Source organism: Bombus bifarius, unplaced genomic scaffold (genome assembly GCF_011952205.1).
Source record: "Bombus bifarius isolate JDL3187 unplaced genomic scaffold, Bbif_JDL3187 scf7180000010271, whole genome shotgun sequence".
Lineage (NCBI taxonomy): Eukaryota > Metazoa > Arthropoda > Insecta > Hymenoptera > Apidae > Bombus > Bombus bifarius.
The window spans coordinates 4,131,370-4,262,624 of NW_022885586.1; the positions used below are offsets into that span (position 1 = coordinate 4,131,370).

The 131,255-nt window shown below is 37.0% G+C and overlaps 5 protein-coding genes across 10 annotated transcripts; 1 reads left to right on the forward strand and 4 right to left on the reverse strand.

The window, feature by feature from the left end:
• Window positions 1-853: 853 nt before the first annotated feature.
• On the reverse strand, window positions 854-2,982 carry LOC117216397 (lysozyme). The gene has a single exon (XM_033463079.1). It carries the CDS (start codon window positions 2,515-2,517, stop codon window positions 2,050-2,052), a length of 468 nt encoding a protein of 155 aa, XP_033318970.1. The 5' UTR covers window positions 2,518-2,982; the 3' UTR covers window positions 854-2,049.
• A 590-nt stretch (window positions 2,983-3,572) lies between these two features.
• On the reverse strand, window positions 3,573-14,586 carry LOC117216393 (chondroitin sulfate synthase 1). 2 transcript variants are annotated; one of them, XM_033463073.1, is made up of 7 exons: window positions 14,251-14,586; window positions 10,974-11,068; window positions 9,571-10,561; window positions 7,307-7,447; window positions 7,051-7,231; window positions 5,641-5,997; window positions 3,573-5,524 (listed from the first exon to the last, which is right to left on the reverse strand). In XM_033463073.1, exons 3-7 carry the CDS (start codon window positions 10,387-10,389, stop codon window positions 4,563-4,565), a joined length of 2,460 nt encoding a protein of 819 aa, XP_033318964.1. In that variant the 5' UTR covers window positions 10,390-10,561; window positions 10,974-11,068; window positions 14,251-14,586; the 3' UTR covers window positions 3,573-4,562. The 2 variants fall into 2 exon arrangements, with proteins under 2 accessions (XP_033318964.1, XP_033318965.1); XM_033463074.1 differs by lacking the exon at window positions 14,251-14,586 and adding an exon at window positions 13,641-14,024.
• A 2,987-nt stretch (window positions 14,587-17,573) lies between these two features.
• Window positions 17,574-47,667, forward strand: LOC117216492 (heterogeneous nuclear ribonucleoprotein 27C-like). Of its 4 annotated transcripts, none has more exons than XM_033463206.1 (8): window positions 17,574-17,751; window positions 18,819-19,026; window positions 19,136-19,322; window positions 21,171-21,253; window positions 21,755-22,148; window positions 23,511-23,711; window positions 25,609-25,764; window positions 45,279-45,946. In XM_033463206.1, the coding sequence occupies exons 1-8, from the start codon at window positions 17,714-17,716 to the stop codon at window positions 45,419-45,421; spliced, it is 1,410 nt and encodes a 469-aa protein (XP_033319097.1). In that variant the 5' UTR covers window positions 17,574-17,713; the 3' UTR covers window positions 45,422-45,946. The 4 variants fall into 4 exon arrangements, with proteins under 4 accessions (XP_033319097.1, XP_033319098.1, XP_033319099.1 ...); XM_033463207.1 differs by lacking the exon at window positions 45,279-45,946 and adding an exon at window positions 43,355-44,617; XM_033463208.1 differs by lacking the exon at window positions 45,279-45,946 and adding an exon at window positions 26,322-27,086.
• A 1,091-nt stretch (window positions 47,668-48,758) lies between these two features.
• On the reverse strand, window positions 48,759-68,538 carry LOC117216384 (ankyrin repeat and death domain-containing protein 1A-like). 2 transcript variants are annotated; one of them, XM_033463062.1, is made up of 14 exons: window positions 68,369-68,538; window positions 57,932-58,092; window positions 57,076-57,179; window positions 56,135-56,233; window positions 55,756-55,854; window positions 55,108-55,314; window positions 53,711-53,908; window positions 53,544-53,642; window positions 53,382-53,480; window positions 53,205-53,303; window positions 50,921-51,016; window positions 50,013-50,247; window positions 49,647-49,775; window positions 48,759-49,566 (listed from the first exon to the last, which is right to left on the reverse strand). In XM_033463062.1, exons 2-14 carry the CDS (start codon window positions 58,023-58,025, stop codon window positions 49,481-49,483), a joined length of 1,644 nt encoding a protein of 547 aa, XP_033318953.1. In that variant the 5' UTR covers window positions 58,026-58,092; window positions 68,369-68,538; the 3' UTR covers window positions 48,759-49,480. The 2 variants fall into 2 exon arrangements, with proteins under 2 accessions (XP_033318953.1, XP_033318951.1); XM_033463060.1 differs by having other exon boundaries at window positions 49,647-49,787.
• Window positions 68,539-71,781: 3,243 nt separating this feature from the next.
• On the reverse strand, window positions 71,782-101,352 carry LOC117216482 (neuroendocrine convertase 1-like). Its single transcript, XM_033463192.1, has 15 exons — window positions 101,210-101,352; window positions 100,957-101,122; window positions 84,755-84,859; window positions 84,295-84,528; window positions 83,942-84,088; window positions 83,236-83,302; window positions 82,337-82,608; window positions 81,490-81,702; window positions 80,718-80,818; window positions 79,681-79,746; window positions 76,837-76,989; window positions 74,902-75,071; window positions 72,389-72,522; window positions 72,089-72,220; window positions 71,782-71,977 (listed from the first exon to the last, which is right to left on the reverse strand). Exons 1-15 carry the CDS (start codon window positions 101,215-101,217, stop codon window positions 71,882-71,884), a joined length of 2,064 nt encoding a protein of 687 aa, XP_033319083.1. The 5' UTR covers window positions 101,218-101,352; the 3' UTR covers window positions 71,782-71,881.
• Between the last annotated feature and the right edge of the window lie 29,903 nt (window positions 101,353-131,255).

The window sequence follows — 131,255 nt, forward strand, 5'->3', positions numbered from 1 at the left end:
GGAGCCATATTAAATCAATTGTCTATTCTGAAAAAATCGCAAATTGCGAGCAATTGAAAGAAAAGATTATTGTAACCTTTCATACTTTAAAACAATCAAATATGTTAGAAAGTGTTCATAGAAATTTAATTAGAAGAGCAGAAGTATGTGTTCGGCAGAATGGGCATCATTTTCAGCAATTTTTGTAATAATGAACTTTATGATTACTTCATATTATTTCATTATGTATTCCTAATTTTCCGTTTCTGTTACGAGACAACGATCTACAGTGAGATCCGTTATAACGAGACGCGATAAAGTGCACGCGTACCGAGCGAAAATTCAAAGTCGATTTTCTCGAAAACAAAGCCTCAAACGAAAAATTTTTATTCTATATTTTTGACTTCTTTTTTCGCGTAGAATCAGCCTCTTTCCGCTTGTATCACCAATTACCAACCACCCTGTATACATACGAAAATAACGTAATTAATTTATACATACGAATCGAACGTTTAATATCCTTTTCGTTAAATAAATTAACCTTCTGCATGTCTCTATTTCATTAAATTAAATCTGACGTTTGGTGAGCATTGTCTGTCTGTTTTGTGATCACCACGATATTTCTATTAGGACAGAACAGCGACTCTTAAGTTGTATTCACTTAGCAGTACTTGTTCGAATCCACTTAATACAATGTTTACTAAATGTTTGATAAATTCCAAGCAACAATAATTATTCTTCCTCCTGAGGCGACTAAACGCGTCACAACATTCGCAGAATTAACGAATCGTTTTCCTGTAATTAGAAAATTATCCAAACAATTAAGCATTGATAGATGCTTAATCTACTCCATAACAGAGACGCACAAAACAAATTTAATTTACGATTATAGACACGTATATTTCTTCATCCACCATAAATTCACAGATACACATATCAAAGCAGATACATAGATGTATAATTTCTTCGCTGTTATCAGTGAAATGTGCACTATATTGATAACCGCTTAGAAGTATCCAGGCATTTGATTTGATTGAAAAATCTCGAACAAATCGAACTTAAACGATTCTAATATTTATAACCACCATATCTATCTTGAACCGATTAAATTGATTTTCGAAAGATAGTATAATAAAATTTACATCGTGGTTGTCAAACCTTATAGAATTATTTTATTGTTTCTTAAACTCATCTTCGGATGATAATCTCCACTTGCTTCCTTAATCTTGAAATTATAAAACAGATTAAGAGGAGTGTTCTAAATCGATAGACAAAGTCCTTGCCCCTCCTGCATAATCGAACTATTATATTAAGTTTACAAGTCACAAGTGACAATACAATATTACCAAACATCCGCTTTTGATAACAACGAGTTTAATGATAAGCTGAATGATATCTTGCCCGACAGTTTTATAGATTATAGGTCGTTCGATTCTTCTTTCTGATGAAAAATTAGAAAATCCTTAAGAAAAGTCTACGGCATACAACTTGTGATTTGTCAATTTGCAAAATGCTATTCGTTGATAAATTATTGTGCAGGAGAGCCCTGAAGCTAACATACCTACCGTTACTTAAAAGGCAAATTTATGTAGCAGTATATATTCCAACAATAAGTAGTAAAATATATTATTGTTGTTTCTCAATAGGCAATTCAAATTTATAGCTTGGCGATGCCATAAAAATGTAGCGAGCAATGTTCCTAAATTCCAGTTCATCGTTAATTTATACATTTTGCCAAAAATCTAGAGTAACATATCGTTATTCTAAATCAATCAAACTGTCCACATACTTATAAGCACCAATATACGTCGCACTAGAGTGACCTGTGATCCCATTCACAAATCACGACTTGCAGTTATTATAAAACTTCATCGTTCTATATGGTATACACAATCGGTCGCGATGAATGGTGGTGCTGATAGTAACAACAGCCTTACGTCAGACAGACTATACATGATATATGTTTATAGCAACCAACACCTAATAGTTCATGAACCCCAGTGACGCGATACTATGACAATCGTTTTATCACAGTACATACTGATTCAAAAAAAAAAAAAAAGTATTCAATCATACTGTCACGCGTCGTCGTCGTCGACGTCGTTTGCAGTTTCCAATATTAGGCAGAGGTTTGTTCTTGCATTTCTTCATCCAGCCATCCCACGCCTTGAATCCTTCCATACTTTGAATCTTTTTGGCGCACTCGATGTCATCTGTGATATCGTCATTGGCGAAATCCTCGCAACGTTTGTTACAAATGCCTCCGCTGTGTCCTCTGGAACACCATTTGGCGCTATTTATCTGAAAGATTCCATAACTGTAGCTGGAGGCAGTCTTCGGACCAGTGATCAATTGTGTGTTCAATCCACTTTCGCTCTCCATCAAGCAGACCCAATTGCTGATTAAGCTTCTTTGGACTTTAGCTCGTTGAAGCTCCTGCACGGCTTCACACTGTGTCAAAATCCTTCCTTCCACCTGGCTGTCTATCAGAACAGCCAGAAGGGACAGGATCAAGCAGAGCTTCGTCTTTCGCTTCATTTGTCTGACGATTGTTATCGATCAGATCGAAGGGTGAACCGATAGCCAGTAGACTGTTCGATGTAACACTACTTCGACGAGAATTCACGCTTAAATATCAGACCACTTGTTTCACCGCTTGTGCCGCGCTGCGACGAATGATATGAGACGACCCTGAGCTTGAGCGATAAATTGTAATTTCCTAAGCCCCGCGCGGCCGGAAAGAATGTCTGGCGACCGGTGTCTTTGTTCTTCTTTCTACGATTCTACTTTGGCGTCACTCGTCGTAGACAGGTTGTTTCGTTAATCTTACGATTGATTCGATGTTCTTTTCCGTACACGTTTCTTTCATTTTATTTTATTTCTTAATGATAATCGTATCTCCCTTTTTAATTGATTTATATCGTACGAAGTTCTTAATTGATATTACGCAGAATTGATAAGAATATGTACACGCTTTGCCAACAAATAAACAACTTTAAGATCGCAATGTTGTGTGTGGTATTCTTTAAATACTTTATTACTTGCAGCTGTTTATGTGGATGTTCATGCAAATATGTGTTTCTACGAACGCGATTAAATAGATGGATTCTTCACACATATATAATTTTATTTGATATTAGAAATATTATGAACTATTAATATAATGAACTCCTCTCATTAAATATCCTCTATTTTGATATTTCGCATACTGCTTAAATATTTGTAGAATTCAACTGCATATACGTACGTACATCTTTTAGGGATTTGAAGTGAATCTATTGGAAGGATTGCTGAGGAACTACCTAAAATGGGTGTATAGTTAGAATGATCAGAAACGGGAGATGTTGAGGAAAGATTCACGGGATATCGGTTAATTGGAAGGTTTCGTTCTTTAAAGGGACCTTGAGTGAAGCCTTATAAGCTGTAGACACTTTCTAATGGAGAAAAATATAGATAATATCGGAAACGATTGCCTCGATGGATGTAAATATAAAATCGAATTGACAGGAGAAAAAAAATCTAGTACCTTCAAGATGTAATTGAAGAGCGATAGGAAATTTTTTTATCGAGGTACAACGATTAACGCAACACGATTATTTAATAGATAAATTTTATTTGCAATCCGATGAAGCAAGTCCAGTATCTTAACCACTTGCATAAATGATTATGCAAGTTGCAAAACTTGTATTGCTAGACATTCTTTTATAGCCGATCGTGATTAAGGTAAAAATAAAATAAAATAGGCAGTATTTAAATTGTTCACGAATAAAAATCTATACAGAAGGCACAATAATATCACATGTACTTACAACATTCGTTCAAGGGTAATGTTACGCTGTATTCTTAAAGAGTATTGGCATCTTAAATCGTCTTAAGTTACTTATTCACAAAATTATTTCTGTTTATACGAAACTAGCGGAGATTTCTATAATAGATTCTTCATTCTTTTTATATCATAAAAGAAACAAATTTGTTATAATACGATGTGGTATTAATTTACTCTTATGGTCGAAATGAATAGTATTCGGTACGCGTTACACACTAATAGCAACCGAAAGCGATATATCACGTTCGTAACGCAAACAACATGGAAATTTGTATTAATTAATAGCTAATATGCAAAATATGTATTAATATCGATTATCGTAAAGTTTTGCTCTTTGATATTTCTTAATACTCTGCATATCAATGGCGATTTCTATATGTAACGTATACGAAAATATGATAATCAACCTACACATACGAATAGAACATTTAATACCTTTTCATTACATAAATATTTTCATTAAATTATTTTCATTAAATTAAATTTGAAGTTTAGAATCTGTTTTATCGATGCAGCGAGCAAGTCACAGTTGCAAACGTGACCATTATGGTAGTCCAATTAGGACAAAGACTTTGGTGAATTCGCGAACAATTATTAATTATCATTCGGTGCGAACTTCGATGTAAGATTCGTTGTCACACCCCGTATTTACAAAATGTCCTATCTACGAAACATTCTGGCACCATTATGGTTGCAAACATAATTTCTACCTTAACAACCGAGATACAGTAGATATCTTCAGCCTTTAGAAAGTCGTTCAACCCGCTGCACGCGTCAAGTTCTCTCTTCTGGCTTTGGCAAATTGCAGTATCTCCGGATTTTCGTAGATCATTTTAGCCAGAGTCTCTATCCCAGCGATTGTGTCAGTCTTGGTTCCCATGCACATGGACCACTGTGTCTCTGAAAGATCCTTGCTGCACTCAACGTCATGATAAATGTGAATCAAATCCTTGTCAGCCGCCCTAAATATCTTAATATTGGATTTCACCACTTTCTCGTAGAAATCCACGTCCTCTTTGCCCCATCCTTGGATAGACAAATTGAAACCACCCACGCTTTTGTAATCCTGTTTGTACAAGGAGACGATACCGAATCCAAACTGCCTCCAATATCCCGATATTTCGTTTATGGCGAACGTATCTTGTTTTCTGTTACCTTTGTAAACGACCTTTGGATCATACTGACTGAACACCACCGGGAAATATATTTGTCTACCTAGAAGGCTGTTTGCGCGAATTCTGTAGAGAGCCGACTCGGTAAATACGATATCGACGTCAACGAAGAACATCAAATCGTCGTCCTTCAATCTTGACACACCGAAATTCAGAGCTTTGGCTCGAGAAAATGTACCAGAGACAGGAATTATATCGATGCTGATGCTACGATACTTGTATTTTAATTGTTCTATCAAGTCTATCGTTCGATTGAACGAATCTTCTGTTTCGCGACGATACAGAATAACTAAAAGTGCCGTTTTTTCTCCGCTCGTCAAACAGACCTCTTCGTAGTTTTGTAGGAACCTTCGGAAAACCTCGTACCTTCCGGATAAAGGTAGGATGAAGTGAATAATCTTGCTCTTGACTGGATCCTCTTCCTCGAAGTTGAAATTCAGGTTTAGAAATCCACCGCGGAATATGTTTTGCAGAGATTTCTCGTTTTGCTGACTTCTTCGCGTCTCGTCGACTTCCTCACCGTTCACGGTCTCTCGTATTTCTAGGCCTGTGAGCAAAAAACCAACGCATCTTTCGAATCGCCGTTTCCTATTCGTCTCGCATTTTACTACGTCGCTATTTACGAAACGGTGGAAAATCTGTCAAATGAGATATGAAGGATACCTGTGAAGTGTTGGTGAAGGTACACGTGCCTCCTAACGGGCAACGTAACCTTTCTGCCTCTGTACTTTCGGTACACCAAAAGAAGATCCAATATAGTGTCAGCGCCGTAAGAATCCACTCGCCTGTATCCGTATAGAGTTGACCTTTCCTCGACGACTCGGCCACGCTGCCGTGAACAGGCATTTATAGAGGCCATTACTTCCCTCGTGATGTCCTCCAGACCTTCCTTTATGTCACTGTGAATTCTTCTCCTGGGATTGGAATCGCCTAAACTGTACTCGGATCTTGACAAAAAATCCCAAGGAATTACTTCGTCGCTACTTGTCGGTTTAAACGAACGAAGTCCTGCTGGAACACCTGGTTAAAACAGAAAAAAGAGGATTTTTATTAACACATTCTTATCTTGTGAGAAATTTACACCTCCGCTTGAAAATTCGAGTACATTATATTTCCTTGAAAACTAGGAAATGTTACGTATTTATTAAGAGATTACTTAGCTTGATATTTTATATAACAACGAAAGTACGAAGTATTAACATATTTTTAATTTTATTATAAAATTGATGCGACTTAAGGTCTGTAATTTACATTAAATACTTAAATTTTATTAATGACAAAAGATATCCATGGACTTTATATGAACAGATACAACATGTTACTACTATCCCTCTCGTTTGAACAACACTGTATTATAAAATTTTGTTAATCAATTAAACGATAAATGTATTTGTTTTCAGTGAAACTGCTCCCAATTTTAATGCATTAAGATCGAAAGAATCTTACTTACAAGAAGATCGAAAGAAATGTATTTTATTTTTATTATCAACATCGTCGATAGCTGACAGGAAATTATTTTTTCACACAGCCCGAAGAATATTTGGTCATGAAAGACTTACATAGATGCATAGAACTGATTCGTACAAGATACGATAATTATGTATACGATGGAAAAGTATGACTCTCTGGTTCCATTAGCGTATTGAAAATTTTATTAGCATGATACGAACGCGGATGTAAAGCGGGAGCAGTTGGTGAGTGCTTGCTCGCGTATTAGACGTGAATACGTCTGTAAGTGCAGAAAATGGAAATGAATAGAATCGTTGAAAATGATCGAAGTGCTGATCGTTTCGTCTGATGGGCTCAAACGAATCGTGTCGTAGCTCGTTTCTGCAACGCCACGTCTGTCCGACGATCAATTCGCACGGGCTAATCGGCCTAAATGGTTCTATTAATAACGCACATCCAGGGAAACGCGATTGTTCTTCAAATGAACGATTCGAAACCCGTAAAATATTTCCGAGCACGGAAACCTTCTTGCGACATCGAATTTATCTTAACGACGTCGCTTAACCGCCCACGTTCCTCGTGGAAATTTTACGACCTCGGAATTCCTGGGAAATATTCATTTACCTAATATTTCTGTGTCATCGGGATATTCTTTCGAGTAGCGATTAACTGGAAATAGTGGAACACCATCGGCTATTTCGAAATTCTTGAGATTTTCCACGCTAATTCCTAACTGTTTCGCCATCGTGTAAATATCCCTGTGAAGATTGAGTCTCTCCTGTTGCAAATCTTGAATCTGTAGCCCCTAAAACGGAAATAGAGAAGGTTTTGCAACTTGCAGAGGAAACTAGCAAGTAATATTACGCCAGTCGATACCAACCCTCATGTAATTGTGCAACCTGTACATGTGAGGTGGACTTTTAACAGGATGCAAAGTAATAGCACGGTGAACTTCTTTTTTCTTCAAGTTTCCGGTGAACGCCTGTGCTCCACTACTGTTGTGATATAGAATGGACTGCATCTGTAACAACGAAAGCATCGAGTATCGTTAGCTGCAATTGCCATTAAAGGGACAGAAATAAATGACAACCGTCGTCGTTTGTTTTGTTACATAGTCTATAATTTAGTATCGCGATAATTATTTTTATATTGCAAACGATATTTCAAAATTGAAATTACTATCTCTTTGATCATTTTTCTGTCGATGAAATTTATTGATTTTTAGACAATAAAGATTTGGAGATTCCTTGGTAAATATTATTGAGACGAATTTTTATAATTCGAAGTAAAAGCAGGCTTGACGTATACAATTTTTATTGATTTAATGTCTGATGATAAATATTATCAGCAACATGAAACTGCATCTTACCGAGACTGCAGAGCAAGTGTTAATCAAGCTGCGAGACTGGGTGTGGTGGTGTCTTATTACAGGGTATTATTCTAGTATTACATCGCTCAAGTTAACTCGTCCATGTTCTAGTATTGTCTGTTTTCAGTGTTCCTTTGAGTAATTTGCAAATTATGTTATTGAAAATATGAATTTGCTAATCATCTTAGGATGTTTCGAAGAAGAAATGAAATTTGAGCTTCATCTGCAAATACATTTCATATGGACCAATCTGGTGATTGAAATGTCGAAAAAGATGTCATTTGTTATCTTATTACTTGATATTTAAATCGTAGTGCTGTTATTGCAAGCTTAATACGTGGAGCAATCAATCGATTGACAGGGGAAACGCGTGAAAACGTTAAAACAAACACTTCGTACTTATTGCATGTAGTATGAATAGCTATTAAGTGTTTCGACCTTACGACGAACGTCAAGACGGGAACATACAGTAGGTTAGCAGGCTACGATTTGTTCGAATCTAACGACTAACATCCTCATCTCTGTATTTTGCGTCCCGAATGAGTTATTCCATTATTTCAATCCACGTCTCCCCATAAGTCAATATTTCCAGGCATTTACATTTTCCAAGAAGAGAATGTTGGATTTAGGAGTTAAATGTGTTCCCCGATAAAAATGTCTAACATGTATATTTCTTTTTTCTTTTCTTTTTTTACCTATTCAAATTTTGTATTTAAACAAGAAGAGACAAAGAAGGGAAAATAAAGAAGGATCTATCTTTTCTCTTCTTTCTTTCATATTGGAAGTTCCTCGATCTAGCGTGACCGCTTTTCCTAACACGATATAAAACGGTAGAAAAAGAATTATTTTATCGAACCATGATTCTGTCGATGTGGTCGTCAGCAGATGCAGCGTGACATAATAATTCGCATTGCAACATCGTGCAACCATGAACGTAACCGTGCAGTTCGATTAAATTATTGCAAGGAGTGCGATAAGAGATTCAAGCGCTGCGTGCTGCAAATTGTTACTTAAGCACCTCGACCTAATGTTGAGTGTCAAGATGGAGGAGAATGACTCGATCTGGCCACTGGGTTACCAGGGTACTATTCGCTTGTACTTAACGACTAACATCCTCATCTGTACATTGTACCTTCCGAGTTAACTCAATGATAGCGTACCCTGTATATGATGCAGATGCGTAGCTTATGTATTTAAACCGATAATACGTATCGTGTGGGCCCTGTTTAGACCGTGCGAAAATTCTATTACATCCTACTAAACAACAGTTATTAAACTGCTTCTAGAAATAATCAATTATCAACGACAGAGGACATGAATTTTTTCAAGGGTTTCAAAGAAATTGAGAATTCTTGGGGAAATGACCGTTACCTCAAGCAAGATTCCATTAACGTCCAGCCTATTATCAAGGTATATCTAAGTACGTATTACGTTCTGTGGGATAGCACGTTGTTTTAATGAACCGTGAGCCTGTGTCGATCAACAAATTACACGTGATACGTACGTCCCCAGTAACTATGTTGTATCAGGAGAGAGTAGTAAACTGAACGACCGAAAATAGATTTAATAGTTATATGACCGACGATGAGATTCATAAAGTGGTCGAACGAAGCGGAGGAACATTGCATAGAAGGAGTGAACTACGAAAATAAACTTTACGACAATCATTTTGCGCGGAACTTACGCGACAATTAAGCGATAGAAGGAAAAAGAAAAAGAAAGAACGCCAACAACTTGTCGCGAGCGAGCAAAAGTTTGGAAAGAAAGAAAATTACCTCGTAACTCCAGGTACAAGGTATACCGGCGTACTTCTGCACGCACCTTCCCAATTCGACGTCTTCATGCGTAGTGTACAAATGTCTCAGACAATACTTGATGTGCGGCACGATCCTCCTTAAGGTCTCCCTGGACAAAATAACACCTGGCCCACCCATACAAAAGTTCTCGTCGTACTCCAACGATAGCAGACCGAATTCCTCGGAGTTGCCTCTGCCTGCTTGGCCAATGTACATGGCCCTCTTGGAGTTGACGGATCGTAGCAATTTCTCCAGACGATCCGTTCTCACGTAGACGTCGTCGTCAGCTCTGAGGAACCACTCGAAACGATCCCCATAATTGTTCCACATGTATTGTAGCATCATAAATGATTTCTTCTGCGGTGGATAAGTGTCGTCGACCCGTGGCAAAGGTACCAAAGGTAGGTCTGGACAATTACCTGGGACGACGGAGTTTTCGGACGAAAAGAAGACAATTTTGCCTGGAAGCTCTTTACCCCAAGTCTCGTAAACCGCTTTAGCTCTCGAGTCTAGATATTTGCCAGCAGTCATTACGCCCACGAAGACCAAGCTGGTCGACGAACTGTTTATCTGTTCATCGTCGTCCAATTTGGGAACGTTTCGTGCCGACGATCTGATCAACATTCGTGGTCCAGGCATCGAAGACGAGTAAACATTTAATCGCTGGTGATGGCTCGACGAGAGTATCTTGTAGCTTTGAATGAGAAAACCTAGGACAAGGCCCAGTATCAGGCCTAGAATGGCACTGGCCAATCCACGCCGTTTACGCATCACTGGGTGAAACGTCACCTCTTCCATTGATACTCTTCCGGGGTGCCTGGACCTCCGGCTAGGTTCATCGTCATCTTTCTAACCGTCGCGATCCTCTTCTTTAATGATTTCAATGTGCTAATTAGCGTAATTGCTGGGAATTCCTCGTACGATCCCATTGCTCCTCTTTCTCGACACTGAGCGCGAGTTCTGCTCAGACCTGTTGGACAACCGTTCATAATTCTTCTTTAGAATCTGATCCACGACGGTTTGGCATTTAAAATCCAGTGAACAAATATCGCTTTGTAATCGTCAGAAAAAACAGAAGTCGAAAGAGAAACGAAGACACCCCTTTGAATTGGCAATTCGGTTCGTTAAAAGGCATTCACTGGACTTTGGCTCACGTTTGTTTGCCATTTAAAGAACAAACTTTGCCTGTGTATTTTTCACCGCACCCGGCGAGACTACAAAAGCGTTCGTTGTTTAACTAGCCATTTATTTTTACGTTAACCTCGCGGCTGATGAGTCCACCGAAATCTATAATCTTTGTCAACGATATGGTATCTTTAAATATGACGTAATCAACTGGTCTCTCCGTTCACAGTTACCACAAGTAAACCACGACTACTTACGTTCAACATGTTCTACCACCTCGATTCCTTCCACTGCATTTCTCCGAATTCCATGGTGCAGCAGTTTTCAACGCGAATCGGTCGTTCATGTTAATCTGAAAGATACGCAAAACACTGTTGCTAGATACAGAGCAAACAATACGCGGATAAAATAAAGATTACTACGGTCAATATATTAATACGGCCAATCGAGGTCGCACACGTGCTAAATAATACTTGGACTGGAACCTTCGAATCGGCAATTAATGACTGATCTTCTTCCATCGCGGTTACTCTTTGACACATTAAATATTTCGTAATTGTCCGGTCGTAAATTCCGATAGATTGATACGATAATTCGTATTCATTCGTCGTTCGAACGCCTATGGTCTGAGACAATTTATAGTCGACGACGGCCGATCAAGATGTCCCTTGATAATATTCATTGTAATAAACTCGATCGTAACCTTTCGATAAAGATGATCAGACATCTGTTGTACTTGAAGATTATTTCTCGAATAGGGGTCAGGAGTTTAACGATTCCGTTTTCGTACAATTTCCTGCAACGTCGTAAGAACGGTGATAAGAAAATGAACAGACCTGGCACTGTGTGAGTCCGAACAGCCGCAGGATACAGAATATAATAGCGTCTAGAAATGAGAACCTGGCGCCGTTAGAAGAAATTGTCGATCAATTAACCCGCTAGTTCAGTCACTGTTTTAGCAAATATGGAAGAATTTCCTATATCGTCAAGTTAGTCTGTGACTCGAATTCTTCACATATATTTTTTAATTTCTTTAGAAGTACCGTTAAATATTTTTTCCGCGTGTTTCAAATTACATACGTGGAGATCGTAAGCATCCTACTTAAGCGTGTCGCGATGTTCATCTCAGTAATGGATAATGCGAGAAACGACCACGTTTGTTGAGTCGTCTCCTAAATGGTTAGTGGAGATTTATTCCCTAAATCGGCGTAGACAAAGAATCGTCCCTTGAGGAAACCGGTTCCAGGCACGATCCTGCATATCTGAATGCGGGCAGTCATTGAATTTCGATGCATGACGTCCTTTTGTTCGCGCGGAGCTAACGAGAAAAAACGTATGTAGTACATTGCCGATTCGAAACTTGATTATTTGGGTCAAGATATATTTTAATTATACATTTGCGAATAAATTAATGTGCGATTATTTCGTTCTTCATAATCGTAAATAATATATTACCACCAATGATTGAATCGCCTTTCCAAAGTCCGTACGCGATAATAAAACAGAATTTTGATTCCGAATCTTTTGATCACGCTGATCAACTCCACAGATTGAAATAGAGAGAGAGAGAGAGAGGTAAGAACCAGAGATACTATTTCCTAAAAATCATCTTGAAATTTCTGATTATTTATGTCATCTCCTTGTAATAAGTAGAGTCATTTAAAAAAGTCCCCCGTTTTTTTAAGGCATTGAATATTAGTTCTGCACCTGGTTCATAAATTGAAAACTACACGAACAGTGGAATTAATTAGTTTGTCTTTCGACAGACTAATTCGATTGTAAGAGACGAATCTAAATGTTCACGAGATACTCATAGGATAGTGGGATTTAATCAAGAAGAAAGTACTTTCGCGTTAACTGTAAATTAATTATTCGTTAAATGAAAGGTCGCTGATGGTCATCGTCGATTGTTCCCAATGGTTATTCGCACACCCGTGTTTCCGTTCTCACAATCTTCTCGCGTTTATTCTCACCAGGAACTAAGAAGAAACAAATTCCCGTTAAAATCCGTGATTAATGTAAATTGTCTCGATTTGTACAAAAATATCCGATAGCAAGTGACACATAAATTCAATATTCGTTCGTGATATTTTAATCTTATCGCTTTCAAGGAAAGATTGTTCGGAATAATAACAGTTTGAAGATAATTTTGAAGTATCGGTGCGAAAAAATCGTTGCGATTACATTTGTTACATTTTTTTTCTACGAATCTATAATCTCACGGAGAAACGGGGAAAGGAAAATTTCTAGAAAAATTCAGCTTGATACCGTTAGAAGTTTCCGAGAAACGATACGCGAGGGTCGTGAAAGGTGTTGACAATCGTGATTACACGGTCGAATCGGTGAATCCACGAAATCCCGGTGTTCATCCCGTTAAAGGATGCGATTCGAAGTGACGTGCACGAACGAGGACGAACGAAAGGCGGGAGAACCGGTTTAAGCCGAAAGTCAGCTCCAGATCTCCTCTAGTTCCTACGGTAGAATACGACTTCTAGTTCTATATAGGGGAGATAAGGATGAACTAGCGCGGATGAGTCGCTTGGAACAAGAATCTCCACAGTCATCAATACCATAAAAGAAAATGTCAATGCACTTTCATCTCCTTTATCTTCGACGCGAAGAAAATCTAATTTGAAGTTGATGCAGCAGAATACGATTATTTTTATTAGACGATGCAGGATGAACAATTCAAAGATTACCGAATGAAAAATTGTCATGAAATTCTATTCCGTTTAACGAACGTTCGTTAAAGAACGAGGAAATCCCCATGTTAATTTTAATCGCCTCTGCATGATAGATTTGCATACATTTCTTGGTCAGTCAGAACAAAGTGGTCGGCTGAGTAAAAACACGTTGCGATCAATGATTCTCGTGACCGCCGACGTTCATGAACTTCGGGACGATGGTATTTTCGAAAGACTGACCTGACCCATCCATTAAAAGCTGTTACTGGAACGAGGCCTCCGCTAATTGTTCCCACAGACATCGAGCCGCGTTCAAGACACAGAATCACCGGAGCAACAAAGACACGTTAGACGACTAGGTTCAACGTGATCGTGACTCGAATCGAAGACAATCTGAGCCTGTCCGATCAACCGGTGGAAGTCTCCAAGAGTCATCGACTTTTCGAGTCCGAGAGCACGATAATAACGAAAGGAACGATTCTAGTTCACGGCTGAACAATCTCGTTAAACGACAACTCGATCTTCTAAACAAATATCCTTTGTCCTCCTGGCATCGTAATTTGTTAAACGCGGAAGCACTTACGTAAGTCAGCCGGCAAATGAAATTTCAAATTTCATCCGGGAATTAAAATTTCACCTTCGGTTAAATATTTCTCTCCGTCCGCCGACGAGACTTTCTCACGATCACTATTTCACCGAAAAAACTTGGATTGTTCTACACTATATCTTCTTCGACATTTCACCATTCAATTTACCAATGGTGTTCGCGTATTGCTATTAAGAGAAGTAACAAGCAAATCACTGATCATCGCTCGCGGATACATGTATCTTGTCTCCCGAGGCAACTTACTCTTCTTCGTGCTGGTCGTCTACCCGGCTGATGGGATTCACGTTGAGCGTGTACACGTGGGTCTATCTGACGCCGAAAAAAGCCATGTTACGGCCTCGCAGCATCCGCCACGGCATGACAGAAACCGTAACCCGTAAGATGACGACAGAAACGTGGAAAGGCCCACGGAATACACCGCACTGGCACCGACCGCGGTCGTGTTGCGAGCAGGATGTCGGAGCAGCGACTGAACGAGACGAGCTGCCTAGTAGCAGTCAGACAGTCGGGCAAGCAGTTGTCGGGCAACAAGCAGTCAAGCTAGAACCAGCCTGATCGGCTTGCCGGGGTATACTAAAGCTTTTCAAGCGACGAGGCAGAAACTTTTCGTTCAGATACGATGGAAATGAGTCGATACGCAGGCTTCACTCTCTGCTCCTGACCTCGGCTACTTTCGACAGCTTCCGATTCGGAGGATTCTTTTGCTTCTCCTTTTCTGACTATGACGCGTATGATCATCGATGCTAGCTGAATTCTTTAACATTTTTAGAGGCATGTGCGCGACTCTTAAAGTGGGGATGTGAAAAATTATGTAAGAACCTGTGGTAGGCATTGCTTAAACGAGTTTCCTGCAAAATATTTTTTAATACGACCAGAAACTTGCGAGATATTATGTTGCCAAAGTATTCGTGGCGAGGTTCGTGCGCGGGTTCCGTGACAAGAAGTGAACTGTAAAATTGTTTTATTTCTATATAGAACAGACATTGAATTGTTTAATCTCGTCGAGGTAGCTTCTATTTTTAATGGATGGTCGGTTGTCGATATAGACGTGATTAATTAAATTTTGGAGCAAACGGTACGGTCGAACACATACAGGGTCTAAATTTAGAACTCGTGACCCTCTAAAAGTACTCTTATCTGTAGCACGTTATACACCTTGAGACGGTGACATCTTTAGAAGAAAAATGAACAAAATTTTTCACAGGAATCGTGACAGCTAAGAGATACACTGTCAACTTGCACCTTTTTTCATATACAGCGTACTGTCTATATCGCTGTCTATAGCGTACACTATAGCAAACATATAGGAATAACTTTATCAAAGATAAAGTAGTCTTATCGTTCTTGGTATCGTCAGAGTGATTCTAAATACGAAATTAAAACCGATTGCTCGTGTATCTATTGTCATGTAAATACGATACATTCTGTACCACGCGCCTTCGATTGTCGGCAAACGGGACGTTTGTTTACTCTCGATGAGCGCCAAGAGAGGACATGTGTATATGAGTATATCTGGTTAACGTATTGTGTAACTAGATGCGTAAAATAAATTATGTATGTAGCCAACGCCTACGCGGTCGTCGCGTGCTAGAAAGTAGCACACAACGAACAGTACTAAGCGCCGACTAGTAAGAACAGTCGAAGCTGACACACTATAGCATCGTGTCCGTAAAGCAGGAACTTCCGTCGAAATAGAAGCGAATTGAACTACCTTTACGCTTCGTGAATTTTATATTATCTTCCATTCGCCATGCTCGAGCTTTGCTCGAGCGGAACGATCGGATTAAGACGCAAACCGTAGACGTAGGCGTACTATGAGAATTTCAAAAAGATCGACTAGCGACACGCGATTATTTACAGCGACATTTGGTTATCCATATCTTGATATGGTATTTTAATATGTACTTCTATTCGTTTAATTTTGATAGCTGCTTATTTCACGATCGTTGATCAAGGCGAACTATGAAGCGATTGGATAACGCTAGTTCTATGATGATTCAAATGATTACAGTGAAGTCTAGACCGGATGAATCAGTCGAAAGAGGAAAGTTTGCTCGTGACGAGACGGGTTAAATAATTTTATTTTTAGCCGCTTCGTGGATATCCTCCGGGCCGGAAAGCAGTGGAGAAAGAGGAACCAATCCCTCGAATTCTACACATGTGATAACCTCTAGTTTAGGCCATCTTCGTTATGGTTTTTGGTCGACGAATATGCTTTATTGCGTTTGGAGAAATGCGTGATCTTTAACGACGTGTAGGATGGAAAAGAGGGTGAAAACGTATCTAGGCACACATTTGAAAAAGTAACAGTATCGGCATAAGTCTTTAACTGTTCATGTCTCGGATGTTTAGAATCTGTTACTTCTATCCTCTAGTGAAATTTATTTGATCAGCTCCTTTCGAATGAACACGTGTTCTTTTTTCGTAGTGACGTAACACTAAATACTTAAACAAAAATTCAAAGTTGAGATATACATTTTTAAAAATATCCAGAGGCTAACGATTGCTTTGATGATCGTTCGGTTCTGCTTGTTTTACATTATCGCAGTTTATCAGATAAGAGATTCGACATGATGCAATGCAAATAATTCGTCCGGGAAAAAAGGAAAAAATGCATAAAATTATTTTTGCATTGCATCATATGTAGGTGTGATTTATATATTTAATTTGTTGTTTCTGGTATGCATCTCGAACATGATGTTTGACTTTAAATTCAAGCAAAATGTGTTTAATTAGATCTCACGTACTAACGCAGGAGATTACACAGATTTTAATAAAACCATCGTTCTGCCTGAGTTCTTCATGAAATTAATATTGGTATAGACACTAATGCGTTGCACAATGCACGGTTTCTTATACATTATGCAATAACTAGAAGATTGCATTTTATGTAGGAAGGAAATTAGTATATTTTATCTGATAAAACTGTGAATTTGCGATAGATATACGATAGTTTGTGATGTAGATACATTTTTTTCATGCGGGCGGGCACGTTCTCACGATTAAAGAAAGAGGGTTCAATTTTCTCTGTATACGAAGCGTATCTTCAATGCGCTGATAAATTGCAGCCGATTTAAAATTTCCCGCCAGTTGGAGGACAAAATGGCGGGAGCTATGTGACGACAGATCGTTGAACCCAGAAGCACTACTGCATTCAACTGGTATATTTATTCCGACATATTTCTTATTTATCTAATACCAATATAAAAAAAAATTTTATTGATCATTCCATTAATTGTTTACTTGCATATTGAATTCATTGAACTTGTATAATATTTTCTTCAGGATTGTAATAACCAAATCCTTGCAATGAGACTTTAATCGGTACAAACTTGCAACTATAATTTATTTCCTTAATAAGAGAAATATCCATTAATTTTCATAAATGCGTGTCATTTATTTAGGAAAAAGATACTGTTAGTCAAAACGTGAATTATTTAACGAACATAAAATGTAGCTGTAAGACTTGTATTATAGAGGGAGTATTGCTCCACTGCGCACACCCCTGAGGCGCCAATGAATACGATTGCTGATTTGACTAGTTCATTAACGGAAGTGACGCGAGTCGCTTCGTTACGTTTACATTCTGTTCTCGACGTCGCGTTCATCGTAGGGAGCCATTAGCCTCGTCCGCGTTAAGCATCGTGCCATATTCCCATTCGCGCCCTAATATTAACAACATTCTCGTAGTTTTAAGTGAAATATTATGAGAGTGAAAACCGAAATGGACGACGACGAAAAGGGGTAAGTTTGAATTGTGTATTAGCAGCCGTTTGAAGCTATTTTTTATGCGAGAATTTTCGATCGACGCGTTCACGGGCTGTCGGGTTTATTGCGTGGGATCTCCATTTGCGTATTGCAGTTACTTCGTATTTCATATTTCCTTACAATCTTTTCTTGATCTCGAGCTCAATTTCTTATCCGCACAACGTAAAACGTCATTAGCTTTTGCTACTTGTATATGATTTCCACGATACGCGAGGCCAACCTTTTTCCCCATAGCAATAAGCGACTGGGATATGTAGCATTTCGTGAGAGAGGAATAATTCGCCGATGCCGGTCTTGTCTAGTGTTCTTCTCGTGCACGACCCGGCATTCTTAGTCATTTAGATAGTGCCGTTTTGGAGATATCGTTGATCATGAGTATGATAGCTAAGGGATATCGTATATTTTCTATATATTATTTCGGTGTGAAAGTATGCTACTGCATCGTCGCTCATTACATCCTTTAGCTCTAGATTCTCTATTTTTATGCTCTATATCCTGAAAGATCGAAGTATTTCAATACTCCCTCGCTACATGACTTTCTTCGTGCATGCTTCACTAATTACGATTATTGTTAGATACGTGCTAATCCGTGTATTATATACCGATTTTTCCGAGAATTTTTATTATTGAGAAAAATTGTATCGTGGGATACGTTAATGTTATGAATTATTATCGGAATGAATAAGTTATTGACAAATGGTTTTGTAATACATATTATGTACTTTTATATATATATTATAATATATATATTATTATTTATATATATATAAATATAAAATATGAAATGAATATGTATGAAATGCAGATATCATTTTTTGTTTTTCATTATTTATTATATTAAATAACCTAGATATATTTCGTACAATATCTCCCTCGAAATTTTTTTCGTTATATAACCTGTTATAAAAATTGTATTCCAGTAGTTATTTTATTCGAAATATTTGTTTATTCTTGTTAATTGTAATTTGTCTTGAAAACACTTTTTTTAGATTGTATTAATTATATGGTTATATTAATAACTCTTTTTTAATTTTTTGCTACAGAAAGCTGTTTGTTGGTGGTTTGTCGTGGGAGACAACGCAGGAAAACCTGCAACGTTACTTTGGCCGTTATGGCGAAGTAATTGATTGTGTTGTTATGAAAAACAGTGAATCTGGACGCAGTCGTGGTTTTGGATTTGTAACATTTAGTGATCCAGCTAATGTTCCATTAGTTCTTCAGAATGGACCGCATCAACTTGATGGGCGCACAGTTAGTATTAGTTTATTTAATAAAATAAAAATAATATAAATGTTTCTAGAGTTGATATAATTTAATATAACAAATTTATTTATGCCTATTGTTTATGTGTCTATTACAGATTGACCCAAAGCCTTGTAATCCACGCACTCAGCAAAAGCCGAAACGCAGTGGAGGCTTTCCAAAAGTTTTCCTTGGTGGCTTACCAAGTAACGTGACTGAAACAGATTTGAGGTCATTCTTTACCCGTTTTGGTAAAGTTATGGAGGTTGTCATAATGTATGATCAAGAAAAGAAGAAGTCAAGAGGTGAGTACGATGTGATAATTATATGTATATATCTAAATTGGCATTGTTTGAAATGGTTTCCATTTATTACATTAATGATATCCAAGATATCACTTTATCCAATGATGTTTTGTATTTATAAGAGTATTTCCTTTTTTAATATAATGGGAACCATGGTCAACAATGTGCTTTATAAATATTTGGATATCATCATCTTGTTTATTATGTGTCCGAAAGTACAGTCAGAATTCTTGAAATAAGTTTTTTTCACTAACATATTTTTGATGTAATTTGATATACACATTATAGTAACATAACAAAATAAATATGTGCATATGAGTATATTTTATAAGGAATCAAAAATTCTGACTTGAATGCAGCACACCCATTACTTAAAGTACAACATTAAAATTTTATCTAGTTTTAACATATAAAAAGACGAAAGAAAATAAGCGTAAACTTTAAAGATAATAATTAATTAATATAAATTTGAGTAATATGATTTTGTGCCTAAAGTCAGTTAATAATTTGTGGTCATTAAACTTCCTCTGCTTGATTACCCTTTTTTAAAGACCCTGCTCTTGCTTCCTTTAATAATTATGATTAATACATCCTGACTCACAGTCTTCTTAATTAATATTATTTGTTTTCAATACATATTTATAAAATATTTTAAGTACTTATATATAAAACTCAATGCATTATGCATAGTTATTTACATAGTATTCTTATCCTATTTTGCTACTCTTAATAATTCGCCTTGTCTTACCTTAAAAAACGTTAAGATACTTTATGTTATATTAAATTACATTAAATATATATTGTGATTTTGGCTAAGTTCTATTAAGGATAGCTTAAGACTATCAGATTATTAAGTACATAAGCTAAAATGTACATAACTTACGTCAAGTTAAGCTACTAGTAAGATACGCTGTAATTTGATTTTTTATTACTATTACCCACTTGTTCTTCATTAAATAATAAATGAGTTAGTTATATTTATTCTTAATATCATATGTGTATAAAAAATTACGTATAGCTTACAGTTTATAACAATTATATATTTACATAAAGTAGAATATTATTTATTTCAGTAGTCTTTTTACTTGAAAATTTTTTATCTTAATACTGATATCTTTATATTTTAATATGTATTAACTGTTCAATACTCAGATATAGGTATATTACTTCTTTATTCTTTATATATTCATTTTTGGTGGCTGCATTCAAGAAGTTAATAAATTTAGCGAGGACAACAAATAAACCTTTTTTTATGCATAATATCTTTCTAACAAGATATATTTCTTTACAATTGAGATGATATGCGTTTATTTAACTAGATTAGCAGATAATCTTATGTGGTGACAGCTTATTCTGTAAGCAAAATTTTTTCCTAATAATGAAAAAGAAAATTAGCATCGTTATAATCATTCAAAATATGTGAATATTTTTTGTAGCATTAAATAGGAATCTAAGAAGCTTCTTTAAATCAGCCATCATAAATTTACTAGATTAAGTATTTTAAGTTTATGACTATTCAAAATAAATACTATATGAACTTGTTCTGTACAATAAATATTTACAAAATTTTGAAAGATGCATGTTCCAATTGATACCAAAAAATTACGTGTAAAATACTATAAAAATATGTTTTTTCAAATCATACTCGTAATCATTATCATTAATATCATAAAGGATAATTGATGTAACGATCAATTTGTACAAATAAAATATGCAGAAAAGAATAAAATGTAATGCTAATGGTATGATGACAAAAATTCAGAAGGTTGGGATTATATATAAAGGAAATGTATTTGTTGTATAAATGTATGGGGCACCTTTTGATATACTCTCACGTTTGGGCGATAGGATTTGGCTTTCTCAGTTTTGAGGATGAAGACGCAGTGGACCGATGCGTAGCGGAGCATTTCGTCAACTTAAATGGAAAACAGGTATAGCATACCTACACACTAGTATATATTATATATCATTAGATTATTGTAATGTAAAATAATAATAAGTACGAATGTATGTGTGAACGGTAATTTACTGTTATGTACCGCATAGTTTTACATAATCATGTTAGTTATAGTATTTATTTCATTTTACACAATTTTCTCATACTATGTTACTCTTAACTATTGTATGTTTAGTCCTTAATATATAAGTATCAATTTAAAAGAGTGAAAGGTCTAGAATATCGTATATATATGCGTTATATGGCAAGTCAAAAATTAGAATATACTTTAGAATCGATGTAAGACTCGGCGAGTTCCAAAGGTTTAATCATATTCTCACAAAAGAGTAAGAAAAATAAAAATTAAGATATAAATAGGATTGTTTATATTCAATCGAGGTTGAAATCCTATTTATCTCAAATTAATTTCAATCATAGAGGATGGATAATAAGAGTGTTGTGTTTCATACATATCGTCCTGATTTTTTGATTACAGGTTGAAATCAAACGTGCAGAACCACGAGATTCTTCTAGCAAAATGAATGATAGCCATCAAGGTCAATGGGGACCACCTCAACAAGGTGGGCCTCCAATGGGTATGGCTGGGAATATGGGACCTATGGGCGGTCCAAATGGTCAGATGGGTGGACCTATGATGGGGGGTCCAATGGGCCCACCAGGAAACATGATGCAGCAGTATCAAGGTTGGGGTACCAGTCCTCAGACTGGAGGATATGCTGCTGGATACACTACTCAATATAATTCGCAAGGTTGGGGTGCACCTCCTGGTCCTCCACAACAACAACAAATACCGCCGCCTCCCCACCATCAGTGGGGGAATAGTTACAATGTCCAGCCTGCGGCGGCTACTCAAGGATATGGAAGCTATGGTAAGTTCTACTAAATTGACTATTCAATTTGTTCTTAAAAATAACAAAATATTTGATAAGTTTGGTTATAAGTACATTAAAAATGTACCAATATGATTTCATTTCTCGTCACGTTCTGTATAATTGTTTTGAAACAGTTTTAATTGTAATTCATTATAAATGATAATTGGAAAGTTTTTTCTTAAAATTCAGTTCGTAATTTAAAAACCATCTGATAATTTTATTTATATATTTTTCGGAAGGATAGTATACTATAAGGTCATAGTTATAAAGGTTAACAGTAACTTTGATCCTATCCTTACCCCTTCCATCCTTTTTGGAGATGTTAGGAAAAAATAAAGATGAGAAAGCAAATATTTTTAATACACAATTAATTATCATTTCTTTGATACTCTTTGGAGGTTATTATGGAAAGAGAATACAATAGGACATCATAAATATTAAGTGTATATCGAAATTATGTCAATTCAGACTCATTTCTTACTTATTCTTTAACATACTTTTTAATATCATATGTTTATCAGTGTTGCTACAAATTTCCGTTTGACCATATCGTGAGACCAGTAATTACATTTTATTTTTGCAGAGTAATTTGGAATTAAAACATACAATGTTTTCTTCGTCGAGTCTGAATCAATACATTTTCTCGATAATGAACACTTCCGAGATATTGAACCTCATGATGTGTTATCTACTATGTCTGTGCTTGCATTTCTTATAAAATAATTCAGATCTAGAGAAACCAAAGTTTACGATAGTCAAGCAAAAGAGATGAAACATTTACTATGCTTATACATTTTAAATACATTCTTATCGCAGAATTATCTACCGAGGAAATCAAGCATGGACATTTTTAGGTCAGGTAACATTGAATGTTAAGGACACTAAAAGACATTCCATATATAAAACCGAACATTTGAGTGCCAAGACCAGTTAAGAACAGCGAATACAACCTGTCTCTAAATTACATACTTTCTTATTTGTTACAATAAAATAATTTACCTGCTTTTGCGCAACAAGATTTGTAAGCAGGACTCTTATCCTTTTCAACTCTTACTATACCAAGAACAATTGCAAAACTTCTCGATTGATGGTTGATACGGAGTGTTCATTACTCTTCCAAGTAATAGTAACCCTTTCAATAATAAACCAAGTACATTTGGTGCTCAGTTTTTTTAGTAATAATCTTCGAATATTTTTAAAAACCGTTAATGGTGGTAATATTAATTTGGTAAGGATTTAAACGTCGTCTATTAGTACATTTATTAGTACTTGGCACTAAAGTGATCGATGAAATTAATAAGAAAACGCTTTAGAGAGAACGGTGGTCGGTGACGTGTTTTGTGTGATTGATAATCGCAGGTGGGCCGGCGGCCGCCGCTTCAGGGGGCTATGGGCCCACGGCGGGTACTGGCGGGGCTGCGGGGGGCGGGCCCGGGGGTTCTTGGAACTCCTGGAACATGGCACAAAACGGTCCTCCTCCTGGGACCCAGCCACCACCTCAGCCCCCTCAGCCTAACTCCTCGCAGCCCAACTCCAACTCGAACCCCTCTGGCCCGCAGGGTGAGTCTTCAAGCTCAGTCAAACAAACTCTGTCCTCTTACCACCCTTTCGCATACAGCTCCATTTTCACATAGTCGAGCCTGGCTATAAGTTATCTATTATTTCGTATTTCTTTTATCCTTCATTGTCTTTCTCTGTGTCCCTGTCTGCCTTTCTTACTATTTCAACTAAAAACACATTATTTTTCTTTTTTTAATAAATAGCTCATTAGAAAATCTTTATTATTATTCATATCCGGGTGTGTTTGTATCCAGAATGATGTTCTAATAACGAATAAGCACGCGGCGAAGAGAGATACCGCATGATTGTAATTTAGCGTGATATCGAGAGAGATATCACGTTTCGCTTATTAACAGCATTTTTTTTACTGCGAAAATTTATTCTATAGTTAAGTGTCCCCTTGGATCATCCAAGAATGTAACACCCGTTTTGTTATAATGTCTTTTGTCTGTTAACGTACAATTCATTAATTGTAAATTGGCTTTCGGAGTTCGACAAGAGATGAGCTTTTCATGCATTGGGGTCGGAGGAACGAGAAACCGAAGAATTTAATTATGTTGTAAAACGAAAGTGAAGAAGTTTATTTTTATTGAATAAAATTTTTCTCCTATTTGTAAGATCCTCTACAGATCCCCGATTCCCATGTAATTGCACATTTCGTTAGTTTGCCTAATTATCCGGAAATTCTAGTATCAGCGCTTGTTTCCCTTTTTTGCGTCCAGAATTGTTCGAGAGCATGTACTTTCGTTTGTACAAACTATAAATATGCGTAGTTTTTATACAGATCGACTTAGGATTACGAAAATTGTAAATCGTTATTTTATATATGTCTATTTTATTAGTGTGTATACTTAAAGGTAGAGAGAGCTATGCTTAGAATATTTGTTATGCTTATAATCGTTAGACAAGGTCCGCTGGACAATCGTAGTAATGTAATCATCGGCATCTCGCACTTACTCATTCGCTACATCACTCTTAATTGTGTATTTTTATTTCCCAAATGGGTTATTCTTTGTCCTATGTAATTCAATACAAGTATTTTCTTTCTATTTTCATTGGTTGTTTTTTAATACCTCCCACGACTAGTAATTGGTCAGTGCTCTTTTAGTATTGGTATTTTTAGAGTAGATTAGGTATCTGGAAATAATTTTTTAAGTGTATTCACGTTGTTTTTTCTGAGTTATTGTAAATGTCATTGTAAAAAGGAATATAAAAATGTGGAATTTTATAAAAAAAAATATCTTGCTGTAATGTAGTATAGTGCAATCCTATTCTCGCTCCTTCCAGTTCCTCTAGAGTCTAGTAGAATTTGTGTCGAATTTGTCTTCGATTTTATTTCCTATTAAAATTTACATTGCATAGAATTTCTAGAATTTTATAACATAATAACAATTTACGTTTCCGATAGTAATAGACATCGATTCGTTTTTTAATCTGTCGAGATCAGTACAATTCTCTGCTTGTTTTGCATAATCAGTCTTTTACAAAGTCAACACGTCCAAATGCATTTACATTTATTCATAATTGTCCACGATGCTTTTTAATTGCACGTATTTATGTCTATTCTCTACACGTACTGATCTTAATTTATTTAATACAATAATAATCCCTTTATGTTAAATTTGCTTTTTTATTTAAAATTGTTCATAAAAGAAAGCGAAATGAAATGAGAGAGATATATTTTCGATACTTTCATCCGATCGTTTGTAATTCACGAACACTCTCATAATAAATTCTCTGTCGTAAAGTAATCGAATTATGTATCGGTGCCTCGGTTATTCCATGGGAAGTATCCAAAATGTATCTTTGTCGTGGGGAAAACTGTCTCACAGCTTATGAATAAACGAAACGAGGTAAGTGGGGAAGTTGGATAATACGGTGAAAATCAATGTTCCAGGTGACATGTATTCGCGACAGACCACCGGTTCAGGTGCACCTGGGTCCAGTAGCAGTTCAGCTAAAACTCCGGATTATACTGGGTACTCTGCATATGGTAATTACGCTGACACTAGTTATCCTCAGCGTTCGTACCAAGGAGGAGAAAGCAACCAAGGTGGGTATGCCGCCAGCGCTCCTAAACCCCAGCAAGGCTTTGATTTCAAAGAGTGGCCCACCTCATGACCATTTTAATTGATCCGTGATGGAGAGATGCGCTGAATGGCTTGGCCTTGCTCGTGGGTTATTTCATATTACATTTTTAGAGAAACACGAAAACATACAATATTGCGCATTGGTCGTGAGAATCTGTGCTCGAATTTTGGGACATTCTTTGGATCTATTTATATTTCATGGGTATACGAACAACAGATTTTATTTTGAGCGTCACGGTGTTGGATTATTTTAAAAAGTTTTCGAGACTTTTATACTATTTTTTCTAGAATTTATTGCGAATTACACGATCATGTTTTCTATCGAAATATCGTACGCGAAATGTTTTATTTATCGCTTGTTTAAACTCTTTCGAGAATTTACGAGAAATCGTTTAATTCAAAGAATGTCTCGATCAAGCCAGTATGTCGTTCGCGAGCGGTCGTACTTTCCAGTCCCCTCGATAATTTTGATGGAAGATAGTAATTTTCTGACATATCTTTTTCTGGTATTCGTATAAAGGAAAGTGGAGAATACATCTGCCCGACTTAATAAAATGGAACTGCCAAGGAAAAGAGGGTATTAGGTTCTAGAAATATTGATTTCATTGATCGCTCGCGACAACGGCCCATGATCTTATTGGGTTTCAAAGGTACTGTGGAAACAATTGAAACCACACACTTAAAACAGATAAACAGAGAGGAATAAGTAGCAAAAAAAGCAAGACGAACAAAATGCCAGGACAAAGAGTAAATGGACACCCATGGTGCAAGTAAATTTTTGTATGGCACTGGGATAGAGGGTAGGAAGCGGAACATAGAAGTATTATAAGAGTTAGATTGAATGGAATAAGTAAAATAAAGCAAATAAAACGAAAGCGAGTGTAAAGAATAAGGGAATGCTGAACATTAATTACTTACCAGCATTTGAGCGGGGGATGGATGAAATTTCGTTTTGAGAAATTTCTTCTCAGTGGATGGCACAAATTTCGATGCTCGTTCACCTTTTTGATACTTTTAGTGAACACTTCGGTAATTTGAAAATAAGAATAATTAAATAAAAGAAATACTATATTACGGTCTCCAGTGCAAGGTCATCGAATGACTGACACATTTGAGACACCCGTCCCTCCACGATCTCGTATTTATTGAAACAGATATGCTGGAATGAAGGAAAATGAAAACGTAAGGAGTAATTAATGAAATAATTAAGTAAGGTGTTCACACAGGCTGACTTATAATCTAAACTACAGAGATAGTGTAAAATAAATAGATCCTTTTAATATGATGTATGTATATCTATAACTTTATTGACAGCAGGCTGCAGTTTCCTTAAGCATGTTTTTTCTCTTTTCCTTTTTTTTTGTGTGTTTTGTTATCTTCATATTGTATCTCTTAGGCATATTGATGTTTAGTTCCTTTTTCTTTTATTCTTCTTCACTTCTGACTTTTTCTAATCTAAATCTGGTCCTTTTCCGTTTCCATGTATCTGAAAAAAGTTGATTGTTTTTGGAGGGAAGAGGACGAGAAAGGAAACGAAAAAAAAGATATCGAATTTTTTAATGAAGATTAAAAAAAAAGAAAATTTGTATAATAAGAACTTTTGAATCGTTAGACACGTTTCTGTACTGTCATATTGCATCAAACATGGAAACTAGTTTATTTTTTATCTCGGATTTATAATAGTTAATTATTAGGCACCTTTAAGACTACAATTATTGTTACTATTATTATTACTTCTATGATAATTATTACTATTATACTACTATTATCATTATGAACTATTTACAGCTATTTATCACTATTTACTGTTGCGACTGCTCCTACTGCAACCATTATGATTGCACTACTATACACGCTATTATTACTGTCTATGATAATTAACAAATATTGTACGATGATGCTTATAAGTGTTTAAATTTTAGATGATTAGATATGAAAGAGATCATGATATCTACTGGATGGAGGGAGGGGTATTTGTAATATGTGCGGTGTACTCGGCGGGGGGCGTCGATCTGAAAAGTCTACCTGATTAAATATATGACTTAATTGTATTTACTCTGTAGGATTTACCATAGTTCTAAACAAGGAATATTTCGGAAGAATGCTCTCAAATGCTCATGTTTATTACTGAGCGAGTCGCGTTGTGTCTTACTTTGTCAATAAGAATTGCAAGTATTGCGCTAATGTAATTTTAAATTTTTTACGAGGTCACACTATAATCAGTAGGTTACAATTAATAACGGATGAACAATTTGCGTAAGCTTCCTCACTATTGATCTCAATACGATTTAGCTTTTTCTTTCCCTTTATGGCATCTGTTCTTTCTCTCGTCAAATTGTTGTAACTTTAACCACTTTTTTTCGTTTCTACATTGTTTTCTTTATTATTTTACCTTGCCATATTTCTCGTAATACACAAATTCGTAATAAGCGGTGCGAATTTTTTTTTTGTGTATGTCATTGATCGACTTTCAAATCAATTAACTCCTGTACTTATCCTCCGCATTGTCTATTTAAAGTGCTCGTTACCATTTTCGGATTCGATACGTTTAATTAACAGTATCGCGTAGCATCGTAGTAACAGATATGTAAAAGTCGATGGGATGATGAGAAAGCATTAACAAACGCGACTCGTGGAAACTTCTGGGATCAACGCAATAACACATTTACTGACTAAACTAAAGACAAGAAAAGACGAGTAGGGAGCTCAATCAAAGGAAAACCACCTTTTACACTAATTATTATGGTAATTACACGAAACACGTAAAACATAACCGTACTCTCAACAGATACACATGTAACACGTACACTTCTACGCGCATAAAGAAGTAAACTAATTAAACAGAGGCCACAAGTTATTGAACATCCAAATAATAGTAAATTAATAAGATGCTAAAAGTAGATAATGAAAAAGAAGTTAAATTGAAAGGGCGATGACTTTGTGGTTGTACTAAATAATACGTTATTTAATACCTACTTGAGAGGCAGAGAGCGAGAGAGGGAGAGAAAGATGAGAGAGAGACTGTGAGAGCAGCAAATTTAAATAGCGAGAGAGAGAGAGAGAGAGAAAGTTTTTATCTTTACGGCTGTTTTTTCAGAACTTATTTTATAAAGTAATATAATAAAGAAACGTAAATGAAAAAGCCACTAGTATATCGATTATGATTATAATTATTACTACTAACTATTGTATTTCTTACTATTATCGATTTTTAAAATAAAGTTAAAGCGTATAAATTTAAAGGATTTTTAAGTGTATGCAAAGCGTTAGGAGAAAGTGATCATAATAACATTTGATTTATAGATGTATTAAGGATATAATTAATGTGTTTGCTGGAATCGGTAAGCCAGGTAAATTAATTTATATTATAATTAACGAGTCTCAGAGGGATGATTAAATTACTCTAGTACGAAGGGATGGGAAATGTGAGGGAGAAAAAAAAGTAAATAATGACACAAAGTTAAATGGCTGCCTTGCCGCACTTGTATATACATATATTTTAGGGTACGCTGGAAAAGTATAATATCGAGATAATAAGCGAAAGTGGTAGCAATGGATTTGAAAAAATACACACAAAATGATGACGAGAAAGCGGGACTATTCGAATAATTGACAATTAATAATTATAACAGATAATATATTTATATTTAACGCGATATTATTAGTATTTTTCAATACAGAAATAATGCATCTAATTAATGTAATAGGTAGCAAATAGGGAAAAATACTTTGATTCTAGCTGTTGTTACTATCTGTCGTAATTTCGTCGTTTTTACGAATTACGACTTGCTCTCAGGGTTGTTACTGTCTTTTTTCCTCTTTTATCTTTTAATTTTCTACCTTTTTCAATCACTTTTTTTTATATTCTCCCTGTCTAAGATTTCACTTCCTATTAGAATCTTTGAAAATGATTGTATTTATATTTTTTAGGTTGGTATCTCATTTCTCTTCTTGTTCTTTCCTTTTTTTCTTTTTTTTTTGTTAATTCTTTTTTTGTTAAATAAATAGGCGCTGAACTCAGTATTTGAAGGAAGCATTCTCAAATGTTTTTTCTTTTAAATCATTTTATGAGCGGTGTCATGCGGAAAAGCATGGTTTTTGCTGTAAAATATTTATTGTTGATTCGTAGGACTGAAACACTTTTTATTTCATATAGAGAAGTAATAATTGTACATTAAGGTTTAAGTAATGGGAGGGGGGAGAAGATCACATACAGCTAGATTTAATTCTTCGTTACTTTTAAGACATTATCAACAGGGAGAGTAAAAGAAACAAACAATTCAACTTTATAAACAATGTTAGATGTGTAATTTTTACAATTTTTACACTTTTGCATGTTTTAGTATTTTCCCTCTACTTTACCGAATCATTTACTATTTAAATAATCTTGCTGTCTTTTTCGCGTATTGAAATAATAAAATAATGTTTATTCATTTGTTCATGCATTTCATAAATTCGTTTAATCATTGTCTCTTCTATGTATTTTTTTTCTTGTTTTGTTTTTGCGAGGAATTTCTTAAAGATATATAATATATTTAGTTAATTCACCGTTTGCCTTAATTTAATTAGATAGTGCACGCATTCAATACTTTTAATATAACGAACTTAGTTTGCAAGGTAATTAAATAATAAAAAAGAAAAAGAGTTAAGCATTCAATATTTAAAGATGAGATACGATAAATATATTGTAATTCCGGGGGCGTTACATGTCTGTTTTTAACGTTAACACATACTTGACGTCCCGCTCACTGAAGACTGGTCATTATAATTAAATGTTATACTTAAATAACTTACTATTCATATTGTAATTTATACAAGAAACAGTTTTTATCGATGAGTTTATCTTGTACTTTTAATGGATATTAATGTAATTAGTTGGTATCACAACGACGTATTGGCTATTGCATTTCTACACGCTTATTATTGTATTTCAATTGATTCTTCTAACACATTCGCATTTTTCCCCCTCTTGTTTGTTGGCTTAGTAGGCGAGAAAGAACAACGTCGAAATTCGATAATAGAGTACATATATTTGCCACGAATCAAAACGGCACGAAACTACGTGGGCATTTTTCCAAGTTGTAAGGAATAACGTTCGGGAAAGATCTGTTGGTCGTACGACGATGTATTTTTGACTTTCACGTTGAAATCATTTTTAACTATCATTCAAAGCACAAATTCCATCGATGATAGGTAATAACCAAAAAGAAAGTTAACCACTGCCTGAGCTTGTTCCTTGTCTATCATCGGTTTCGTTGCATGATCAGTTAACGGCCCCAGAATTTTGTAACTTTTCAAGCTGTTGCCAATTGTATCTTAATCATTGTGAGGCACAAAGAAAAGCAACAGAGAACAGAACAAATGAAACGTCGATTAAAGTTGAAACTTGTTTAACACTCAGTTGATCGCGTTCGAATGAAACGATAAGAGAAAGCTAGGAAAGGGAAGAATGGGGAAGTTGTCATTGGTGTAGCGTTCAGGTAGTGCAATGATTTCGGTATTACACGAAAACGTAGGCAGAATACACGCGATTTCAGAGAGGAAGGAAAACACGAAATAGAACAAAATTAAATAATAAGGAACGGAATGTGTGTCATATATGTATATGCATATATAGACGTACATACACTGTTAGAGACACGCGAGTACACTGGTACACACCGTGAATATTCTAAATTACGTTTACAGTAGATGCAGTTAAGGTATTAAATTCTAATTCTGCAAAGTGATTTTCTGCGCGCCTGTTAGGACGACGTAATTGTTGTCGAAAAAAGAAACTAATTAATAATAATAATAATAATAATAAAAAAGAGAAACCTGTATAGTAGCGAAGGGAAAACATAGAAAATTAAAGGAAAAACAAAAAAATTGAGAACACTTCAAGTTTTACAATAAGAGAGAGACAGATAGAGAGAAAAATTCTAAATGTACTACGTTTATGTTAAGTACCCTGCTATAAGCGTGAAAGAAAGAAACTTTATATCGACGTATAGATGGTGTATAGGCGAACCGTTTAACGACACGTTGTGTGCGCAAGAAAAATCGACACGTGTACACACACTCATCGACACACATGTTCACACACCACTCCACACTACTACATTAAAATGCTTCACATTCTGAGACTAAGGGCTTTGGGAGGGAGAGAATTTGAAAAAGAAAAAAAAAAAGGGGGAGGAAAACATTTCTAAAGATTCTTAACGAAACCGTGAGTGCATTAGCGGATTGGAGAAACGATCGAATAGGAACGACTAAATAATAATAAGGCTTGTTTCTTCCTGAAATGTTACTCGAGAGCCACTAACCGCAAAAGAAAAATTCAGCATAAACGAAAAGTAGAAAAAGCAACAAACAAAAGCAGACACACAATTAAACAATAAAGAAAACGGGAGAAAAATGAAATTGATATATCTTTATTTCGCTGGAGAAAAATGAAACAAACGATTATCCGCTTTAGTGAATGGAATTCCTACAGTTTGGAATGCTTTGTCTCGCATTGAACGAACGAGAATCGATCGATCTACTTTTATCATATTTTAGTGTGAAGTATAAGATAAAATAAACGTAAAGAAATGAAATAAAGTCGACGATGACGATTGTAACGATAATAAATGAAATTGTTAACTGTAATAACATGACCTGTATACTTGTAACTTTTAGCATTATATTGGTAAGATCGTGCCCCCCTGTACGAGACAAACGATTAGAATATTTATAGTGGAACGATAGATAAATGTGAAACGACGACGAAGAAAAATAAGGAAATATGATTAAATGAAAATGATATATGTTATTAAGATTACGGTCGCATCGGCTGCCAGTCGAGAAAAGTAAACGGCCTAGCCGATGTGACTATGAAACGGCGAAAAAGTAATACGTATCCATGTTCATCATGTTTTACCTCAGATTTAAGGATACATTTAAGGATCTTTACGCTCGCACGCTTTCTGTCCATCTCATTCCCAGTGACCTAGGCTAGAAAACTCTCTGTACCGAATGGAGTGTCCGACTTTTCAATCGTGTTAAACAAATAACACGCTGTCAAGAATTTTAAATAAAAGTTTCCTTAGCTAGAAAAAATTGCACGTGAATTTCTTTTTTCGGGATATGTGTATTCATAATCCAGACGAAGTCGAACACTCCATTATCAGCACAGTAGCAGTAAAAAAAATATATATATACATACATATATATATATATATATATACACACACCAGGCCAAAGCGCATTGTCTCTACCTTTAAGAATTCTCTTAAGGAAGAGTCTAAGAAATTAGAGTTGTAGAATCAAGAAAGAGAGACGAAAGAAGTAAAAAAAAAAAAGGAAAACAGGACAGGATAAAGAGAGAGAGGAAGGAAAGGAATAATTATGTAGGAGGAGTAAAAATATTACAGATTGAGAGAGAGAGAGCGAGAGAGAGAGAGATTTTTTGTCGCGGTGAACATTATAATATTATGCGCGTTTACTGATAATAACGATTTAATGAACGATGATTGATTATTATTATTAATTACTATTATTACACATAATACAGAGAGCGGAGATGTTGAGAGAGAACACATGTTTACGTGCTATTCTGTATATATACACGTATATATACAATTTTTTATATATATGTATATATATTCCAAATATATATGTATATATACATATATATGATATATATATATTATTCATTACAACATATATGTATGTACACGCACTCGTATGTCTGCTCGTGTAAATGTATATCTTTAAAAAAAGCAGGACAAAATATATCGATATAGGGGCGTACGTATTTCTTTTTTAAAAATGTTATGTACATTTTGCATGCACGGCCATTCGTGCACGCGTAATGTCGACATATTAACATCTATGTATACCACATATATACACTTCTGTACACACTACAATTTTCTTCGATCTGCTTTATTTTTCTTTTTTTGTTTTGATTCTACTCTCGAGGGAAAATGGCTGTATAAAAAGAAAGAAAGAAATGGAGGGAGGGTGGGAAAATTCATTGAAAAAAAGGGAAATTTAACGGTTGATATTCAGACATTGCAATACGGAACGAAAAAAGAACAGATGAGATAAGCAAATACCTTATTAGTCTTAATTAGTTGTGAATAAAGAAAACGAAAGGGGAAGGTAATGGACGGGGAGAGAGAGAGAGAGAGAGAGAATGAGAAGAAGAGAAGAAACGTGTTCGGTAGGGAGAGAGTGAGAAATGTGTAAGATTGTGTGTGAGAGAGAGAGAGACAGAGGGTAAATTAATTAGTCTTTAATTAAGTAGGAAGGAAAGGGTAGTAAATTGCATTCAAAACGTACACATTTTTTTCGACGCATGTATTACGTCTCGATAAAAGCAAATATTCTTATCTTTCTTTTTTTTCTGTACAGATACATTTAATCGATTTACGCATTGCCGCGTTAACGATAGTTTTAGCTTTAATTAATTCGATAACTCAACTATTTCTTGGAGACTGAACGTAGTCTTTATCTTCCTAAACGATATTTAACGGTGGTGTACGCATGGTTCGATCGATAATGTCAAGTTGGGTGGTGAGTTATTCAGTCGAGTCGTATTATTCGATTTGTTTTTGTTGTGCAAACGAGACACGATAACAATTCACATTCAAATGTATAGTGCTTGAAAACATCGTATATATGTGTATGTATACATGCGCAACATTGTCTATGAAACATGTGGGAGTCATTAATTTCGCATGCTTAGCACAGAAGTCGACAAAGAAAATTGGGTAAATACTACATAAATATATAGAGAGGTGTGTGGGTTTGTTATTACGATTCGCTATTTTTCAATTGCTGCTACTTTTATTATTGTCATTACTGTCACTCCATAGTAGTTATTTACTTAAGTAGTAGTTGTTGCTAATGCTATTATTACTCTTCTACTTTCCTCACAACTAAGATTATCGCTATTCACTTTTGCAAATATTGCTTTTCCTCTTTTCATATTTTAATCTAACTGTTTCCTAGTTTTCTTGCTCTATTGTCCTTTTTCGTCAGGGTTACATGATTTTATGTGTTAAAACTACAATACAATATCAATAACTAATGGTCGTATCTAGCAACAAAAGTTCATAAGGTCGACTATATAAAAATATAAAGATCAGATATGCATCTTGTTGGTCGTCACATTTACATTCTCGTCCAATTCGTATGATCGTCACGTTCGTCTGAACGTGTACCATTTACTTTCCGAAACGACGTGATAAGTTGAAAGATAAGAGTAGTTATAAATCATGTTAATAGGTCGAATTGTTAGCAGACAGTGGAATGATCCGTAAATTTCTCTTTTTTTTTTTTTGTGGAAATAAAATGATAAAAAGAGGACAAACCGAGAGAAAGGGGGAGAGAGAGAGAGGGAGAGAAAGAGTGAGAGAATGAGATTTTTTGGTATCAGAATAAAAGCTGCTAGCAATTTCTGTAATCTAACTACCGTTTGGATACAATTTACTCGCAGGCATCATCTTTTTAGAATACTTTTAGAGATAATGAAAAAAGAAACAAACGAGAATGGAACACAAGAGGGATACTCAGATGTTTTTTAATCGTTCTTAAGGATTTGTCGAATAACATATACCTCATTGTAACTAATGAACCGTGATTTTCAACGAGGCGTCAGCTGCTTCTTTTTTATTCCTGGAGTTCCTAAACGTGTCGGTCCTTTCGTAATAAGTCCTTCGCTCGTTAGCTGATATCGCAGGCAGCCAGGCCGTCGATTTTCGTCGACCATTACGTTACGTGTTACATACAATTAAATGGTATTATTCCACTAAAGATGTAAATTACTAACCGCTAAGGATTTAACGTGTTACAAGATTTTTCACACTATAGTTAAGCATATTCACGCAGACACACAGAGACAGGCACGTCCGCATTCATTCAACGCCTCTTTCTATGATACTTCCGCGATCGTGAGTTACTAGATAAATCAAAAGAAATAATCGAGTAGCCTGTAGAAATTTTGTACAGTCGAACGTTTGTTCAGTCCATAAATTAACGCTTAACGTCAGTCTCTCAGATCACATATATAATCGTAACGATAGGTTAGTTTTCTTTCCCATTTTCTCTTTATATTTTCTCAAAATAACAGCCAAGTCCGAGAGATCGATGTTACGGGTTAAAAAAAGAAGAAATCTCGACGTTTCAGACTGAAACTCTCTAAGCGGTTAAGAATAGTTATTACTCTCGCCTTGATTTTCACGCATTATTTGCAGAACCGGCGAAGAGAGATGCTATGGTAGCTCACGATTAGACCGTTCAATTTTAAGTAAGTCAGCCTCTAAGCAATTCGGGACCCGAAAGAAACGTTTTTCGATTAAGTACTAGTTAATTATAATACGTAATTAATTCCTAGGGATATCGTGATCGGGCAGAAGTACAACGTAAAAAAACGAATGAATCGAATGGATTAAAAAGTTGGGTGTAGAATGCGGGGATTATGTATGACTAGGGGGAAGGGGTGGAGAGTAGAATTTTTCGATAAGAAAGAATCATGAACGAAGCCTTAAAATGCAGATAAACAAAAAAAAAAACGGTACTTTTACTCTTCGTATAGAAATCTACTGGTTAATATACTTAGACGGTACGTCCAGATCAGAAAGATACAAAACTTGTTAGATTGTTATTACTGATATTAATCGATTAATTGATTAATTAATTAAGGGATTTAACGTAATGGTTTATTGTCGAATTAAACAAGCAACCGTTCTCTAGTTGGATACGCAGATACGTATCTTTCTATCAGCTGAATTCGTGTCGGAATAAGTTCACCCTTGCATTTAGCATTCGTAATGACGAGTGCCGCCGCGACAAACGTGACCGTCATGCGACCAGAATTTCTATGATATTCGATGTGCTCGAAACAGTAAATGTGACGACAACGGAGGACATTTTTCCGTTTTTTAAGCGTAGGCATAGTTCAATGAACTTGAACAAGTCACGAAAAAGATACAGAATATAATAGGATGTTGAAGAATTTGTACACACAAGCGTACTTTGCTTGAACTTAATTAGAAGACCACGTTACCCTTATTAGAGACAAGTATGCATATACCTGTATACCGTTCGACTATAAAATCGACATAAACGACGGTATAAAACGAGATTCGATAAACACAATGTGTTTTTACGACACGAAAAACACGAAGTTTTTACGAGTCTTGTATGCGCATGCACTAATCCTTTTACCATAGAATTAACTGTTTGTACTTTAACGAGTAATATTTAATATTTCGATGTGCATCTATCAATATACGTGTGTACGTACGTACGTAGAAAAAGAGAAATCGCGAAGATAAATAGAAGTTTCCGTGTATAATTATAACTTAAGGAAAACAAACAAATATTAACGAGAGAATAAATCAGGGCCGGCTGGTGGTTGGAACGAATTTTCGATAACTCTGTCTATCGTAGCACGTGTTTAAGATTCCATAATTTTATTTGCTAAGATGTTAATTTTAACGATGGAAATTAGTTATTCGATGATAGTTGCTAATTACGTTTGAGTCCCGACTGAAAAGTATCCGAGTACAACTAGCTTCGAACATAAGCAAGGCTGAAACGAATGAAATTGACTTTGCTCATTCCAAGAATGTCGAGTCCTCTGAAACGGTCCTAATAAGACTGACACTCTCGGACAAAACGAAAAATAACAAAAAAATAACAAAAACAAAATAAATAAAAGAATATCTTAGATGAAACAAATTGTAAAAAGTAAAAGTAAAGATATGTTGTATCGTAAAAAAACGATTCCTATGGTAAGTCTTAATTTTCGCGTTTAAAAGACCATACTCTTTGCTTATTTAATCATTACGGTACTTTTTCGCTGAGCAAAATACGTCCAACGACCACTGCCCTTTAAAAGGACAACAGCTTAAGCAAAGAGAGGACCCTTTTTTCGCGTAGGTTAACGAAAAATTCTTCAGTCTGAGATTCTCAGAGATGAATATCGAAAAAGGAGGCGAGGGTTCGTATAAAGAAAAAAGATGATAAGAGGAAGAAGGGGAAGAACGAAGAACGAAAAGATGAAAAAAAAATTGTAAATCAGTGTTAATTATTCGAACTGAAAGGAAGCGCCTCTGCTTTTTCTCCTGCGAACGATACGTCGATTTGGAAATATTGCCGTGTCACTTTAGGCTTAGGATTATTAAACGTGAAACAAAAGGGGGAGGGACGTCGATGAAACTATTAAAGGTAAAAGAAGTGTCAAAGTACTGCTACGATTTATGAAACTATTTACTATTTACGACTAGTAACACATAAACAAGGAACCATACTGTTGTTGTTATTATTTTCTATTGTAATTAATTAATTATCACAAATTACAATGGCTTTACTATTTTCTTGAATAAATGCCTATATCTACAGCTTCTCGAGCGCGTTTCAGCGTAGCTTAAGTTTATATCAGAAGAGGAGAAAACGAGGGAATGAGCGGTTGATTAAATCATTCGACAGTGAGATTGTATGGCATGGAGAGTAAAAATGGTGGAGAACGAGATATCGCGAGATGCAGGGTGAACGAGTTAAAGCGAGAATGAGACGCAATTTGATTGGTGTTTTGCGAAAGAATGTGAATGAACGAACGGGAACGAATCATTTTAAGAAAGTGGAAAAGTGTGGACAAAGGAAGAAAGATGTAAAAGAAAAAGTGAAAAATAAGATGAGTATGAAAACAGGCTGCAGCTAACGTAAACGGGTAGTTAGATAAATAAGGGTAGTAAGTGAATTTAAACAGAGAATTATTATATTTAACGCATGAGGTGCTGACGATCGGGCCCCGCGGACACAAAATCCTCGAAGTATTAATTAAAAGTGGACGCCGTTTTTAAGGTTATTATCGACTATCATGTTTATTATATTAAATAATAGTTAAAGGCTATCTAACGTTTAACGGTCTAGTTTACACGATAAATGATTACATGAAAACTTTACCTCTGCCTAAGGATAGATTGTACGAATCGATTTAACGAGAAAATAAGGAAAAATAAAATGACGATAAGACAAAAAGTTGTAGCTGGTTAAGAGCGAATCGAAAATAAGATAAGTAAATAATGAAATAGAATTTTACGGGGAGGGGGGTTGATCAATAAATACTCGAAAGTACACCAAAAGTGCTACCAGGGGAAGTGGGAACCGGTATATTCGAGCGATAGGGAATCGTGTTATAGTCCTAAGGGAGAAGAACAGATAACGTTTGTTTTATCTTTCCGTTTTACCGTCGTTGGACAAGAACATTTACCGATTCCTCTCTTTAATTCTTTTTTTCTTTTCCTTCACTTTTCAGTCGTAGAATTTTTCGTTTGCCACGTTTGTATCCTGTCGCTATCTTGCTGTTGCTTTGTTATACTTCGATGCTGCTTTCGAACGTTTACGTAGCGTTTCGATAAAACGGCAGGCTCTTAGAACGTGTCTTAAAAGCGTACGTTAGTCGTACGATTCTAGTAATCGTAAAAAATAAAAGAAAAAAAAAAGAAAAAGGGAAGGAAGAAAGGTCGACACTCGGCGGAGAAAGTGAGAATTGTGTGAATCGAGCGTATATGTATAGACGTGAGAGTGCATGAGGGAATCCGGACAACGTTGTAGGTAAATCGATATAATTATTGATTAAGGGATAAGTTGTGTACAAATGTATTATAAATTAATGATTATCCTCAGAGTACCTTAAACGCAGAAAGATGAGAGAAAACGAGAGAGAAAAACGAAGCTCACCTTTGACTTAAACACACATACATACACACAATATTACGTAGAATTTTCTCCCAAACCTCCCCCGTTTTTATACGGTTGGGCCTTTTTGGCTGAGGTCGCGAATACTTTTCCAGGCCGTGCTTTTATGGGGATGAGGCAAAGCGTAGGATCAATACTTAAGGTATCCATTAATTATCTAATTAATTAATTAAAGCGTATAAACTTGACATAAGAGAAAACCGTTGCTTAGGGAAGTATTAAAATAGAGAGCGAAACGAAGATATTTTTAATGAAACAAACAAATGCCAACCATTGTGTTCTCGTGAGAATCATAATTGTTCCGTAACTCTTAAGTGAAAAGGAAAAATCGCGTATCTAAGTCGTTAATTAGTCGTTGTAATTTTAATTCTTTTGTTAGAAAGCAAATTGTAATAAACGGGTGTACGAAAGGTCAGGGAGAGAGAGACTGAGAGCGTTGTTAAGTTGCTGGTTAATTGGTTAATTGGATGAGGAGGGGAGATAATAAAAATGATTACAAGAACAGAGAGTGACGAATGTTGACGAATGAGAGACGGATGGATATTACGGTATATAGTACGAGGAATGAATCGAGAGCCGACGAAATTAAGTTTACGAGAAAGAAAATCATAAAACGAGCATGGATCGCTGGTGACTGCAGAAGAGAGAATCTAGTGACATAGAGGAAACGATTGTTGGAAAGTTTCATGGACACGAGAGGGAGAGAAAGGCAAACAGGTGCGAATGGGATCAGCGTGGAAGTGGCGAGAGGAGAGCGTGTAGAGATAAATTTTCGACGTTCAAACGACAGAGACACACAGTGCCGCCAAGATTTCTAGTAATACAAAGAACATAGTTTGTACGCGATGTACAAGTGGCACCGTTTGGTGCCGAACCAGGTTTAAGGTTTGCCAAATCTTTGATAAGTAAAGAAAAAAAAAACATTAAAATAAAAAGATAAAAACACGCGAGACAATGTAAAAGTTTATTAAGCTGCATTACGTATATAGTGCATAGGAAGTACATGCATTAAAAGAATCATAGCTAAACCGTTAGTGCTTAAAACGCGACGATGTGATGAAAGTGCCGACGCAATATTTCCAAATCGTATCAAGAGAAGAAAAACCTCCCTAACCACCTGAAATTTTCATCAGAAACTTTTTCCAATAATTAGATCCAGCATTACGAAACTTTCCAGATAAATCGAAGACGAGCTGAACACAGAGGTGATTGTTTTCCTCCTCATCCCATCAGGATCGTTTCTTATTAGGGTACGGTTGTTTGTCACTTGATTTGGTCGTGAATTGTAAATTTCGTTCTATGATAGTGTATGTAAAATACGCGACACACGGTGACCAAGGGAAAGGAGAAAGGGACAGAGACTAACGAAAATTTCGAAGAGTAGCTTAATAGCGGATTAACGATCGTTATCTAATTTTAGCGACATTAGTTAATCTGATAAGAATGAGGGAGTGATAGGGCACGAATGTTGCGTGTAGGTCCTTGGATCGATGGAGGTACATAGATTTGATAGTTACACACAATGTTGATGGAACAAATCTCACACACGTGAAGCTGAAACAAAGAAACACACACATATATAACACAACATCCCTTGTCACGTGTGTGATTTGGCAACGATATGAGAGAGGAAGTAAAAAATCAGCTGCGTAAATCTTGCTATTTGTCCGATAGGATTGGGGTGGAGTGAGGGAACGGATAAAACGAGGAAAGACGAACGATAGAAAAGGTAACACGAACATGGTTGATAATGACATAGAGCGGAAAATCGTCAGAGCATCGAAAAGTGTGCATGATCATGTGTGCATGAATATTTTCATTCAAGAGGGAAGAAAGAAAGAAAATTCTCCGAGTTTGGTGTTTAATATTTTCCGTGTGCTGTCAAAATAAGACGAGAAACGGTCAACCATAGAAGGAGATTCATTAAGAAAGGTTTAAATTACGATATCAAAAGTGTTGTCAGGCAGGTCCAATTGGGGAGGGCACAATCTCTATTTGTGAATTGCCGATTTCTGCTTTATTTTCACTCAATGAATATATCCTTTTATAATTGTGTAACGTTTCACTTCTACCTGCTCTCCTCACTCCCAAAATGACACATAAAAACAGTACCACTACTATTGCTACCGTACTATTACTATTACTACTACTGCTACTACTATTACTATATTGTAACTACTACTATTATTATGATTATTATTAATTATTATTGATTATTGTCATTATTACTACTATTATTATTATTCATTAAATACACACATACACATATATATATAAATATAAATAAATAAATAAATATATATATATTATATATATATTAATATACTTAACGGTGTTTCTAGTGGATTAATTGATTATTGATACTTAAGATATTATATTAATAATATTAATATAACGATTATAATGATGATATATATAATTATATATAAAAATATATGAATATATATATATGATATACTGATGATAAGTTGATATGCTGATAATTATTATGATAATAATATAGAAGAAAAAGAGTGGATCATTATTCGTAAAGTACATACTGGTATAGATTATGAGGATGATTAAATAGAAAATGATATTGATGAAAAAGAAACAAATGAATTTTGTCAATCGAATCCAAACAATCTCTTCCTTCGTTTTAAAGTCATCTGTTTTTCGTATTATTAAGTGGTTAATCTTAGAACTTTTATTTTATCCAAAAGGTTGAGAGACTTAAAACACTGCACAGTTTGATATTGTTATCATTACATTATCTATTCCCGTTTTTTAATAACCGTGAATTAATTACGTAAGAGGAATGTATGCAACTTTAAATAAAATTAGAAAATATTTTGCGAATGAATGAGCGCGCGAATGAAAGCGAGCATGCGAGTGCACGTGAAAGTTCCTTTTTCGCCTAATTGTTTCGGTAGCCACGCCTTTCCGTCATTCGCTCAAACAGTTGTTAAAATAGAATTGTCATTCTAAACTAGTTCCTTCTACTTTCTTTTTGTCGCTTCTGTTTTGCAATTAGCTCTTAGCAACAACTTCCGTTTTCCGAAATCATTTCGTTTGTGAAAGTTCCACGCGAATTTCAGTTGCTGGTTCCTCTTCGGTCCTAATTCAACTTTTTTTTTTGTACAAACTAAAATTTTCTTTTTATCCGGTACTATTCGAACGCAAACGTAAATGATTTTGTTGTATAGGACGGAATTACAGAGGTGGTCCACTATTTTAAAGAATATTTTTTAAATTCCTTTTCTTTCTTTTTTATATCATTGACATAAGTAAAGAAACGATGGAGACGAGCTTTTCATTGGTGCAGTGTTTTATGCGCGTCCCAACGTATCAGTTCATTACATCTCGAAACTGAGCTTAATAAATGTATTCACTAGATTAAAAATATATCAAGTATACTCTCTTATATTTTACTGCAAAACCAGGATATTTAAAGATACTCAGGTTCGAGGTATATCCTGTCTTTGTCGATACTTTAGGGGCCAATTATTTATTTTCTCATCAGATTTTAGTTGACAATCTCTAACGATGAATTACTTTACTTTTATATCTATGTAATATTTTTCATTCATAATTAAGTAACTTGCCCCTTTAGTATCTCTCATCCGTATCAATATATAATTTTCTTTTAAGTTAAGTTAAATTCCATGTTTTCTAAGCATATGAAAAAAGAGGTACTTTTCACTATCACAGTGTAAATCATGAAAATTTGCATTGGTGTCGCCGCGCTGACACGTCATTCTAAATTTACACTTTTACGCCTAGCGAAGGGCGTGTTCGGGACGGCCCGCACTACCTAATTTCCTCCTTTATTTCCCGCAGACAACACCCCGATCCCAAAGTTCAAAAATACTGAAAGTGGAAGTCCGACCTTCATTCCGAACGGAGACGCAGCCCCAGGTCCCCAACGGTTTTCCTTGACCCAGCACACGAATTATCACCCTTATAGGCGCTAAGAAATAGCAAAAACAGCCTACCAAAGACAAATCAAGCCTTTAGGTTCTTAATATAAAAAAGGAAAAAAAAAACAGCAAAATTTAGGAAAATGGAAAAGAGGGAGGTTGGCGGCGCTGTAATGGAGGAATGAAAAAAAAAAAAGAAAGAAATGGTGTAAGGTGGTAGATTTCGATGAGAACGTTTCCAAACGTGGCCATCATCCTCTTTGTTTCCCTATGCCTGAATTCATGTCCACGTTTTGATACATTATTAAGGAAAATTCCTTTTATAGTTGTCACTTTTTGATCGTTTCGTACCGAACGATGATTCGTAAATAGCCCGTAAGATGATTTATCTATTAAGGATTTATATAAGCTACGTGCAAGTGACGCGTCCTTTTAAAAATTAAGATTACTTAAGGCCTACCATTTAGATCTGTTATTAAGTTACGTATATTAATTAAATTTTACCATACGGGAGCTTTTTAGATTTGTGACATATCTATGCTATTCTTTCCCCCCCTTTTTTTAATTTATACGCATAGATCTAATGTAGAAAATGGAATCATGGTATTAATGATTGTCTGTATATTTATTTAAGAGGCTGCGAAATATAAGTCGAAATTTAGGGCAGGGTCCTTTGTTGTACTTGAACTTGAAAGTATAGCAACTTGTTTCAAGATCGGATCATTTTAATTCATTTACTGTGCAAAGTCGAAGTTCGACTAAATTCTACTAAATTGCGTCCTTTGCGTCAACGTCCTGTTCGAATCGGGAAGACGCGTTGAAATTCGTGTGTAGGAAGATGAAGCTCCCAGCGGAGATTCAAATTAAACTTGATCGTAAACTCTATTTGCTTCGAAGTTGCTCGGCGCTCGTGATACATAGTACTAAGTCCTTTTATACTAATTATTAAGGCCGCGAGAGATATGGAAGAAATATAAATTTTGTACTGAAAATTGTAAGAGAGAAAGAGTGGGAGAGAAAGGGAGAGAGCGAAAATTGGATGAAAAGTAAGGAGCATATTATAACTTCATTGTTTTAATCCTCGTATATTTAAGTCGGCGGTGTTTAGTCGATAAGCACTATACGATTAAGATGATCAAGGACGTAATATAATAAGCTTTTCGTACTTGCACGTTACGAAACATTTTTGATAGAATTTATTTCTTTGTTGCACGACCTGATCGTTTTCTGCTTCTTTTTTCTATTATACGTTAATCATATAGATTATTAATTAATTCTAATATATCAATATTAATACACCATTTTTTTTCTCTTTATAAATCTTATGTAAAGTGTATTCTCGGAGCTTTGTTGACAGAGCACGTTCTAGAAGATCTTGAAGATTCTCGCCCACGAATCGACCACCTAACATCCTTCAATCGCTATTACTATTTAATTTACTTTTACGTTCACGCGCGCGTCGCGTTGCTCGAGCCAATTCAATTAATTCGTAATTCCGGGGGCGATCCTTTCCATTAACGCTGTCAATCTCTTTTTTAATCCACCATTTCTTCCCTGTGACCTAAAACTCTTTATCGCGACGTGGCCTTCAAACCCGCCACTGTGCCCGACAAGATTATCAAAGAGGTTGACAATGCTTCGATCAATGCTATTTTATTTTGGGCTCGATGATTCGAGAAATTTTTTATTTGATCCATAGTCAATCTCTTCGATCGTCCTCGAATCGTCCCATCTTTCGTTCGTGACTACACGCGCTACTGCTCTCTGTCTCTACCGATCTTTCCTTGATTACAATCCTGGATCGCGTCCTGGCACACGTACGTTCATTTATACGATTCTAACAGGCACCGAATACGGACCTCCGAGACTAGGAAGCGTTTCTCCTGCCCCAGGAACTACCAACGGCAACAACGGCGGCGGTGGACCCAAAAGGGGTCACACAGGATCCTCATCCAGCTCCAACAATTACCATCCCTATCGTCGCTAGAGATGGACTGAAAAACAAATCGGTTTTTCGCCGTATTACGCGATGTTTCGCTTCTTTTTTTCATATTAATCAACGATCGACTGCCGCATCATACATGTCGCGCTTACACGACACTTGCATATCACACGTGTAAATCTTCGTTTGTGTGTGCGTGTATGAGTGAGCATGCATGGCAACGAGAATCATAATAGAGCAAAAGAGACGAAGATAATTTTTGTATAGCTTTTTTAAGTCAACGAGAGAGGCATCTCTCGAATAACGGTTTCAAAGCAATGAAAGAACGATGGTTACGCTTTTTATAAGAATGGAACGCAGAATGGTCGTTCTTTTGCTGTTCTCATTACGACTTGAGTCGGAAGAGGAGCGAAAAAAGATCTCAAGGACTATCATCGAAAAATTGTACATTTGGAGAGTATTCGTGGACTGCAGGATAGAAGTCCTCTGAAGATGTGACGAGAGATCATTAGAAGAAGGCGAGTTGCCAGTTCTGGAAGAGCATCAAGGACCAATTATTATACACGATCAGGAAACACCAGTTCCGAACTCAAAGCGAAGAAGTTTTTCCCAGCATTGTACTATAAACTATTTACGATCGCTTTTAAAGAGATAAAATTATTTTCGGCCAGGCTGTGTAGATCAAACTGTCGAATTAATCATTTACTTCTTATTTTCTATGGGAAAATTCGTACAGATCGGTCGAGAATTTTTGTTTCGCGAATATAAAGAAAGATGTGGTAAGGAAACTGGAATCTTATTAAGAAGCATTAATGTTGACTGGTTCATCCAAAACGATTATAGGTATTGTAAGATTTAGATGTAAGCATTTTCAACGTATCGATCCATTGAAATCTTCGTCAGAATTAGCTACAAGAAGCTATTAAGTACTTTAGAAACGTGACTTATCAGTTTGTCTGATTGCCTTTCTCTTTTTTTCATATCCACCCCTTTATTTGGTTAATTTGTAAGAGACGTTAAAATAGGAAATTACCTCGAATCTGTGATCAAATCAAAAAGTAGATAATATCTCTTTGAATTATCTCGCGACGGAACATTTTATGAGAAAAGACATGTACAGAATAAGCTGATGCCAATTTTGTTCATTTTTTAAATTTAATAATTCCGACCGGCGATTAAAACAAACAAAAAATAAATTCGTTTCAAAAGTCGACAAGAAACCTAATCCTTTGTTTTTTTCAATTTCTGCCGTAGGAAGTTTATTTCCTAGACGTCCTGTTCATTTTACTGACTGGATGACGCGAGGCTTGTGGACTTGAGGTAAAAGAACCGGAAACACGCGTTTAGCCGCGGTCGGGCTTAACGGGCCGCGAGAATTAAAAGGGATGTTTTGCATATTAATTTAAACAATCAAACTGGTCCTTTGTCCTAAATTCAATCTTCCATCTCCTATATATTTTATGTTTCTTTTTGTTTCTTGTATTTTACGTTTGTACTCTTCTACTTGTTGTGTCTGTTGTATAGTTGTTTGCGTATTAATTTGGTACCCACTTCTTTCTTCCGCTTCGAGAATCGGAGACTTATATAAATATGCATATATATTATTATATATCGAACGAACGAAACACGAATTATTCATGTACATCGTAATAAGAGCAGCAACTCCAATCCTCGCGAATTCCTCGGTAATTATTCGTATGTATTGGGATTAGAAAGGTTTCGTGCGTTACGATGAAAAGGGAATGGAGGTAAAGGAAGAGTATATATTTTTCATGGTTCGAGAATAAGAATATAGAGAACGAAAGTATGCACGAAAGCGGCAGAAGAGTGGAAACGATTTAAAAAATGCGTAGATGTGTCACGTATCTGCGTTTTGTGCGAGCCAATAGCTTCGTCCATATTTAGAATAATGTGTAATTTAAAAATATTAAACTAAGTAGACCTCATTATTTACGTAAGTGCAGTTAACAGTGGATATTTGTATTTATTAATTGTATATGCCTATGAGACTATGTATAACGTATATTTTCGTACATCCGGGAAGTTGTTACGATAAAGGGCGTTAAAAAAGCGTAGAAACACTTGTGAACGTTTCCCTCGATATGTCAGTGTTCTTTTCCCAGACGGAAGAAATAAAAGACAAAGAATGAAAATAAAGATGCTAAACACCATTGTGCTTCTCGGTCACCGGCACGCACGTACTTTTTCGCAATGGTATGAGACATACATCATCACTTTTTTCGTATGTAAGCGTTCGAACAGAAAGAATAATTAGTTATCAGAAAGGCTGACATTCTACGGAGGAGTGAAAATCGACAGAACCACGGAGCTATAGTGATTCTCATTGTATTAATAATAATTAATTATTGATAACACTTAAATGTAATGTTAAGAGTTAGGAAGCCTGGCGTGAATTTATATGCCTATTTAATGTACGATTTGTACAATTCTGGGTACGATATACGATTATGATAATTAATTGCCATTGGTGGCACTCGAGCCTCGTTTATACCATCACCGCTGATAGCTATTATAAATTAGTAATGAAATAATAATAATAATAATATGATGATGATGATGATGATGATAATGATGATGATGATGATGATGATGATGATGATGATGATGATGATGATGATGATGATGGTGATGGTGATGGTGATGGTGGTGATGATGATGATGATGATGATGATGATGATGATGATGATGATGATGATAATGATGATGATGATGATGATGATGATGATAGATATATCGTTCATAATATTTTGTTATATATTGCGAGGATGGAAACAGCAAGAAATGCATTCTTTTATAGTATAGAAACAAATGAATATTCCGTATGGATTAATAAACATTCACATTTTAATAGAATACTCTGTTTAGGCTACTCCAGATACACCATTGTCCTGATAAGTATCCTGCCAATTTTCCTGATAACCACCTTACACTGCCTAACATCCTTATCATCCCCCGCTGCAAGTTATCATTTTCAAGATCAACAATTCAAGGATTAGGATCGATTTAAGGTAAGATATTTTAATTTTTATAGATATTTTATTTGGAGATTTATGGAATATCGAAATTTTGTCAGTATATTTTCACGGAATTTTATTATACCGAGATATTGATGCCTGAAACTATCGCATAAAATTACGGATTTTAGTTTCTTTCGTAAATTATTAAGAAATTGTATGTTTAAAGTTATTATTTCTAAAATTAGAATTTCAATTATAATTCTAAAGTTATTATTGAAATTCTAGTTTTCAATATTTGAAATGTTGAGAAATATAAATCAGATTTTCTTTCTTTCTAATGGATAATTCTGCTACATATTGTTTCATAATTGGACGGGGTATAGTGGTTTAAAAATAGTTTACTATAGACTATTAATCAGGCATTTATTTAATTGTACGTAATACTCAGATATGTAGATTGTCTTCCTCGAATTATACAATGATTGAAAGTTTCGTGATAGTTTCCTTCGTCTACTCTCTATGCATTTCTTTTATCACATCGAAAGCCCTGTATAATTTCTCTGTTTTTTCGCACTTATTCTAGAAGTATTTACGTATTACGCTGACGTATTTACAGTAGAAATTTGGAATAGGATTTTCGAACAACTGGATGAATATATCGAATAAAAGATAAAATGAAATAGGACGGCTTCGGACGTCGATCATTTCTTTAACTAACAAATGAAAATGAAAGTTACAACACTGCTGAATTGTTCCAATTTTCTAAAAATATATATAAAGTATCAACATTAAAATATCTAGACTCGAAAATTTGTACATTTGCGCGATGATATGAATTTGTTCCATTTCATTTGAAAGATTCAAATCAGATTTCGCGATATATCGAAAGCTTTCGTTGATTCGCAGAACTTATTTTCGTTTCGTTGATCTTCGAATGCTAAACGACAATTTCACTATGATACACGCCTCTATATTGAAACATACTGTAAAAAAGGTAAGATCAGCGTCTCTACAGATATGCCACATAGTGAGTATCGCTAAAATTTTCTACCGAAGATCCTTCAAATTCTCCTAATTTCTGTCCTTCGTAACTTTCTTCTCATTCAAGCAGGATCATCAATTATCTTTAAGTGATCGAGCATTTATGACATCGCTGTTTGTTCATTTTCTCTTTCCCGTCTTTCTCTTGATCCATGTGCTTACGAACGGATTCTATAATTATTTTCACGATAGTTTTTTTTTTTTTTCGTTGCAAAATAAATATATTAGTAATTTTGTAATAAATCTCTTACCAGCGACAGACTTTTTGTCTACTGCAAACAAAGCGTCGCAAAGCTCTTTCCCTATGGAGATTTCAGGATTCAATCCCGACGCCCAGATCATCAACATTCGGAAACCGTGTTCCTTGTAACTCGAAGGACCTATAAGAGGAGCTTTATCGTCCTTTTCGTAAGGCTGTTCTCGGTTTACGGAGGCAACATCGAGGATCAAAATATTTTTGTAAATTACAATTTATCGTTAAATCATCTAATCGTCTTTATCATTCGAGAACTACTTATTTTAAGAAATGAACTTTATACCTCGATGACTCTTTGCAATCTTCGCGTTTTCGATTTGAAATTTTCTCTTATAAAATATGTATAAAATAATTATTTTACCAGTGTATTGATGCTCGATTGCTCGAATCTGATCGTTTGTGAACGCCCAATGCAACGCCAATTTTTTCCAATCCTCGGGACCTAATTGTTTGTATGCCAACTTCCATAAAATCGATCGAATATGCTCCGAAAAGGCGCCATTGTTACTGGAAATGCTTCCACCCCTCGATCCTTCTCGCCATCTTCTTCTAGCTGGCGTTAGATCACGAATTTCTTTGTCGGATGTTGAATCCTCCTAAAAAGATTGCTGTCTGTCACCTTTGTCTGCTGTACGTGTAAACTTTGATCCTTCTACAGGTTGTTTATTCTTCATGAACCAAATTGAAGTGTAAAAATTACGTAAACGTAACATTATTGACGAACGTTGATAAAATGTAGCATTGTTTTATCAAGGTAGATACTTTAGATGTTTTATTATACACATCAGACACACAAGAAGAATTTCTAGATTACAGTAGTATAGAGACATTTCAAGACTTTAGACTGAAGCTTTATAAAATTCTAAGATCTAGATGGAAGAAGAGATAGCGACGATAAAAATATTAAATGAATCCTTGGAATTGTTTGTCAGAATCACACATAAGAATTTCCATGATTTTAAAAAAGAATAGAAATACTTCGCATTTTAAATTTCATAATATCGTGAGATTCGAATGAAAAATTTGTTGCAAGAAAATACCAAACGAATCGTCGGAATGTTTCCTCTCTTCGTTGATATTAGGAAGCGAGATTCAACGATGCAAATTAATTGGAAAAATATATGCAAAGGATGTGCTACGTTAATACACCGCTTCTTAATGAGTTAACACAAAAGTCTCGGGTCGTCGACTGAATAATAATTGTAAACCAAGGGAACATAATATTCTGCAAATTTTACGTCACCTTAATGGAACGTTTAAGCCACCTACCGGTGTGGGATAGTCCAATCTCGCGGTTTTAATTATCATGTCGACGATTGCCGTGAAACTGCCTCTTGCTGCGATGTAAAGCGGTGTCCTGCCGCTCTGTGAACATCCGACAACTTCGTTTTAACTTTATTAACTTTATTAAGTTCACAAATGCCACAGCGGTGTCGATGTCAAGTTGGAGTACTCTCGAATTGAAGCATATCATGCACGCTGCCCTGCCTGTGTAAACTTTGTTCAAGGAAGGTAGCCTTGTTGACTATGTTAGCTCGTCACATTCGTGTTAAACCGGGGTTAACATACTCGGTACAAAGAGACGCCTACATTGATTGTGTTGGGTCGACATGCCACACCGTTGCGAGAAATTTTCCCGATGGAATAACCCCGGTATTATTTTACAAACGAAGTTTAATGCTTGGAAATGGAAATGGACGTCGAGTACATTACGACACGTCCGGGACTACGTTCGCGGTTGCAGGTAGTAAAACCGCGATACACTTGTGCAACTAAGTTTCCACCGTAACGTTGATTTTACCAGTTGTACCAGTTTCAGCTATTTCGGTAATTTCACGTCAGATATACGAATATTTCAACAGTTACCGTGGAAAGCTTTTATGTAATATTACATGGTTTATAGAAAACGTTTTGAAACTTTGTCAGCTCTGTAACGTGATACGACGGTTATGGTTATATTCGTACAATTTAAAACAAATCTGAAAACGTAGATAGAAAAGAGGAAATATTCGCTGCAATCATGTATTTAGCAAAAAACTAGCATACCATAAACAAACGTCTTAAACATGTAATACATGTAAAAAATGGAGTAACTGAATGTTGAAGATTGTTAATAGAATGGTTAATTGTCCGTTTAAATACTTTTGTACTACAACGATTCCAATCGAAAACGCTAAGAGCCTTAATAGACGCACCTTGGTATGTTACCAACGAAACCATCCATCGCGACCTCAAGATACCTACAGTCAAAGAGGAAATAGCAAAATATAGCGACAGATATAGCAAAAGAGTCAACAAACACCGAAACCCCCTAATCACTGGACTACTCGATACGACGGACCAGATTCGCAGGCTGAAGAGGCACTACCCGCTAGATCTAAACGTTAGATTCATTTAATTATCCAAATTAAGCATATGCACTTACTTATAATACTTATAAATTATACCTATCTATAATAAGTATTAACTTATTGTAAATAAACAGCCATGTCACTGCGCCACGCCAGAAAAATTACTGAAAATTCTCAACGCGAGAATTGATTGTAATTTCAACAAATAAATAAAAAAAAAAAAAAAATACTTTTGTGCTCTCTACGAAATATATATTTCCACTGTGTTACGTCGCGTAACACTCTACCTAGCCCAGGCCATACACCGCTGGCAAGATGGCAACCAGATGTCGTCGGATACTCACTGCGTACCCTCAATAGTCTCAAGTACCTTCCATAAATCTCAGGAATTTCCTAGTAGAGGTCCTTCAAACCAAACACACGTCTGCATTTCTAAAGACTATTGTCTACTACAGCTTGACAAGGGAAAGTTAGTTTTTCTTACGTATGATGCAACTTTCCTCCCACTAACCACTTTCTCTCGAGGGCGGTTAAGACCCTTCGTTTAACCAATTAACAACGAAGCCTATTTCCCTCACTCTCTTAACTAAAATCGGCACCAACAAATCCGATGGTCCCGTGCGCTAGACACACCCATCCTTAGATTTCCTCCGCCACAGCATCGTCTCCGGACGGCACTGATTTTACATCCTTCGAACGGTCAACATCCTTCGACCGGGTACACACACCCGCAGATCAGTCACTCATTCATCTCGTACATACGCACCAGCGTAACTGCCTTCGTTATAAGTTGTTGGAATAAACGGTGAAATATAACTTACTATACTGTGTCATATTCATTTAACCACCTCTTATCTTAACCGAAACAGGGGAACGACTACTTCGCGGCGTCGATTCACCGAATCGTAGCGAGAATTTACGCCTCTCGCTGACGCGTTTTCCTCGCGACCGCGTCTCTCCGCGAACGGTCGTAACACACTGAATGTACATTTTTAGATCGGATTTAAACCATGCCAATATAGTCACGACAGTCGCGTCTCATTACAGCGTTAACAAAATTTTGAAATGTTTCCTACTACATACATGATCTATTCATAAAAAATATCTACGAGTTTTCGAATCTTTTCATGAACCTATTTATATCATTTTGGAAAAGCAAATAAAGAACGAAACTACCAAAAGCGAATAGTATCGGTATTTACCTGTTCCCTTTGTTCGATATTCGCACCTGCTGCTAGCAGCAGTTCGCAAATATCCGTGTGTCCCATTTCTGCGGCGATGTGAATCGGCGATTGTAATCTCTGGAACAGATAGAATCGAATCGTGTCACGAGCGAATGTGTAAAAATGCGTTTCATCCACGAACACTGTCGTACGCACCGAATTTAAGCAATTTAGATCGACGCCTTTATTGATCAGTATCTCGACCGTTTCTACTTCGTTGTTTTGACAGGCCAAATGCAAAGGCGTGTTTCCATGCTGCAAACCGATTCCCGGTGATGGATGATTATTAAATATCGATCACACGTATCTTAAGTATACCTTGGATTGTTTGTTGAGTGCTGCCCCATGGTGAATCATCGAATCTAATATCCCTTTGCAACCCTGACTGGCAGCCACGTGAAGCGGAGTAAAGCCCATCTATAAAAGGAACGATCGAGTACGTTCGTTGATTAGTAAGATGATAACGAAGTTAAAACGTTATTTACTTCGTCGGTTAATTCAGTGTTCGCCCCGGCTCTCAATAGCAATTGAGCTATAGCCGTGTGCCTCGTTCTCGTGGCCACGTGAAGGCACGTGTTGCCTTCATTGTCCTGAGCATCCACCTTAGCTCCCAGTCCTATTAAAACTTCCACGGCTTCTAGATGTTCTTCCGCGCAGGCACAATGTATAGGCGTCTGGCCTTTCTGTAAATCAACGCGAAATTGTTAACTTCGCCACGCATTGTTATGTTTTGAAGAGTTTCCAGTTTCTTATGTGATTTAGTTCTGGATAAAAATTAGTGCATCTCAGAGGGCAGTTTATTTTTAGTACAAATAGCTGGAAAAACATATTTTCTACAAATAAGAAAAGATTCAGCTGTGAAAGAATTAAATGATATTTTGTGAAAAATGTTATCATTATTATTGAGTTTATTTAAGTTTGAATATTCCCGCAGTTTTCTATCCAAATTTTCCAATTTTTCCGGAATACTGAAAAGATCAAACGTTTTCATTCAAAGAAGAAGATACATATAGAGGGAAAGGTCACGGATAAGTCGTCATGATCGAATGTACGATAGCTGGAAGTGGAAAGCCGGAAGCATCAGCAAAACGATGCAAGTTCTATAAAATTCCCTCAAAGGACTGTAGTTAGATTCATGCTGCTGTACGTTGCACTCTGTCCTTCGGGGATTTCACTTGTCTTCGCGATAAGAAGGCAATATAGCTAATGTCGGAGACCTAGTTTCGCAGTATCTAAATCGAGAGACACAGAGGTAAAGAGAGAAAACGGGCACTAGTCTCCGTATAAATTGAAGTTTCTTGCCTCCTCTGCATCCGTTCGTCTGCAAATATTTACATTCTCCTATCAATTTAGGGTGGATTAATATCTTACGACACATTGAATAAGCTGCTTTCGAGGAACTGGGTATATAACCTGTCATTCTGGGGACGAAGTTGAGAAAGAAGTTGCAAGTACTTTTTGCTCATGAAATTTAAAGTAATGCAAGGTAACAAAATGAGAATAACGGAAAGTTACGAAAAGCAACGGAAACTTTAGATTTTACATTTACAAATATTTGGAACTTTAAATCTAAACTTTTTTATTTAAAAGTTTGCGTATTAAAAAATACACCTTAATCCAGTGGTTTCTTTTCAAGCTGAACTCTTGTTTCGTAACTGTACACAGTTACGAAACAAGAAAGAACAAAAATGAAAAGAACACAAAGTAACGAGAAGCAATCTTCTAATTTCAAATTTTCACGCGCTTGAAATTTTTAACTATTAAATCTATTATTTTATTGAAAGATCACAGTTCCCATTACCTGCATCATCGACTTCTCTTCCAGCTCAACTCACATTTTTCTCGGTTACAAAAGAAAATAACGAAATACGATAGCTCTTACTTTATCCACAGCATTCAGCTCGATTCTTGGCACATTGGTAAGCGCGGTTATCATACTTGGGTGACCGGCACAGGCTGCATGGTGAAGAGCTGTCGCACCGGTACAGTCTGTTGCATCTCCGTTCAACGATTCCACTGCCTCAGCAAGGTAGTCGACGACGCGAACGTTGTTGCCCCGAGCAGCACACATTAAGAGAGTATATTGCTTCTGTAACAGAGTAGTAGTTACGCATACTACTTTACTAAATGAACGTCATCGTAATGTTGGCCTCGTTGCAGCGCCAACATATAAATCTTTTATCGGATCGTATTGTTATTGAACCAAACGAACTGAAACATGTTCCAAAAGAAAAGCTCCTTTAGAAATAATCTTGAACGGTTTCTTTAAGAATTTCCGAGAACAGTGAAGGGTTTTCATTGAAAGATAAGGTCACGTTCAAAACTTCTATCGTAAGAAATACTCTACGAGAAAGGTTCGTGACTCGATTTATGATCCTATACGAGAACGATGCATGAAATCGTAGACGTACACTTATATCAACTTAAATTTTCTTTTTTTACGAAGTTGCAGTCGGTTCGAAAGATTCAAATTGATTCGATTCCGATGTTTTTATTTAGTATCAATCTATCGGTATAATTATCGATATACCTTGTTTACCGCTGACACATTCGCTCCGGCGTTGATTAACATTTTAACAGCGTCCCTGTGTCCATATCGCGCAGCCATGTGTAACGGACGCATGCCGAACTTGAAACATGGCAAATGGAATTTAATTACGTTATGTCAATTTTATATAAAATTTGTTCACATTCCAGTCACTGGTTTTCTGACATTCGATAAAATTCTCTTCAAATATAGAAAATGCAAGCGTGCATGTAAAATAATTAACATTTGAACGAAACGACGAGAAACACTCGTAATAACGTTCGAATCGTCGTCTGTTCATTTGTTCTGACAATTATCCCGGTTTAGTTCAATTTTATTTGAAGCAAATATCTGAATGATAATATTTTCACTGCGATATTACCTTGTCTCTGGCCTCGATGTCGCATTTCGCTTGTATCAACATCTCTATGATCTCCGTGTTCCCCCTGGATGCTGCCCAATGAATTGGCGCCCGACCATACTAAACAATCATTTTCCAGTGCAAACATACGCGTATCGTGCGTGTTTCTAGCGTTTCAATCGATATTAAATTACCGCTATTAGTCACTAGAGACTCGTCTTGTATTAGATTGGCACAAAAGTTTATTTCATTTTATAAGAAAATAATAGATGCACGACATTTTGTAAAAGGAAAGAAACTTTTGAAACAATCTAATATTTTTGTTTCCGATCACTTTTCATGCGAATAGTTCCGTTGAATACGACATAAGATAAATATAATTAATTTTCATGTAGGGAACGCGATGTTCGTTCCTTCGTCGCGTGCTGTTCAAATACCAACGTAAACTCTCGAGGAAGAAATATGTAAACACGTCAAAGCGAAATATTTCGTACTCAGTCAGACGGTTGATTCGAATTCAAATTTCATTGCATTAATATTAAATGCAAGAAGATTGAAATAGTTCGAAAGCAACGACGAAATTGGGGAAACGATAAATTTCCTTAATTGAATCCTTAATGCTTCGCTAATGGAGCCTCTAGTAGTAATGCCTCGTATGTAGTCAGACGTGCGTCCTTACATCGACTTACATCTCCGCCATTACCACGAACGTATCATGTTATCTGCTTTCGACAGCGCAGTGAGTTTTGCACAGCATTAATGTTAACGAAGTAGCGCAAAACGAAAAATTCTATTTGCAACCGTACTATTTTTCGACTCCATTCCGGGAAATTCGATTTTTGTGTAGGAAGTTGATTCGACGTAAACTGTGATTCGATTGTAGCGGATTTCTTTCAATGCTTTCATATTCTCCCGTTTGAGATTTGTTGGATTTATCATGTAGCTTGTTTTTTCCCACTTACATTGTTCCTGGAATCGACGTCCACGGGCTCTTTGAGCACTTTGCGAACGGTGTCCGCTTCATTTTTTATCACAGCCTCGTATAATAGGAGATCGTTTTTAAGTACTGGTAAACAGAAATTTTCAATGAGCTTCTTTCATTATAAATATTAAAAACAATGTTAGTTAGAAACCTGCGCTACTAAATATTCTACTTTCACCTTTCTAACCTTTTATCTTTTTTGCACGATACAATAAACCCTCTATGTACATTTTATTTTATATTAGATTGTTCAGAAGATTTATAGCGAAAGATTAAAAAAGATTTCATTAGAATTAGATGTTTTGCCATCTATAACTTTTTGAATCTTCTCTTGAAATATTTTTCATCATCTTCGATAAAGAATTCCTTCCAACAGCTTTTACATGTTTCTACATAGAATATTTAATATTTTGTTTACGTATCTGTTTTATTGATTTATTGGTTTTATTGAATTTATTGATTGATTTGAATTTTGGCCTTTGGTTTTTCCTTAATCTTTTTTAGTATTCAATAAAGTGCAGTATTCGTTTGAACATTTCATTATTTAATAAAAAATTATAATAAACATGCTACGAACTTTTCGAACATCCCAAAACTTTCTTTCAAAGAGATTTCTAAAAATCTTATCTTTTAAAAAAAATATTTCTCATATCAGACTTGAGAGCAATGAAAGACGCTGTATCGTAATCTCTCGAAATTTGTTCGTTTACTCAAACCGATGACATAAAAAAGACGAGAATTTATTGCTTTCAAGTTTAGATCGGATGAAGAGTTAATACTAGGGAGAACAATAAAATTTCTTGAAGATATCGCATTCTCCTTTCTGTGATACTTACTCCTAGCAGTCTTTTGGTTCAACACTTCCCCTTCGATCGCCTCGTTGATATTCAGGGGCGAGGGTGTCTTCGTCATTTCTTCTTTGTCCACCATGTTTTGTTATTTTCTCGCGTCCCTCTTCGGTCTACATGTTGGCTCTCATCCCGTGTACTTATTAAATCTGAAATTTAAAATTGAACACGAACGTGCTTCGTTTTCTCGTTATTCCCAGCCTGCACTAACAGGCTATGAATTATAAAACATTTTACGTGGAATTACGTAATGGGGCGGAAATAACAAGTTTTTCAAGTCCCGTTTATATTTAATGTGAAGTTATGCAAACGAAAGTTTTCGTACACGTTCCAATTTTATCATGCAGTTCATTAGCAAAATTTATTTGCATCGGATTTGTGTAACGCCTCCGGTTATTACTCTATTGATTTCGCCCTGGAGTTCATACTTTTTCTGATGCTACTTTGACCTTTTATTAATTATAATGCCACGAATTTATTAATCCATGAATCCTACAGTGAAAGCAATTCGACCAACTTGCAGTTATTAATAGTTGAAAGTTTCCATTTGTATCGAAATTCGGCGCATGCCTGGCAGGCTGCTCGACGAACACAAATGAAATAATTATACGCATATTTGCGGTTTCGCTTTAGTATGCTATTCCAAGGATGGCGTATGTATTTACTAATTTGCATCAGTGACTTGACTCACTCACTATACACGAATTAACGTCGTTATTATGTGGGGAATCCGTTGCTCAATTTCGAAACGACGTTGGCAAGAGGTTCAATAGCGGTATTCATGGAACAGCTATGGTCCTCTAACAGGTGTTCGAGATCACAATTAAAACACGTAACGCCATAGAGATAGACGGTTAGTAAGTGGAAGTGGAACGTATGAAAATTTCATCGCTAATTTTCCTTCGTCGATTTCACTCACGGCTTAATTAGAATGTACAAGTTGCCACAACGAAACTCGTATCGATCTGTTTTTCTAATGTTCTATTCATCAACCTAATAACAATATTATCCTCCCACGTCAACCAAAATCAAAAGTTACGATGTTGTAGATATCGATCCGGTCGAGTAACCACTAAAAACCCTATCTTAGGCGTGGAATAATGTAAAAGAAAATACAAAATCCTGCAACGTGCGTACATGTCGTCGTCAGTCTAACTGCAAATACTTTATTTATAAGATTCACAACTGCTTCACTCACGTTTATTGGTTATACATGTTTTTCCTTTCACAAGTAACCATTTCAATGTTATCGGTTTGGCGATACGTATCTTGTATTCTGTAATTTTTCTCAAAATCACTCAGGTGGATCTCGTAAAATCAATGCCTGCAAGGTTCTCGTGTTGCAGACGTCAAGAGGCGAAGGTATATCACGGCTCGAGATGAGAAAGGAGAAACCCCCTTTCAAAATATGTAAATACAAAACATTCCTCTCACGGACGAACGCAGTTGTTTGTTTGTTCCGTTTCACATTTTCTGCGAGAGGCACCATCGAGTCAGTTTCATGGATACGAACAGGGAAAATATATGAAAACACAACGTGTTTTACGAACTAGTTTTTTTCTTTCTTCTTTATTTGCACTCTCCGCGATTTATTTTTTTTTTTTTTTCGTCGACAGAACGCTTCCCATCGTGTTTTAGTCGCGTTCTATAACTCGCGGGGAATGTTTAACGAATTGCAGAAGCGACCAGAAAAATGAAATTCTCCAACCGAGAGTTTGATCTGCGACACCTTCATGAAATGCGGACAACAATGTTGAATACGCGGAGAAATTCTGTCAACTGTTTGTTACCGAATTTATTGCGCTGGAAAAGTTTTAATAAGAATCTTCTTTCCGCTTCTGATATTTTTATGATTACGAAATGCGAGCAGAATGCCAGGGATGGGCTGCACTGTCTAAAAAAATGTTACGTGGCAATAAGAGTGGATGCTGTTCCAGAGAAAATTCACAATCGGTTGGAAAGACCAGTTGGATTACTGTAATTCTCATTGTCTTTCTCTCTCACTCTTTCTTCCTTCCACAGATCAAACAATTTTTGCATAATTGCTACGGTAATATGTAATGCACTCTTTAACCAAACATGATTTAATTTCTGAAACGTTTCTATCTTAATAGAATTTTTCAAAATTGAAAAGAAAATTGTTTGCAATGAGAGATGTTGTCTATTGCAAATAAAGGATGCCTGGTCAATCTGGATTGAAATAAATGATGATTGTAGTACAGTTTTGATTGCAAACACGAGTTTACATAATTTAATTTTTAGAATATTTTCACTGAAATAAAAAATTCTTTTTATCTTGTTCGCTGCTTGGAACACGGTTGGATTGGTTAATCAGATTATGACGAATAGTGGCTTCATGATATTCATTGCAAAAGCGTGTCTTGCACCATTTAAATTCTGTTATATTTCAACTTTAATAGAAATTTTTAAAAAATAATACGTTTGTTATTCGAGATACGAGTGAACTGGACAATTGAATTCTAATGAATGATGATATTGAAGGTTGACATAATTCTCATTGCAAACGTGACTCTGTATTCGGCGGTTACATCGTTGAAATTCAATCGAACGTTAACTATGTATATCTTTAATTTATTGCCATCGCATTTAGACGCCTGAAATAGGAGTCGGCGTTTATCTATAGTTCTATTGGATAATATTTCGTGTATAAGGTTAATGAAGCTTAATCGTATCATTGATATTTTCGTTTTACAATTCCACGAATGTTCCATTTCCTAAACTCCATGCTCTCATTAGTTGTTAATGACGCGAGTTTGAAATAACCTGGCTAACTCAAATTACTAATGGCAACGCAACGTAGGAGGATAATCGTTATTTTCGCAGAATATACTATTATGCTATTATATCGCGATTAGCTAATTAATCGCGACATCGATTCCTCTACGATTATCTTTGCTAGTCGAGCGTTAATAGGAATCATCGAAGTTCCTTCGACTGACCTATAAATGAATAAAACGGAACGTTGTGGACGCACGTATCGGCAGAGGCAATTTTGAGAATTAGGATATTTTTCAAGCTTAACTGCAGCTTTCGCTGACTCAACTGAAATATTACATTTCATGGAGCAGCGAGTTTTAGAAAGATTGGGCAGTAAAGGAATACACGAGTCTCTAAATATAAAATATTGTAGCATAGCTCATGGTTTTGATGATACGATTTCCAATATACTTTCATTTAACAGGTTTTTAATATTAGCTCGATTAATAGTTGACAAACGAGGCCGTGGAAAAAGATTAATATTTGAACGGCTGGCTGTACAATTGATAGACAAATTTTTATTGAAAGAGAATACGCGTTTTTCGCCAATTATCCTCTCGCTGTATTCCGCAAATTAAATAAATAATGCTGAAAAATAGCCAGGAAAAGGGATAAAAATAAAAAAAGAAGATAAAATACAATTTAGTTGTTCCATGTGACGCGTCTGGTTAATTACGGCAGTTTCTACTTGACGATCAACGCTCGAGATTTCGACCAAGTTTCTTATTCACGTTTTGCTAGTATTTCCCAGATAAATCTTAAAGCGTTTTCCATGTATCAAGAACAACTTTAATCTGTTCCCTTGGCAGAAAAGTAAAGTTGAGATTAAAATAGCAAAGATGGGAACAATTTTTGAGCGGGAATATATCGCTCGAGCAAATCGTTGATATTTCCCTGTTAATGCAACTGAGAGCACCGGCGATCAATTACGCTGCTTTTAACCTTTGGTAAATTTTGTCAGCAGTGAATGAAGAGCGTTTATCACGTCGCGTTTGACTCGGCGCGGTGTTACGATAATCTGATGGCACAGTTTTGTAATCCCTATCGAGCCACGACGTTAATGTCGTTAGGACATAAATGACAAGCTATTCAAGACCACCGATAATACTGTCGTGAGAATTAAGTAAATAATGATTTCCTAGCCATAATTTTATAGAGGAAGTTATAGGTTTTCAAAATATTTCGTACTTTGATAGATTCATACAATGTCGTCAATTATGGAAATGGTAATTATAGTTTTAGTAGTAGTAATTATATTTTGATTGATCAATGTATAATATAGTGTTTCCCCGAACATAATGAAATTTCGATAACTCCGCTTCCCTCTCTTTTTATTGTTTCCTACAGATTAAATGTTGTTTGAAATATTAAATAGGCCGTTTCAAAATGGCTTCAGCAAAGATTTGCATTAATACATTATAGAATATAACATCAGTGATGTTTACTTTATTTTGAAACTTCAGGCGATTTCTGTCTTGCATCGATTCAATAATAAATTAGTTTAAAATGATAATACGTTGTAATTATATACACCGGTGTTTCCAATGTAAAATCCCGTAACATCCCACGTGAGGTCACACATTTGCACTAATATCTTTCATTAAAAATGACAAATGTTTGCGGAGCGATCGATAAACGCCCCCACGAACTCAACGCTGACGATACGAAAAAGGAGGAAAAATGCGAGAAAGATGAGCAAAAAGCGCTCTACCCATTTCTTATCCGACGGGTCAATGAAGCTGTGTAAAGAAAAGGGCGGCTATTTAGCGCGTGGCTGCAAGATGAGAAGTCAAGTAATTAGCGGTAACCGGCCCCTCTGTTTGCTTTCCTTTCTGTGCAGTTGGCGACAAAAGTGGAGAACGTGCGGGTCAACGGATAAAGAATGACGGTTGACTGTGAGATGACGCCTTCGGTAAAACGACCAGTGCACGTTACTTCGTCCGCTTTTGTGCTAAAAATAAAGGTCGTCGGTAGGTTGTTACGCGTCAACGATAATCCCTTACTGGACTCTGATCGTATTGTGGATTAACTTGTGTTCCTTCTACTTCGATAAAAATTTGAATTACAGGGTAAAAGTCATCGATGAAACTACGTTTGATATAAACTTTGTTGTTTCGAGATTAAAGACTTAGACTTAGATTGAGATTTAATAAACTTATACAAAGATCATTACATTTTTCAAAAAGTTCCTCGGTTGTAATTTACTGTTATCCATTGCAATTAAACTTCAATATCTTCCATCTCTGGTTGTTTAAAAAATTCTATACCTTATAATGGAAAAAAATATATATTTTCCCTTTCATTTTTTTCAAGTTCTTTGTCAATTCTAGATTTACAGTCGAAACGGCAGAGTCAGGAGGCAACAGACAAACGATAATACCTCGTAACTTATACTTTTTGCACTTGTTCCGAGCTTCACAAATATCATTGTGATAGTCGAATCTCGCTATAGCGGTGATAAAATTTCGAAATATTTCGTATAACATATTCAGAAAAGGCTTTTACAATTGTTCGAAAACTTTCGTAAATCACTGTACCAACAGTTTGGAACTGATAAAAAATTTGGTCGAATTTTCGATCTCACCGTTGTTGCTGCAGTTTGTTGCCTATGTTACCTGCAGACACACGCAACGAGCTATTTGTCACAAGCTAAAAATAAACACAATACAACTGGCCTGTAGGTTATTCTCTATCCTTCTTCATTTCCCTGGCGTTCGTTTTTCGAATGTGCTTTCCGGCGTTCACCGTCTCGATTTTTCCGAGAACAAGAGAAACATTTGCGATTTACTCCAAATAGGTGAATATTCTCTCGATCCTCGAATTGTACGCTCTTTTTGTCCCATGTTCGCAATTTTTCCATTGGTCTCCCGGTTACTTTTATCCGCGGCTTGTTAACGCTCAGTTTGGGATTCGCGCGGTTCACGAGCGAGTAATTACGTGCCGTGATAAAATCGATTTTCAAGGAGGCTCTGGACACGCCGGACTTGCCACAGTACTTTGTAATTGAAATTAACAAGTTCGTTGAATTGAAAATAACAAGAAGCTCCTCCTCCAACCTAGATCCACTCACGCTAAATATACACGGCCACCGGAGATTTCTTTCCAGTTCGTGGTGTTATTCCATTATTATTTTTCAGAGGACAATGTTCTCGATGCCTAATGAACAAATTTTTTATTTTAATTCTAATTTTGATTTTTAACTTGCAACAGATTTTATCTGTTGACGTCATAGCGATCGCTACGCTCGCGGTAGCTATCTCGGGATTTATCTATCACACAGAGAATATCTGTATCTTTTCGAGTCAAAGCGCTTCCCCATTGGCGTCGTTACGAAAATCGAATCCACGAATTCCGAAACAGCGCGAGTTCATCTATGGAGCTATGATGATGAAGATCACAAGGAGAAAAATGCAAGCCCGCTTGTGTTATTTTTCTAATTTTTAACAATAACTTGGTCGAGTAACCAGAATAAATCTACAGTATTTTTCAAGAATTAAATAACATTCATTTCTTTGCTACGTTAATTTAACTCGGTTAATAACATGTTTAGGTAACTAAGTGTCTTGGAACTCGATCTTGTTTTAGTTCCTTGCACGAGTATCGATCCAGGATTCGTTAGAAAAAAATGGAAAAAAAGATAAAAAAGAGATAGCAGAAAGATATGAAGGAAAGGAGGAGCAAGATGTATTCAGTGGCTCGAATCGTGACAAAAATTTCCATTTCTCAAATGAAACTATTCTCAATCTCGATGGTTTTCAATAGTCATGCCGGATGATAATCGTCCTATCAAGGAAAACTGATAATTTCCTGCTTCCATACGCGATTAATTACCATCTGTTAAAGCGACCTCTTATCATAGTGAAAGAGCAGAGCAAAGTTTCTCGATAGAAAGCTTGAACTGGAAGAGAGAGAGAGAGAGAGAGGGGAAGTAAGTTCCATCGGATTCGCCAATAATTTAAACCGAACTTGCGGTAGGATATGTAGGTATTTCTAGCCAGCTGTTTGATATCGGTGCAGTGATATATTCGCGGATACAAAAATGTCTTGCATTTCGATTATCGATTGAAGTTTCCAATAATCTGCTCCCGCGCGCTGATACCACAGCCTCTAATACGCATTTTATCCCTCTTTCTCGGAAAATATTTCGTTGCGCGGAGAAACTCACGTGATTTCAAGCCAAAACTCGGTTTAGAACGAGTTTAATTCGCGTGATTTTCATACGGCTAGTTTTTTTAATAAACTGTTCGATCCAATTTATCCTCTTGATTCGTTTTTGTGCCAAACTGTATAAATTTGTTCCGCTTCTTCGATAAAATTTTTAGTTGTTTCTGACATTTCCACGGATCGATTCGTATTTTTTGAAATAATATCTCGCTCTAGAACGAATTTATTCGCATGTTCCTAACGTAGCAAATTTTTTTCATAAATATTTCGATTCGATTCACCCTTTCCATTTGTTTTCGTTTCGAGCTGTATACATTTATTTCATTCTCTGACTCTAATTTTTACTCGGTTTTGACGTTTCCACGAATAACTTTAATATTCATGTTCGTTGAAATAAGAACGAGTTATTTTAAGCGCGCTGATGTCTGATAGTGAAACCATCGGTGTTAAACGGTTTCTCGTATTTTTCTCTCCGAGGAATCATTTCGACGGATTATTTAGGGTTTCTCTTGGTGAGGTTAGTTAATAACGCGTTAAGTAATCGATGCTACTTGATATGCGAAAAGCGACCGCTATTAACCCAGATGGTGGAATTCGGGCTAGCATTGAATAGCCATCGATGCACATGCGTTTCACGGATTCAATGAGCATTCAATGAGCCACGCTGGAAACTCGAAACTCGAAACGAAGAAAATCACTCAGAGAACTTTTTCTGGGCTGCTGCTTTCATTTCCCTGCCACACTCTCTTAGGCTCGCTAACACGAGCAATAAACATCATTCGTATAATTTACTACTCACTATCTGTTCCATGTTGGAATTTTTTCATATTACAATTCATATGCGTTATTTTCTTCTTTACTATTACTACTACTATCATTATTTATCGTTCTTCAACGCTGCCGCATTCTTTAGGCCATTTTTTTCACAATCGTGTTTTTCTGTTGTTTTTTAAATTTGAAGAAAATAATAAGAATTTTGAATTTTTCTTTCAGTTTCTATTACTAAACGTTTCTGCTTGTTCGAACAAGAATAAGATTGGAATATAAAAGTTAAAAAACAGTATATTTAATTGAGCGCAATTGTAATTAAGATTAAATCTAAAGTAATCTTGGAGCGTCATGAAAATGTTACTTGTTAAGGAAAAAATACGTTTGAATTCTTTGTAGTGTGAGCTGAAAATGTTTCACGGAGAACGATTCATGGCAGTAATATATTTTCCCTAAGGACACAAGATGGAGAAGTATATGAACCATCAGCTTTTTTCCTTTTATACTATCTTCTAGCTACACATCTGTTGGATGTGTCGTTAAATGAAACACGAAGATGATCCCAAAGTTAACATTCACTTCTTTGTTATTTTCACTGCTGTAATGGTTGACAAAAAGGTATCACGTTCATCATTTTCTTAAATTTTGAATAAACAGTTTGTATTAAAAAATTGTCCACGGCCATATGATGTCTGGAAATAAATTAAACACAAGGAGCAACGTCTACCTAGGGATTGATCTTTAAATCTATCCCTTTTAAAGCTTAACTGCACTTCGTACGCCTCTTTTGTTCTCATCCCCATTTCCTTGTTCGTAAAAAATTTTTATTTACGTAAAGAATTTTTCCTCTCATGCGCAAGAAAAAGTCAAATACCCTTTAGGGAGCATAATTAAAAAGTTAAAAAAAGAAAAGTAAACGTCGTTGATACAACAAAGTTATCAAATAATCGTGTATTTCATTAATTACACTAGATGAATGTGCGCGAGTGAAACGCAAGGGTAAGATAAACTCCGCCACACAACTATTGTATTGGTCACGCAATGATTACCCAGGGGTTTAATGATTTTTTTTCCTGGAGTATAACCGACCTGTTGAGGGGAAAGTTCGCCCTACATGCAAGAAGTTACTTGCATCGAGAAAGTAACTTTCTTTGGTTTAACCTATCTGCGCTAACTATCTTATGATATAAAATACTATTAAATAGTATACTGACTGCAACAATTGTTAAATATTTATTATTAATCTGCGAATTCATTTATGCAAATTCATATTTTTATATAGATAAAGAAATCTATATAGATATATAGATAAAGAATAGATTATATAGATAAAGAAAAGAAAAATTATATAGATAAACAATTTGCTTTGTTGTTTGCATAAAAAACAGATATTGTTGGTTCACTATATTTTATGTATCGTTTAAAAATATCCAGATACTCGGTTATTTTTAACGAGATGTATTTGCATCACAAAATTGAGAGTAAATTAGAAAAAGAGATTATATATAATAGAATACATAAATTTTTAAATGTTAATATGCAGTAATAAGATTGACGTTTGCAATTGTTAGACTGCGAATATTCCTACAAATTCATATTTTATTAATACAATTGTAGAAACGAAATGTAACCAGAGTTCTGTTATATTCGCGAGTATTACATTTTTGATGTTTTTTATATTTTCGTGGATTGCGTATTGTTTACATTTCTGTTGCTCTAAATTTCCAATAAATGCGTAATCCATCCACTCGACCTAATTCTATTTTCTCGATTATTTATACTCTTTCGTATTTCGAAATATTTTTCCAAAGATATTCCATAAATTTGTTTGAATATGCAGAAGATAATAGTATTTGAATGCTATTTATTGGAACAAAATTTTAACTAGTTCCAGATTAAACGAACTTCTACTTATTGACTCTACTTATCTAAACGCGAACTTCTATTAGACAGGTGAAATGTCACACATAGTACGAAGGATCTGTGAACTTCTACTAGGTAAACTCCAACGACATGAACTACTTGTTCCCCGATAGAATCAGATACGTGGTCTACTCCAATTATATTTATTTCTGCACTGCAACACTTTTCTTCGAATAAATGGGCAAACATTTATTTATTATTACCCAAAACCATGTAATTCACCCGATTAAGTTTTCCTTGCTGCTTACCACCACATATATTTCAAAATATTTTTCAAACATAATTTCCGGAAATACATACAGATCCTCAATTTATTTATTATTATTACCCTAAACGATAGATTTATTCGACGTAATTCAGTTTTCCCTCGTCTCCATTCTTTTGTACATCAAAATATTGGAAAAGCTTGAGAAAAGCTTTCTATAGCGCTCGTCGTACATGAAAACACGAAGAATGCAATGAATTCTTTCGCATAAGCTCGAATAGGTGCGTGGCGGTATTGCGTGGAAGTTCGAAATCGCGGCGGCCACTCGCCAAAGAGTCAGCATGTTAAATGAATAGTGCGGAACTCGCGTCTGTGCTCAGGAAGACACTATGCGGATGCAGCATTCAGGCAGCTTCATTCGCATCGTCACGCCCTTTATCATTGTCTAATTGCGGTGGAAGGCAATGCTCGTACGATTAACACACCCTCTTACCGCGTTTCTTGCATTTCCTCGTACGAACTGTATTTAACTCATGTTTGCATTTATAATTAGATAAAGTCGTTAATAACTAAAAGAATTTACTCACGCGGTTTCACTCTGTGAAGTGTGTTGCTGATGACGTCGTTGTATTATGATTGCAGATGTTGAAACAGCGGTTGAAGAAGTCAAATGCAGTGGATAGATACCATCGACGTTTCGTTTCAAGTAAGCTGCACGATGTTTATAGCACGAAGGGCGGCATGCTACTGGCCGAATAGTTCCCGTCTCACCCCCAACTCACCCCATTATCAGGTCGACGGCAGCGCAGCTACGTGGTGGTTGCAACCACTATGATAGGCGCTCGCAGTAAGTCGAATTTCGAGAGCTTTGTTGTTCCTTCTTTATGTTTCTTTCACCTAGCTAGTTCTCCCTATTCTTTCGCCAGTGTCCTTTGTACTGTTTGAAAAATGGGCAGTGATTTTTTTTTAAGACTTTTTTTCTGCTTAAACATAATATTTTTAACACGAGTGGAATTGCAGTCCATTTCGAAGATTCTAAAGTGAAATATCAATATTAGCGTTAAGTTAAATTTAGAGTTAAGTATTCTTTTTCAGAGAGGAAAGAATGAAATTTATAAAGCGCGACAGTTTTGATTTATAATTCATTCGTGTGCTCTGAATACAGAAAGCTACTTTAAAGTAGTTGTTCGCTTTTGTACCATTTCTCTGATACAACTTCCACGTTGCCACCTTCACGGCCATTTAGAAAGTGTAATTATTTATACATCGATCGGGAACTCTTTCTTTGGAGTTCCGGATAAACACGATAAAAACGGATTTTCTTTCGGTGAAAGCTCCTTTTAATCGAATTTATAATTCCTGGACTAATTCCACGCTCGATGTCGTTCAGTTTTTACTAAAATCACTGCCGTACATACTTTCTACATTTTTTGATATTAATTATCAGTTTATTTGTATCGTGATTTTCATTTGCATTGTAATTTTTGTTCGTCAATTATAATATCAATATACGTACGATTAATTCGCGGTAATATCGTGTCAATCGATAAAGCAAACGGCTTTTAATAACCAGAAACACGTTTTGCATAGTGGTCAGATTAATTCGTGTTTTAATTAAATTCTCCATGAAGAACTGTATTTTCCGTTGTAGATCGATTGATTCCCGGCTTTCATCCACCGATATTGTTTTCCCCTGTTACAACCGTTTCTCATTGTCTCGTCCGCCAGTGGAACGCGTATTTGCTTCATAATCAAAAATAAAACACGCAAAACTGGCTCACAATGTGTGCCTCGTCGTTGCCTGCATTATTGTTATTCCACCCATCGTTCTAGCGAAAATTAAATTTCTGAACACGAGACAAACAGCTATCCGTCTTCCTGAGTTGAAATAGAAAAGTGAATTTCACAAATATCATGCGCAACCGACACATTTTTCCTTTGATCCGGAGCGTGAGTTTTCAATCAGAAACGAAGGGATGAAACGAGCTCGTTGCTCGTTTCTTCATGCTGGCGGAAAATTACAATGACACGTGCAAATTATGCCTCGTAGCTGAAAAATGCGAAACGGACGTGTTTCCTCTAACATTTCATCTGGGTTTACTCTCAAAGGATGAAATAGCTAGCGAGCCACGCTAATAGCTTCCACCATATTCCACCACAAATGTTTTCTTGGGTATGCATTACTTCAAAATATTCCTACGATTTTACATAAGTCGCATTTTTGCATTACGATATGATTTATGACCGCGAGGAATGAACTCCTGCGAAGATTGTATTTCTGACGATTACGTGTATGTGAATGTTAAAGGGTGATAAAGTATGATTTTGGATAGAATTGTCATTCGTTTTACTCGTTAATATTATCCACAAGTATTAGACTACTTATTTATATTATGATAAAAATTCCATTGAAAAATAATAGAATTTAATTCTTTTCTTACGTATATACATTTTTTTCAATCACTTTTTCAACCGATTTTGATATTTGTATTGCCATGTTTTTCATTATACTTATTATTCTTTGATAATTTATACACGGAGGCATTTAATATAAATGATTGACGAGTGAGACGATTGAAAGAACTTTACGAAGATTAAAAGAAATTCTTCATCGAATTTTCTGATTCTTTTATTAAAATTCTCAGAATGAATATCGCCATCTATTTAGATCAATTGTAGAGAGTGTGCTGGTATTTATGTACGTATAAAGAATTTATGTTCCTCGTAACACGGCATTTAAGCACAGCGACACTTTCGTAGAACTATCAAAGCTCGTTTAGAGAGGAACGAATTTTAAGACATTTCATTACTCGAGAGGAGAAAGAATATCCGAACTCGGTCACGTTCTATTTAAGATGTGTTCCACGATGTCTTAAATACTTTTTCCTTACTCTTCATCCAGCTGCCATGAACCAAGTAATAATATCCTTCCAAAAAGGTGCCATTGAAGAGTTAGGAATACTTCCAAACGAGTAAATCTACGTTTGACCCTTACGTAGCCAATGAAAATGTTGTGACAAGTAAATTTCAAGCTGTAATATTTTTAATTTTTTCGTCAATTTTGTCTATTATCAAAAATATTCAAAGAGTGAGAATTTGGAACTTTTTGTAATATTTTCATTCCAGACAGGAAAATTGTTAGAAGGAAAAAAGAAACGTAAGAATATAAAAATATGGAAATCCCTACACAAATATAAAATACGGGAATGGAGAAACATAGAAGTGTAAAAAATAAAAGAACTTGCTAAAAGAAATATAAAAATACTGCCCACTTTTTAAATTAAACAGAAGCTTTCAGTAATTTCTTGGATTATAACCGTGAGTTATTTCAGCAAATCTTAAATGTTTGACATACTACTGAGAAATCCTGCTGGGACTTGAAGACGATGAAGGTTTTCAGGAGGATTGTGAATGTTAATTCATCGTAAAGTACAGAGTCCCCTGACGCTAAAGTCGCCTTCTAGAATTTCGCGACTGCAGGATATAGTTGGAAGTCACCACAAAGACGTTAGGTACAGTGGATGTATGGAATAAGGAAAACTTGCACACTAAAATTCTCCGTATGTCATAACAGCGAGACATTTGCACAGAAAATGGAATTTGAGTGTACTACTCGTCGACAATAAAGAGCTTTGTGCTTGCTAAAAATTAATTAAATTAAATTATTAATTAAGTTAATGCGACTTCTTCTAATCTATTTTCCTTTGAAAAGGGAAATAGTAGATCCGTTTGAGCCAAGTTGCTAGAAAATGTAGCCTCTTTTACAATTCTGTTTGTATCGTAATCATCTGTTAATTGCTTTTGTGTTATCAATTATTTTCGTTCAGTGATACGAGAGGTCGATTTTAATATAATAAAATAATATAAAGGTATGAGAATAGAAGAATAAGATAATATGAAGATAATATAAAAATAATAGATTAAGCCAATATAAAAGATGTAGATAATATGGAAACGAAATTGAACGAATTGAGATTCGAAAGATTCTTAGGTATATACGTATATCGATTTTTATTATTTTTATTATTTTTATTCAACCGGATATTGTATTTTCGTTGGCGCACAATACAGGGCAATTTAATTCGTCGGAGAATTTATATTCACAAAAACTCCAACCATTCTTTTTCATAGATATCGTTTGTCTCTTGCATGAGTAATCCCAGCTTCTTTTTGAACGTAGATGATTGATCCTCGTTCTGTGACAAATGTACACGTACATTTTTTATGTAAAATGTAAAAAATATTAGGGAGGAGCACACAGCACGTTTACAATTCATTGAAAGACCGATAAATTCTATAATACTTACTATGTTTTGCATTCGATTGTAGTCCTGGTTATAAATTCGTGGCCCATTTTTTCGGTATTCTGGCATTTTTCTGGTCCCATGTAAAACCAGCGTAAACGTTTCTATCGTGCCGTTATTCTCTTTTGGTCCGATCTGTTGAGATGCGAATACATATATACATATATACAGTACATATATACAGGTTCCACTCAATTGAAAATCCCATTCGTTGTTACTCAATGGGGAAGAAATTGTAACTTTGTCAGGTTAATAGGAAATGTTCTCTTTTCTCTTTTTTCTTTTTTTTTTATGATGATTTACCTCGTCGAGAATGTCTAGAAACCAGCTGCCACGTGGGTCCTCACCCCATGACGCCACAGACATAAATTTCCACTTCTCGAAACCCGCAGTTGAATCGTCCAATTTTCTTGGCTTTAGTATCTGTACCCGTGTCCCTTGAGACCATGCGAAAAGAATTAATTTCATTAGATTGTATGACAAGTTTATTCCACTCTTGGCATTACATTTTATGTGACATTATAGAAGCGTTACGTATATTGGTCGTAACGGACAAATTCACAATAAATAAACAACTATTATCGATAAATATCGATTACCTAGAAGCGATGCAAATCAGTTGCGTAAATTGAAATGCAGAGAAAAATAATAATTACAAATGTTATTCTTTGTGAGCTTTTATATCATGGTATGTGCGATTATTTAACCTGTTAATCGCGGGGTATCTTTTCGAAAGTCCTTTATGGAGTACGTAGTTAAAATCAAGCGATGACGAGGATCGCACGTCGAACGCAGAGCATATGCTGCTGTTATAAATTTTCCGGAAAATGTAAAACAAAACGAGGAGGCGTTTCATCTTTATTCGATAAAAAAATTAATAATTCATCAGCACGATTCAGTTCTGCTACGGTGGAATCATTTGCTATATCTCGTTTTTACGTCATATTACCTGTGCTCATACTAGTAATGTTCTTTCTAAAACGCATAAGGTGTTAGAAACTTGATTACTTGATAAATAGAAATTTATTTTATACACAACGCACGTGTTACACTCGTATCGTAACTTGTGAAATAAACTCTTTATTCACCGTTTCGAATATACCAATTTCACTCGGTTTCTCGCGTGTTCAACTTATGTATATTTGACTTGCTAAGCGGTGCGGTTATACTACAGAAGATAAAAATTATTAATGACGAATCGATATCGAATAGCTTGATCTTATTCAACTAGTCTTCTATGATCGGCAGTTTAAATATTACATCTGGAAATAAATCAAACATTAAAGATACGAGCATGATAATAGAAACTCAGGCAGTCAGCAGCTATTTTGATTTTTTCAACAACAAATTCATAGAACATTTTATCTTATAAAGAAGTTTCACAATTTTTCAATTAGAATATATTTCGAATGATAGAGGTGCATTCCTATTCTGAATCGTTTCAACAATCTGATATAAATGTATATGTATAGATGACAAACATTTATTTTTTATTATTTATTTTTTATTTTATAAACATTTTATATGATATATACACAAGAAACATATAATTTTTTCTTATGAAAATTCCAGCTTTAATTATTTAGAACTGATAGAAAGAGATATCATGAAAGTGCTTGCTAAGTGCAAAAGAATAATGCATCTCTCACAATACTCGCCTGTACGTAGAACCTTTGAAAGTTCAAGGGTCGAAAAGGTTGAAAGTAGAAGATTTTTCGCTAAATTTCTCTTTAGAAAGTAAAAGGTTGTACCACGACCATAAATCTACACTCCTGACTGTTCCTCCGGTTGGAAACGGTAGTTCACGACACGAAATCGATCTCGAGATGCGACGTGTACCTCGATTGCAAGTGTGTACACTGTAAAAATCTTATTTCTCGCGAATCTTCGCGAGCATTTTTCTCTCGTCATACGCCACAAACGCCGTAAAAGCTGTGTTACGCGGCGATAAATACGCAACAGACCGAAACAGACATTTCAATCTACATTCAAACGCATCTTTCCAGTGCATACGAGAGTTTTACGCGTCACTTTATCCTTAAAGCCTTTGAACAGAAACCTCGGGTCAGCGCGGATGCATTATTGAAAATCGTCGAGGCATTGTATCAATAAAGGGCCTTTTTATAGTTACATTATCGTGTATAAGTATTGGCACACTTCTAAATTATTGTAATTGTACGTTGTAAGTATTTGTACAGTTATCAGAGAATATTTGTATGTATTGTACCGTACTGTCCTACACGAAATATTTTGAAATTTCGTTAGCACTGTAACGAGATACGACTGTCATAATTATACTGGTAAAATTTGAAACCAATTCTTGCTTGATGGTATCAATTTCAATTAAAGTTGCGGAAGATAATACATTTACCATAGGAACATGTACATATACATTGCGCGCTGTATAAAATCAAGCAGATGAAATTAAATATTTCATCGTTAGTTAATGTTCGACGAAGAGTAGGAAAATTATTGTTTATGATTAAAAAATAATATTACGATGTTATTGGAGACGGAATGTTCACTGTCTATGTTGATCCTTAAAGATTAAGCAGAGTATTTCGTTCCAGCTATGGGAACAGGGAAACGTTTGACAATGGGAAAATATTCCTCGACTATAATTTTGAAAATACTGTAACAAGAATAATATTCACAATCTATTCGAATTGTACTAGATATTCATATGCCTCTATCTCTATATATTCGAAGCGATTATTTTCTTGGATAAATTTTTTTATCTCCTACTGTCGAGTGTTTCATAGCATATACACAAATATCAGAGACGAGTTAAGTTGACACAAATGAAAAGTGCATACCTGAGGGCGCAGTCAGATACATCTGAAGTGCACCACGAAGACTGTACTCGAGGGTGACCTCGATTTCCACGTGTTCCAAAAACGTAATCTCGTTTCCTTCCGATCGACACTCGTTCTCCGTCTCGAATCGTAACCGCCTGGTATTTCCATAAGCCAACTCCTTGTCGATTCTAAGCCAAACGGAATATTTTCTTATATGTGTGAGAGTAAATTGTGGGTTGCTTCCGGATACATCCGTGTCTTGTCAATAGAACATGTTGAAGCTTCCTGGAATATCGATTGTCAAGACCGAAGCACGTTCTATCTCGATAGTCATAAGACTTTAAACGTCATTTGATAATTACATGAGATATTAATTAAATGTACAGTTCTACATATCGCAGAACGAGAAAATTATGGAAATTCCAGTGGAACTCTTTCCGAAAGTAAATAAAGAGCAATGAATATGTCAGTCTGGACTATTAAGAGCGTTTCGAGAGTCGATTACGTTTTAAATTTCATTTGATAATTATTGTAAAAATAGAGTCAAATATGAGATAGTTAAATAATAATCGTAAATATTTGAGAATAAGAGAATTTTTTATATTGATATTCCAGTGGAATTTTGCAAAGGAAGTGCAATGGTTTGAAAACGTTAGTCGCTTCGACGAGCTATCGGAATATTCTAATTTTCATTTGATAATTAAGTTACAATGTTGTTGAAACAACAACCACAAATATTTTAGGGTAAGGAAGTTGTTGACGTTGAAATTTCAGTAGAATACTTTTTTAGAAGAAATGTGACACGAAAATGTTAGATTGGAAATTTGCAAAAAATGTTGACTGCACTCTGTAGTGTGTCGGAAGATGTTTAGTTGAAAGGAGGAGACGGGGCTACTTCTTATCTGAAGAAACAGTAAACTGACGGATGAGGAATGTACGAGAAGTCCTCGAGACGTTCCACTTTTTCGACTATGCTTCCCTTACGGTGCAGCAACGAATGAGTGAAGAGCACTTTCCCGTATGTTGAATTTAACGACGTAAAAAGTCACCGGGCTTTGCTGCGCTTTTTAAAGGACCAAGGACACAACCTGAGTATCAGCTCAAGCTCTGATTCCATGAAACTGCTTGCGACGTAATTCGTGTCTCTGTTTTCTACCTGAGAGAAGTACACGTCCTGCATTCCCCGAGGAAACAAGCATCTTTTAATATTCTTCAACTGGATAAAATGATAAAAGTATAACTTCCTTTCATGAAACCGAGGACGACGAGTAACTCGTTCCTGTTCTTTGACACAACAATTTTCTTATTTATGAATCTCTCTAGAATTAATTTTAATTAGATTTAAAGTTTCGTCAGGATTAAATCGAGAACTAAATTTTTGTGTTCGTTAACTTCTAAATCTATGATTAATATATCACCGGATTAACTAACTAAAGGGCATCGATTAGTAATGGAAGAGTGATTAAATTTTCATGAATTTAGTCGAAGTCGAGATGTAATGCATGTAAAAGTTGGCGCAATAGTGGGTGGAAATACCAGGTTCGCAAGCTGGGAAGCTTGTTTTAGTATTCAAGGTTCACGATGTTCAAAACAGCGTACAGAATTACGTTTTAACCGTGGTAATCTAAATGGACCCTGTGTGCTACGTTCTACGTACGCTTGCGTAGTATTTGCATGTAGCCCGTTCAGCTACAACGGAACACGTACACATTATCGATTAACGAACACGTAGATATCTGTGTCACATTCTGTAAATTTGACTAATTTGTAACCGTAATTTTACGCAGACACATTTTAATACGAGATATGGTTTAATATATGTTTGAATTCGTGCTAATTTCCTTTCGAATATGAAGAAAATGTTGAATCGCTGAAATACTCCTATATGATAAATACAATTATTTTTGTAAGCGGTGAAAGTTAAGAACGAAATTTTCTTGTAATTCTTCTTACGCTTTAGCGAATTCCACTTTACAGATGGTTTTGTCCGGTACAGTAGTCCAGTTGTAACTGGCCGAGACTAAAGCGTGCGCGTTCATAAGTCCAAATCCGAAACGTGAGTTGAACCAAAGTCCAGCAGAGTTTCTGAACCAGCCTGGATTCTCCCTGAAAGTTGATGCAATTAATGGGTCTGCCAGCGCGAAAGAAAGAACGGCCAACGTAAAATGATACGGTTTCCGACGTAGGTTGGTGTAATCCCTTTTTACACGCGGCAAAGAACCTCCATTTTGCTAGGGAAACACTCGCCGGTAATTCTATTTCCTTTTCTTCCTTTCAAAAATCCAATATTCGTTTCTAAATTGCTTCCGGAATTTTGGTGTTTTTACATTAAAATTTTCTGAGGATTATTTTACGGACGGAAATATACTTAATTCGCAAAAGCGTTCAAGATATCCATAGTAGATTCCAAGTTCTATCCATAGTAAATCATAATATTCAGAGATAGATAAAAGTCTTAACCATGTCCATAAAAATTTGATTTTTTATAAAATGCATGCAATGATCGATAATCTATGACTTTAACAAACATCGATTTAGCCGACAAACGATTTTATTTAAGCAACATCGATACAGAATAAGGCATTGTTGGTCGCATTTCGCTGAGAGCCCGATACAATCGCGCAATCAGGTCACTGAATTCGACGTATCGCACCAGCTCTTTGAACGACATGAATGAAGTTCTTGACATGAAATTCTCGACATGAAGAACATTCTTAATAAATCCAAACCTACGTGTATATTTTTTTGGCATCATTTTAGCCCTCTATTTATTTTTTCGTGTCAAAATAATGTGTCTATCTCGTTTATCGTCGAGCGGGATAAAATCAGAATAAAATCACAGTTATTATTATGAACTAATTTATTATATAGCTCATTATGTATAAAAAGGAAAGCTCGAATGGTGCAAGCACATCTTGACCCTGACTGTTGATCAGGTGCGCGTTACAGTACAGAAGCCGTGGCATTTGTCTTTAGTGAAGAAAGAAACGATCTCTGCTTCCTGTTCGTTTCACTGCAATTATCGTTTCTCGTTGAAACAGCACGACCTACATTTCCTCCCCGTCGCGGAACGAATAAGAATGACACAATGCTTCAATCCACCGACGGTTCGCGGTGCCCAAGGAGAAAAACGAGATCGACTTGGGCTTCATATATCGCGACAAAGTTTTTTTCATAACCTGGGGAATTCGGCGAGATATTTTCCCCGAATAATCCAACCATGATACGTCCAGATAGCGACACCGCGATCTGCTTGAAATTGGATAAGCATTTCGATGGATATAAATGTAGTGCAGTTAATTAAAATGGATCACAATTATCGTTAAACGGTGTTCCGATAAAATTCGCGAACTGGAGCTAGGACTGGCGTTCTAGTGGTTTTAATTCTCTGACAGTATGGCAAACTAGCTATTTGTGAATACTGATTCAAGCTGATTTTGTAATCCAAGCTTTTATGTATCGTTACACTTGAAGTCTGCATAATAATATATCTGTTTAAAAGAGGACACTCGTGAAAAAATGGTATATCATACAGATTAACTTTACACCGTATCAAAAACTGAAAACTACTGTTAAGGGGAAAGCATATCAAAATAACATAAAGATAAAAATGTAAACGCGCGTCGTAAACAGCGTTTTATATGAATAACTTCAATAATATTTTCAAGCAATTATATCAAATATTTTGAAAAAAATGTTCAAGTATGTATTACATCGAAATCGTGTTTCAAAGAAACAGAATAGAACATAGAATATGATAATTTCTTATTGGATGTGTTCATGTTTTTTATACCGGGTTCGAGAATTTTATGACACCATTTATGTATACTGCATGCTCGTCACTTTGATTTACGATATCCCAAAAATGATGAATTTAACATACTTCATAAGTAGAAAGAAGTATATCTTTTACAGTGATGTTTCAAATCGATAGCTTGACCATTTCGAAAATATAAAACATCAGACTTAGAATGAAAACGTAAAGGATCGTGAATGGCATGCCCAAATAACGTTGACCTACATTTTCTCCCGGAAATATGTACGACGTAAGTAGTATTAACGAAAAACCGCATTAGCGCCTGTCACTGACCAGAGCACGTGGCGCGCCAGTGGGATAGGTCATGGCGATGGTGCGAGTGAGAACTTCGGGTGTGTGACAAGGACAGCGATAGCGTTGCATTAAAAATTACGTTTCTCTTCAACCGATGGTATCTCGAATACAGAAAGTGATATCGACATGAATAAGAAAAGGAATCAAAGAGAAAGGTTCCTAGTTTCTAAGAATATCGATTAGATTATTCAGATATGGGTCGTTTCTGAACAATGGAAATTTAAGGTTTTGGAAATTTTGATATGTCGGATTGGAATATAAATTCGTTCCGTTTCTATCTCTGCAAACGGAGAAGACGAGGCAAGTGAAGAGCACAGGGAAAAGTATGATAAGTACGTTTTTGTTAATTTTTTTTTACTTTAATGTCACTGCATGACTAAAAAGGATATATTTTGATATGAAATGGCTAAAAGTGAAAAGAACCAGATCCAGCCAGAGATACGGTCATTAAGTTAACTCGTATTTTTATATCATCACTATTTTAATGTTTCTTACTAGGTTAGTATTAATGCAAGCTACATTTTTAAATTATAAAAAGGAAATATATGTTTAGACTCAAAATCAAATAAAATCGCAATTTTGGTGATATGGAATTAACTGATTACGTATCCGATTTTAAAATTGTTTGTCTCTAAAGAATACATGTTACAAATACATGTTACAATTTAATATAATATTAAACATACCTGAGTGGATTATATTCTGACGTCCAAACGATGAGATGCTGCACGTCCCTCCAGGTTAAATCTTTGCTTCAAGGACAATACATAAATTATTCTAATGGTTGCAACTATGTTTCGAAGAAGTACTTATAGCGTGTGAATGATGGAATATTTCGTAATCTGATTGGAACAAGTTAGATCGGTCCAAGACAAGAAAATAGCCCAAAGTGTTTTTCTGAACTGCTTAAAACAACCCTTGGGAAACGTTGATGCCGGCAAGTTTCGTAGTTTCATAGACGAAACGAACACGTGGTTTGTTTGAAATTTTCTTGACGGTCGAGATAACGATAAGTTTTTAATCGAGTCCCGTATTATGTTAATTTCGCATGGATGGATTTATGCTACGAGCGTTTCCTCGTCGGAGCCACAGATTTCCGGTAACAACGTTTTCATAAATGAAAAAGAGATTAGGGGAATCTGTGGTGAATAAATATCGAATACGGAAAGGAACTTTTCTTTCCTCCTGCCTTTCGTTTTAACTTTGCTGATAGCGTATTATGTATTTCACATATATATTAATTAAATATAGATAAATAGAAGAGAGGCATAAGAAAGAAAAGGAAATTGGCAAAAGAATAAAAGAAGGAAAGGAAATAAATAAAATAGCAAAAAGAGAGGAATAAAGGAAGAAACGAGAGAAGGAAATGAAAAAATGAACGCAACGAAGGAAATATTTAGTCTGCTGATTCTAAGGTTCAAGCAGAAATGACCAATATCTGCTTGATATAAATCTGCTACACTCTACCTCTCCATGCTGTGACGGAATTTTTAGTAACGCGACCTCCTTGGTGCTAATACATGTTCTACTTCGTACAAATATTCAATTCTGCAGACCCATTTAAGGATTGTGGTCGAAGTTACTTGAATCTTAACGAGATTCAACCATAGTCGCGCTAATGCATTTAACGATTTTTCCTGCAAATGTGATGGCCCCAACCCGCCTCTAAATAGAACAGATATTTCAGTGGGTTCGAGAAAAAAGGAAACTAACGAGCTCGTACTTCACTTGTAAAGCTAAGGCCAGGATTCCTGCAGCTAATGGAGCGGACGCGGAAGTGCCAGTATGACCCGTGGTGCAGGTGTTTCTTAAGTCTGTTGTCGCCTGAAAGCATAAAAAGACAGTTCGTTAAATTATTCCATTAGCTGCAGGGAATGGTCCCAGTAGTATTTTCATTCATTCTAACATAATCCAAAATTTCAAACGATTCAATTTCGAACATTTCAAAGCCAAAAAGGACGTCTAAAATCTTTAAATTATAAAGATCTTGTTTTATCAAGTTTTTTGAGTTTATGAATGGTTAACATACAGAAACCACTGAAGACGCATCTTACGAGGTTTTCACGATCAATATTTTCCGAATTGTAGGTGCTCAAAGAAGAACGAATTCAATTTTTAGAGGTTTAGAAATTAATTAATTACCATTTTTAAAATAATTTTATTATTCATTTATCGATTTTCCTTTTCGATCCTTTCTCTGGTTCCCAAAGCGAAAATGACACTATCGTATTTATATTTATTAACACTATTATTCATCATTTGTCTACTTATAATCATATCATATTATCTTTGGAATTAACTGTATCATCTTCTTGCGATCAATGATTTTATAGAAGTAAGTCATTTCTTTCTTGAGAATTGAACGTTAATTGTGTATTTGTATAATGAAATTAAGCAATTGATAGAAAGTGAAGTTGATCAGTTGCCTCATATAGATTTTCAAGTTATCAAGTTTCAATTGTGATAGAAAATGAAAGAGGGACAAAATCGCTTACTATCATTTGATCGTGATAAGCGCCACTGCTATACGTGGTAGCCAACGTTGCGGGACAGCTTTCACCGTACCATGGAAATCTTCCAGTTTGACTAGCAGATCCCACAGCGATGGTATAAATGCTTCCTACGTATCCGTCACATCCGCAGTCGTCCGATCTCAAGCCCCCATTCCCGGAAGCCCACACGTAAATGCTACCTCTGCCGCCTCTGCCCTGAATAATCGTGTCAAATCAATAACTTTAAGAAGCCGCGTACTACATGCGTTATTATCTTTATCCAGCTTGAAAACGATATTTTTACGCGAATCAGATAAAATGACGTTATCACGAGGAATCGTTTGATAAATATCCAGCCACGACATAAATATGCATCGAGGCCTATGCTTCTCGACCTTTCGCACGATCTATTCTACATGAATATTTAATTGTTCACTAGCACGCCGTGTATTTTCTACCTGCTTCGTGACACCCATTTATTGCGTATGTCGTATATTCTCATATAGAATTAATTAGAATTGCAGGAAATTTTTTAGTCCGGATGAAAAAGCAAGATTTTTATGATGATGAATTTTCATTGTTTCCACCAGTTTGCCAGGTGACGAAGAAAATATTCTTCCTGGTGGGCGTGTTATAATGACGACGTTAATACAACTTTCTCGTTTCAAGGTAATTAACGTTCCAAGTAATTAGAAACTCTTGATCTATGCCGAGAGTGACACAAAGCGTCTCGAGCTCTCGTTGCTGTTCGCTAACTCGACTCATCCGTCTATGATTAAACGAAAACGTTCAGTTTCAAAGAGTTAAGTTTCGATTCGCTTTATCCCTCTCCTCCTTCCCCTATACTCGCCATAGCGATACCACGTTCGAGAGCTTCGCTGGCCAGCCTGCCAGGAGCTTCTAGACTTTTCCCATCGTCGGCTGGGCCCCACGAGGCCGTGTAAATGTCCACCAGTTCCGGTTTGTATCCTAGCGCTTCTCCCTCAACGCGATCGTTTACCAAACCATCGAGCAACTTAATGCCGCCGATTGAAGCCTCGAAAGCGATGCCCACGCCGCATTTCCGATTGTTAGCTTCCATTGCTATTTCCCCTGCGCATCTCGTTCCATGACCGTTCACCCCTGAGGACGCGTTGAATAATTGTTACGCGCGAAAAAGTAATGTTCGATGGAATTACGCGCGAGAAGAAAAATTCTTATAGGAAACGTGATTTGTGCTGATTAGACGGATGTTTCTTTGAATGTCTAGTCTTTCTGTCTTCTCTAGGTCATTCTTCATTAAATCGTATTTTTTGATCGTTATAATTTTAGTAAGTTTCTATGCTTTGTTTCTATGATAAACGAGATCTTAGAGTATTAAGTCGTTTTTGTTTGATAAAACGGGGGCAAGGTTAAAGTATGAAAATTGGAGGATTACTGCAGAGATATTATGTTCCTGGTAAATCTTGATAAACCTTCTTGGCGATGCAAATCTTGTGATATGACGTATAAAGTTACGGCATTCAGTCCGGTATAAACTTTGCTGATCGTGTAAATCTTACGATATGATATATAAAGTCACGTATTTAGTTTTTATAATAAATGGTTAGAAGAATGTGAGCTTAACCAAAAGCTATAATTTCGTTTCTACCTTTTGTATTTATCGTGATAGGATTGTAATACTACTTCAGGATAATCTGTATAATATATATTCACTGAAAACGTATATCGGAGTTAAGCGTATAAGCGATTTAATCTGATAATTCATACCTGATAATTCGTATCGTGGCAAAGGATCATCGTCAGCTTCGTTTACATCGTAACTAATATCAGGATCCTAGATCAGCAAATTCATAAAATTAACTAGTAAACCACTACATAATGATCTTGGTAGATGAAAGAGCAAAAATAGAAATCTTGTAACGCTGGAAGGTTATCCTGGATTAAATTTCACCTCGAGCGAAGTTTTTCTTAACATTATCGTTTTACATTAAATTTTCTATTTTTCATCTAACACTGGATGATAATAATTCAATTTCACTTTTTTATTTAATTTCATCTGTTAGACATTATTGATTTCTAAAATAAAAAAAGACTCTCTCTTTCTCTCTCTCTCTCTGGGATGAAATTTCAATCACGATGGAATTAACACGATTTCTTTTGACGGTAGCTTTTAAGAGTTAAAAAATTCAGGATTAAAAAAGGATTAAAAAAAAGGGTTAAAAATTTCAAATCAAAGGATGCAATTTTAAAAGTCCACTCTCGGTCGCCTATGAACTAGAAAATGTAACTAATATCAGAATTCTAGCATTAATTCAATAAATTGGTTATAAGATTAATTGACAAGCTAAAAATCGTTGATAGAAGTAGAAAAATAGAAAATATCCAAAAAATTACAGGGTGCAATTTTAAATGGTCCCTCTCGTCATCTATGAGCTAAAAAGAGTAGCTCGAAGCAAAGTTTCTCGTTACTCACGTAGTTATTTCGCAAATCGTCGTGGGTATATTCCAATCCATCGTCCAAAACTGCGATTCTCACGCCTCGACCAGTTACCCCCAGTCGATAGAGAGACAGTACGTTCAAATCCAGCTTAGGGAGAGCATTGTTCGATCTCGTGTCTTGCTGCAACAGTTGATAAGGAAGCCTTGTCTTATCGTCAGATAGCAAAGTCATCCACTAAATGTTTTACCAACAATCCCTTTTTATTGATTTCTCTTATTATTGATTTCTTTCTACGTGTTTCTTCCTTTCTTTTTTGAATTATTTTTCTTACGTTTTCAACCAATTTTTACGCAATTTTTAAGGATATTTTGAATGAGTTTAATTACCAGGTACCACTCTTGATCCCAAAGTTCGTCATTGAACATCAGTCTAGAGTCTTGAGGATTTTCCTGCCAAAATTCTTGCCAATCCTTATCGTCCTCCTTGATGCTATTCAAATGATACTGATCTACCTCCAGTCTCTTCTCCCTTATCAGTGGTTTCTCCGAGTCGAAGCTAGATAATGGCACGTAACCGCGCTTGTGTCGCTCGATCGTTTTCTGCTGATCTGCCCAAATGATCTTCAAAATTGAAAAATCGTATTGGTAGAACCTAATACCGTAGTTTAAAAAGAATTGAACTCTGGAACTATCACTAGGATTAAAGCTTGTATCAAAACGATCGAAATAAAGCGTGAAAAGATATATAAATGGCTAAAAAGTATAATATAACGCAAGTAGAAAATCATGTTTTATCCATATGTCTTATTAAAAAAATCAATCAAATTCTAAAAAATCTATCCATTACCTTGCTGCTTGAATTTAGTGGTTTTGTTAACCAAACTCCACCCCTTTTCTTCTGACCACCATTGCCGTCTTTGAGCCATATGTACGTATCCTCGAAGCCCAAGACCTGAACGAAGAACCTCGTATGGAAAGATCGGAAAGATTGCAATTTCGGCAGAAAAATTTAAATTAACGTGACGCCGGGCATGGTAGTGGCTTCATAAAAATTTAAATTAACGCGATGGTGACGTGCAGTGCTGCGTATTGCTTTCATCTACCAATAGTTCTTTTATTTCGATTTTTTATGTTCCCAATTCGATAATCGTGTAACACGACTCTGTACCACATTGCGGCAGCATTTTTCGAGCCAAAAATTTAATAAAATACCTGAAACGAGATCGCGTTTAAATTTTCGAAACGACCACAAAAATGAAACTCACAAATTTTTACAAATTCACAGAAAAATAGCTGTAGTCTGAATACTCTAAATTTTTCTACGAAGATCACAGGGGGAAATATGATGAGCGTAATTTTGTAGATTTTCTGATTCTCGTGTTATTTAATCACTACAGTGCGAAAATAACATTTAGCACAAAACGGGGCCTGAAAACTGTTACAATTTCTATGTATACGTATAGCTCTACACATATACGTATAAATATATGCTCAAGCATCCGAAGAATATAAGTGTGTACATATATATACCACAATCTTTTATGCCCGTGGGGAAGAGATGTCCCCATCTGCGCAGACATCCGATGTCCCTAACTGAGAGTGTGAAAAATATGTATCTGGTTTATTTATTTCAACGCTTTGTTAGAAATAAATCATATTCACAAATTTTTCCCCATTGTCTATAATAATTTTGTCAAAAATATGCACATACACAGTGTGATCTGCAGCTGTAGTAATCAGTGATATCAATTAGGGAAAAGTCGATACAGGAATCGATTCTACAACCGTTTCGAAAGCGATATAGAATCGGAAGAGCAACGTTTACAGGACCAATATGGGAACTGAAATAGGAACCATAATCGAAATGGATAATAGTTGGAAATTTCAGTTTTTCGTGACAGTTATTAAAGATAAAACGGTTCTTCGTAACTGTTTTAATGAGAATCTTTATATAACATTTTCTCAACTGTTTCAAGTGTCCCTTCTACTAAAAAGTTTTGTCAATGCGTAATTGGTTGGTAAGATATCGGATTTTAAAATTATTTGCATGTAAAAAACTAGACACGTGACTTGTCATACTTTTCTGCGTTGTCTTCGCACGAATGACTGTACGTAAACTGGACTATCTAGAACGAGCCGCCGGTCGCTACCCTTCTGACTGAGCACGCAGGGTGCTCGAGCGGCGAGGGTGCGCCGCGACGTCGCAACGATTCAGCCCTTCGAACGATCGAATGGGACGCTTCGAATAGGATAGCATGAACAGAAGGTTGGTGTCATCTTAACTTCAACAAGAGATAGATAGACAGATAGAGTGGAACGGATGAAAGGGCTTTCAGGGAGCGTCGAACGTCTAAAATGGGGTATAACGTTATTATTATCCAAGTGTTACGTGTTGGTGGTATTTTTGCATGGTATCTCTGGTATTTGATGTCGCTTCTTCCTCATATGAAAAGGGAAAGACCCGGCCAGAACCTCGATATTTCCATAACGAGCGATGTCTGTTTTTTATTTTCGATCAACCTCCTGATAGTTGGATTTTCCTACTGGCTGCTCCTGATAGTTTATCGATCCACGGGCTCCCCTGATTGATGATTGTAGTGGTAACTGCGTGTGCTGGCGCAATAGGGCGCGACGCATGGACATACGTGCACGGGGTGACGAGGAGCTGCAGGTGCAAAGTGGTTTATGACTTATGGCCGCAGAAAGAAAATGAATTGAAAAATTGACTGGAAATATTGAATGGACTTTCTTGGCTCGCAATTCCTATTTGACGCGTTAGTCGATCAATGATTCTGGCTGATCGATGAGTTCGTAAGGATTGAATGTATGTTATTGTGCAGAAATATTTGTAGTCAATTTGTAGGAACGATGAACGAATTTGATTAATGTTTACAAGTTAATGATGGTTTAATGATTTATTCAAACAATATTATATTGTATTATTTGTGGTGTACACAACATACATTTACTCTTTAAACATCACTGCTTGTATTGGCATAGATAGTCCTTTCATCAATTTGGAGAATCTTTCTTAATCTGCCTCATAATTCAGAAATTAAAGAATCCGAAAATGAAAAATTTGTTGTGCAACGAAATAATTGTGTAAAGTTTAACATTTAAAGGTAGTGGTTGTATTGTTTCAAAAATTAATTTAATCGGGTCATGATATTATACGATAATTATGAAGAAGAAAATCATTGTGGTTTAATTTATCTAAAAAGTTGCGCAATTAAAATACATCGTGTCAAGGATAATCAACTGCCGGTATATTTCTACACGGTCACATACGTAAACCGAAGTATAAAATATAATTGAACCGAATATCGTATGTTTTTTTCATGCAAATACCAAAGTATTGGCGCATCGCCAAACAACATGTCCATATTGTGAACGTTACGAATATGTCAATTACAAATATTACAGCAGTTCATGGATTACGAACGTTGCATAAATCGAGCGTATCTGCGCAAGCAGATGTGTATCTCCTCTCTTTGCCGATGTAACGTCATATCTCGTTACATCGCGCTAGATCATTTCCATATTTGCATCGTTTCAATGGACGTCACGATTAAAAACCTCGTCCGTCACCGGCAGCAGCGAAAAAGCATAGGAAAATGAACTGTCAGTAGTCGAAATATTTCTCCGCATTATCAAATAGCTGTATATTTTCGTGGAATCAAAAATCACACGATTTGAAACGTGAAAAAAAGAAAAAGAAAAATGATACACAGCGAGTCATTGCCCTGCCATCTCATCGTACATATCATTCGTAGTTTTTCATCGGTAATGTTACTCGGTTAATTAATGGTCAAAGATATTTGTTCATACTTTATAGAACGTTCACAACACTAAGCTGTGGATAACATGACCAATTTGATAATGGAAAAAAACAACGAGCGGTTCGCGATTAGTATGTTTCGCGCGATATTACCGCGGACGTCGCGTGGTTGCGCGATACCCTCAAAAGTGACCCCAATTTTCATCGAATAACGTCGACAGGGAAAACAAAGGCCGGAAAAATCCACCAAGCCTGTTATGAAACAATAATCCCGCATTTGGCTTTGCTTGGCCCATGGAGAAAATATACCTATAATCCAGTATCCATTATATTTGAAATGTATTCAGCCAGAGGGAATGAATCCGACCGGTCGTTGCCATCGAACCAAACGATAAACGGCTGAATATCCTCGACGACGAACGCGCTTGTTTTTTTGTATTTTTCTTTTTATTCGCCTCTCTCTCTTTCTCTCTCTTTCCCTCCCTCTTTCTCTGTGTCTGTCTCTATCTGTTTTATTTTTATTGTTTTTTTTTCGTATTTTTGGGGGGCTGGTGGAAGGAGAGAACAATTCAGTTTGGACGCGAGGATAAAAACGGTCGTACGTGCGAACGATCGCACGTGATGGCGTAAGCAGCTACCGATTTTTATACCACTGGCCCCGGTACATCGATGTTATCACGATTTCCGGCGCCAGTAGGAAGTCGAAGCGCGGCAATTTACATCCACGACACCTCCGTGTCCCGCAAATAATTTCGCCACGGCATTTCAGAAGATTTATGGAGCCGATTTTCGGTCATTCGACGTCCTCGTTCGCTTCAAGTCGCCACGTATCATGGAATTCTCGTTTCCGACTAGATGTTTTATCCCATTGGCTTTATCTTCAACCTGCTGAAGAATGGACGGTGCTTCTAATCATGACTTTTCCAGGTTAATCTCCGATTCTTTCCTCTTTGCGATGCTCTATTCAGCCTGCGTTTGGAATTAGGAATGCGAAGCTGGAGCAATTCTTCATTTTTTCTTTTTTACTATACGAAGATTAGAAGGACTCGACAAGTTAAATTTCCTATCTTTTACAGGGAATCATTTTTAAAAGTCGGTACGTTGTCCTCGATCCCATGTTACTAAAATTCTTCTTTTCTTTTCTAATTGATTTTAGAGTCAAACATATGCCTCTTCATGTGTACACAATTTTGTCTATTTTTGAAAGACTTATGTTAGACTCGTGACTCTGTTATATTAAAGTCTTTCTGTTTAGATATAGATTTATTAAAATCCCGCTGTTTAATCGTAAAGCAACATTAAAATAAGAAAATCGACAGAAACATACGTATTGTATGTTCCACCGTGTCTCATACGATATGAATTAAACCCCGAAGAATCTTTCCCCTAATTCCTCCAATTCAAAAGTCTGGATGTCCATCAAGGTCAGCTCTTGAGCAAGAGAGTATCCTTAAAATGGGGCACGTACAATACGGCTCGCTTTAAATTCCACGTGGGAACGCTTCAAACTCGAATCTGTCTGTTACGTGATAATGGTTCGATTCCCTTCGTCCCGGTGGCAATCGACGCTTGGTGCTGCCCAAAACTACCCCCGAGACGAGCTCTTCTATTCCCCTTGTGTTTGTTAGCCTGCCAGATGAAAACCAGCCACCGATTCTATCGTCCGTCTACGTGAAACGAACGAGACCTGAGAGATAGAGGACAAGAAATCAGAGTCGCTCATTACTCGGCGATCAGCGATTCCTCGTATCGATCGGTCAAATTACGCCCGGCTGTCTCCTCTCTGTGGGAAAATCCACGAGCTCCAGGCTATCCAGGTCGGTTTGTAACAGTCTTCCCGCGCAAACGACTGATACTATATGCGCCAGGAGTGAAGGTACGAGAAGAGAGGGAGACGAGGTAATAACAGGAGGAAGGGAGAGTATTTTCGCAGTCCATTTGTTTTGATCGGATTTCCAACTGTCTCTGGTAATCCCGCGGCAGTAAGCTCCCGCAGGCATCGCCACGTTTCAATGAAAACCCTAACGTTTCTGTTCTACCGTGGAACAGAAACACCTTTCGTGTAACATCCACGGGGGACGTGTAGCTCGCGCATCCCTTCGCTTGTACGGTCGTTGTTTGCGAACTGGTTTTGTTGTTACTCTTCGTTTCGAGTTGTGTTACCTTGTTCTTTCGACTAGGAGAAATTTTAGTGCGTTTAAACGGTGATAGTGATTTTTTCATGATTTGAGAACAGAATTTTTTTGAGCGTAAATTAAATAATTGACTCTTTAATTACTGTTTGTTCAGCATCTTACGTAATAGCATCACGTAATAATATGTAACATGGTAAACGTTCTTTTCGTTTGCCTCTTAATTTTCATACTACAAAGTAAAATATTCAACAGTCGTGACGAAGTCGAGGAAGTTCCTGTTAGACGGGGATTAAAACGTAATCTGGATGAATTCAAAGAGGAAATACCGTGGAAGAAAAAGTTATTTTAAATCTTATCGCGTGTGGAATATTAACTGACACAGTTCGCTTGCAATTAAAAATGTTAAAGAATGAAATACTCAGAAAGTAAATGAATTTACGTACAAATTAGTAACTGGTAAAAGAGATACGAGGTAACAACGGATTTCTGTAATATACGTAATATCCAGTACATACGACTGTCTAAACGATTCCACAGTTGAACGCGAAGTTTCTTATACCCACGAGTTGCGGAAATGCTACAAATTTCACAGATATTGCGCTCGTACCGCGCCATTTACTATCCCGGTATAATAATCGCTTGTATATCGTTCAACGTCGTAGGTGGCTCGAGCTTATAACGCTCTACCCGGTGCGTGTTTCTCGAGATTACGCTCTCTCCCTGCCACTTAAGCACGCTAAATTCAATTATATACATTGAATTCCACGATGGAAATGGTAATTTCGTGGCACGAAAGTTTGCAGATCCTCGAATGGAAACGGATGCTCACAGTGTTTACCTATCAATATGTAACTTCGTGAACATCGACCGTGATAATGACAATGCTTATGCGAGAAAACAATCTTCAAGATTGGTGTCTGCGAGCAAGCAACGCGGATGTGTATCGCGTAGATTCGTGTGTGAGCCTCGTAAAAATTCGAATCGAGGGTACGAGCATCTCGAGAATGAAGAAAGAAATAGTGGAAACTCGTTGGACTTGTGGGAACGCTGCAGACGATTTCATCTGCCTGGTTAGCTATACCGATGGCTACTGTGCGAACAGTTGCGAAAATGAATTTTTGTACGTGTAGCATAGAAATTGTTAAACATAACATTTATTAAAATCGATCCGATTGTTGGAAGAAACATTTCTTAATACGATTAAAAATGAGGAAGACAATTCGGTTCCAACTGAAACGCTATGTAATATGAATTCTTCTATCCTGGAATATAACCGGATTTAAAGGCAAAGTATATTTCGTTCGATCCTTGTTTTTCGTTCTTCGTAATTGTTGAAACGAAAGAAAAGTTTGCCGGTGTACTTTCTGGATTGAAAAAGTTTATTCTCTGATGAAACTAGGTTAAAATTAGAATTGAAAAAGTTGTCGATTTAGGTGAGATCATGGTGTCTCACCATGGATCGTCCATTTGTACCAGGGAGCGCGTCCAGGGGCCCATATAATGCGTGGGAAATTGAATTAGCAAAGGCAATCTTCGAAACTACGCTACGTCAAACTCGGCTACGTCAAAATCAAAGTTTTAATTGAAATCAACGCCGTAACCAGCGTCACGTGAATTTGGTCAAAGAGGGTCCGGACTAGTTTCATATACTCGATCTCACTTAACTCTTGAACCTATTAGTGCCGTATCGATTATGTTATGTATCGGAATTATGTGGCTGACACGCTGTGCTACCCATAAGTGTGCACGTAAACTAATACGTAATTTCGCAGCAATATAGGCGTGGGAAATACCTGTCTGCCACACGAGTCGATCATAACGTTGTCACGCATCGATCTTTTCCAAAGCTTTCGGTTTCCCAGACATGCTGACAATTACACGTGAAAAGTTAGAACATCAATTTCCTGCAGAGCACTGTAAACGTAAAATTAATTAAACTGTGTAGTTGTACAAAAATCGTGAGCACGTCTTTTTATGCCAACAAAACGCATTTATTAACAACGTGATATTATTTTCCTTTTTGGACAACGTTGATGATGTCCAAGTGAAAATTTTGAAAATCCCGAAAAGTGAAATTAGCTTGTGCATTTAAAAAGAACTCCAAATATTTAAGATGATAAAATCAAACGTGTTATATATCAATGAAATAAATATCGTAAACTGGCCTAAAAAATGCTTGCCTGAGTTGCAAATACGTAAAAATATACCGTAGAACGGCGCCTCTTGCTACATATTCCTTAACGTATATTTGCAAACTGAACTTTTGCGTACATTACGACTTTGATGGCTTCTGCTGTTTATTATTTACTACTTTTACTATTTGTATTGCTCCGTTATGGTAATTTACTACAACATGGCAAACAGTGCTTGAGAAATGAATAAATACCAATGCCATGTAATATTTGTCATCGAATCCATTGAACGGTGCACGATCGAGTCGATGATAAGAAATATCGAGAGCGAAGTTTCCCGGAAATCAGAGATCAAATATCAGGATCTACTTGAACCGAGATTAAACCTTTTCGAAGGTAGGAAGCTAACGAAGGCGAGCACCGAGCGGCAGGTCGCTATGACATCTGTCAACCCCCGTAACGTGGAAGTTCATTATGGCGTTCAGCAGAGGATGCCATATCATTTATTTCAATTACTGCCAAAAGCTGAAGCTGAATCGGCAAAACCTCCGCATGCGCTTCGATCATTTATGAACGTACCGTCATTAATGCCTCTACCACGAGAAGAGGTCGTTAAAACTGTCATAGTCACGCTACTCGTCCTTGAAACATTTTTGTTTCGGTCCTAGAACACTCGTGTTACGTCTCATCGTAGTTGATCGTTTTCGTATTTTAATCAAAGACTAATTCGTTCCTTTGTAACTCTCTTTGTCAAGAACGAGTTTACACCGTATCATTGGTGTTCAAAATTGAATGTCGCAGCAATAAAGAGGCATTTGCAATATTCGAATTGTATTTATTGGAAGAGAAAGAGAGGCACGATAAGACGCTTTGAATTTGTAGGAAAAACGTGATTTGATTTCGATTGATTTTGATAGTTTACGTAAATTACTGGAAAGTGACGCTATCTCTTTATTGTGACAGTTTATTGTAACAGAGCTTACGGTACACATATCGCGCTTCATAGCAGTTTGTCTCTTATTTTAACCAATGATTAATTCGTTTCTTTGTAATTCTAGTTTCTGTCAGGAACAAGTTTACATTGCCCCATTGGTGAATAAACATGAGAATTCTTAGCAGCTTATGAGTATGAATATGCTGAAATTTGATGAACGTTTCATTTTACAAACATTCGGTTTTACAAAGACTAATTGTCATTTCACAGGGTGGTTAATTACTTTCCAAAATTTCCACATTTAACGATACACGTGTTAACAATATGGAGTAATTACGCGTATTATATGTTCCATGAAGTTATTGTCGTTGATAATTCCGAAACTGTGACGTTCAACGTATTCTATTAAAATTCGAACGTTTAATAAATTTTGTCGACGATTTAGTTCCATTCAACGGTATTCTCCATTTATTGTAGTGCGATTCCTACTGTCGCTCGATTATACAGGAAATAAAGAAAACACTGTTCCATCGGCCTGTTCCGGAAATTAATGTTAGGAAATTCATTCCAACAGTTTCATAACAGCTTCTCGATAACTGGATTTCAATTTGCCCGGAGGCCAGGCTTGATTGAGCAATCTCGTGCCTTTATAATATAGGGTGTCCGCGTAAGATATATGATAAACCTGAGTAACTTAGACGTACACAAGTTTCACTGCGAGTAATTAACTGGCTTATCGGATTTTCTGCTTCCTGTGCATAGGTAGGCGACAGATTATAACGAAAATGCGGGTCACACGTTAAAAATGTCGTTTGCGTTCCTTCGTTAAAGCAAATTGTTATCTCAATCGTTCTTAATGCAACTATAAAACTAGTGGCGTATTGTGCGCCATGCGATGTCTATCAAACGAGTCATTCAGAATAAAAATAGACCGGGTCACGTTTCTTCTAAATATGAATTTATACATGAACTCGGTATACTACTCGTCATTCGATACAATTCGTGTAAGAACAGTGTCAAGATAAATAATTTCATTTCTATCGTGACCGTTATAATATATGATTTTGTCGTAGCATTAATTTATTTCAGTAAGCTGGATTAGTCGTAGAAAAGTGGAAGAATTCGTCTTTCCTGAATCAAAGACAAATAGTATTTGTGTTTACGCGTGCCATCAACAAGAAATTACTATTACTCATTGTCAGAATATCGGGGGCAGTGCACACACAATGGTACAAATTTAAAAGACTACGTAGCTTCTGCGAGCAATGATGAAATCAATTTTATTTTTATCAAACAAGTAGTATTAGAAAAGCAGTTGCAGAAGTAAGATTGGGTAGAAGGAATATCGCAGAATGTTGGGTAGAATCCAAAAGTATTGGTTTCGAAGTAAGAGAAGAGTAAAATAAGTATCCCAGAAATGGGACCATCGAAAATCTTCGAAATATGAATTTCCGAAGATTGTCTTTTAATTAAAAACGGTACCGTATGTGTAAAGGCAATTGAATTACAATTCTTGGAAAATTGTCCAAACTTGACTTGTTTATGGACGTGTTGCGCACGAAGATGGTACGTTGTATTTCGAAGAGAAAAATCGACGAAATTTCATACGTCGTCGCGTCGCCAAGATCTTGGATAGGCAACGTTATATCAAATGGTCGAAAGCTTTCGAGGCTACGACGGCAGTTCGTTTTCGAGCCCGATGAATAATTACTTTTTCCCTATTCCACGTCTGTCAGTCACTCAGTTCCAGGCATGTAGCTGTTACCTGAATGGACGTAAACGCGAGAAAATTCTAGAAAATTTAGGCGACTCTGCTCAATTCTCTATCAGACTATCGAATAAAGCACTATGATAATCGATAAATATAGAATCATTGGCAATAATGAAGTATAGAATGTCTTGTTTAAATATGTATTGCTGGAAAAAATATCGAGAATTTAAGCTTTAGCAACGCCGTAAGAATATAATTCTTACAATATGAACGTAATTGTGACACGAAATTTGGCAACCCAATTAAGAAGTTATTCAGTGGAGAATTCCAGATCAGTTGTCTCTACGATATGTTCCCTTTCAATTCGTATGATCTATTAGCTATAATGTACGACAGTGGGAGAAAAATAGCAGTTGCTGAATGTTACGTTTCGCTGCCAAATCGATGGCACCTAAGTGTCCTCTTATAATCGTTTAGCAATAGAACGTCACGGCTGGAGCGATTTACGGAAGATTGATCGTCAACCCAGTGCCGTGTAACTATCAGCCTTCTCATTCGAAATTATTCGAATCATAGAATCAATACGCTACGAATAAAGAATAACAGATTTGTATTAAACTATCTAGAAAACAGAAGCATCGAAATCATTGAATTTGTGTATTAAACATCAATAGATGACCAGCAATATATTTATTCCAATTTTACTTGGCACAAATTGCACACTTCTTTCGTTACTAGCTTTCTGCTATTAATTTACTTCCAATCGAAAATTACGAAAGCCACTCGCTCAAACCTTATCTCGACCAAAAGACCGAATAACCCAATTCCAAGATTACCACCGTCGACGCCGACGTTCGTGTTAGGTCAGTAGTAAAAAAAAAAGCTCGATTCGAACGGCTTTTCGCTACGCCGTCCTACCCTTTTTCTCCCTTTGAGACCGAGAGACCACGTGAGCTTAATTATACGAAATAATTACACGACGTGACTGGAAAATAAACGAGCGAGCGAGGGCATGTGAATCGTGCTCGCCATGGATTGCGGTCGGCCGCGAGGCTGCTTGTGCAGCTGCAACTGCGCCAGTCGGCTTTCGTGGCTGCAGCTGCAGGGAAATGCTGTTTCGCGGGCGCAGAAATACAGAGTGCTCGACTGGTTGACGGCACCAGGGGCCAGGAATCGTGGTAAAGCGGTTGAAAAAGGAGAGTCACTCTGTTAGCGTAATTATGCCGCATGCTGCCCACTTGTATTATGCTGGTTGATGTTCAGAAAAAACACACGTCACTTTTCGTAGGCACGAAAAATGATTATGGTAATTGCGACGATCACGGCGAGGTAGTACCCTCCTCAACTCGTCTGGGACGTCTTGCTGGAAAAGTGGATCAAACTTTTGATGCGTGTGCCGAGCGTAGGGAAATTCTGTGGAGCATGGATGCTCAAGAGTTTGTGCACACGCGCGTTTCTTTCACGAGGGTAAACGCTCGTTCGGCGACGGGGTTGCTGCAATTTCATGCGGGTCCATGTAGGTCACCTTCCTTATTGGTAAAGAAGAGAGTTAAAAAGTATGGCTGAAGAAGAACGCATTTAAGAACGTTGTATGTACTTACACTGTCAAGTAGAAGTAGATGGTTGTTTGTTTTTGATGGAATGTAATTTACTTAGAAAATTATCGGTAAGAAAATCTAGAAGACAAGTGAAACCGTTGGGTTAGTTTCTGAGATCATTTTCGTTGGAGAACACGTTGTAATCTGTTCATACTTCCTTCTTGGGTCTGAAATCTCTTTTCTTTTCTTCCTTTGTCCCGTTCTTTTTTAGAGTAGCTTTTTAGAATACACGATTATAACTACGAATATAATATTTGACTGTGACGTATGTATCTCAAAATTTAACTCTGTTCAATACACTTTAAAAACAGGGAATATACATAATTCAACACAATGGACGTATCATTTCTATAGCTTCCATCAATTCCTTTTTTCCTTTTTAATAATTCTCGGGAAAAATCCGTTCTCCGCGAAACGACACAGCGCACAAAAAACTTTATCTTATCTTATTACATTGATACTCGCGCAACAAATTCTCGTCCATCGACGCTTTTAGACAAAGCATACACCCTTATCGTGCTACTCGATTTAAGAGTTATCGAAGGCATTCACGGCACGACGCTCGTAAAAAGCTAGATGAAATTCGATTCGCCCTTCTCTCTTACACTTGCATACGCGTGTAGTTACTTTCGCGATACACGCTGCGATACATCGAGTCTACCTTCGGATGAACGTGCAAAGAGAGACAGCACGAGAGAAAAGTCACCGTTATTCGAAGATCACGGGCGCGTCTCAATTTCCTCGAAAGAAGTTTTCGCTTTGTGGCCCCAGTCAAATACGCGTGGAAAGAGAGGGTTGCCGTTCACTCTAGAAATTTTCCCAGCTTCCCGAGCCTTTGAACGTGGATCCCGTACATTTTACCAAGCAAGCTCTCCCCCTCCCCCCTCCTGCCCACCGTGTTCCCGTTGGCCTGGTAAATCTGCGCGAAAGCGTAAACGTATTTCAGGCCTTCGAGATCCAGCGAGACGTGAATGTAACGGGGAAGCGTCGAAAAAGTGCGGCCAAATCGTTTCCCCACGGCACACGGATCGCTGCAAAGAGATTATCTCGGTAAGCAAGCCTCACGAACCATTTGATCGCTCGTTCCAGCCATTCTCTCCCTCCGTTTCCGCGTCGAGATTCACCGAGACATCGGCCAGATCTCGTTCCCCGGTTTCTTCTTCCCGTTCCACCTTCCTTCTCCTTCTATCTTTCTATATTTCTTCTCGTCTCGTCTCTTCCCCTCGCTCGTGCACTTTGCAAAACGAGTTCTGCCTTGAGATCAAGTCGCGCGAGAGAAAACGTCCCACCGACCAAGAAGATATCCCCGGACGTATTTTCTCCCTTTTGCCTCTGGACCAACCGATGTTTAGCCGATCGTCTCGTTTCCTCGTCCCTTATGTACCTAAGCTAACCCCATTCTTCTCGCGATGCATCGCGATTGCATCGGCCAGAGAAACGTTTCGGAAACGATTTTTAGGGTCGACGTTTAGAGTGTGAAGTTTAATAAAAAAAAAGTGATAACAATATTGCCTTTTCACTGTGTTCTCTTTTCCTTTTTTAGCTTGGGGAGTTATATGTCAAGGGATTATAGATAGATAGTTTTAAGCCAGATTTACGACATGGGCGTGATATCATTGCTATTCTTGCGTTCTAGATTTCTTAATCACGCGGTTTAGTCACTTTTCGGAACTTGATCCATTTGACTCCCTCTTTTTTAAAAAGCTTTGTTTTTATATTAAAAATACAATATTTCTTCAGTTCAATTTACTTGCTCTTTAAATTTATGACAAGACAATTCTTGTCAATTTTCAGATCTTTATGTCAATTGGTGACTAAAAATAAGTATTCTAATATGAAATAATCGAATGATGCCTAAATACATTCCAAGATACGTAGATAGTTTCCACGTAGGATTGGTCGATGACATACTACATTAAGAAATTGTTCTGTGAGAAACGAGAAACTTATGACTCTCTTCGCCTGTGGTTTTCATTACTAACATGATAATTACTGCATTTAATGTGTCGTGTATTTCGTCGCCACTCAATTATATTCATTTCCGATAAGAAAACGGAGGTCCGAAAAAATGTTCGCCGTTCCGGCGAAATTACATCGCGCCAACTGAACTGGAATTATATGTAAATATTATTTGTCGATAAAAGGTTGGAGGCTGCATCAGCAGAAATATCGCGTCCGCCCGCGGATTGACGGAATCCCGGTGAACGATCGACGGGAAAATATTCCCGCGAAACGTTTGCTCAAGGTATTTGAATTACTACTGCAATTTTGCAGTAGCAATTAGGTTTTGAAAATTCCAGGCAAAGAAATATCCTCTATAAGCTACTAATGAAATAGAATAATTTCATCTACGTTTCAATGAATCTGTACAAATATTCTCGAGCCGGTTCCTCAAGAGACGACCACTATCATCCTCTCTCCTCATCACCCATTTTTTCTTTTGTCGCTGACCAGTAACCCTTGCAACCCTTGTCTTGTTATCTGACTGCAAATTCTTAGAAGTACGGTGCGTAGTTTGCAACTAATAATATAATATATGAAAATAAGGAAACATAAATATTTCCCTCAAGTGAAGACTATTATCATCCCTTTCACGCCACCTCGGTCGTTGGCTACTAAGTTTTATCTCGCTAGCTGGCCGCGAATTCTCAGAAATGCGACGCGTAGCGTTCAACTTATAATATAATATACGAAAGTAAGGAAACATGAATGTTTCAGTATTTTAAAGGAGCAGCACTATCTTGTTTATGTTATGAGCGAATCTTGGACGCATGTTTGCAAAATCCTAATGAATTCGCTTGAAGAATTCGTGGCATTTTTTTGGGATGGATATTATTCTGGCATCATCGTAGGAACCGTCACCCACGATTCACGGTTTTAACAACGTTTCAAAGTGAATCCGCGACTCTCTTGAAACATCGGGTTTGCGTCACGCGTGAAATGGAGCGGACGCGTTTTGCGCCGCTGTTTAACGAACACTTGAGATTAGAGTGACTCGTTGCGGATTATCGGAACGTGTAAAACATCTGTTTGTACACCGCACATGTTACCGTTCATCCGTTTCTCGTACTATTAATTAGTTTCGTTTGACGTTCGGTACTTGAGCCTTTCTCCGATGGCGCTTGTATATTTCATATTGTACGTTTAATTACTTGTAACTCGATATCCATGGAACGTTTTAATTCGTTTGATAATGAAATTATCGATCTGTGTTATGCGTCTCTAAATATACTATATATATAGAATGATCGTAACTAATCCGCTAACCGAGTCGTTTATTAAAAGGAAACTTCTGAAATCGTTGAGTCAAGGATTAGTAAAAATCAATGCTGGTTAAGTAAATCTTACTTCTCGCTAAATCGAAAACAATGGATGAAAATAAAAAAGATATAATAGAAATTAATTATATTATTGTAAGCATAAGGCAGTCTTGAACCAGCCATACAAGTGACTAGTATTGACATTATATCGGAATTAATTACTTAAACATTAGTTAAACTTAATTTGTTAGAAGTAATAAGATAATTGAGAGAAGATTCAGCACTGATACAATTCCAAATTTTTGGCCAACGAAAGTCGACATTAATTTTGCTAAAGACACTTAGATTTTATTAGTTTTTATTTATTATGTAGATTTATTAGATTTTATTAATTGCGAAGAGAAGATACCTACAACTGACCATTTTAATATGTTCGGTAGTTTCAGCGTTAAACATCGAATCATCACGAGCTTTTCAATATTTGGGAAACAATTTCTCGAAATCTCTGTTGAAACAACAGAGATTTCAAAGGTTTAATCTGATGCTTTTGCCAGTGTACATTTTACGATGATTGAATTCAGAAGACATTCAGCGGGCTCACAAATCCGCCGGTTTTGTTTTCGTCGATTTGCCGACGAATAATTTCGGTTTCGCGGCAATAAATTCGCTGCCAGTCCTTTCTCCCTACCGTTCAACGAGAAGGAAGTTCGTTCGCGACTACTTCTGTCTGAGATAAACACGAAAGTTAAGTTACAATGGCGGGATACTCTGGTCGAAGTTAAACTGGAATTGGGCGTTGCACAAGTGGCTAACAATAAGTTATTAAGCAGTTGTTCAAGTTTTAATTGCATCTCGCAATGCCCTGTGTTCAGAGGGATAGAAAGCTGTTCTACGTAACGTTGACGAACTTATTTCCGGAATTACCGGTGAATATTCTATGCAACAGCGACTCCCACGCTTTTTTCTCTATTCTGTTTCACACCCATTCTATCTTCAAATATTAACTCACTCGACCACGCGTCCCCTGCAAAATTAAACCGCTGCCTACACGAAAAAGTGAATATCTCGTGTAATTTTCACCGACTATCTTTCCGATTTTCCATTCGTTGGAATAATTCAAATACTTAATTCGACGAAAAGTGATAACTCGATGTGAAATCGTTACTTATCTGAAGCTTTATAAGTGTAAAAGGTAGATACGTAATATATAAAAATATAATGAATATTTAAAGTAACGCAGTTGCTACGACATTGGAATCTCTCAGAAGCCAAACTGAACAATTCCATTACAGAATTCTAAGGTAAAATGAAGCAGTATTTGCAACATCATCCTTTTTCTCTGCTTTGTAATTTATGTTGATAATCGATCAATACGGTTTCGAAACAGTCCATTTAATAAGTGAAACGTATCATTATTTAGCTTACACTTATTTAATTGTATTTGTAGTATAATTACAAGGATGGAATATCGTTTATTTAAAAATTTGATCGATTGACATACCGGTCCGAGATGCCTGTATCCACTCTGCAACGCCAAAAGAGATGCAACTTGTGGCCCACCTTGAATTCTGACCACCCATTCCTCTCGATGATTATCACCATCAACCACTATACTCGTTGCAAGCTTATTCAGGATGATTGAAAAGATAACGAGCCAAAAGTTTACACTGTGGACATGAATTCACTCGTCACTGACACTTATCTGTAATATTATGAGAGACACTATGTGTTACGATTTAAAACTAATGAGATACCTAGCCATATCGGTAGTTGAATTCGCGTAATTAATACTCTCGATGCAATTAGAGGATTTTTATTTTAAATTTTCTTTCACTTAATTTCTCTAGAAGAACAATCGCTGTAACGAAGTTCCCTCGGTGACTATTGGATCTCGAATGACAAGTGATCGGACAATGTGTGTGACAATTAGTTCCGATCCTCCTTTTTGCTTGTAGGCGAGCTTACATTCCCCACCAGGCCTGGCAGGTAACCGGGGAAGGGTCACGCACGTGATAACGCAAACAAGGTACGATTAGGGACGAAGAGTGATTGCCTGTCTGTTTTAAAAAGACACCATTTATCCTGTTTCTGTCCTTTCTCCACCCTCTTATTTAACAGAACTTCGAATCCGATAAATGGTTCTATTGTAATCTTGCGTACAATGAAACATTTCCTGAACTATCTGTTTTTTTATGACTCATCATAAAACACATTGTTGTTATAATTCGTGGAATATATTTCTCTGTGCACAAATATCGTGATATCTCTATGGTTCATATAAAGATGTCATAAGTGATTTCATTTATTGAGGAAATGATTAAACAATGATGATTTTGGTAAAAGACACTGGTAAAAGATAACGACACAAAAGAAAATTATTTGCAATAGTTACAAGAGGAACATAATGAATTAATCATCTTATCAAAAAAAGCTTCGTAATTAAGAGAGAAGTTTACGCGAGATCCGAGTCAAAATTTGGAATTACATTAAGAACAAATAGGATAAAGAAATTGATTATCAAGGGACACACATTATATACATGAAATTTTTATTATAACATTAAATACATGCATTCCCCATATCTGAATTTATCTCGTCGTCTGAAAGTGTTTCGCATCTACCACCTGTCATTGCATATTTTTGCGAATGTCTGTTCTCAGCTGAGGGTGCAGCTCCTGCACCGATCCTTGAGACAGGTTGCGATTAATTTCGACTATGTTTGCTCTGGAAAGCGTTTCGATTACGCCGAGGAATTTCCAGAGAATATAACACAAAGCATCCAGCGGTCGGTATAATTTTGCATCTCAATTACAATCAGTAGTGAGTCAATTTTGCGAGAAATGACTCGAAATAATTCGTCTATTTTACGAAATGTCACGAGTGCGACGATCAATCGAAGGATATCAACAAACATTCCAAAAAAACCTTCGCAGTGATTTTTTTTCACGAAATATTATGCAAATAATAAATTTTGTTTGTTCGTTTTCTTCACTGCCTAATTTACTTAAAAATCACATGTGGTTTTCTATATGCGTGATTTTCATACGAAGTTTTATTCAAACCCATCGTACGACTAAAATTTTCCGTGTGAGCATTTCCAGTTTATTTATTTACCTCCACGGTTTGTTTATTTACATATCCGACGTGTCTATTTGTAATTCTGACTTATGCATTGTAAACTTCGGTACATATAGCGTGAAACATGTTAATATTCACGTTCCCGTAGGACAACAGTTACCAAAGGCGATTTGCACCCACTATATTTAAAGTTCGTATGAAATTTCGCTTCTGTTACACTTTGCAGATATAGTCTCTCTGTGATACGTAGAAATCCGGTCGAATCCTTCGGGATAATTGGTTCAATGGCGCGTACGTAGAACTTGTCGGTTTGTATTGATCAAATACGCGTACAACGAGGTTTGCAATTTTTTTATTTCTCTCCCTTTTCACCCTTTTTTTTGTCAAAGCACGTTGTAGAATTAAATATTTGTTCTGTCCGGTTACATTGTATCTTTCTGTACCTGTATCGTATAAACAGAGTAATTCTTGTCTAATCCTTGTGCGTTAGCTCAGTTGTTGCTGTCGATCTAATATATTTCACGACGTTAATATCTTTAAATTGAACCATTAATATCTTGTTCGTTATTACCTCCGATTTCATCTATATGCTGTAATCTTGTGAAGTTTTATGACGAGTTTATGAAGAAACTGCGGTACTTGCTGTATCTCCATGATGAACCATGTTTCTCAAGTTATGGGAACTTTATTCGTGTCTTTGAATCATGTAGCGGTCGTCTATGCAGTATTTATTATTTTTAAATATTATCCGCATTTTAAGAAAGTAATATATCAGGCCCATTACAGGTTAAAGCAGTATCACAAGTTTGAACGGAATATGAAAAGATTATTATTGGTAGCCATAATTTCTCGGTTCAGTTCTATTCAATTCTCTTAAATACTTTAATTAGAAAATTACATTTTATCGCCCAAACCAAAAGCAAGATTGAAATAGAAAAACAATAGGTTATGGGTTATAAGTTATCGCAGAAAGACATTGGATATTATCGAGAATTATAAGAAATCGTTCATTGAATAAACGTGAAGGGAAATATGTCATAGGAATCTGGATATAATTGATGGACGAAAAGTGCGGACAGATAGAGAAAAATTTCACACTTTTCAACCCAGAACGACTTCACTTTGTCGGCCTCTGGAGGGTAGTACTTATAAATAAATTCAAGCTCCCTTACTGGCTACCTTTGGATAAATATACACGCGAAGACACACTGAAGGGTGGCTGATAAAAGCAGAAACAGAGAGCAGCAGGCATCGTAAAGTTCGTAGGGAAAGGAGAACGGGATATCTGTCGATAAAGGGAACTCGTTTTGCTTCTGCTCACGTCGAATTCGGAATAAATCCTTGGTTCTTCTATTTGCAGGGATTTTCCACTTTGGCTGAAACATTGTCACGGTGTAAGTCGAGCTTTTTATTGCCAAATTTTTCCTGGATGGGTGAGCACTAAACACGCGTGTAACATTTTACATTTTTTTTTTCTTAGAATTTTTTATGCCGAAGATAGATAAAAACAGCAAAGATAATGATTTAAAAGAGTAGCACACGAAAGTATTCGAAGATTTATAGACGCTTTTTATGAATATATTATGCTACATGAAACATTTTGAAATTTAATTGGCATCGTAACGAGGCGAAATTAATTTGAAACTCTACAACAGAAACCAAATGATATCTAGTGCAAGTATATGTTGCACAGATATAAACAGTGAATTATCAATTTTAGTAATGAACTTCGATATTTCTTGGACTTGCCTTTAATACTTATATAATAACACTAAATACTAATTTTGTAAGAAATATATTTACAATAAATGACTTGTAACTTGTACATAAATTTCTAGATTAGTTTCAGAATTTATCAATATAATCATGACAGTCGTATCTCATTACACTCTGACGAAATTTCAAAATGTTTTATGTAACATATAGGTAGGGTACATAGATAAAACTTTTCTATGATGAATGCTCAAATACTTTTGCGAGCAACTATAAATTTTCTCCACAGTGTACACATTAATTTGTCCAATATTTCGATCGAGAAAACGACCAAATAATAACGATGCAAATTAATGGGAAACGTCGAGAAATTCGTTTGCTAAAAATGTACGACCATTTCCACGGATGGAATTCGATTTCCCGTGAACGTGTAGGACCTTCGACGATCGCTTCCATTTTCCACCGAGACTTTCCTATTCTGGCCCATCGACCGACCAGTTCCCACTATTTCGAGGCAATCGTTTATGGCTTCGAAACATGCATTACTTTCCTGTTAACGGTCCGTTGTCACCCGTTGACAGTTTTCAGATAATTCCGTTACAATAGTTAACGGAAGTTTGTATTCCATTAAGGCAGCATGTATTTTGTGTATTTCCATTTCATCGTCTGCATATATCACGTTTGCGTTATTATCATTGAAAATTGTATTTATTTGTTGTCTCGACGTTGATCAAAGATTCGATGCGCTAGTTTATTCAAATTGTCGTAAATAATGATACAACGTCACAGACAATTTTCCATTTACACTTTTATATTCATACAATACATCTTTCTGGTGCAAGAATTCAAAAATCAGAGAGATTCACTGAAGAAGAAAAAAGAGAACGATTTCGTTACTTATTTCGATAATAATCATTTATTTGATGTTGTTAGATTATTGAAATTATCATCGTACATATTCCATTTTTTATTTTCACTTTTGTACATACACGACATTTATGCACCGTAAAGAATAAAAAATAAAACAAGGGTAGATTCTCTAGAGGAACAAAGCGGAATAAGAAAAACCAACGCAATTTCAAGTTAGCTTCTCTCCTTTAGGAAAGAAAGCTCTCTCGTGCAACTCGCGTATTTTGTAACGTTAGTTAGGAAGTTGGTTCGATCAGCTTCGTCTCGTTCGCGAGCATAATCAGGCTGTGACGTTTATTAAGCTTCCTCGCAGTCTGCCCCGTCGCAAATTCTTCGCCAGTCGGTCGAAATAGAACGCGAAAGTAACCGTAGAAAATTGGAAAGTTTCCGCGCGATAAAATCGGACTTAATTTTCAATAAATTCGGCCCCCGGTTGCCTCGAGGAGGTGGCTGGTTGTTCTCGTACGTGGCGGGCGGCGGCCAGCCGAAAGGGGTTGGAAACACTGGAAGGAGGAAGAAGGGTCGGAAGGTGCGGAGGAAAGGTAATTTACTTGGTAATTATAAAGTTACCAGCTCCGGCGACGCGCATAGTTGTGAATATTCAAATGCGATTACATCTATGATCGCATAAATTATACGTCACACCCCCGTTGCTTCTTACCCCGCCCACTTCCCGCGCGAATTTCGTGTTCCTTCCCCCTCTTCGTTTCTGCTTTAATGCAACTTGTGAAACTTTGACTCTGTACACGAGGCCTGGGGCGGTCTACCGACGTTTTTCACGATCGACCTTGCGAGTTACCGTATTTTTCTCAGCGTGATACCGATCTGTCTTGCATGGAGGAAACTTCCGACCAAACTGCTAGCCGTTACTTTTTCGATGGATCGGTCGCGGTTTCCGTACCCCTTTCTTTCTCTATGATTGTGGCATCTATAAATTGAAATTGATTTTCGCTAGTTCTTGGTAGTTTTTGGTAACGTTGGATATTTCCCTATCTATATTTCCCTGTGAACAGCGGCAAAGATTATTCTTTCTTGCTCTGAAGAATGGAGAGGGATTTAAGTAGCTTTGTAAACTTTTATAATCGTGGCATTTTTCAATTCAGATTTTGCAAGTTTGGTCAACAGTTTTTGGGAGCTTCGAAAATTTCTCTGCCTTTATTTTCTTCTAGAAAATTTTTTAGATTTCAAACTTTCACGGTGGTAAAATGTCATGATATTGGTTTTTCGGCTGTAATCGTGTAACTGTTGCACTTGTACTTTGCATTTTGCACTTTGCACTTGCATTTTGCATGGAACGGGTTTCGGGTCTAGCTTAAAGAGATAGACTACAACGACTACGAAACGTTAGCGTGAAGTGCAAGTCCAACAACTACACGATTGATGCCGAAAGATTAATATCATGAGACACAAGTAGCTGTACTCTTGTTTACTGTAAAATAATACCAATTGTAATAAGAATTCGAATATTTTCACAATTTTCAATGATTCTGGTAACTATAAATTGAGATTGATTCTCGGAGGCCCGGTTGGTAGTTTTTGGAACGTTCTCTATCTATATTTCCTTCTTTAAATCATTTCCCTAGAAAACCAGTTACTTACATTGTTGCTCTAGGACGACAACACTATGTAAGAAGAATTGGAACATTTCGGTAATAGATTTTAACCTGTCACGCCTTCTGCGATATTAATTCATCGTAGAAACTGCGATTACATCGCGAGAGAAGATCAAATAGTATTACCTAATCCCGATCTAATCCAATCTTAGAGCTTGCTCGACTTAACTCGGACCTAACACAGTCAGCTCGAGCTCCATTTTCTGCTTCTGTAGTTTGTTGTTTCAACGAGGCATTTATAGGAATTAATTAATTCGTTTTCATAACAAAGCTATTGTTCCACCCTTCCTCGAAGAAATCCATTCTCTCTTCCGTTCCGCGTTTATTTTGCATTATCCAAACGTTCAGCTCGTTTCACTCGAACGAGCGGAGAAATTTACAACGGGTAAGAGCTCTCCACGGGAAGAAGATTCTTTAAACATCGCGAATACCCGGCATTACAACTGAGAGCCGTATCGAGTCAGATAAGAGAGTTCCCTCGCCTTATCGTCGCTTTTTACAGTCTTTCTCGCGAGACAACAGCGAACTTATCCACGAAACAATATTTTTCACCCTTCTTTTCCACTTTTTCCACTCTCTTCTCTTTTTTTCTTGTCTCCCGGCCCTCGTTTCCCTTTTTATTCTGTAGAACGCGAAGACCTCGTTAGCCGTTAAGAACGAGTCTTGTGCATCATGCAGACCTTGTAGATAACAGCGGAGAACAACAAGCTATAACCGTGCTATCTTCATCGAATAATTAAGAATTGTTTAATTGTCCGTGGAATTGCTTATCGCGCGTTGAAAAAGGAAATTCGCCCCTTAAATCTTCCAAGTGCGTGGAAATTTGCACCGTTTCTATCTCGCGGCGAGGATCTTTTCGACATTTATTCTGCGACCTTTTTATTCCTTCTGAAACTATTATGGGCATTAGAAGAAGAGTCGAAAGAAGCTTTCTTAGAAAAACAGAACCGCGAGACACAAATTGAGTAGACATAAATTACTTTGGAAGACGTTCTGATGCCGGCTTTCTAATATTAACTATGTTTCTCTTGATTATCATAATGGTTCTTGAAAAACATTTGTACTTTTTATATTTGATTAGAAAATATACTTAGCATTTGCATATTTACCGCACGCTTATAGGTACCCTTATTCTGAAAGCGTTGCAATTACGACAATTAGACTGCGGATTTTTATGCGTTAATGGGCAGCTTAAAAGCACGAAAATGCATAGGATGTACATAATGTACAAAAATATATAAAATATTCAAAGCGAAGAATTTATTACGATATTTAATACGAGAAACTTCTATTATATTCGTAAAAATAAGTATATGCGTAAATATCATCAATATGCAGCCTAACGATGATATTACAAAAATACTGTATTAAAGCTCACAGGTCGAATACTTTCGAAACGAAGTGTCCATTCTAGTCGCCAGTAGATCAACGACCATAAACCACACGCGGTCGATGCGATCACACGTGTCAAGGAGTTGCTTATACTGCACGTGTGTACAGCTTACTCTAGTTGATATAGTTGTGACAGGCATATAAATTCGTATCGATGCCAATTGCAATCATTCTTCATCGTGAATCATTAGAAAGAGCATCAAACTTGAAATTTTCGCGATATAATTCTGCAGACGTTTAAGACCGTTTAATCCTACGTTTAATACCGAAAACTTCACACACTTTACCGACACGAAGATCGGTGACATAATAATAGACTCGGTAATTTGATGAAAATATGATACAAAGTAGTTTCTAATTCTAATTTTATAATATGGCGAAACTCGCTGGCAGATGGTCTAGAGGATTTTTAGGTGAGAATTTTAAATGGCCTTCTGTGAGCAGCTATGAATTTAGCTTTCCTCTTAGTCTAAAGAGACCGCGGCTTCGGTTAGTTTTAAAGGAGCCTGTTTACTTTCAAAGTAACACAATTGCGCGCGTGCCGGTGAAAACCGAGTACCGGCGTACACTGAAGCGGAATCTCATTTGAAAACTAACTTGAAGTCTGGAAAAGCAACCGAGAACGGGTTGAGATCATGTACGATTAAAAACAATAAACCTTTATCTTCTTTGGCGAAAATGCAATAAAAAGGTAGTGACGAACCGCAGCAAGGTGGAAAAGGGAAGGTTAGAAACGCAACAGGAATTTACTAGCCTCGTAAAGAACTCTGTAAATAATTAAATTCTCACTGAAAACACTGGAATAAAAGACTGAAAGGCTGTCTGTGAGGTTCGTAGATCGTCCGTCGAGCGATTTAAACCGCGATCTCCGGCTCGTAAACGGAAGAAGGATGATTGATCTCGCAACGCGGAGAGCAGCTTCCAGGTCAACTTCTGGAGAAAGGTCGGCTGGAAGCTCTGAACGTTGCTCCATAAAATGCACCCTCGAGCTACATTCATGGCGACGAGAGCGGGCGTTTTGGTTTCCCTGCGGGCTATTTAGCGCATCTGCCTCCACCTTGGCGAACAGCGATGGAAAGGGCTGGTTCGTAGGGGGACGCTAGTGGTGGCCTGGATCGCGGAGGAAGTCGGTTGATGGAAAGCAGAGACGGAAAAGGTGGATGCGAGGCGGCTACGTGACCGAAAAGCTTGGCTCCTATCGCAGGATTGTTTGGATTTTCTCCCCGGCCAAGTGCTTTTAATTAATTTGCTAATTCTCTTTGAGCCGCCACGTCCGACGAATCGTAACCGGCAATTTACTCTCTTCCTCTCTTTCTCTTTCTCTTTCTCTTTCTCTTACTTGCACGGACACACGTTGTTTTGCGCGCGTTGCGAATTTTCGGCATCGACCGCCGCGGACCGAATTTCATTAATTCGTCCGCCACCCAGTTCGTCGACCAGGAAGCGGAAAAACAGCCTCCTCTACTCGAGGACCAAAGTAAACTGCGATGCTCGCTCGCGATGTGATTTCGATCTTGAACGGTGCTGTTGGTTGTTCCTCTAATGGATACCTAGCCTCGTTTGTTTTCCCAACGAGGTCTGTTTCGACGGATGGCTTGTTAATTGCCGGAGACAGTGCTCCGTGCTTTAGAAAGCAGCTCGATTAAGGACGAATGTAACAGCGTGATGTTGAGCTTCGAGAAATTGAAAATTCTGCGAGAGTGTCGCAGATTGTCGCAGTATTATAGGATTGATCGAAAACTTCGTAGCGAAATTTAATAAAGGAGCGCTCGTACAAACTTTTTATAAATGTATTATGCATACAATTTGAAAATGTAATTGCATATAATTAAAAAATACAAAATCATTTTGCTTGAGTAATATGCAGATTGACTAACAGAGATGCTAGGAATATTTCTGGCAGCCTGCTACGAAATTTATTACAGCATTTACGTATTAATTAATTAGATCGAAGGATGTTAAATTTCGTATTACTTCGTAGTACCCTCGTTAGAATTCGATCACTTGATACTATGAAAATAAAATGTGAAAGCTGATAAAAATTCGTTTCATCGGAAAGTAAGGGTATGTGCAAATATCTTTTGTAGCCACTGTATATAAGTCTCGCGAGAAGGCGAGATCGATCGGTAATTTATCTAAAGTACTGAATCTTTTCCTGTATTTTCATTTGTTTTTGTATCGTGCCCTCGATTCATTCGAAGATAATTGATAAAAGAAGCAACAAGGCTCGGCTATGGCCGGCTGCAGTGTACGTGACCAACGGATGCGTCCGAAACCGCAATTGTTCAGTTTCTATCCCGACGCTTTTAATTCATTTGTTAATTTATCGCGCGTACCATTGTCCCACGGGGCCGTAACACTAATACCATTCCTCGTAGTTTCGTGTATGTGTGTTCCCATATGCAGAGAGAGAATCGCAGTATCGGCTTATCTCACGGCAGATTACGGTCAGTGCATGATAAGAGAAGACCAGGGTTCGTGTACCTCATCTTGTTCCTTACTTTGTCCCTGATAGCATTTCCTACAATATTTACCCGGTACTAACAGTTTCGTGGCAGGAAAATAACGATAGGAATAGGTCTGTGATGTTTCAAAGTGATCTGTATCTTCAAAGAATGTAATCATAGTCCGAAGACTTTACATTCGTGAGCCGATGAAGTATAAATTAAAATCGCAGTACCATGAAATGCAAGAAGTCCGAGATTGGAGACAAGGCACTTGCAATTTTGCAAATGACGAAACAACCTACGCCGTTTCTCGATTTTCGTTTCCAAGCAACTTTCTACTACTTACAATATTTTTTGTCCAATCTTCTCGTTCTCTACTGTATTCTTGAATTTTCTCTTGCATTCTTTCCTCGAAGCTTCTTGTCTGTACATCTCTCATAAGTGATTACTTACCAACGATTCTTTGTTGCATAAAATATTAAAATTTTTCTCTAACATGTCTGCCGGAATTTTTTCCATTCGTATTTTTCTCCAGTCCTTTTACTTTCTATATATCTTTCAGAAATTAATCAATTCTTTGTTGCTCAAAATATTTTTTCCTCCACTTATCCTTCGTTTTCTCTATTATCCTGAAGATATTTTTTTGTATATTCTCGAATTTTTACCTTCTGTGTACAGCCTTGTCTATTCCTGTCGACGTAGCTCTCACGGGAATCAAAGTGCAATTCTCCTTGCCAATTCCACGTGACTCGGCACTCATCCTATCGGCTGTATCTCCGAGTTTTGCAATGAATTTCGAGCGGTCCTTTGTAAACGGGAGGCATACGGTATTAGCGGTACGCCGATTTCCTACGTATTACATTTCAAAATCCCTGGGCATTAGTGCTGTGGTTGGACAAGGGGCTATTTGCGAGAGTCCGACTGCTTGAAGCGGCCGGAAAGGGTTGGCAGGCTTTCGGGGATAGAACAACGGAATCGTGAGCACCCTTCGTAGTTCCAGCTAGACTCTCCAGCTAACTAAGCGGCGAGAGAACGCCAAAGAGGGCATTTACTTTCGAACACGAATCTCTAGGGTGTCGGAGATGTCCAAAGAGGAAATGAAAGCAGATTGCTCGTCTACAGGTCTGTTCATGAATGTACCACTATGGGAAGCTAGATTATCGGATCAGTCATTATGCTATATTGTCATTTCTAGCCTGGACAGAAAATTTACTCGTATCATCGATTCGTACCAGTTTCTTCTTTCACCTATTTCTTCTTCATCGTTACGTTAGTTTGCAACGTATTCGTTAAGTTTTATAATAATTTTCATTATAATTATCATGAGCAGTGTCTGATTGGTAAATTGATATAATAGATAAGAGTATTTTTTTTTTGCTCCTCGATTCTAAAAGGAAAATTTTTAATTTTCCAAGATTAAGGTAAAGTCAGTTTGATCTTACGTGTCCTCTGGTGGTAAACCTTCGAGCCCCACAAAGATGATAAGGCGCGTTCGATAGCTAACGTAGGTTCCTGCCTGATCACGAGGCAATAAAAATTATAGTCTCGCGAGGGATGCAAAGGAACACCCTCATCGAGTTCTTCGATTTGTGAATTATGTTCCTGGTTCCTATTTGATATCACATCCTTTCTCATCTAACCTATCATCCCTGTTTGATCTTGATACAAAATTTCGTTCATAGAAACTTCTAATGCAATTTTAATTAGGAATATCTTATTACGTTCAAACGTTCGTATCTTTTTCTTGAGATTGTAATTGCAATGGATGCGTGTGATTTATTTGACGAATAAGTTAGAACAATCAAATATATACGTGCATTCTGATGAGTATATGCACTTCGTTTGTCAGATGATTCATTCGTGGTTACGTTAGACTACGGCTACATGCATTTTCTGATGAACTATAGTTCTGACGAGTCTGTTAAGGCAATCAAATATGTAGATTGTTATAAGGACAGCTATATCATTTGCAGACAACTAATTTATCAGAACTGCGACACTAAGAAAGGGCTAATTCATGGACTTATTTATCATCCCTTCAATTTTTTCGTTTTTCCCCCTTGGAGCCTACGATAATAGAAATCAAACGTTCGAAGCTTCATGTTGTTTTCTTTTATATCACTGTTTTACTTTCATTTCACTGTCATATACATTTCTTGTTGTATTATTTTACGTTTAATGCGTAAAACATGTCAGAAATCCAACGTGCTCATAATAGAAGAAACCGAGAAGAAACACACCTCAAACGAACGATACAACGAGGAAGAAAGTGTTTAAACGTACATCGAAAGAGGAAAGAAAAATCAACGTCGAGCGGCATTAATTCAATTTCAGAATTCAATTAAGTGGTTTTCCTGTCGCATCGTGCCTGGCCATTATATTTCTTTTCCGACACGTTCCTGGCAGCTGGCGGAACGCGAGCTCGGCCCGATAAAACGCAAATGGTCTAGTCGGCCAGAACGACAGACCGCCGGGCCATTCCGCCTCTGTGAACCTACGACGACGTTCAGAAATAGATTTAAAAAATAATACTAGGAAAACGCTTGGACCATGGAGCGGATATATCGTTTGTTTTCCCAAGTGGAGTATCCAGGGTCGCTGCAGCCGACGCTTGAAGGAGATATAAAGATCCCAGGCAGCATAGAATTCGCGATTTCCTTCCGCGCAGATGGTACGAAATGATCCTTTTCACTCCGCATTATATACTGCAGCCACTTCATGCATTCCACCCTCCTGCCCCCTTGAGAAACGTGGACAGCGCATATTTCGTTGTCGAACTACGAACCACATAGATTTTCTTCACGTGCAATTTCCTCTCGCCGGTTCTTCACGTTTTTCAAGTTATCGAGAGGAATCAGGCTACTGTCATAATGCATGCGTCCTTTTGACAAACTGTCCGATACAGGAGACTTTCGTTTTTTTTTTGCAAATCGTCGAAACAAAGACATACGTACATATATCTGTATAGATTAACAGTGTTAGATGTCAAACAAATTTTTATCGATTTTATCTTATACTTACAAATAATTCTAATTCTAAACTGACTTTGATTCGACATAATTTGCTTCTTTGAACTCTTAGCTCTTAATTCTTCAACAATTTATTCGAAAATCTCTTACTTCTTTGTTACTGCACGTTTAAACACGTCATATATGTATGATACATATTCTTAACATGTGCGACCTTTTTACGTGGTCTCATGCATACTGATCATCACGCACGTTCTAGCTACTCGATACTTCAACGTTACCATTCCATTTTCTATATCGTCGACCGAACCAATTCTCACTCCTACGATGTTTGTTGATATTCCTTCAAACTCCAATCCGTTGAAACAATTTTTCAGCCCGCTGAAACCTCTAGGACACAATGTTATCTTATCATTAACTCCAACTAGCTCACCGCAACATAGAACAAAAGATTAGGTTCATGATCTTATACTGTATCCTAGTCGGATCTCAATTAGAATATACGTCGATAATCTGTATCTCCTAACCAACTTAAATATAAACAGCTCATTGAAAGAATGCAGTATAACTTTCTGAGATTTGTCGTATACAAGTCAGGCCATAGCATATCCAGAGCGGACCACGACTACGGTTCTATTATGTCCTTGTTGAATCTACGATCACTTGAATCAAGGAGGATCAAGACTGGATTGCTTTCCCTTTACAAGCTTATCAATAGCGTTGTTCTCTGCTTTCGACTCCTTGAACTTATAAATTTTTATGCCCCAACCAGATCGTTCAGATTCACAAGGTACTTTCTCCTATATCGCTATGGATCCGTACTTGCGAATTCAGACCCAGTTAATCGCATATGGAATACAGCAAACTCTTACTGCACCTGTTTTGATTCCTTCGGCGTTGGCATCGATAGCTTTAGAAATTCGCTACGTAGAATCTTGTAAGGGCTGTTACATGCCGGTTGTAACAGTATATTCTCTACGAGCTCTATACAGCCTCTCTAAAGCTAGCATTGTACATTAATAGAGATTCACCCCGTTTATTCCCACATAAACAAATAAATAAGTGATCTGAACCTTGTTCATGGTTATGTTTATTATTATAAATGTTCCTTGTTTATTATTATAAATGATTAAGAGGTACACGTCAGAAGATAAGTGTATCGACGAAGGATTTTGATCCAGCGTTTCAAAGTATGGAATCCATACATATTCTCAGAACACGGGTTTGCACTTTCACTGAATTTACATTAACCTGGCTCTCATTAGAACGCTGCCTTATTTACGTGAATATTCATCAATCCGGTTGAAACATATTCCCCGGGATTGGCGCGTGTGTACTGCACGTGCACCGTATATCCGGTCGCAGTTACGTTGCTCGTTTCACGCACTAACGTCTCACAGACAGTTCGTATGCGTACGTACAGTTGGATGTTTTCTACTTATGTCTCTCTTTGTCTACTTTTCGTTTGGCGGACGTAGAAACGCGAGCGGCCGCGTAAATAAGGACACACGAATGGCTGCGAACTCAAAAATGGAACAACAGCCGCATCCGCCGGCTATTATTCGTCGCGGAGGTGAGTCCTGCGGGTTCTCTGCGCACCGTTGTAGAACCAGAACCGCCGACTCCTCTCTCTGTTTTATACCGCTTTCCATTTTCCATTCTACAACCCTCATTTCCATTTTGTTGCTGGCACAATTTAAATCTCCGCCGGCCCGATGACACTCGGGAAACGTACGTCCACTACTGTCACTATTCTTCCACTCTTCACCCTCTTCGCGCTTCCTTTCTTCTTGTTTCCTTCGCTTTTCTACCTTCAACCTCTGTTCCTCCAGTCTCGAGTTTCTTCTCTGTTCTCCTTCAAGACGTTCTACTTGTCTTTTCCCGCTTCCATTCTGTTTTTCTTCCGGGTTTTAGTTTCATGTTTCTTGCGTGTTTTTTTTTTGTTTTTTCTCTTTCTCTTTTCTTTTCTTTTTTATTTACCAATCTCGCCTTATTCCACTTGCCTCGTCCATACTATTTTTCAAACTATATTCTTTGCGAACGCGGCGAGCCACGTTCTCAAAGCGGCAGTCGACGAACGTTAATGCCTGCGCCGAGGACAGAGACGTTGTAATTTAATCAAGCTGCAGTTGGCTTAATGAGAAAATGAAACACCGGTAATGGGATCGGGATTAAAATGGCCCGGATAAACCGTATCAAATCCCACGGTGTTCAGCTATCGTTCGACTAATCGTGCGTGGCTGTTAATCGAATATCATATTCCATTTTCCATTTGAGATTCAATCGGACCGATGACCTCTTCGAAACATTTGTTTCCTTCGCGACTTTTCTTACATATATTTTCTCCCTAAAATTCGTCCAAGGACAAATAACGTTTTATATTTTCGTGAAATTTTTGAAATTAGCGAAACGATGATCGAATCTACGTACCTTTGGTACCCTACATACCTTTGGGTACAGGCACGGGTTAATGAGATTTATTGGTAGAGCTTAGGCAAGACGCAAGAGAGAAAGGACAGTCCTTATCGCCCGGTCGTGGGTGAAATACTTATTCGATGGAAGTATCTTATCCCGAAGGTTATCGTGGGCGACCCTGTGGGACTTAAACAAAGTTGCTCTGGTTGAGGAGTCCCCAGCAGGACTGAGGGGAAGGTCGACAGAGTACTCCTTATTGAATCATGGATCTAACGACGAGACCAGACACTAGATCCCAGAACGGATATCGGGTTACTCGTTAGTCGAGCAGCGTTCCGCCAAGATTTATACGATTAGACGGATTTCCGTAATGTAATTCAACGACGTTTTCATCTTCCAATTCGACGTATTTAAACGAACCGAGGAAGAAAAGGGAAACAAATTGATGGATAAATATTTATTAACGAAACCCTCGATTGAATCGATTGTCTTGTATTTGATGAGAATTAGGATAGCTAATACCTGGTCGTACCATTTTCGATCTTCAGAAAATAGCGATAGGATACTTCATGATCGATTCCAGGAGTCTACATTTCGTTCAAACAGATAACTACAGAGAACTGCTTGTACGTAGTTATTTAAATATGGTATTACGTGAAATTTTCATTGGGAAATCTGCAATGTACCGGCCCCAAGAATATGTAAAATTTTTTAATCGAGTCCTGTTAATCCTTTATATAGTATTTAATATCATTATTCTCTTTGTGCTATCTCATCTATCGTCTCTTTCCGATGTAATCTTTTAAAATTAAACGAAATTAATTAATATCTTCATCATACAATCTTTTATTCTCTATAGTCGGTACTAAAAACCGTGTCCATAAGCTGCGTGATATTTCTCTTTGGCTGACCAGATACGGCCTTATTTCATTTAGACGATTTAGATCTACTTGTAACTCTTTACTAGTAGCGAACAGTTCGGCTGTTCAGCCGCAGCTGTTCCGTTGCGCGCAATTTTCTTTGAAAACTCGCGAAATTTACAGCGTACCAAGTCGCAAGAATGAAATTTTCCACGCGGTTCCAACTTTGAGTCCAACCCTTTGTATGGCGTTGACATTTTGCTCAGCATGCTATGCTGGCACGTCTGCCGTCTCTTTGCGATCGGATAACGTGGCGGACGCTTCGAAACGAGGACAATAAAGTCATTCTCATTTACCTCGAGTTCCAGCAACCATTTGTTCGCGCGCCACCTTCTCGCCCTCCCTATGCTGTCGAGAATACTATCGTGGAGAAACGATACAGGGGTGGAACAGCATCACAACCATTCGAATGGATGTCAGGGAGTACAACGAAGTAGGAAATAACAGAAGAGTACGAAATATAATTCTGTCTTGTAGCCTAGAACGTGAAATAAGAATATGTTAATCTCAATAGTTGGTCGAACATTGCGAACGTTTGGGGTTTGTTGAATTTTGAAGGTAGTGTGCCGACTAAGTAAAATCTAGCTGTCTAGCTCGAAGAACCACCCACAGCTGGGAAATAATTAGTGGAACGATTGTTAAAGACAAAAGATAACAAGTAAACCAACAAAGACGAGATCAAACTAGAGACAGCAAGCAACTATTATTAGCTAGGACAAGCGACGACTACGAGTGTCGACTCTGTGATGAGTGACAACTAAGAGAGACAACTGGCAATTACGGATGGCGATTAACAACTAACTCGACTTATTTCTAAGCGACAACCAATTTGTCAGTACCGGTACCGAGCATCTGGCACCATGGAAGATCCTCTGGGACATGACTTTATGATATTTTTTTTAGCAATGAAACGAACAATGACCGACCTCTAACAAGATGAATTTTTACTAAGTGCCGCATGTTAGCTGCAGACTGGCTAAGAAAATTTGTCGAATAGCAAACTAAGAAAATAAAAAAACGAGGTCATCGAAGTTTAGTAATGTGAACGGAGAAAGAAGCGAGGAGAAAAAGCGGTAGGCGTAGAAAGAACTCGGTTATTGGTTTTGCGAAGGGAAACGCGAAGTCTGCTACGAAGGGAAATCGTTGGAAAAGAAAGATGGAGCTTAATAAAAATGTAATTAACTTCATATAAGATGAAAGGTAAGGATGAAGTTGGCCAGTTGGACGAAGGGGCTTGGACTTTACCGGTACGGTACTGAACGCGCCGAGCAGGACGAAGATGGTGGAAGAAATTAAGACAGTCTCCAGCCGACGTTACTTACTGGCCTCACAGTTTCTACGGATTTCCTCTTCATTTCGTTGGGAATTATTATGTCCGTTGCACTCGCGTGATGAGCCAACTTTTTACCACGACGACATTCAGCAGGACGGTAATCAAACTTCCGTTAATGAGGAAAGTAGAATATTTAATTAATATATTTAAAATTTCTTATGCAACGAGACTCTGCGATGAGTTTGATGACGACCAGCTACGCCTTTGACTCTCGTTCTTATCAAAACTGCAGTATCTGTATCTAACTGTAGAAAATATTTCGCCGCGAATCCTCCAACGAGTAGCTCGATATTTTAAAATATCTTTCCTTGAAAATTGTCGAAAAGAATTACAACTAATCCCTATTGCTAATACTAACTGCATGCAAGATTCGAGACTTGACGAGATTATGATGGAAACTCTGGATTTTCCGTTAATTCTTATTTCCTTTCCGTTCATTTCGTTTATTTTCTGTTAATTCCGAGGATTAGGAGTTCTCCTGGCTATAAACGAAGCTAAAACGAAATACGCTACAGACGCATCTAAATAAAATATAAAGCTCGAAGGTGTCAGGAAAATCACGTCTACGTCATAAATCCGGCTTACAACTACTACTACAGTTGCTCACGATCGAAAAGACGAATCTAGTTATTTTCTTTAAGTATTATAAGTGTACGTAGAAACGTTTAAGTATAGACATATTCTGCTTGAGTCGTACGCCGATCAGATAATTACATCGAACAAGTGACGATACAATCACAGAGTAAGGCAACATTTAGCCAGGTTCCAGGCGTGTGCCCACCAATCAGCATACTCCATTAAGGTCGATCGAATATCGATTGGTAAACCTGGCTGAGCTGAACACGTGAATCTCAAGGAAGCCCGGAACCTATGCTAACTTCGACACGGTTTAGGTTAGGTCAAGTGTTGACCGGCCCGGTTGTCCTTGAGGCTCTTGCACCCGAAGGTTTGTTCGTCACGATGCTATCTGCGCCGTCTGCTACGTGACGAAGATCGAATCTCTTCAAGCTGGCAGGGAATCCAGTCGGCCAATGGTCGACGTTTGATCGACTTGTTACATCCCAAAGGGTCGAGAATCAAAGGGTCCGTTTTAGTCGTTGACATCTCTATGGTGCGGGCGTGTAGAAATTATCGACAGCCGCGTTTTCACTGTCTGTTACCTGTAATCGATAAGATCAGAACTAAGGGATGTTTGTTTTATTTAACCATTGTTCGATAGTGGAAATTAAACGAGCATTTCAGAAGTCAGAATGGATAATGATACTTTTTCCAAGCTTTATAATTTCATCACTCGAGTACACGAGTAATGCTCAGTTCTCAAAAATCGAATTACGTACTTTCTTTTGTCGTGAATAAAATAATATTGATAGTGGTTGGAGAGGTTGAAAACGAAATCTTTAAAGAACTAGCTACGAGAAGTAGTAGTCAGCTGAGATACACGTGTCTGGATAGTAACGATATTAGTCTACTTTTTGTATTGGACTTTGCTATTTGACTCGTCTGATCGGGATAGACCCTATTCTACTTGCCCGAGAGTTTGGTCTTATTCGACTAGCGAAAAGAGTTCTACTTCGTTTGTTTGACCAAGAACAATCCTGTTCTACTTAGTTGATCCCACGGAGTTGATTGTATAGAACAGAATCCATCGATATCAAAGCTACCGTAGTGCAACGCTTCTAAATGCAGTCAGGTATAGTTGATAATTTCCGAGAAATATCGATTATTCTTACCGCGATCGATTGTCAGTGTTGACTCGGAACAAAGCAACGAATTGGTGATCCACGTTTGCGAAGTTGTACCAATGTCGAAGGGAAGATTTATCTTCTGTTGTTTTCCTTTGGCAAGAGTTAATGGATCCATCGTATTGTTTATTATAAGCCAATACAGTAACAAAATGTTGGAAATTGAAAGAACTATCGTTCTCTCGGAAGATATTTGTTCGTGCGAACTATTCTACGTTAACGCAACAATTAATTTCAATTTGGCAACTTCACTGACAGTACAACGGAGGAATTCGGTTTCATCGTTGACTTATACGAAGTACGATTTCTGCTAACTGCAGTTGACAGATACGATGACAGAGATCGCCGCGAATGAACCTAATTTTCGCAGAGCCAACTTTTGCGGTCTGCTTGAATACGTTTCGCGTGCAATTTAAACTCAGGCGAGGTTGAAGTGTCGCGGATTAATCGAGATTTCGATGGTCCAAGTTTTCGAGAGGTGTGACGAGAAGAGAGAAATGGAAATGGCGCGGGAGAGAAAACTCATGACGACTCGCGCGGCACGCGCTCGGTCGTTCATTTTCACGTTGTTGTTAGTGAAGTTGCCGCGTGATTTGTTCAGCCGTCATTAATTCGACAGAGCAGTGAAGTGGCGCTTATAAGTCTCTTGCTAAAGTTGATTACTTCTGCCACAGGTCGTTGTTGTTCTCTCAATGGATTTTCAACGATCGCCATTACAATGGCCTATAATCTGCTCTTGACAGCTATTGTACCGAGAGAAGGAGGGGGAGGGAAGAGAGAGAGAGAGAGATAGTGAGCCCATAGAATAAAAGAATCCATGATAACGATCCGCAAGGTATTGATAAACCGTATTGATGCACATCGAGTTCATGTGATTTAGATCCGTGCTTTAAACACGAATGCACCGCAACATTCGTGTTATCCTTATCAGGATAATTTAGCAAATATTCAAGCATGTTTGAATTACCAACCCGTTACCTCGATTCTATACATCAACGTCATTATTACATCACGCGCAGCGTATATCGATGTTAGTTTTATCTTTCGATACGACTAATGGGCACATGCCCATATATATACATATACTGTATACATATACAGTAGAGGATGACGGAAATTTTAAAGGGAAATTAAAGGACAAAATTATAGTTGACAGAAACAGCGTCAGAAAAAATGTCTACTTCAGAAATGGCTAATATTCACATACACAAGTGTGAATTTCGAACTTTTGTTCGCCACTTGTCCAACTTTTTAAGATCCTTCATCCTTCGGATCTAATTAATCACATAATTATCATGCCCCTAAATATCATTACCATTATTATATCACACGCAGTGGTATACCGGAATGGTAACTTTTACGTTTGCGTATGAGCATAGAATCTTCTTGAAAATCCGATTTTCATTTAGGTACTAATTGTAGAGTTTCCAGTCTAATCGATGACACAAGCGCATGCAAACAGGTATTCTACAAGTGGACAAACCGTCGAAACATTCATTTAACACGGTAGACTCGAATCGATATCAGGAATCTATTTACATCCCCCCAGGGCCCATTACTCGTAATACTTACGTCCTCTCGAAATTGCAGACCGTTTCGAGAGCGGGCCGTATGCACACCCCCGAAAGCGGCGTGATTTCGAGTACGCGGCAACGAGCGTAACGACAATATTTTGGTACGATCCAATCTTCCGTAGTGTAGTGTTGCGATCAGGTGGATGGAAAATATCCCGTTTCTACTGAGCCAGGTGCTCTAGTTCCACTCTATATAACGTTCACATGTGCACGCGAATTTCGCCTGTCACACTTCTGCAAGTCTCTACCAGAGAAGCACTAGTGCATCTCAATCCATTGGCCTTGGAAAACCCTGATTGGAGTGCTTCGAAGTTTCCTTTCGATTCAGAATCACTTCATCGCTTAGGTTTCGTCATTCACAGCCAGAGTGGATTAACTTCTGTTTCTATTGTATATCTTTTAGTACGTTAAATTTTTCAGTATCGATAATAATATTAATGTGCGATACAGATACACAGTGTTCGCAAACACGCTTACGTACCAATTAATTAAATCTAGCTATATTAATACATTGTTAACGTTATCCTGTGAAATCAATTTTATCTCGGTCTCTGCATATTTTTGAAAAATCAGCATTTATGAAATAAAAAACGTTAATTATCCTCTTCCATCAGCGATGTATTAAATTCTGCATCATATTTGTAATGTAGTACTTTCATATGCTTCTCAGTATTTGACACTTTGAAAATTAAATGTATAGGACCCGGTTAAGAGAACGCTTTATGGAAACACGTGTCAATATTTTTTCTAGCCATTGTACATGTATAGAACAGAATTCGCGCAGTAATCTATTATTATACGTTCAGTCGGCTGATTTTTCGATGTGGCTATTTTAATTTAGCTGAGCAAATATCAGTCGCTGGTGCAATCGTATATCGATGCTAACCGGAGTGTCTTCGGCGTCAGAAAGTTTGAGAAACGCTGATCTGGAAAGCTAGGCTGGCTACTAACATCTGGCGCATCGGTGGTTTCCCGTTTCGCCGTGATTCCATACACTTCTTCTGTTCGAAAGTCCAGCCCCGAGTCGGCATTTGTCCGGTAAATTCCCTCAAAAAAGTTTGTCGAAGAAATATGATTCGGTTCACGTTCCACCCTTCTACCGTAGGTGGACACCACCCCTTTCTCCTGTTATTTCGTTCTTCTCTTTCTCGCAAAAATTCTTCCAGCGTCGTACGTTTCGTCGATACTTCATTACGGCCGTACCTCGGACATAATATCCGAAACGTGTTCCATCGGGAACGAAAGATGTTTCTTTTACGAACTTTCTCGTAGAAGCCGCTCCTAAGAGGTTTGCGACCCTTCGAACGCACGTGAGAAACAGAGTGTAATGCTCGATACGTAGACTTGCCCGCCGGTCAAATAAAAATATCGCGTCGACAATTTCATCGCAGATCATCGCGCGTTAAAAGTTCGTTCGAAGGATCGTTCAGTAGGTTGTAAAAGCTCAACGTTAAAAAATACCTGTCGAACTGACTAATTACTGGGTTTTTATACGAGCTTTATTGTAGAGTATGGGATTGATAAAGGATTTGATATGATATGATTTATTTGGGATTTCAGGTTGAAATTCTTTTTTCTAAAATATATATATGGGTGAAATTTTATTTTGTTTATTTTTCTATGCCTTTAATTTTGAGTTCTTTGGTCACAGTTTTATGGTTACAACAATTGCTACTTTCACTGCTACAATTTTGGCGTCTGTAATTTATACAATACTGATTGCCACGATTAGATGATACAAATCTATTTTGTCGAAGTTACAATTCAAATATTTTTCTCCTTTTTCGACAGAAGAATATTCCGATATCTTTCTTATGCCGCCTATTTTAACACTTTGTTTGGCGTTGGAAATTTCCCCATTTACATTCTGGCTTTGTTTATTCATATTTTTAATCTGGTCCTTTGTACGATACGAAATGTTTCAGCACACCTAGCCTTTTCCAAAGTGTCCCAAGCTTACCATGCAATTGTGGCCATTAAAGCGTAACCTCATTCATATGCAAGGGCAGTGGCTACGAAAAGGTGCGAACTTTTCACCTTCTTATCAAACCTTTGCTCGCGTATAACGAATGTACACCATCCATGCCGTGTTATGGGCTATGGGTATACACACCTAGCTGACCGTATTACGTCTCTCGAGTATGATAACGACGCCGTATTAACTGAATTAGCAGCGATATAAAGCCCACTTGCGGTTTAATCTCAACCACTTCACGGCCTGCCTAGAATATGGGGTCTGATGGTTGCACGCTTAACATGGCCGGCGTACCGGCTAATTTTTCATCCGTCTACAGTGTACACCCTCGACTGACGCATCGACTGAGTTCAATATCCCATTGGATATTAAAGAATAATATACGAAGCCGTCGATTATTGGCATCCCTATCAGTTCCTGCGATGCGACGTCAATTTGCGTCGGTGACGCAAATATTAAAAAAAAATATTGTTTTTCTTCATAGATGAACAGTTTTCTCATTCTCTCTTTCTTTTCTAGTCAAATTTTGGTGAGTAAAATTTTACAGTATATTCTTCGTTACCTAGACACTGCTTGAAAATATTATAAGCATAATATTAATTATACATGTGAATACAGTTTGATGTAGGAACAAAGTGGCAATTTAGTAGATTGTAAGATAATAATTGAGGGAAATCTTTAAGATGATAACATTTGCTCTTGCTTGTCTTATTAGAGGAACGTGAAAGAGTTTCTGTTAAATATATATGAATTTTTTTTTAACGAAACATTCATCATATTATAGAATTACCATGGATATATCAATAATAATGTCGCGCGGTAAGTATCTAATTAAATTATAAAGAAGTTGTGCAATCATGACAAGATTTATGTATCTAGAATGATAATTTCCGTTGTGCAATAATTCAGGGTATAGATCATTTTTCATAATACCGATTCCATTATGAATTTCGATTTCGACTAGTAAAATGTATTACTACGTAATAAGTGGAATATTTTAACAGGAATCGTGCTCGCTGCGAGAATTTTTTTTTTTTTTTTGCCAATTCACATTACTGAATTCTATTGTTTAACTTCATCATGGTTAGAAAAAGGAATTTCAATAATTTAACGCATCCTTTATATTCCGCGAAAAATATTTAAATTACTTTGTATTACATTTTTACCTTTTACGCAGCGAGTATTATTTCATCATGTTTGGACTTTAATGGTTTAAAACAGACTATTCCATACGCATTAACATTCTCCACCGTCGTCGACAAATATCACGGGTATCTACGTCGAAAGATTCACAAAATCACTAGCGATTCCTAAATGAGGGGTGAACGAACCCCGTTGTTTCAACCGTGACAGCCACGCGTTAACGACACAATGGAATACTCGGAGGCAGCCGAGTCGAATTTCCAACGGCGTCGATGAATCGAGATGCTGCGTTCGAAAAGTAATTACTCGCGATCGTTCCTCTCCTTCCTCCTCTTTCACCCCTTCCTCCCTGTATCTCATATTGTGCGGCGGGTATTGTGTATCGCACGACCTCGATCGCGTTTCCATGAACGCGTGAGTGGTACATAACGCGTCCCATGTCGCGCTGATAAATCGGTGAAAACGATTTGATTAACTTCATGGCCATACGTCACGGCTGTCGATCGATAGGCCGCTTGGTTACGCGGTTCACACGTGTCCTTACCTGCCTTAACACGTGTGTGTACCAGCCTGAATATCATCGAAAGATTTACTGGCGGTGTGCACGCATGCATAATCGAACTTTCATGGAAACCGATCCCCGTGTCCGATATGCACGTTTCAGCTTTTACGACGTTTTCCGCCGATCATTGCTCGCCAGTTTAAAGGAAATCGCGTTTTAGCATCTTCCGGATATTCAACCTGAAATTATGGCAGCGTTTCATGCTGGTAAAAAGTCTCCAACGCTACCTTTAAGAAGAAAGAAGCTAGGGTAGATGGTTGATCGAAAGCGTTTAATGAAAGGGCGCAAACTTCTCGAAAGGAAACTTAAGTCGTTGGACCGATGATTAAAGTGGACCACGTGTTAAGCGTTTGTTAAGTGCTTGAGAGTGGTCGCGTTAATTGGCTGAATGGCACGAACAAGGGTTAGTTGGTGATTTAACTTCTGCAAATGAGATTTTATACTGGGCAACGTGTAAATGGGTGGTGGGTGAGGATTTTAGGTGGAAGTAGGTAAAGTACTTTCTACGTACGGTTCCACAACTTGCGGATCTACTAGACTATACGTAGCGTAGAGGTGGCAATAATTAGATGACATTCGTTAGCGATGTTAATATAGGAATCATGAATACAAACGTTCTACTAATGAAGGAGTATCTCTAATGACGAATTGAAATAAGACTTGGTCTCTGTTGCACAATAATGTAATAATTGATATTAGTCGGTTGATAAATAACAAACTTGTAGGCTGTCACTGTAGATTATCAAACTTGCAACAATCATGTAGGAAAATAACGAAGGAGACTTTTTTATTTGATTCAACGACAAGATTTAGACACATAAGATGGCAAGCAACGAAGTTAATGCGAACGTGATTAAACGAAAAATGTTTCTGATAAAAAACGCTATTTAGTTTCTAAAAAGTAATAATCATAATTTAGCAACTGTTTCATAGCTATTCACTTCCTAATGCTACATATTATGTGTTAATTCGAATAATCAAAGCTCCATCGTATTTACACTAATATAATCCTCAAAATTGACTCGTTTATCATCCCTATTTAACTAAATACCCCTAAAATTCAATCTCCACCGCAGCATAATCCGTCGAGCCACGCATCTCTCGCTCTGGGATCAGATCAATCCCATCGCTGCCCTAAACCAGCATCATCAACGTCCTCCTTTCGGCCGAGGTTACGTTGGATAAGGGATGTGAGCACGTAAACGCGACAAAATCGCGTGCATACCGGATGTTCGACGAAGAGGGTTTAGGAGGGTCTTGTGTGTGTGAAAGGAGACGACGAAAGGGTCGTGGCAGATAGCGAGGCACAGGATCTGCAAGCATCGACATTACGAATTCCGCGTGTTCTGCCCGTCGCCTATATTCCGGGTGCGTTCCATTTATGAATACATAACGAACTCCTGAGGAAAACTGAGTTGGACGTGGCGCGTTTCTCTGTAGCCGAGTTACACTAGCTAAGGGGACGATGGCTGGATCGTAAATAAAGGTGTTAGTAGCCGGCTGTCAACGACTTCTTCCTTCCATTTCTCTCTCTCTCTCTCTCTCTCTCGTCCTCGTATTCTCTATTGAAGAGAACTATAGCTTTTCTCTTTTGTAGAAACGCCGGAGCGTTGTCATTAGCGCAATTGCGAGGAAACATTTTGGTGGAAACGTTCCGTGAGGTCGAAAACGCTACTGCGCTTTTTTTTGCGACTAGCTAGTTTATCTTGAGCCATTCTGCGAGGGAAAAGAAACCTTGACGAGTATTTGTAAACGTGAAGGCGCACAGTTGTCGGAGAGGGAACAATTTCCGAGTGCGTTGCGAATTGTGCGGTAGGGCGAAGATGGAAAGTAAAAAGGGCGAGGTCAGCCTGTTGTGCGCGAATCGGTGTCACAGAGAAGGAGAATGGAGAGAAATTAAGGGGGAAGTGGTCGAAGCTAATTGGAATTCCGGGACAAAATTCTTGAATGTTATGGCCGCGTGATGGGTGTGCCTGATTGTATCTTGTCTCCGTTCAAAAGCTCCATCGAATTCCAATATTGCGTTATATATAATATGTCATATAAAATATTGTTGGAAAGAGATGACGGTTTAGGATAATTTTTGGAAGATATAGAATGGAATAATAAATATTTATTATTGATTAATAATAATAAAAGTAAAAAATGATTTATGAAATAAATATTTTTTAAATAACCAACTGATGGGATCATAGTCACATTGGTCAACTCTGTAAATTGAAACGTAGAAAGAAGTGACGATGCTACGGACACCATATTTGAAATTTATTTTAGAATTTCTCTTGCTACTTGTGTCATGTTATTACATTAAATCTATGGAAGTAAGTCGTTTGTTCCTTGAGAATTGAACGTTAATGAAATACTTGTGTAATGGAATTGAGAAATCTATTAAAAGAGAAGTTGATCGTTTTAGTTCTGAAGATTCGACCGAGATGATGAATTCACAAGTGGTCGATAAATATCAATATTTTACAAACGTTTCTGTAACAAAAAGTCTTTATTTGTCTTTCGAAAGAGCATTAAAAGCAGAGAACAGCTGTTGGTTCAAATAATCACTGGAAGGCTATATGTTTGAATAAGCAAAGAAAATATTTTTTCGAATAGCCAGTGGATAGGATCATAATCGACACGATGAATTCGTGCGAGAACAACGGATATCGATTTTCCACGAATACTTTGGATAATACGCTTTTCGCGATGAAAAGTCTTTATTGGCCGTTTCGCGCCTTTAAAAATAACGTCATTCGTCAATTGCGACGTTCGCTTTTTCGCCATGTAAATCGCTTTAACTATTTATCCTGCGCTTTCTGGTTATCCTCCTTCATCCACGAACAGCGACTACGTGGTACTTTTCACCGAAATGAAACATTTCACTCCGTGTAAACGTCCTCATAATCCTTTTCTACTATTTTCTCCAAATTCGTTTTGCCGACGAATCTTCTCTCGATCTCCATATTTATTCTCCTAATGCTTTAAAACATCGCAACACGTTTCATTCCATTAATACACGTTGCGTTAACGCAACATTCCATTTTGAATTATTTTTTCCTTTTTTTAATTAATTTACATTATCAAATTGCGTTCTTTGAACGGGGAAAAGAAAGCCAAGGACTTGCTTCATATTTGTTCTATCACTGTTTGTGTTTCACGTAAACATTTTACGCTTACAATTTCATGAATATTGTTGGAGTAGACATAGAGTCGATGTAATCGCGACACCTGTTGTCATAAGCAAAACATTGTTATGTATGGTACCATAACCGCCGCTCTGAATGTTCGTCGTTACAACTCTCTTATTCCTTATTGTTATCTCGACCACCGAGTGATTCAAACGTACATTGTAAAGTTTATGAAATATGCATAAACGTATAACGATTAGAAACCATGCGAAGTGCTTGCTGCCAATTTGCAAAAGGTCTCGTAAGAATTATGTTACACATAATACTATGGTAAAATGTTTCTTTAAATCGTACAAGTACCTTTTGCCTTGATGATTTGTCAATATTTTCAATATTTTATTTGTAGCGTACCTTTATGAAGCATTTATTCCAACACAAGTAGAACTCTATTTATATAAGCACTATTCGTTTGAACGAAAATTTAATGAATACCCCATTCAATGAACACTCGTCGATTAAATCCACTTATACGAACGTGAACTGCTATATGAACAAGAAATTTTCGTATAGTAAATATAGTAGCAGGTGGAATTAGTAGGAATCTCCTATTATATGAACTATTTATCTGTAAACATGCTCGTATAAAATTTCTGTTACGAATAGAGTTCTATCGTACATTGATCATATCTTGATAAAACAATATGTAATTTTATATTTTATATATGTAATTTTATGTTTTCCAATAATTCCGCAGTGTTTCCGTATTTTGGACCTTGACAGATTAATTGTACACAGTTTCACAAATTTCATTTTTCTCTTAAAACTCTTTTCGTTAAAGTTGTAAGAAGGACAAATAAAACGGACAAAAGGGAGCTAGTAAAAATAAAAAACAGGCGCAGAGCGAAAAAAAAGGAAAGTATAAAGGGAAAGAGAGGTCGAATGGCAGAGCGGAAAGTGATATAAAATATATCCGTATTTTTTCAAGGGATTCGCGGGTTCTACGGTCGGTCCAAATCCTGGATTTGGCTCTGATGAGTTTTCCCATTCCGGCTGCTTCTCCATTTTAGCTCACCCGAAAACCTACAGTTCAATCGCGACCATTGAATACCAATGTAAACGTTCCCATGGATTTTTTACTTCTTGCGTTCCGCTTCTCTGTTCGTCCTGTGTGGAAAAATTTTTACGATTCTCCGCAGCTCCTTAGCTCACGACTTCGTCGTATACCCTTTCGACCAGCTAGAAAAATTGAGATATTTGTTTCATGCATTTTCTGAGCCATAGCACGCTACGATACGCCGTAAAGGAATATCAAACGATCTCGTGTGTTAAGGAACTCGACGAATCCGTGAATCGTTGGCTTAGGGTGCCCCAATTTCAAGAAATACGGTTTGATCCATTTCACGTGTGGAATCGTGATATACAATTCGTCCTTTTGTAGATTTTTCTCTGAAACGAGGTACGTGATAGAAATGAAAAGAATTGAGAGCGAAAGTGTGAAACTCAGCTTGATCTTTTATCAAGTTGAAATGAAATTTTTGTCAAGAAGCACGAATTTTATTATAGAGTGTATTTAATAAAAGCGTGTTTAATTTTATGTTTTCTAGCTGTGTCACTCTTCTATCAAACGATATGTTCACTTCAGTAAAATTCATTTTACCTCACTTTACTTTATAAATAACGGTATTGAATGACATTGGTTCCTGCTATTAACATTGAACATGTTTTATTAAATTTACATTTAATAAAATTGAATCTTTTGTTTCTTTTTTTTTTTGTTGTCCCTCTTTACTCGTGACACCACGTTTCAAAAATATAACTATTCTCACATTATCCATAGACAGAAATACGTGGCCTCAACTGATGGGAAATTTAAATCTCTCCTAAAAGAAACCTCTGGATTATCTAGAATCATCCAACGATCCAGCCTATTTAAAACATTTACATAGTTATTAATTGTTAGCGAAGATCGGTTCAGTTCCCACTACATCCAGACAGAAAACAAGCATCGGCACACGCTAAGGCTCGTTCACGAATACGTAACGAGCTCGAGATTTGGCAGGTGCCCCTATATTTGATTTGAAATCACTTTGCGCTCCTCCGACCAACATAATCCCGGCTATGTGGATCGTCGTTGCTCTATAATTCCGCTATTTCCACGGACGTTGCATCAACATACATGTATGTACATGGTCCAACCGATGGGGAACGGAGAATCGTTCTGACACACGTCGATCCTATCGATCGTAGATCACCGGCCAATGACGTTCGTCCATATCAAGGGATTGCCAAGCGTCCATTTGCCTCCACGTTCCACGTGTTTCAGCTTTTTCTCTCGATGCGCAACGTCTCCCGATTTTCGGTCCCATCCGATGGAACGCGCGATTCCGTCATCGATCCGGTTGCTTATGCTCGCTTTACCGTGGAAATCACGTGTTCTTTGCGTGTCAAGGGATCGTCTGTAGTCTACCCGACGGAAACGTCGAACGAGTTATGTCAAATCTTGGGTATACAAAGTTCAGCAGTTACCAACGATTGACATTTATTTTTCTCGTTCTTCTGCTTTTTTTTTTATTTTTTTCTCTTTTTTGCTTCCGCTTTGATTTTGTAAAATTAGTGGAATTATTCGTAAGGTGAGGTTATCTTTTGGGCTAACTGAAATTCGATCTTAAACTTCGCATAGAGTAACGAGTCTTGTTGTACGGCGAGCTGAATACCATAATGGTATACGTCAGGGTTTGGAGAATTTGAATCTTATCACGCGTTTCGGCTTCTAAAAACATTATCCTACCAAGTATCGGGAAAGTTTCGTAATTAATGAAGTTCTGAGTTTATTTTCTATCGCGATACGATTTAATGACACGTAAAATATAATAAAGTTTTTATAGTAACAAATATA

Excerpts from the sequence above, each read along its gene's own strand:
- LOC117216492 (XM_033463206.1), top strand. The coding sequence starts at position 17,714 with ATGAGAGTGAAAACCGAAATGGACGACGACGAAAAGGG. Across the intron at positions 19,027-19,135 it reads ATCAACTTGATGGGCGCACA|ATTGACCCAAAGCCTTGTAA; the intron begins GTTAGTATTAGT and ends TGTCTATTACAG. Across the intron at positions 25,765-45,278 it reads AGGAGGAGAAAGCAACCAAG|GCACCGAATACGGACCTCCG; the intron begins GTGGGTATGCCG and ends CGATTCTAACAG.
- LOC117216397 (XM_033463079.1), bottom strand. The coding sequence starts at position 2,517 with ATGAAGCGAAAGACGAAGCTCTGCTTGATCCTGTCCCTTCTGGCTGTT.
- LOC117216482 (XM_033463192.1), bottom strand. Across the intron at positions 80,819-81,489 it reads CTTATCACGATCAAATGATA|GCGACAACAGACTTAAGAAA; the intron begins GTAAGCGATTTT and ends TTATGCTTTCAG. Across the intron at positions 72,523-74,901 it reads GTATCTGACTGCGCCCTCAG|GGACACGGGTACAGATACTA; the intron begins GTATGCACTTTT and ends CATGGTCTCAAG.
- LOC117216393 (XM_033463073.1), bottom strand. The coding sequence starts at position 10,389 with ATGGAAGAGGTGACGTTTCACCCAGTGATGCGTAAACGGCGTGGATTG. Across the intron at positions 7,232-7,306 it reads GGTTGCACAATTACATGAGG|GGGCTACAGATTCAAGATTT; the intron begins GTTGGTATCGAC and ends TTTCCGTTTTAG. Across the intron at positions 5,998-7,050 it reads CGATGACACAGAAATATTAG|GTGTTCCAGCAGGACTTCGT; the intron begins GTAAATGAATAT and ends TGTTTTAACCAG.
- LOC117216384 (XM_033463060.1), bottom strand. The coding sequence starts at position 58,025 with ATGGTGGACAAAGAAGAAATGACGAAGACACCCTCGCCCCTGAATATC. Across the intron at positions 53,643-53,710 it reads ACACTGAATTAACCGACGAA|ATGGGCTTTACTCCGCTTCA; the intron begins GTAAATAACGTT and ends TTCCTTTTATAG. Across the intron at positions 53,481-53,543 it reads CACTCAACAAACAATCCAAG|CATGGAAACACGCCTTTGCA; the intron begins GTATACTTAAGA and ends ATCGGTTTGCAG.